Source organism: Spermophilus citellus (genome assembly GCF_964194105.1).
Source record: "Spermophilus citellus genome assembly, chromosome: 11".
Lineage (NCBI taxonomy): Eukaryota > Metazoa > Chordata > Mammalia > Rodentia > Sciuridae > Spermophilus > Spermophilus citellus.
The window spans coordinates 69,953,081-70,097,259 of NC_138192.1; the positions used below are offsets into that span (position 1 = coordinate 69,953,081).

Below are 144,179 nucleotides of genomic sequence, written 5' to 3' on the forward strand. Positions count from 1 at the left end.
GGGGTGATATGTCTACCACACTGGCGGGCCACTAGGTCCGCTCTGCCGGTGGGTCGCAGGTCTGCCTACCCTGCAGGCGCGTGGGGCAGCTCTGTCACTATGCAGGTTGCTGGGCCTGACCTGCTGGTGGGTCGCAGGTCTGCCTACCTTGCTGGTGCGGGGGGAGGGGGCAGCTCTGCCCCTCCGCAGGCCGATGGACCTGTTCTGCTGGTGGGTTGCAGGTCTGCCTACCCTGCAGGAGTGTGGGGCAGCTCTGCCACTCCACAGGTTGCTGGGCCTGACCTGCTGATGGGTTGCAGGTCCGCCTACCTTGCAGGTGCAGGGGGAGGGGGTGGCTCCGCCCCTCAGCAGGCCGCTGGGCCTGATCTGCCGGTGGTCACAGATCCGCCTACCTTCCAGGCACGGGGGGAGGGGGCGGGCCTGCCCCTCAGCAGGCCGCTGGACCTTTTCTGCTGGTGGGTCGCAGGTCCGCCTACTCTGCAGGAGCGTGGGGCAGCTCTGTCACTCCGCAGGTTGCTGGGCCTGACCTGCTGGTGGGTCACAGGTCCACCTACCTTGCAGGTGCAGGGGGAGGGGGCGGCTCCGCCCCTCAGCAGGCCGCTGGGCCTGATCTGCCGGTGGTCACAGTTCAGCCTACCTTGCAGGCACTGGGGGAGGGGGCGGGCCTGCCCCTCAGCAGGCCGCTGGACCTGTTCTGCTGGTGGGTCGCAGGTCCGCCTACCCTGCAGGAGCGTGGGGCAGCTCTGCCACTCTGCAGGTTACTGGGCCTGACCTGCTGGTGGGTCGCAGGTCCACCTACCTTCGTATGTATGCTTTTAACCACTATTCCAGGACATTTTTACTGTGAGGGCTGTCCTACCCTTCCTATTCTTTATAACTCAGGTCAGAAGTTACCAGTTATAACCTTCTCTATTCTTATATGGTTATTCATCCATTCCTCAATAGACTCTGTAATTTAAACTTATTTCTTTTGTTGAATTAGAATAATAATTTGAAGATAACAGATGTTGGGAAAGCAGGTGGATTTCTGGCAACCAAGAATTAGAATATGGAGACATTAGTTTTGGAAATATTAAGTTGAATGTGGCAGCCGAATCTATCAGTACTAAAAGTCAATTGGAACTGCAGCACCATTTCATCTAAAAGATCAATGCTGCAGTATAAATCCAAAAGGAGAGAAAAAAATCAGTAAAGGGTAAAAGCAAAGACTCAAAGATAAGAGAGGAGGCCTAGGATGGTGTAGGGTGTTTATTTGTTTTAATGGGGATTGAACCTAGGGTTACCTTGCCACTGAGGTATATCCCCAGTCCTTTTATATTTTGACATAGGGTTTCATTAAGTTGCTAAGTGTCTCACTAAATTGCTGAGGCTGCTTTGGACCTTGCAATCATCCTGCCTAAGCCTCTGCAGTCACTGAGATTACAGGCATACACCACAGTGCTAGGCAAGGATGGTGTAGTTTTATGGAAAGAAAAAGAAAAGAGGGGAGGGGGCGCAATTTTAAAGAACAGGTGGTAACGTTCATCACCATCAAATTCTAAGATCTATAAATATGATGAAGCCTCATAAAATAAAGATGGTTGAGTTCAGCTACCTGTAAACTGGTAAACACAATATCTGAAAGCATTAAAGAGAAAGAAATGGTACTTTGAAGAATAAGATTCATCATTGTTTTCATATTTGAACCTGAGAGAGGCACAATTTATCTTAAAGAGCTTGAAGGACAAAGATATGACCTGCCTTAGCACTTTACAACAAATAATCACACATACATAATGTCAAGTTTAATTAACACAGAAGGAATGAGTGCATTGGCATATTAGTGGGACATTTAAACTTTATATAACAGTTATTTTCATAAGGAATTTATTCTTAAAAATACAATTTCCTGTAAATTTATTTAAGAACTTTCTGGTTTCTGTATTCTCATAAGTAAAGGTTACAGTTATATGAGAGGAAACAATAAAAACAACAAATTGCAATAAAGACTTAAATACCTCTGGGAGCATATGCCCTTCTAAGTAAACAGAGAGCCGAGGAGATGTAATTTGTGATAATCAGAAACTGAGTTTGCACAGCATTGTTCCATATGGGTAATGTTCTTTGTTGCTGTGTCCACCTTTAATATCTTCTAGCTCTTTTGTCATAATGGTAATGGGAAGTATAATAGCTAGCACAGTGTTTTGAAATGCAAAGTGCTTATGTTAACAGGACTATTCGCAGCCAAATTTTCTCACAAATATTACTGAGACCTATATGTCTTTTAATTTTAACCAAGATTGTAGAAAGTTTGTATAGAGCCCTGTTTTTTTTAAGGTAATCTTTAAAAGAATGACATAATGGGATACTGGAAAAAGATGCATCAAGGTTAACCAAAGTTATTTTTCAAGATGAGAAAAAATTGAAAGTGCATAAAAATGAAAGACATAAATAAAAATGATCAGTTAAGAGCGAGAGATATAAGAAAGGGGGAACAGATGGAGCAAGGTATCAAATAATGTGGAAATGAATGGGAAAAGCTATTTTGTGAATAGATGGGGGAAAGGACCAAGGGAGGGAGGAAGAGAAAGGAAGGCGGGAGGGACAGATGTAAGGTGAGCAAAAAGGGAAGAACAGGGAGAGAGAGGAAGCAAAGGAAAGAGACGAGAAAGGAAGAAAAGGGAAGGAGAGTCAAGGGAAGGGATGGGAAAGAACTTGGATACCATTTTTCACTGTGTAGTAAAGAAGTCAAAGAAGAAGATTACCATTAAACAGGGATGAGAGGTGGGAGGGAATGGGAGAGAGAAGGGGAATTGCACGGAATATGGAAGGAGACCCTCACTGTTATACAAAATTACATATAAGATGGTGTGAGGGGGAAGAAAAAGAGAGAGAGAGAAATGTGTTACAGTAGATGAGGTAGAGAGAAGATATGGGAGGGAGGAGAAGGGAAGGGGGATAGGAAGGACAGCAGAATACAACAGACACTAGTATGGCTGTATGTATAAACGTGGCTGTATAAGCAATGTGATCCTGCAATCTGTACACGTGGAAAAATAAGAATTCATACCCCATTTGAATCAAATGTATGATATGTCAAGATCATTGTAATGTTTTGAGCAACTAATAAAAAAATAAAAAATAAATAAACTTGGAATCTGAATCTGAAAAAAAAAAAAGAAGTCAAAGAAATTTGTGACTGTATCCTCCTGTTTCTTGGTGAAGTAAGAGACTGTTACCTTCTAACATGAAGAGGTTCTAAGGGAACAATAAGAGACTCAAGCAATATTGGATAATCAGGTGACATTGCAGATTACCTACTTGTGATTTTAAGAATATCTTAGTTTACAACTTTCCCAGCTATACTTGGCTGCTTATAATATTTCGGTTTTCCTAGTGCTTTTGCTACCACACTGATTGAATCAATATTAATTGACAACATCAGTGAAATATTCCCATGGGTCAGGAAGAACCATACTAGCAGCTGTAACTTACTAGAGCAATCTTTTTATGAATACTTTATTCAATTCATGGTGATTAAGAAACACATTAATTTACTTACATAATAATATGAAATCTCATTGCACACAGGATAGCATATGCAATCACAGGACATATTTGCTGCCCTTAATATTAAAAGTTTATATAGTTTTAATTCCTGCAAACATACAAACTTATGAAGTTGAGCTGTCTATTCTAATGGTTCCTAGGATTTAGGATTGTATACATCAGTGAAATACAAATGAGAAGACCAAAAGTTTTTCATTTGGCCAAATAAAATATTAAAACAAATAACCTAGTATCATTTTTTTCTCACCATCACTTCAAAAGAATATTTATATGTTAAATAATGTTAATCTTTAGAAAATAATCTAGAAGACACAATTTTCAAATGAAATTCTTTAAATTGAATATGTTCATATTTGTAAATATCTTTTACATTTTTCTTAATTTCTTGGGTTGATAAGGCATATGAAAATATCGTCATGGGAGTGCCGCTATGTGGAACTGTGTTTGAATTTTTTTTACATCCCTCAAGGTCTGGGCTCCAGCATAGATAGACAAAAACCATCTACAATTATCATTTGGACAGAATCACCAGAATAAAGATATGAATCTCCAAATTAGATCAGTTCATCTTCAAATACTGGGGACTTAACCACTATGCCGTACATCTCTCCTAAAATATTTTTGGTTTTAGCAAATAGGAATTACCATGAAAAGCAAGGAATGTGATCATTTAAGTAACACTTCAGAAAGATGACTTGGATGAAACTACAATAATTAAAATCCAGGATGCTTTAAAGTTGGTAGAGAAGATCTAATTTTGAGTGTAGAAATCATAAAGTCCAGAATATAAGAATCAAATAATAGTGTAAACACAGATATATAGATACTTCAACAGCACAACAGCCAAAAAATCCTCCCTTCCCCAAAGACCATACATCTATGTTTATCTGCATACCATATCTCCATTTCTTTCTATCTATACACATGTGTATGTATATATATATATATATATGAGTGTGTGTGTGTGTGTGTATACATATATAATTAACTATATATAACTGATTTTTCTTTGAACTCAATGAAGTGGGAGCTGTGGACTTTATCTCCTTCACTTCTAAATACTTTAGCATGCATTTTCTGAGAACAATAACATTTTCTTTTCTTTTTTTTATAATAGGTACTCTAGCTTAAAAAATTAAGAAAATCAAAATGTTAAAATATTAATAACTAGTCAACAGTACACACTCCAATTCAGTGTTTTCAATGACTTTCTCCATCACTATTCCCAGTCCAGTATCCCATATCGTCACACATTGTGTTTAGCCAATGTAGCTCTTCAACCTGAAGCAGTTCCTTAGCCTTTTTGTTTCATTTTGTTTTTCATGATGCACATTTTAAGAATTTAGTCCAGTTATTTTATAGAATGCCCTCAATTTTGTTTTCCTTATGGTTATATTCAGGTTATGAAAACCTAACTGGATACCAAGACGTGATGTGGGCTTTTCCATACATCATACATTCCATTCCGTAATATTGTTCCATCTCCTAATTGATACTATTCTTGAAGGTTGTGCCTGCTTCGTTTCTCCCCTGTAATTTTCTTCTTTTGAAATGTTTAATTAATACAGACATACTTTCAAGCAGTCTAAGTTTCCTGTTCCTTCTCAAACTTGCACCCATGAGTTTTAGCATTCATTGATGATTCTTATAGGAATCAATTTCATAACAGTATCTGCTAAATCACGATTTATTCAACTCCATTATTCTACATTTGTTAGTTAACAGTCTGCTCTAAGAGAATTTTTACTTTTATCTACATACTTACATAAGTATATGCGTGTGGATTTTGATTTTGTTCAGTGAATTGTAATCTATTATTATCATTATTCCTTTTGATGTTCCAATTGCCTCAGCTTTAGCTGATGGGCAGCCTCTTATAGTTGGTTTCTACATTCTGTTAATATGACCTAGGCATTCTTTGGGCATTCATTACTTTTTGGTGCAGCAAATATTATGAAAAATAATACCAAGATGAAAGTGGAGATTTATATGGATAAATGCATATGATATATTTAATAGTATAGACAAAGTGAAATATATTTCACTGATGCTTCTTTTATATCTGTAAAGTACTGATATGGCTTTTATCAGGAGTTGATAATCTTTTCACAGTGCCTCACAGCACACAGTAATCTTATCTTCAGTGCATCTTATCAGGATGTGTGATATAAAATCTCTGTACAGTTTATCCCATAGCTCTTATTTACTTTAGTTGGAAATAGGAAATTCTTTTCAGCCACTACTAAGTCAGAATTAATTGTCATTTTGTTTTAGGGTGATGATATTATGAACAGATGGGGTAAATAAGTTGTGGAAGGATGGGAGAAGCACTGTACATTACTGTTTCCTTTTGGAGCAAGGCCATGTTCCCCTTCTGGATCTAAAACTGAGATAGTACGAGCCTATAAACAAGCAAAAGCTTCTCTTTCCTCAGAAAATTAGATTAATTTGTTAAGACTGTTAACTTTACTCTCTGTACTACTCAAGTAACTTTTCCATGCCCCTGTGAATTCTGCACTGGATTTCCCTGTGTTTCCTCCAGTCAGTGTTTTTCTACCTATGAAAGACAGTCAAATGATCTCGAAGCTAACTCACAGCAAACCTTGGCCTTTTCTGACTCTCACCAGCTATTTCACACTTTTTATTAGTTAGACAGGGGACAGAGAGTGTGCTTAAAATGAGACATAGAGAAGGTTTTCATACAGAGGCTGATTACAAAGGTGTGGGCATGGTGAGGGGAAAGCCATGAGGAATAAGGGAGCACTCCCAGGCCAGCAGCAGGCCTGAAGGAACAAGAGGACTAAGGATTACCTGACCCCAATAAAAGCAGCCCTAGTTGTAGGAGAGGACAATATGACATTCAGTGGAGGAATGTAGCCATTGCCTATCCAGGGCAACCCAGCAAAGAAGAAACCAGCAAATAATATTTTTCTCCCTCAGATGGGGTTGGGAGTGTGGGTGTTTTCCTGCAAGAGCTTCCCACCGGTCAAACAACTGGGGACTCAAAGGTGGGAGGAGCCATTGATGCAATGCAAAAATCTCACTGTCCTTATGCATACAGCAGAATGGGGAAATATGAAGAAAGTTTCTGAAGATGCAAAAAATATCCTACTTATATATGGCATTTTTGAATTTTTTTAATAAAAATTTAAAGGCTTCTTTTTATAGCTCAAGTGGCCATCCACCATTGTCCTTGTTCTTATATTTTTTTTTTCCCAGAGATACTGGCTTATGCTTTGTCACCCATTCTTTGTCCTAACAGAGATCACACTCTGCTTCTCCTTGTTCCAAAGAAGTCTTTCCCTCCAGTTTCAATTCAATTCTAGATTTTCTTGTCTCCCTGTGGTGTGTGTGTGCATGCACATACTGAGCTCTCCTTCTGCCCCAACTATAAAATAAAAATATCTCCATCCAGTTGAAAAACACTGCTAACAAAATTAAATGGGCAAACAATAAAATAAAAAATGTAATCTTTATTAGTTTTGCACATTTTTAATGTTAGTTAGCATCATTAGGGTAATAGTAGCATTTTCCAGCATGCAGTTCACTAATACAATTTATCTAAGTAGTTTTAAGAAAAAGAGGAGCCTATGATTTGCTTCTGTAAGAAACACAAAATGTCCTGATGTAATTGACAATTTCACTACTCTCTCTTTTTGTGGAAAAAAATTAAAAATTGCAAAGCCAACATTATACTCAGAGCAATCTAAAGCAGCATGACTCCAAGGAAATGAAAGCATAAAGAAAAGTTAGGAGGAAAAAAAGGCAAAAATGAAAAATAAACACTACCTTCAATCAGTTAATGCAGGCACTACCAAAAATGTAAATCAAATTTTATACCCTTTCCAATTGCAAAGCATAATTTGGATGTGACTTGTGAGCCTATTTTTTGCCCCTTAAAATTATGAAATAATCTAAAATTAGCAAATATAATAATAAAAAGGCAAAATCTACAACTACCCAGTCTTGTTTTCATTTCTTGTTTAGCAAATATCTTCCATGAAAAAGTACTATGGACAGAAAGTAAGAAAAGTGATTGTGATATCAACCTGAAGATAATTTCCTCTTCATATTTATGTACATAATGCTGAAAAATAAAATAAAATGACTTTTTACAGTATTTATATTTGCTTATAAAATTCTAAACACATTTTAACAGGTTAAGCGGTGTTTTTTTAAACATGTCTGTACAATCTGGCTATACACCATATGTTATTCACTTAAAATTTTAAAATAACCAAAAAGTTGTTAGAGTGCGGCAAACTATTGTTTAATGACTTAAAGAAATGAGATCTGGTGAACAATTTCCTTGACTTTACCACTGACATATGGTTTCTCATAAATGAGATTCTGAGCAGTGGGAGAAACCAGATACAGCAGCATGGTAATATAAACATGCATTGATAGCATCCAAACTATCTATAATGGTACGGAATACATTATATTACCTGTATAAAGCTTGCACTCTACATTTCTTGTGGTACATATTTGATGCAATAAATACTGTGCTTAGGTCATTATTTGTTTGCTCAAACGTGCACCACAGGGTAAAATGACTATTTACATAATAAATAGCATTTCATTAACATATACAGTGTCAACCTCGCTGAAGATGGCTAAACAAAGTGCAGGATTAAGCAGAAATTTATAAAGGATTCGTTTGGTCAATTCAGTCTTCTGGGGGGGTGGGGGTGAGGATCAGTATTCATTATTTAGAGTTTTTAATACAATAAACAGAAATATAACATTTATGACTCCAGACATTTGAATGAAGTTTGCACCTGCTAAGACTTAATGACTTACCCCCAAACAATCTACTTGGTCTAGGGGCTAGACTGGATGAAACAAGATCAGCAAGGCACCTCCAGTTATCACCCAGCTACCCTCCCAGGAACACAGATGAGGTTTAAGAACTGCTTAAGAACTGTCGTGGCTTCCCTTGTTACTCTTTTCCTCATGCATGATCTTTAAGTGCAGCATGCCTTCATGCAAACCATGTCTTGGTGAAGGTGGGAGGGCCATGAGGCTGCCATGACCCCCAGGTGGCATACCTGTAAAAGGGGTCCTTGAGTCTATTTCCCAACAGAAATCCTGTTTACAAAAATAGTCACATATAACAAACAACATATGGATTAAAAAAAAGATGAATCCACTAACAGAGTTTGTAAAAACGTGACAAATGTGGCAGTTGAAATGCAAACAGTGGATACAATTACTACACTAAAGTGTTTCATGTTAAACAATCCCCAAATTATAAGTTTGCACCCCTTTAAACTGGTCCCTACAGTCTGCATAACCACTTTGTCTCTTGTCTTCAGCAGTGTCAGCTGGTAGTGAGGACAGTAACCTCCTGTCAAGGTTGTCTCCCCTTTACACAGAGTCACACAGTTTGCCGACAAGGGGGTCACTGTCTTATTGTAGGCACTGACCTTAAGTAGATTTGTGTAAAAACAGTCAGTTTGGCATTGACCTCCTAATAGAGTCCTGTTGACAAAAATACATCACCTTCACAGGCTGTAAACAATTTGTCACCCAATTATTTTTATTTGTTTTTGTTTATTTCCCTTTGGCTTTTTCATCTTTTCCTTCTTGCTCGTGTTTTTCCACAATTGGCTTTGTCACCCGATCATAGGAGGGTGGACAGACTGCAGTGGACATGGTCAGATCAGTTTTCTCTGTAATAGAGTTTTCATTTATTCTATCGATTATCATGTCTTCTTTTACAAGATGATTAGCCCCACCTTTGAGTTTGTTCTTATTATATGTAAATGAAGCTTGTTTGACAGTCCGCTTTAAAAGGTGGCGCCTGTAAGCACGCTGAATAATAACAGCAGATACTTCCTCTTGTTTTCGTTTCAAAGTAGTAGTGATTGGCTGATAGGAGACCTTGGAAGGATTGGAAGCCATGAACCGCTCTTCCATCTGTATTCGGAGGGCATCCATCTCTCCACTCTCTCCTAGGACGCGCTTTGTAAAAGCAAATAAGATGTCTAGACAGTGGATTCGGTCACCACTCACCATGGGCAAATCCATAGCAATGAGCTGGAGTTTGTTTGGTTGTGGCAAATTGAGAGGAGGTTCAAGAGCAGCTGCAAACTGAGATAGTTTTTCAAATTCCATGAACTGGGTTGCATCAGGATCAAACTTCTCCCAAACCTCATAGAACATCTCAAAGTCATCCTCACTCAGGGGCTCTGCACTTTCTTCAGTAGCAACACTGAAGTTCTCCAGGATGACAGCGATGTACATGTTCACCACGACCAGAAAGGATATGATGATGTAACTGACAAAAAAGAAAATCCCAACAGAGGGGTTCCCACAGTCTCCCTTAACTGAGCTTCCAGGATTAACTTTATTAGGATCACAGTCAGGTGGTTTACTGTTGAGAATAGGTGCCAGCAATCCATCCCAGCCAGCAGAGGTGGTGATTTGGAACAGGCAGATCATGCTGTTGCCAAAGGTCTCAAAATTGAACATGTCATCAATTCCAACTTCCCTCTTAACGTAGGCAAAGTTAGACATTCCAAAGATGGCATAGATGAACATGACCAAGAAGAGCAGGAGGCCGATGTTGAACAAGGCAGGAAGGGACATCATCAAAGCAAAAAGCAGTGTACGGATCCCCTTAGCCCCTTTGATCAGACGTAGGATTCGGCCAATCCTGGCAAGACGGATCACTCGGAACAGGGTTGGGGACACAAAATATTTTTCTATCAACTCAGCAAGAAACATTCCTGTGGATAAATGATGAGAGTAAAAGAAAGAAAAAAAGAAAAAATAAAACAATGAGAATACAACCAGTGAAAAAGTTATTAAGATAATGCTTAAGTTTTTAAGGCTCTGAGGTAAATTCAGAATACTGAAATTCAATTATATTTCTTAGATATCACACATACATAATACAGTCATCTTTCAGTATCTGCAAGGTACTGATTCCAGGACTCCCTTTCACTCCTTCCTGGGAATTCATGGATAATCAAGAATACCAGAATTCATGGATAATCAAGTCCCATAAAATATATAGTACTTGCATTTAACCTATGCACATTCTCCTGTATACTTTAAATCATCCCTAAAATACTTACAATACCTAACGCAAAGTAAATGCTATGTAAGTAGCTTATAATCTATTATATAGGAAATAATAACAAGAGAAAGAATCTGTATATGTTCAATAGAAATGCACTTTTTTTCTGAAGATTTTTTGTCCATGATTTATAAAGAACACACAGATGCAGAACTCACAGGTGTGGAAGGCTGAATGATATAATCTAGATTTATCATAGAAAAGTTGTAAAATAGTACAATAAATACATAACCACCCTCCATCTAGATTCACGAATTGTTAACGTTTGGACCCATTCATGTCTGTTATCTATCTTATCTATATTATGATTTGATTTTGACATTCAACAATAAATTAAACCATAAGAACCACAGTATTTTTTGTCTTTGAGGGATGTTGACAATCTATTTTTAACCTTACATTCCCAAGTCAGGATCTAAAATAAATAAATAAATGCACAAGTCTGGTGAACAACAGCAGTCAATAATGTTAGTATAAACTTATATGAATATAATTTCTTTTTTCTGAAATTTCCAAATTATAAATCCTCTTTTTATATTTTATCCATCAAAAAGTAGTTTTTGATGCTATTTTCATCTATGAACTTGATGCTCTTCTGAGCTTCCATTATAATATTCTTATTTACATATTTGCTTGTGTACCTTATGGTGCATTTGTGAAAGGATCCAAGGTTGAAGTTTGTTTTGATTCCCTGTGTCTGGTATTGGTATCAAGTCCCTTTTTTTTTTTTAACCTTTTTTTCCAATTTTCCTTTTAAATAAAGACTATACTGAAGAATAGCTCAAAAATCTAAATGCCTTTGAGTTGAAAGGATTATAGTCATGGATTAGATTGGGGATCAAAAGTATATATAACACATGAATTGGATTTAAGGCCAATTTATTCAGAGTGGGGAATGATATGAAAATCTGCCCCCAAAAGGTTCCCTTTAATGGATGGTAAAACATTGACTGATGTCCCCTTGTTTAAGAGAGAGTGAATATTTCAGGCCTACACACAGAGGTCTTCCCTTCACAAGACCTTCACTTATATCTGTTATGAAAAGAGTTGTTGTTCATGAAGTCTATTGTAAATTTCAGGCTTTTAAGTATATAACTAAGGAAATGAAGTTCCGGTTTACCGCACTTCCCTTGTGCATGATTAGTAAAACTTCATTTTTATGGTAATGTAGAAAATCTTTGTATCTGCTAACATTTAGTCTTGGTCTTTTTCATCATTTTGTTCTATTTTTCCTTATCTTTCAACCAGCTTCCAACAGTATCTACATGCTGGTGTCTCCACAGCTTTTCTCTAATGTAATGTCTTTCCTGATTATACTTCTGGATGAAATGCATCAAAATAATCACAGTGATTAAATGTTGGGAGAACCTCTATTCCAAAGTTGTTTTTACCTTTCACTTTTTTTTAAACTGAATTTGAGAAATCTTAAATATTTCTTACCTACAATGGAAAGAATGACAACCACAAAATCAAAAATATTCCAGCCAATCGTGAAATAATAATGGCGGAGGGAAATGAGCTTCAGCACACACTCTCCGGTGAACAACACGATGAATACCAGATTGATGCGTGACAGAATGTTAGTCACATATTCACTTTGGTCATCTGTTTCCACCATCATTGTGACCATGTTAAGGCAGATAAGAATCATGATGCTTATGTCAAAAACTTGTCTGGTTACAAAGTCAAAGACCATTCCTTGAAATTTGTTCTGTAGAGAAACAGAAATGCTTTTAGCAACAGTTTTATTTTTTTGCACACTAGCATATGCATCAGCAATTTTTGCATTAATTCACTGTCTAATACTGTACATTATAGCTGTTTGACCCTGATTTTAGTAAGCGATGATTTATGGCACATTGATATTTAAAATTTAGTTATCTAAATTACTATTTATCTGTACCTATTCATCAGAACAGCAACTCCTTGTCCAAACAGTTTCTAATAGGAAACATCAAATACTGTATACACCAGTCAGAGGAAACAAAATGCATATCAATATACTAAAATTATGAGGTGAGACACCTGTTTGATTTGATGTTACCAAACTTTCCCATGATCAGTTGGATTAATACTATTAGTACAATAATATTAATAATCAATTTCCTTTATTCTCAAAGAATTATTAAAGGGAACTTGGGAATCTCAGGATACATACAGTTACATTCCACGTATGATAATACTGATATTTCTCCTACTAAAGAATCTTCGCTAGCATTGTCAGAAACAAAATGCTGAGCCTCCACAGGGATAATCAGACCAGATCTACGTTCCTTGTTTTGATGTTAAAAGAAAAATTTCACATGTTTTGTAACTGATTTGTAGTTCTCTTCCCCAGTTCTGTCACTGTCAGATACTGAAGGCCATCATCTGTCTATTTCCCTGGCCAATAAAAAAATCTAAGGATATTTAGTATTTTCTATACACATCATTGACTCATTTCTACTTCTAGTAATAAATATCAACATAGTAAAGTATATATTTCTCATCATTCTCAAAAAGGCACATTGGCTTAGCATTATGAATTTTCTCTGATGCTCCATCCAAATTTAAGCTCAACGATCATTGTCATGAAAATCGTTAATGTGGTCAAGGTCCCTCCATTTTCACAGCTTGTTTAGTTCATCATGGAAATACAAGGATTGTTATTTATCATGTTGAAATGTAATCCTTGACCTTGATTTTTAAAAGACATTAGTAATTTCTAAATTTATAGTCAATATGAATGGTAGTTGCTGAAATTCTTTCCTTCTCCAAAACACTCAGTACTTCTAGGGAAATATAAAATGAAAGTAAAATTTTATTTCACTTAACAATTCATCAACTTCTTAATCTAGTAGGAAACTACTTGTACCTTAGCTCCATCCAAAGGTTTACTCACTTCCCAGCATTAAATGGCAACTACTCTACAAATAGATAATTAACTCTCTCTGCCGCTCTGATGTCTACACATTCTCTGGCCATTTAATTTGAATTCTAATTGTGTAGTTCTAAATCTTTTGAAGAAAAAGGTACATTTTTATATGTCATCTTGTTCAGTCTTTTAATTTTTTTTACTATTACCATAAAAGTATGAATTAATGATTCTCTAAATGTGAAAGAAAATTTTTTTTGTTGGAAATGTTAGCTGATTTCTTTTCTCTGAGAAAACCCATACAAATTTTTGGTTTTGTATACTTTTCCCCCCATATCATTTGATATTTCTTACTCCTGGTCGAGGTATAGGCTTTTGTGGCTTTTTCGATCCTAATTTTTTCATTGCATTATAATATTTCTTCTGTTCTTCTGTCATAAAGATGTCTTGACCTCCAAAGTATAGAAAAGAAAAATCAAAACTGGTTAAAACTGTGTCCATTTGTGCATGATTTTTCAATTACAATAAAAGGGACAGTTAAAATGTAATGTAATTTTGAATCAATTAGCATGTTTATGCTGAGGATTTGAGTAATTAAATGTACTTTGTAGGCATTGTAATTTCATTTAGTTCTTACATTCATTTAAAAAGACATTATTATTATTATTATTATTTTGAGAAGAAAAACTCATAAACTATAAGCACTTACCCAAGATCATATACTCAGGGAGTGGTAAAATTTGGCTCACTGAGATAGTAAATATATATTTAGTTCCTTACATATATATATTACTTTTTTTTTTGTATTGGGGATTTAATCTATAGGAACTCAACTACTGAGCTTCATCCCCAGTTTTCATTTTGAGATTGTATCTCATTAGGTGCCCAGGTTGGACTCAAACTTAAGATCCTCTTTCTCAATCTTCCCAATCACTGGAATCAAGCACTGTGCCACTGTGCCTGGCAACATATTACTTTTCTGAGTTAAATACAATGATGTTCTTATTCAAATTTAGCAAAGAGTTAAAGATATTTATATTGCAAGATGATTTGCAGTTAGCCATGAAAGTCACTCGACTCTGTCAAGTACTGAACCAAAGAAACGGAAAGAGAACTGGACGAGTTGAGGGATGAATCAGAAATCCTAAGTATAGCAGGTGTGGGACAGGAGAGTAGGGACAGAGGACTGGACACAAGCTGATGAGTAAATGGAAAAGCTTGATACTGACAAGATTATGCTATTAGTAAAGAGAATAATGTAGTCTTAGGAGTAGAAATATTTTGTATTGGGAAAAAAAGCAATCATTACATAATAAAAAAGCAACTAAGCAAATGAGACGTAACAGTACATAAAAAAAAGCAAATGGCTGAGAGACACTTGAAATCCCATTCAAATTAATTCGTAAGAAAAATTTAAAAATTGTAGCTTTCATCTTGTCAAATACTAAATATTCAAAATCAAAGAAGTTTTGATACCAGCAAGAGAACAGCAAGTACCACTTGCACATTTATATATATTTACTAGTAGTTCGAATGCCTACATTATTTTGGGGAAGGAAAACAATTATGGGAATTTATCCTAAGGAATAGCTAAAAACTCAGTTTCTTTTTTTTTTCCTTTATGGGATACAAAAATTTGAAAGGTAGCATTTAAATCATTTAAGATTAGGAGGAATTTAAATTATCAACTTGTTAGGGAATGGTTAAATAATTTCTGTTAATGTATACATAAAGACTTAAAAATGGAAAATACTTATGTCAAAGAAAATTTTAAGTTGTAGATGGAAAAAAAGAATTTCAACAATAAGAATATACATAGAAACACTGTGAATAGAAGAACATGAAATATGAATAGTGGTTATCCCAGTGACAATATTTATTTACTTTTCATGCTTTCTATAATGAACATATATAAACAATAAAATGAGCTTCATAAATGATAATTACAAATAGAGATCTGTACAATTTAGGACTTGAAGTGATAGCTTATACTTAAATATCTGGGAGAAAGAAATGGACATTATAAAAGGAAACAAGAAGGAAAAAAAGTATGAAAAGAAACACTAGAGAAAATTTATATCTGGTGCCTAATTTCTTGCAAAGATTGAGTCTGTTTTTTCTTTTTGATCAACATGTATTAATTGTACATATCAGTGGGGCTTTGTGTTATACTTCAATAGATGGATAGATACAACATACACTGATCAAATATAGCCTGCCTTTATCCACCCTTTTATTCTACTTCCCAACCTCTAGTAATTTTTTAACTGATGATATGGATAAAGGGGCCTGGGGATTTATAAGGACAAAACATGGCAAAGTAGAACATTCCTCAGATTTTTTTGTAGATTTTTATAAATTATTTTCTTTCAAAAGAGAGCCAATGTTATTTCTTAATTAAAATAGGGATAAAAAGCAGAGATATTTGGTGAGCCTGCATACAGGTGTGTGAACAGTCATTCATTCTCAGCTTTCTATAGCCTGAAAGAGAGTGGTAGTTGATAGCAGAGGAGGAGAAAGGAAAAAATAGTTCATATATAGAACCCTTTGTTCTGTGAATTTGAGTACTCATTTGATGAATAAAGTATCCTAAATATTAATTTTTCTAATTCAGTAGGAGAGAAAATATTAGAAATACTTATCTTCTTTTTTTGCTGGTTGAAATTATCTATGATGACACCAATGAATAGGTTCAAGGTGAAGAAGGACCCAAAGATGATGAAAATAACAAAGTAAAGATACATGTACAGACTTTCCTCATACTTGGGCTGCAGTTCCACCTACCAAAGGAGAATATTTTGCAAAATATTACAATATATTTTAATGTGGGAAATATCACTGGTCCTTTTTCATGAGTATAGAAAATACTGTACTTAGCAATATTTCAGGATTTTTTCCTGTATTAACTACCTCTAAAAATCTCTGAAATATATATATATATATCCTTTAGTGATATATATTTTTAATAATCTTATTTTTATACCTTTACTTAATTAATTTTTTTGTGGTGCTGAGGATCGAACCCAGTGACCCACACATGCTAGGCAAGCGCTCTACCACTGAGCTACAACTCCAGTCCTTTAGTGATATTTTCATGTGAAAAATATTGTTATTATGATACTGTAGAATCTAATTTTTGTAACCACAATTAATGTTTTGTTATTTGGACAGTAATGTGATGAATTTGGAAGGTTTTTAAGGTACATAAAATTTAGCATTTTAAAAATTAGTGAAAAATTACTTCTACAAATACATATGAAATACATGTAGAAAAAATCATTTACATATGCAAGAATGTATTTAGCAAATAATAACTGAATTATTCATTTGTATGTTTGACATCCTACCCCAACATGATATTCATTCATTGGATTTTTCAGATCAAGTAGACATAAATGGAAAGTTCATTTTAAATTCTCAATTCATAATTTAATCTCTAAATTGTATGTATAACAAATAGGCATAGAGCTATCACTTTTAAGCTAGTAAAGAGGTAAGGAGTTGCTACACCTAGTTCCCAGATCAATTCAACTCTTATCAGAGATGGTAGAATTAAAACTGACCAAAAACATAAAGCAAAATATATTTAATGGTCAAATAACACAATTCTGAAGGCTATTGGGAAGGTACTTAGCAAAAAAGGAAAGGTATTGTGGCTTCAATAAAGGTAAAAACCAAACTATCAGTTCAGTCTAAAAACTACAGGGACAGAAGATGTTAAAGTCATGTCTGTGGATCATGAATTAAAACAGATGACAACTCAGAATGGAAAGAGGAAGGCCTATAGAAAATATTCAATTTCACAATGTTTTGAAGACTAAAATTAGAATAAACATGAATATCAATTTATATTACTGAAACATGGAAGACATTGGGGTCAGATAAAGTAGATCTTAGCTGATACATACTTGGAGGAATCTACTAGCAAAGATGTGATGACAACATTTTCAAAGGATCTAATAAATTTATGGATATTGACATCATATAACAGAATGGATTTGAAAGAGACTGTTAAGTAAATCTGTGGCCCTAGGACAGTTTCTGTAGTTTTTCATGTTGTTTTACATGGAGGGTAACTATACCTTTCAGCAACTGATGGAAATCATATATTTATTCATACCTGCTTTTGCAAACCAAAATTACTAGTGATTATAAAATTTGTGGATAAAAAGGAAATGAAATAGAAAAATATTAACAAGAAGAACATCTGTTACTTATTAAATAGATGCGCTTATGTTACCTTTGACTTTAAAAATAATTCATGCTTTTTAAATTTATCTTAATGAGATCTTACTGATAAACATTGCTATACTCAAGTATTAACCTGAGTCATATTTTTTTCTTGAATATATTTAACCAACATAGACTCATTTCACTTGTTTTGTTGATTTTATTTAAGCACCTCATCAAAATAGTAAAAAGACTTATAATATAAAGAATACTTACATTTCTGGAATCAACCGCTGCATACATGATATCCATCCATCCCTTAAATGTTGCCTATTGAAAAGGACACACATTTTATTTGGAGCCAAAATACTTCAGAACTGATGTTTATAAATATTCTTAAAGATACACTTTAAAGGAGTATTTTTGGAAAACATTTCAAAACAAATTTATAGGGATTTTGGACCCAAAATACTAAATAAACATAATGATCATTTTATAGATAATCCTGCTTGATAATCGAATTATAAGTAATTCTCTATTCTTTATAATTAATGAACTCATGAAATTTAAAGTGCTATTACAACTTGGTAGAACACTTTTAGAAAGCCTTACAAATGTAAACACATTTGATCATATCTATAGCAGCCAAAAACTTAAAAATCAGATCTGATTATAATCTGCTGAAATCTAAAGTGACTGAAATGAGATTTCTGTTTTTTATAACATTATATAAATTGAAAATAGTATTGAAGCTATTCTGTTAGGACTGTAGAAGTTAAGCATTCAGAAATAATCTTACATTCCACTTTTTATCTGTATTTTTTGCACAGAAGGCATTAATATGGGCAAGAGAAGTAGAAAACAGTACAGTAGACACTTGGTATTCAGTTTAAAGGATTCCAAGTTTAATAATTTACTGTAATTTTTTACTTATCCTGTACATGAATTTTTGAGCTCTGTGGGTCTTTAGCTAATGAAGGAGCCTAATAATTTTCAGCATCTGTATCATACATGCTTTGTAACTCTAACACTGTGGAGTGGTGGCATCATGAGAAGATAGACAAGTGAGTATGTTGTAATGGAAAGAGAAAGATATGATTCTTGGCAATAGAAATATATTGTACCACAAAGAGAGAAATGTTGAATGTGTCAATGGCTTCAGTCAGTGATGGAACAAGTCCATTACATACTTGGCACAGGAATAGAAAAGCAGACTCGTGGAACAATTTCAAGGAATTACTAATCAACAGACGTGATTCTGTATATAGCCGATTATGAAGCTGTATTTTAGTTGTTTTTTTTTTTCAGTAGCAGAATATATTTAATAAATTTGTACAGAACTTCATATTTTCAAAATGTTAGCATTTTGAAGGATTGCTTAAATTTTTCAAATTTTCTTTCCTCAATTTTATGGATGAAATGATATGCTTCAGTAACATTTACAAGTGTGAGTACTAGTAAATAGGATAAATGCCCAAAGAAATGTCATTCTTACTTAGTATAGTATTAAATAAATCATTTTGCTAGATTTTAAATCCATATTTTAATTGCATGAACATTAAGAGATTTAAAATGTCCAGAAGAAAAACAAAAATTTTCAACAAAAAGGTGGGAGGAATTGAAATCATAGTAAAGACACCAGAGAAAACTGTAAGAGGATTTTGAGGAGGATAGGTTTGTTTGCTTAGTGATTGTCCTGGTTGAACAACTAAAAATGTTATCCCAGTAACATAACCATATTTCTACCCTAAAGACCCTATAGAAGCACAACAGAAGAAATTTGACAGAAGCTCTGTTTTTGTATTAAAGCTGAGTTTTTAGCAGCAAAATCAGAGTAGCATCTTTACTGTATTTTTCAAAAACTCTGGGCCATTTTTATTCACTGCTTTATTATAATGAGGTTGCAGCTAAGTGTCGTAATATTATTTCTAGTTTTGTCAATTTTTGCTTTTTTATTAATTATGAACTGCATTTTTTTAGAGAACTAGTCTTAGATACATAGTAGGATATTTAGGATAAAATATAATTAAATAATGGTTAATTTCATCTTATTGCAAGAATCTAATCATAAAACTTAAATATCATTCCAGAATCTCCAATCCAAAATAATATAACTAAACAGCAGTTGATTCCTCCAAATCAGTTACAATCTCATCAGGTGTTAAGTATTTATGTGTTGGGGAGAGGAGTAATCCATCAGTGAAAAACGTTTTCAATTGAAATAGAAAAAAAATTAATAACAAAGTTATTGATTTAATAATCAACTTGTTCATATACGAAGTGAAGGAAATTTAGAAAAAAAAGGAAAAACATAAAGGAAAAAGGAGAAAAAGATCTATGGAAAGACCTACAATATCTGGTCACTATTGACCACATTGACCATGTTTGCACATGTAATGAAGTTGCCATCCACCTGGGCTCACAAACTTGTACTAATAAATCAAAATTAGAAAAAAATGGTATAAACTTTCTTCTTAGTAACTCAATAACAGTTGTAGTCATTACGTTGTTATTATTCTGAACAATAAAAATATTTCAGAGAAAATAGTGTTCACTTACAACTTGGAGCAAAGAGAGATACCCAAATCCTACATTATCAAAGTTTACTTTCACATTTTTCCACCGGGCAGTCTCATTTCTTTCTATTAGTTTTAGGCAATCAGAATGATTATTCACTTCGCTGATCTCAAACATGTCACCAGTTGTGGTGTTAACACAGTGGTAGAATTTGCCAGCAAACAAATTTACGCCCATGATGCTGAAAATTAGCCAGAATATAAGACAAACCAGAAGCACATTCATGATGGATGGAATTGCTCCTAAAAGGGCATTCACAACCACCTAATACACAAATGGAAAAAAAGAAAAGTCAGAATTCTTATTGGTTAAAAAAGAAAAGACATTCCCCTAGTAACCTTTAATCTTTCATATTTTTTATATCAAGAACCACTTATCCTAGAATATGCTTTTAAAATCAAAGTAAAAAATATTGAAATGAAATCCACTATTTCTTAAGCAATATGCTTAGGAAAACAAATACAGGCAATATAACAAAAAATTAAAGCTTAAAAAAGGGAGAAGTTCTAACAGATTAAAGGAAAAGCGAAATCAGAGGAACTTGCTGCCAGATGAAGACAGAATATGTGCTGCTTACTAGAAAAAAGAGAAGTAGGAATCTTACACAGAAGATTAACTCATTTAAAGAAGGCAATATATTAAAGAACAAAACTAAAACATTTGGGCATGAGTTGATTTGACTATTATACTTTTAAAATAAATAAAAAATATTCATATGTCTAAAAATAAGAATATCATATAATACCTAATGTAATTTTGGCCTTAATTATTCATGCATTGCTATGACTAATAATTTTTGCATAAGAAGCAAGACAATTTAGCGTTATGTATTTCATTAGATCATCACATCGTTTATTTCAAGCTCCAGTCATATAAATTGTTTCATTTACTGAGTTTAATCCAATAAACTTATTTTAAATGAAACAAATTGGTTTCTTAAGAAAAGGAGGGATACAATACATAGTTCCCAAATCTGATGTGATTACATTAAGTTCTGTGCTAAGTTATTATCTACTCTTCTCCTATGGAAAAAGGTTTTTACCCCCTCTTTATTTCTCTGGACCACAAATTAAAAATGTGAGTTTTTATATTTGACAACACTGTAGTCCTTGCTTCCTCCTCCACAGTTCCCACTGGAGCTGCACATGAATATCTAAGAAGGAAGATAAAGACAAACTCTAAAATGCTTGCAAGTGGCTGGTGTCTCAGACTTGAACATTAATAGCTGAGATTAATTCCACCTATGCACCTCTATTATTGCTGTAAATCTAATTCAAAGTAAACAGGCACCAAAAATATCTTCTATTTGTCTTTTGATTCCAGTGTGCTTTTAGAACAAAATTCTGTATCTATCTGGGGGGAAAAAAGAACAAGAAGCAATTCTTTATACTTTCAAACTCTGTAAAAAGTCTATACAGAACTCGAGGCCTTCTGAGGATATAAAACACTGTAATAAATGGGCCAAAGGAAATAATGAAACTAGTAATGATAAACATGGGAAATGAATATGAAAAAGTTAACTCAGCTTGAGTTAGCCAGGGAGAACCAGATAATGTGATCTACACAGTTGACCAAACCGAAACACCTTATGCTATTTTATTGTCTATCTTAAAATTAACTGAATAAAACTCTATTTTGTATTCCATTTTTAAATGCAAGGACACAATCAGATTTCTTTTAGACTTGAGATTTGAAAGTTGAAATCAAGTTATTTCTTTCCATCCTTGTCTGAATATTTTGTTTGTCATCCACACTAAAATGCTCTTTCTACTGTTATACAAAAATTGCATATTAAAATACATAATTTTACCTTCAACACTCAGTATAGAGTGTTAGCAGACACTTTCTTGCATTTCTTTATAGCTACTTCTTACATTCTTTTCATATCAGTCTGTAAGTCTCATATTTCTTTCTTCAAAACTTTTCTCATTTGTCACTTTTCCATCCTCATGGTCACCATCCTTATCCTGGTGATAACCTTCCTTTTTGTATTATTGTCAAATGCTCCTTTCTCTTGCCTTCAATATACGTAAGATTAATTAATCTTCCCCAAGTCCTATATTAAAATTATTTAATGGCTCCCCAGTAATTACAAAAAAATGTTTTCCTTGTCACGATACGCATATCACTCCACAATCTACACCTCAAGTTTAACTTCTCTGGCCACCTACCCTTGATGCTGCCCCAACTAATAGAGTTACCATGTGCTAATGTAATTGCCAGAAAATTGAGATGCCATTTCTTTTTAATTCCTTGTCCAATATCTCCCTTTCTGAAATAGTCTCCTTTCTCAGAGGCTTTAATTCAAATAGCACTTCTTTTATGGAGCCTAACCTTCATCCTCACTTAGCCACCTAAATAGACATGAGAGTTTTCTCCTTTGAATTCAAGAATCAGAATTCTACTATACTGGAATGTAGAGATAATGTGATAACTTAGGATTGTGTCCTTACTTGGTAAATAAGGCAGATGAAGTTAAAACAGGTTAAATTCAGAAAGTAGCATCTCATGCTCTTTCCAGTCTATCCTGTCACTTGTCCTAAGTTTTGCTCTCATTTTTCTGTTACCCACATTGCTCTATACTAGATTCATTGTATTCATGTAATCCTTACAGAAAATAAACCTTAAAAAATATAAGATGCGAAATATATTTGTGACTCCTCCAAGACTTTGAGTGTCTGGAAAATATGATTACTACAAAGAGGTTTCAATATGGGCAATATAAAAATGATTGAATGGATGAAAGAATGAAGCAAAGATTAACTTAGTATTTATTGATTAAAGCATAATAGCAGATATCTGGAAATAGCAGATATGGGAGAAGAATAATTAAAGAAGTAAGGACAGATAAATGGGGGAAAAGTAATGAATTTGAGAGATTTACTTTGGAATAGTGACCAGTTTTAAGTTAAAACTAATTCTAATTATGGAATTAGATGTAAGTATGTGCTCTGTAGCAGTGCAATTCAAGATATGATTTGCAAAATTGTTATACATCTGAAGCATTAAAAAGTTTTATTTTACTAAGATAAAGAATTTTATCTTGAAAAAAGGTTTGACATAGTAATGGGAAATATCCTATATAAATGCATAAAAAGAGATGTCTAATAAAGGAAATGTCCTGATGAATAAATATTAGTGGTTGGATTCTAATGCTACTCTACTTGAAATACAGGAAGACTATATGAATAAAAATCAAAAGTAGGTAAAGGAAAAGTCATACATTTCTGAGTCTGGAAAAGAACAATAGAATCTTTGTGTTTTGATCTAACAATAAAATTTGTGTTGTGGGTTTAATTAAGGCAATTATTTCTGAAAGATACACCAATTACTCAAACAAAAATTACAATGGTTTTCTACCTCAGAAATAAAAACTCTTCTTCTTGTACAATATTCCTAAACTTCAAGAGTAAACAAAAAGTAGATTTGTTTTTATTTTTACTGTGATATCTTCTGAGATCCTAGAAAATTAGTTGGGAGCGACTTATTCTAAAAGAAGTGAGTTTATATATTTTTATACTCTTCTCTCTTCTTTACTCTTCTTTTTGTGGTCCAGGGGATCAAACCCATGGCCTCATGTAAATCAATCTTAGTACTTATGATGCTTCTGTTTTAGTTTTGGGTGAGTGTTCTATTCTGCATAATTCAAATAATTTGATTCTTTTATATTAAGGTTTTTTTCCCATTTAAGACACAAATGAGTGCTTATTCAACTCTTCCTTAATATATTTTTGCCTTGTTTACATTTGAGAATAAACTCTATGAACTCACACAATAAAAAGTGAAAATGTCATACAATCAATAACAGTCTTATGAAACCTGGAATGTTACACCTTAGCATATGCTCACACATAACAATAGACTGATAGCATGTAGCTGGCCATTTTCAGAACCCAGACCAAGGTGCTAAATGCCAAGGCATGTAAACTGAAACCATATCTTCAGCTCAATAAGTTAAATTATTTCCACACAATTGTCCTACACCAGGGTTCCCCACCCTCACCAAATAATGTCCCCATAAATGGATAATTCAATATACACATAAAAAGTCATATTTAGTGATACTTAATGAAGATATCAATCATTGTGGTTAAAATCCACAAAAGGTAAATGCAGAAAGGTATTTTTCCCCAAATAAATTTAAGACAATTGAAAATTGTGAATTAGGTAGTAAATATTCCATTGTTCCTACTGTGGTGCAGTTGCACCCTTCCCATTCCCTCCCTCACCCCACTACACATAAGTCACAGTGCAAGGAGTAAAGGTACAAAAGGGGTAATACAGTACCCATAATAAGGGGCTGAGGGGAGGAACCAGCGCTCCACCCCATCCAAGTTGGAGCAAGATTATCCTATATAAAATAGAAATATATAGTTTGTTATTAGTTAGAAATCTGATATGACAGAACATATGGTGTTACTTTTTGTATATGATGCTCTCTGTCTGTTTCCCTATCAATTAATACTTGAGTTCTTTTGAAAAGGTATTTAAGATTACCTAGATTAGGAAATTGAAAAATACAAATTGAAATACAAATTTTATTTTACCCTAGGTATTCACAACATCAATTCACTCAGTTCAGTTTTACAAGTTGGAAAATTTGGACTGGAAATTTGAAATACAATAAATGTTCAAAAGCTGTCAGCCAGAAATGTGCATAAAACATGCAAAACACAAAGTGCAAAGTGATGATAACTTTTTAAATTACTTTTTAAGTTCTTATCAAGCACTATTAACATGCTTTATTCAATAGTGTTGCATAAAAGCACATGCTTTGGAAAAGTGACAGAAAAACAAAATAAAATGAGTGCCTGATTTACACTTTGACACATCTATTGCAATATTATGTTGCTATGAAAAAGAACTAAATGAGAGTTTCTGAATATATTCAAAATTCACTTCCCAACTAGAATCGTGTTACCTTCAACTTCACCATTATTCATGATTCTATTTTTACAAAGTAAAAAAATATCCAAATACTCGAAATATAAAAAATAGAATCAATAATTTGACTCTACAATGCCAAGTAGGTGTTGAAGAGCTCTGTCATTTTAGTGTGGTGTACTTGATGTCATTGTGACGCAAGAAGCCATATTTATAAATATGAAATCTTAAGTGATTTGGTTTTATAATCTATCAGCATCTAAAAGGAGTTTATGTTTCCAAACTTCAAGCTTTAACAACTAGCCTCCAAAAATATATCAATATATAATATTAATAAATTAATAATTATAGATCAGGATAGTTCTGTAGAAAGTATATATAGCTCCATTGTTATGGAAATAAGGAGCTATATATTGAAATAAATGGCCATCCAACTCATGAATTTATTAAGTTTTTAAAAGGTCAAATTTGAAATGTTGATAGCAGTTTATGTGTTAGGCATCATTCAGATTTCAGAAACCTTTTATAATGTATTATTTTAATTCAGACAATATGTTTTCAAGTAGAATGTATGAAAAGTATATTTTTCTTGAGAACTGAAACTGCTACTCTGGAACAAAGAAAGTGACGTTTTAACTGGAAAGCAAACTTAATTTTTACATATCCTAGAGAGAACATCTGATCACATTTTAATGAAAAATTGGTCTGTATGAGAAATAAAGCAGCACTATTTGCATGATAATTTGTTGAATTGTTTCTAATGAGGAAAAAGTTTTCATATATTTAGGGAAATTAAAGAAAAGTCTTACATTTTTAAAAAGTGACATTTATAATAAATTTTAATTTAGAAGAGAACATAGGCTATATGTGACCTAGAAAATGCAAATATAAGTCGACAATACAGCTTAGTTTCTACAAACAGAACCAAACTTCAGGTACCAAAAGAGCAATGTTTTCTGTTGGACTCAGACATTTCAGCAACTTTGTTTAGATAAAAGAAATTTTGGTCCTTTAAAAAAGAATTAATTTTTTATAGATATACCTCATATAAATTAATATTTCATGCTTTTTAAAAAGTCATGGAAAATATCAAGTCAATAATAGCTACATTTCTAATCTGTTATGTATCACGATGAATGGCTTAATGTTTTCTTAACAGGGACAACATAAAATTTTGTGTAATTTTGACAAGTGTGTTTTAACATTAGTTTATGAATCACCTATGATAATGAGTCAAAATTATACATTCAGTTTATTTTGTTATAAGTGTTTTATTTATTGTCATAAAATGTGGATTTGTACATAATATTTATATAATGTCTTCATTTATTTATATTAAGAACACAAGTGCAGTTGTAAATTGAGGCTATATTACATGTATCTATATTAAAAATTAAAAGTTCAGCTAATATTAAATATCTATCCTTGAATATATTCAAATAATGCAAACTTTGGCATTATAAAGACAAAATTTATATGACACTTCATATTTTCCTTTATATTCATTCTTATATACATGTGTGTTTTATATCATTTTCAGTAAAACTCATTAAGTACAGTTGGTTCTTCACAAAGGAGAAGTACATGATGTAGAATTCACTTCAGATAATTATAATATTGATGCTTTAATAGTGCATTTGCTTTTTGTATGTAAAATTGCAAGGAAACTCCCAAAATGAATTAGGAAATAAAGTCATTTTGATGAGCACAGCAGATAAATGATTTTATATCATTTTAAGAGAGGCCTAAATTCTCTTGCATATCACCTAGAAGTAAATATGCAACAGATAAAAGGATTAAGTAGCAAGTTTGCAAGGATTTGCCATTCCTTTCGCATGCACATATTTTCCTTATTCTAAATTTAATTGCACTCAATTTTGGCTATATATGATCTTTCAGGTTTTTCATTTTCCTTACCCTCATCCCTTCAAATCGTGACAAGGCTCGTAAAGGTCTCAGAGCTCTTAGTGTCCTGAGGGATTTGATGGCACCAAGTTCTGAGTAACCCAAGGCATTTGCTGTTAAACTGACCAATGAAACCTGCAGGCACACACAAATAATAATAATAAATAAATGGAACCCTTTTCCTTCAATCTATAGTTATTATGTAAAAATTGTAAAATGCCATTTTAATTTATGTATTTGAAGACAAGTGGTTGGACATATCAGTAAAACTTTTAAAAATTTAAGCAAGTGTTTTCAGTTTAAATTTTAAAAACAAGTTATTTTAAAGACATTAATTAAACACTAGTTTAACAATCAAAATCAAACCATTTTCAGGATGGATTGAAGATCATTATGGTTAAGCAAAATGAACAATACTCAAAGACAAATATCACATTTTTGCTTATATGTAGAGTCTAAAAAAAGTCAACATGAAATAGAAAGGGGAACTTTTAGGGTACAGGGAGCTGGGTGGAGGAAGGAAGAGAGGGCAATAGGGTAATAAGCAAAGCATAATGTATATGTGAATGGAAATATCACAATGAAACCCATTAATTTACATAATCAATATATACTAATAATTAAATTTTTAAAAGCTTGGTCAAAAATAACCTAAATTCCATGTAATTTGTTAACTATTCCACTAATATAAATGAGTTGACCAATTAGTTGGAAAAACAAAATGAAGCATTAATGAAATAAGGACTTGGGGAATAGTTCAGTTGTAGAGTACATGTTTAGCATATGTGAAAACCTGGCTCTAATCCCCAGAATAATCCTCACCATAATCTGCTATAAGGAAGAAATCCAGGTGGGAAAAAATGTCAGAGATATGCTTTATTTTATTGGTGCTGCTGAATTTAGCATTTTGCCTATAGCTAGTTATCTAACAAAAACTGCTATTGTACTAGGAAAAAAGAAATATCTACCTTGAGTTAATATACTACATTATTAGATTATTTATAATCTGTATTGTCAGAAAATTAATGTGATAAATTGGTTTTAAAGGTGATTTTTTTTTGGGGGGGAGGTTTGCCTAATACCTTCTTTTTTACTTTTAAAATTGAGTTCTATGTAAATAATTAAACTTAAAATGTAATTCCATCATAAAATATCCTCTTTATTTGCTAAACTGATTTACAGTTTTTGCTATGTACCTGACCCTAAATGGATAATTGGTGAATAATCAATAGATTTACTTAATTAGCATAAAATATGCAACATTAATGGAAAAAAATCTAATTCTCTACACAAATTGCCCAAATTCTGTATTTGGGCAGTGTTATGATTTTAATGTGAAGAGTACCAATTCTATACACTGAACACTATTTTTGAAGAATTTTCATTTTTTAAAAGTGTGGTAAAGAGCTCTTAGTGTCCTGAGGGATTTGATGGCACCAAGTTCTGAATAACCCAAGGCATTTGCTGTTAAACTGACCAATGAAACCTGCAGGCAAATTTATTAACATTTAACATACTTTTTACATTATTTGTGTTGTGCTATATTTATTTGTGTCATTTTCAGAGTGGTACACTGATCCTTATGAAATAATAAAAATGACATTAAAAATAAAAGTATTCTTTATAGAATTGTTTTTCAAAAGTATTTCAGAAATGCTTTAGTAGAGGATAGGAAAGGCAGCAGAACACATCAGACACAAGTATGGCAATATGTAAAACAGTGGATGTGTAACCGATGTGATTCTGCAATCTGTATTTGGGGTAAAAGTGGGAGTTCATAACCCACTTGAATCAAATGTATGAAATATGATATGTCAAGAACTATGTAATGTTTTGAACAACCAATAATAAAAATTTAAAAAATCAATTGGTAATAATGTTAAAATCATATTTCTTCCCCCCCCAAAGCTCAGAAATGTAACAAATAAAATAGTACAAAATTAAATTCAGTATATTTCAAAAGGGTTAACTTATATTTAAAATCTAGTGTAAAAATTTATGAGGACTAATTGATTTAATTTCTAATGCTTGAAACCTCAATATGAGAAACTTCTTCCCTTTTTGATATGACAAAGCAATTACTTTATTTAGGTTTCTCTCAATTCATTCATTTTATGGGAACATTATTAAGCATTTCAAATTGCTTTATTCTGACCTTTGTTTAGAATCAAGGAGACCTAATGTATGTATGACTCAGTTCTAGAAACAGTTTCCATGAGAAACATTTATAGTCCTGATGAATATTATCCTTTAGGTGAAAAACTGTTGCCCATTGAGTCATGATAATTTGGACATGATTTCCAAAGCTGAAATCATGCCAAATTGATAACATGAAATATGATATTTAATGAATTTTGAAGTCAGACACTTAATTTAGGCTAAGTGAAACATTAATTATTGGATATACAAATCCTACAAAGAGTTGTGTGGTCTATAATGGGCTTGCCACAAGTCTAGTCTACATTCTAGCATAATGGATAAATAAAGTACTCATGTCTTTCTCAGTTCTCTGCACAGCTTATCTCCTATAATGGAGCTATCATCTATGCAACCTATATTTATGTCTACCTTTAAAAGCTTTTGTAGATCAAAGAGAACTTTTTGTTAATTATAAAAGTGCCCACCTGCCTCAGTGTTTATTGAGCATCTTTAATTTTGTTCAGTTAATACCACCATTTTACAAAGTTAGGGGCAAAGTAACTTAGTGGCTCCAAACTAACAAGTGGGCAGGGGTAAAAACATGAGTTTTTCTGATTTACAACATAAAACATTTATGCAACATGCTTTTTATTATCCATTTCATCCACTCAAGTGCTACTGAAGTCAAACACTTGTCCCAGAGCTGTGGAAGAGCCTAAGTGGGTTGGAGGCCAGATAGTAAGCACTGACTGGGGCTGCATGGAGTCCCCCATGCCAGTACTGGCCTAAGGCACTGCAGACCATCATTATGGAGACTCAAGGTGCACTGACTTTTCACCCCACAGTGCTCTGCGGGAGCCTAGAGCTGACATCCTCTGCAGAAGCTGGCTTCACACAGGACTGCAGCCTGGAACCCCAGGCATTCATGAACCCATAACCTCAACCTCCACTTGAGCAAGGGAAAAAATAAAGTGAGGCAGACCTGAATGGGATTGCAGAGCTAATAATATTTTCCATGCTTTTCCAAATCTCGATTAGCAAAAATTTGGACCAATAATTTTGATCCAAGTGCTATATAAAACCCTGTATTAGCACGCTCAGGCAGTTACCCCTCTTGGTTCCTGTCTTGTTTTGTGGAGTTCTGTTTCTATTCACACCTGAATAAATCCTACTCTTACATTCACTCATCCTTGTCTGTGGATTTCATTTTTCAAATTTGTGAGACCAGAACCCAGAAAGAAGAAATTGGCAGTGAGCTGTTGGGGTCTGCTGGAACGCTGGAGGGCATAGCCCGCCATTAAGAGCTGCAAAATGTTTCTTGGCTGAAGAGACCTACAGCTTATAAAAACTTCACCCACCAGCAGAAGAGGAGAAACTCAGGTTTCATCTTTGACACCAATCATGGGTCCCTCTTCAGAAGGGTGAGTGAAACATAACAACAAAACTATCACTTTTTTTCCCCAAGAGTTCTATACTCCTTTTAGAAAAATATCTCTCTCCAAAAAGGAAATACTGGGCACCTGTCAGCCAGTTAAAAAGTAGTTAGGTCATTGATTGTTTCTTTTGCTGAGAAGAAGTTTTTAGTTTGAATACATCTCACTTATTGCACTACAATAGTCTTATTAAGGAAGTCAGGGCCTAATCCAACATGATGGAGATTTGGGCCTAATGTCTCTTCTATTAGGCACAGGGTCTCTGGTTTAATTCTTAGGTCCTTGATCCACTTTGAGTTGAGTTTTTTTTTTTTCATGGTGAGATATAGGGGTTTAATTTCTTTTTGTTGCATATAGATTTCCAGTTTTCCCAGCACCATTGTTGAAGAGGCTATATTTTCTCCAATGTATGTTTTTCGGCGCCTTTGTTTAACATAAGATAACTATAATTATGTGGGTTAGTCTCTGTGTCCTCTATTTTGTACCATTGGTTTACCAGTCTATTTTGGTGCCAATACCATGTTTTTGTTACTATTGCTCTGTAGTATACTTTAAGGTCTGGTATAGTGATGCCACCTGCTTCACTCTTCTTGCTAAGGATTGCTTTAGCTATTCTGGGTCTCTTATTTTTCCAGATGAATTTATGACTGCTTTTTCTATTTCTATGAGGAATGTCATTGGGATTTGGTTGAAATTGCATTAAATCTGTATAGTGCTTTTGGTAATATGGTCATTTTGACAATATTAATTCTTCTGCCTATGCAAGAGCAAGTTAGCCAATCCCAAAAAACCAAATGCCAAATATTTTCTCTGATATAAGGAGGCTGATTTATAGTGGGGTTGGGAGAGAGAGCATGGGAGAATTAGACAAACTCTAGAAAGGGTAAAGGGGTAGGAGGGGAGGGAGGGGGCATGGGGGTAGAAAAGATGGTGGAATGAGATGGACATCATTTATCCTAAGTACATGTATGAGGACACAAATGGTGCGAATATACTTTGTATACAACCAGAGATATGAAAAATTGTGCTCTACATGTATAAATGAACGTAATGCATTCTGCTGTCATATATAAAAAATTAGAATAAAAAAATGCAGTTAGGTCAGTGACAGGACCTGTGCTGCCCATCTTTGCTCTAGCATCCCTCCACCCTGCCCAAGGGCTGTCATTCTGCAACTCTGGGCAATGTCTTGGCTTTACTATTTTAAGATTACAAAATTAGCCCATTTCTTCCGAATACTGTACCATCATCCAGTGGATGAGCTTAGTAGCATATCACATTATTACAATACCATGGGCAGAGGTTCACTATTATAGAATTACAGAATACATATGACAAACTATATTGAGAAGAAGACAAAGGAATGGAGGATACCTACATCAACAATTAAGAAATCCAGCCAACACCAGGCATTAGTGAAATACGTTTGATAGCCATATGCCACCCATTTTAGAAGCATTTCCAAAATGAAGATGTAAGTGAAAACCTTATCTGCATATTCCAACATCGTCTTAATTGTCTTTCGCTGATCGATATATATATCTTCAAATGCCTATAAAAGAATGCTGTATGTTTTAGTTTTTAAAAACTATTAAACGCCATAAACTTTTAAAACTTTTATGTGCATCATGACACTTCATTGGAACAAGAGAACAAAGAATAGTAGTTATTGATGTTTTGTTACAAAGTTTTTATTAAACATTTTTTAGTTGTTGATGTACCTTTATTTATTTATTTATTTATATGTGGTGCTGAGGATTGAACCCAGTGCCTCACACATGATAGGCAAGTGCTCTGACACTGAGCCACAACTGCAGCCCAATGTACAAAGTTTTGAAAATTATTTTTTTCAGGGGAAAATTATACTTGGCATTGCTATTATATGCAGAATAAAGGAGAAAGGAGTAAAGATGTAATTCAATGAGTTAATTTGACTTGTTCAATAAATAGTTCTTAATGCCATATTCTAAGGGGCCCACCACAACTTGAAGTTATATACTCATGTTATTACATTGTTTTGCTTCCTTCTCTTAGCTTTTTTTTTTTGCCATAAAAAGGAAAATTATAGAGATAAAATATTAAGGCATATGTTTTTATAAAACCAGAAATTGTGATTGATCATCAGAGTGCACAATTTTACCAAATTTACCAAGTTCATCTGATGTTTTGTTTTTTCATTTTGTTAACAGTTTATATTTCTCAGAAGAGATCTCATGTGACAACAATAGTAAGAGGACATTCCTTTTTTTTTTTTGGATGCTAATATGTATACTTCTAATATGGACCCCTCTTGACATTTTACTTCTAAGTAGACATTACTTTCAATGACTAAAGACTATATCTAAAGTGGCATGTGGAAGAAATTTATGTCATGAAAGAAATCTGCAGCCTTCCTTATGTTAGATTTATAAACTTAAGTTAAAGAAACTTGCATTTGTTTCAAGCAGCCAAGCTCTTTGCCTATCCTTCTTATCTATCTATCTATCTATGGATCTATCATCTTTATGTCAGTGTTTTTCTAAAATGCTATCAATATGATATGTGGTAGTTTTCTAAAGAGAAATTAAGGCTTAAATGAATCACTTAGTATTCTGTCCAATATTCATTGTTACCTACATTTATTGTTTCCTAGTAGTACATGAATGAGGAACAGAGAAGTGTTCCCTAAAGATTGATCAATTGTCTATAAGGCAGTAATAGTATTAATAATACTCAGAAACAAAATTCATTAGAACTCAGAGGATATACATCCCCAATCACAAACTTCCATGGACTATACTATTGGCCCCATTCTTATTATTTTATTAAAAAGGGTAATTAAATATTTAGTATATTTTAGTTAGAGTGAATAAGCAGAAGGGACAAATGGGGGGACTACTTACTCAAAGCAAAAAACTTATATGTAGATTATTATAAATGTATTAATACATATTAAAAGGAATGGCTTTTAGTTTTTTGTTAAGTCTGTTGTCTAAGAGATAAAAGATAGGGTTACTAAAAATGCATTGGATACTAAGACAATGGAATAGAAGGTTTCAGTGTTAAAAGATACTAAAAAATCATTGCTGTAATACTTTTGCCTGACACTGACTCACCAGAGCACCACTACTAAGGAGAATCATGAAAACAATGAAGGTCTCAAACCAGTTGTGTTCTACTATTCGGAAACATGTTCTTCTTAGGTTCCACCACTGTTTTCCTCTTCCTTCTTCCACGCTGATTTGACAACATTTGAACCTCTGCACACAGCCTGCAAGTATAATGTTCAAATAGAAGTAAAATAACAGCCCTTTTGTAATATCCCTTGACTTGTGCCTGTTTCATGTTTCCACCACTATTGCCATTTCTGTCTTGCTGTGATAATTCTCTAAGCCTGGATTAGTAAGGGCACCTTCATTAGCCGTGTGAAGTTGTGAGAATTACTCAGGCTCATTGAATGATTCCCTAGCTAATACTACTTCTGCCTCCTAGTGTTACTGTCCAGGAAAAAAAAAAGTTGTAAATTACAAATAAGTGTAAAGTAGCTTGCTTTATTCTATTCATTATCCTACAGAATTCCACTGAATTCATTCTAGAAAAGAAATTCACAATGGATTTTAATAATAATAAAGAGAAAACTTCCCTTTTAAAGAGAATATAGAATGATATTATTGATCTTTTCCAATAATGCTAGATCTGTTGATGTACAGGTTTTCTTGTGGAGTTTCTAGAAAGGCTTATGTGATTTTTCACTAAAATTTTATTTGCAAGGTCCTAGTTTCATTTGCCATGGTCTTCCTCATATTGCTTTCACTTACACACACACACACAAAAAAACCCCAAATTAAATCTACAAATATCTCTGAGTATCTGTCTAAGCCCCATGGAAGATTTTTTAAAAGGCAAGTATTTTTGGAAAAAAAGAAGATAAATAAAAGGAAAGTAAAAGAATGGAGGAAGAGAGGAAGGAAAAGATAAGAGTAGGGACCTAAGGAACAAGGGAACAAAGGAAAAGAAGACAGTAAAGACACATCTAACAGTTTAAAAGAGAAAGAGAACAGTTTTTGTAACATAATATGTTGTAGTTATCAAGTGAATTAAATTTATGTTTATCACAGCCGTTCAAGAGTATAAGAAAGTCCTCTAAGTAAGATAATGGTAAGATAATTGTAGTTTTGAGAAGGATTTTGGGTTACGTGTGTAAATTATATAGGGAATAAAGGAGCACTGCAGATATTTTAGGTCAATTAGGTAAAGAGTGCCAAATAAAAATATATACAAGTACTCACATTTTACAGACTCAATTCTTAAGGGAATCAGACAATAAAAAAAATCTAGCTGTAGAATTTTTTTTAAACCACTGAGCTACATTCCCAAGCCTTTTTATTTTTTTCTTTTGAGGTAGGGTAAAATTTATATTCTTTGTAAAAGGGAAGTTTTCCCTTATAGTTTAATGATGATGTTTATCATCATTAAAATCCATTGTAAATTCCCTTTCTATTTTCTGAGGCTGTCCTTGAACTTGCTAACCTCCTCCTCAGCTTCCCAAATTGCTGGGATTATCAGTATGTACCACCATGCCCAGCCTCATAATATATATATATAGTACCAGCTCAATGCTGTTTAGGTATCAAGTGCCCAGGGCATCCCTTATTCCCTGTTTCTTCCAATATGCATTGAAAAATGATGTTTTCATTTAAAAATACTGTCCAGAATGTATAATTCATTTAGTTTTTGTAGTCAAAAGTCTACTGTTAAGGAAATTTCTATGTATGAGAATTTTGATGAAAAATTAATATGCCAATTCATTGCAAAGTTACCATTTTCTTTAAAAATTACTAATCAGTAGCTTTCATTAAGTTAAAATGTTTTTCTCTGTGTTCATGATCTTTTCACATAATGGAGATAACTAAAGCATAACAGTAGACTTCAATCCTTTTTATCTGTCAACACATTAAGGGTAATTGAAATTGATCTATTACTAAGGTCTAGTCTATTCTAAGTGATCCATTTGGGGTGGCCAACAGCAAAAGGCTTCTTCTTTACTAGAGAAAAATGAACACGAGGATCTGTGTCTTTACCTTCAGTGAAACAGGCCTCAGGTTCAAGGGTTTCTTCAGGTTCCACCACGGGCTGCTCCTCTGCAGGTGCACCAATGTCCACCGTGCTGCCTTCTGACGAGCTGCTGCTTTCATTAAGTTTCTGTACATAGGGTGGCATAAAAAACAGATCCCTTTAATGAGTGGCCTGCCAAGAAGGGATTATCACTATGAGTGTATTTGGTATTGTTCTTATGGTAAAGAGATTGTAAATTTAAAGCAAAAGAGAGATTGAGTAAGAAGAGGAAATAATTTTTTTTTTCTGTGTTAACTCCTTTGTCAGAATTGAGAATGTTAAGGATGCAACCAAAAGGCTGTTCAAAGGGGTAATCAATGGCCTTCAGCAATGCACACTGAGGAATCTTCTGTCCTAGGAATCAAAGAGAAAAAGGAGGACGAGGGAGAAGAAAGGGAAAGGGAGCAGAGAGGGGAAGAGAATTTCCACCTTAGGAGGAAATAATGTCACTCTGCATTTTAATGTTTGACTATATATATTTCTTTAGCAATGTCTTTTTTTTTCTTTTTTTTTTTAATTGGTTGTTCACAACATTACAAAGCTCTTGACATAACATACTTCATACATTGGACTGAAGTGGGTTATGAACCCCCAATTTTACCCCAAATGCAGATTGCAGAGTCGCATCGGTTACACATCCACAATTTTAGCAATGTCTTAATTGTGAGCAAATACTACCTTTAGCTTTAACTCATGATACTAATATTCACTGTTAGGGTATATAGAATTAATATAACTATGTTAATATTTATATATGCCATGTCCTCTTTTGATAGAAGTAGTCGTACAATAGGTTAAATATATCAATAAACAAATAACCTTAGGCATATTAAATAAACAGTTTGAATTCCTGGTAAACATTTTAAAGCTTGAAATATTGCACAAAAGAGATCAACAAGTAGTGGGTGGAAAAATCCAGTTTACCCCTCAGTAAATTATATGCCATGTGCAGCTGAAAGGAGAAAGTTCAGTTAAGAAACAGCATTACTAATATTTTGAACAACAGTCATGGAATACATAGTTTTGGGGGGTTTTGTTTATTTGTTTATGTTGGGGGTCTCACTATGTTTTCCAGGCTGGCCTCAAAGTCTTGAGTTTAAGTGATCCTTCTATCTCAGCCTCCTGAGTAGCTGGGACTACAGGCATAAGCCATTATGCCAGACTCAGTTCTATTTTTAGGGTTTTCAGAAGATAAACATGGCAAAAATAATACAGAATATAGATTTTCCCATTAAGACAAGACCTAATCATAAATGATGGTTCTGAAGACTGGCAATATGCCATTTAGGTAGTAATAATAATTAATCAGTTCAGCCATTTATTCAAGTAGTATTTATTGAACATTAGCAATGTGTTAGATGCTAAGTATTCATTGATGACTCCAATATCCAAGATAGTTTTGGGAACACAGTGTCACCAACTTTAGGTTTATGCAGATCATCTAATAGACATTCATAAACAGATACCACTCAACTTATGATATTATTTAAGTAATAAAAATTAAACTATTAAAATTATTAAAAATTTTGCATGGAATAAAATTGATTTTGTTGAAAAGTTCAACAAACTATTTATATTTGCTCAAAAACAATTTGTACGTCTGGGTCCATATCCAACTGATTGCTTCCCTTCTTTTAAAATTTGTGGTAAAATAGACAAATCAACATTTCAGGTCATTAGGATATGTAATAATATGATAGTGCTGACACAATTCTTAGTATTTGAGTTGCAGATGAGCTCTGAAATTATAAGATTTATCAAAAAAGGCTAATTTCAACAACATTCCAACAAATGCATGGTTACCCTTGGTACCACATTCAAGAGCTTGAACTTTGTTCAACATAGGATACAGTAGCAAATAGATTTCAATTTACTTTTCCCATGCCTTTGGTTCTGAATGTTTTTACATTCCGTTTTATTTTTTTATTTTATTTATTTTTTTATTGGTTTTTCAAAACATTACAAAGCTCTTGACATATCATATTTCATACATTAGATTCAAGTGGGTTATGAACTCCCATTTTTACCCCAAATACAGATTACAGAATCACATCGGTTACACATCCACATTTTTACATAATGCCATATTAGTAACTGTTGTATTCTGCTACCTTTCCTATCCTCTACTATCCTCCTTCCCCTCCCCTCCCATCTTCTCTCTCTACTCCATCTACTGTAATTAATTTCTTTCCTACTTTTCCCATGTCTTTGGTTCTGAATGTTTTTACATTCCGTTTTAGCATTCATACTGAATTAAAGACACACCCAGAAATAACTCATTGGTTATTTCTTTGACAAGTGAAGAGAATCATCAAATAATGGGCTTGAGTGAAAATCTCAATCAAACCATTCATCTCATAATGTGGTGTTCTGAAGAATTTCTCTTTTCTCATCCTCAACGTTGAAGAGATTCATAATTTGGTGATAAAGTGATAGGTCTAGGCTGAGGTTCAAGCATTACCACTTCAACAATGATAGAAAATAGCATTGTGAGTGTGTGTGCGTGTGTGTGTGGGTGTGTGTCTGTGTCTGTGTGTTGCTGGATATTGAACTCTTAGCCTCACGTATCCTGAATATAAGTTCTGCCACTGAGTTACATCCTGAGCTCAGAATTGGCCTTTGTTAGCAATATCAGCATCATGAAAACATTCATTCCATATTTTATGAAAAATCATATAAGGAATATGTTACCACCATCCATTGCACCCATTTTTCTTCATGATAGAAATGGAATCTTATGCAAGATACCAATTCTTCATGCATAATCAGTGAAGGGGATTTGAGAAGCCTAACAATATTGACCAATATTCATTAAGAACTAGAAAGCATATTGTTTCTTGTGCTTAAATTTGTGTATGAAAAGGCATTCAGATGCAGAATTAATTTCAATAGTAAATCCACTTTGCTGGAAGTAAAGATTGTCAAGGTCATCTCAGAATCCTGCCTGCCACACTAGTTTATGTCTATATTGTTTTTTCCCCTATGAACTACCTGCTATACTAGTATTATCTGCTATATTAATAATTCATGTGGATATTTGTTATATTCCTTCACTTTTTTCTTTTTCTAATTTCTGAAATTAAGATGTTTGTTATGCTCCTTCATCCATTTTTGATCATTCTTGGTAATATGAAGACATTTACTAACTGTTTGGTCCTATTCCAGAAATTTTAACAAAATATTCTTGTTATTGAGACAGCTATAAATGTATTTTATTTGTTCCATAACCCACTATTTATTTAGGAGAAATTTTATTAATAGTCAAGTTTTTAGAATTTTATCAATTTATTATTAATATCAGGTGTAGTTACATTTTGATCAGATATAGATATACAGCTGTTTCAAAAATAAAACTATCTTATGTGAAAATAGTGGTAGCTTTACTTTGAGATCCAGTATATGGTTAATTTATATGAATTTCTCGTGGAAACTTGGAAATAAGAATACTCTATAAATATAATTTTAAAAATAATGTAGTTATATATACTTTTGTTTTTCATATTATTCAAATTCTCAATGTCTTAAGTAAAAACATTGCTTTTTTATTAGTGTATTATAGTGGTACATAATCTTCTTTATAGCTGAATAAAAACTTAATTGTGGATGTAAACCATATTTTCTTAATCCATTCATCCACTGATGGGGATCTGAACTGGTTCCAATTGGCTGTTGTGAGTTGTGCTGCTATAAACATTCATGGGGCTGTATTGCTATAGTATAATGGTTTAGTTCTTTTTTATAAACACTAAGGAGTAGGATGGCTGGGTCATATGGTGGTTCAATTCCTAGATTTTTGAGGAATCTCCACACAGTTTTTCAAAGTGGTTGTACGAATTTGCAGTTCTAACAACAATGTATGCATATACCTTTTCCCCCAACATCCTTGCCAGCATTTATAATTATTTGTATTCTTGATGATTGCCATTTCAACTGGAGTGAGAATGAAATCTCAATGTAGCTTTGTGTTTCCCTTATTGCTATGGATGCTGAAATTTTTTTTTCAGATATTTGTTGGCTATTTGTGTTTCTACTTTTGAAAAAAAAATGTATATTTAGTTCTTTTGCTCATTATTTGATTAGTTTATTTGTTTGTTCTGGTATTAAGCTTTCTGAGTTCTTTATATATTTTTGATATTAATCCCATGGCAAAGATTTTCCCTCATTCTATAGGTTCTCTCTTCATGTTCTATGTTGTTTCTTTTGCTATGAAGATTTCTAATTTGATTACATTGTACTTATTGATTCTTGGTTTTATTTATTGAGCTTTAGGGGTCTTGTTAAGGAAGTCAGTGCCAGTGCAAATATGTTGGTGTGTTGACCTTGTGTTTTCTTCTAGCAGTTGCAGAGTTTCTAGTCTGATTCTTAGGTCTGTGATCCACTTTGACTTTTGTGCAAGGTGAGAGATAGAAATACAGTTTCATTCTTCTGATGTGGATATCCAGTTTTTGCAGAATCACTTGTTTAAAAAAGCTTTCTTTTCTCCATCATATATATTTTTGGCTTATTTGTCAAGTATCAGATAACTGAAAGTATGTGGGCTTGCCTCTGTCTTCTATTTTGTTCCTTGGTCTTCATGTTTGTTTTGATGCCAATACCATGCTGTATTATTACTATGGTTCTTTTGTGGTATAATTTGAGAACAGGTATTGTGATGCCTCCAGCATCACTCTTCTTTCTCAAGATTTCTTTGGCTATTCTTGGACTTTTATTCTTCTAAATTTATTTTAGGACTGTTTTTTTGCTAGTTCTGTGAAGAATGTCATTGATATTTTGAAAAACATTGCATTAAAACCCTCATAAGTTAATTTGTATTGTCTCATTTTTTTCATTATAGAAATAAAAGATAAGATGGCTCTGTTATTTGTTTGAGAAATAAAAACACTATTACTCAGAAAAGGAAGGAAACACTTTCTACATGTGTGGGAACAGTCTATCTCTACATCATCACCTGAGGCAGGAATTCAAATAAAATAGTAGAGAAACTGGTTAATAATAGAACTAAAACATTTTCAGACAAGTACATTTATTGATTTGAAAATCAGTAAAGTTAATTATTTATTCCCCTTTTTTCTTGTAATTTTGAGGAATTTGAATTTTATAATTCATCATTCACGTAACAAAAAACTTGGTTTTACAGTTTCTGATAATTGGTAAAATATTTTAAAAATCCATTTTGGCATTTATTAACCCATTAGTCTATTTTCAATTTATTAAATGTATTAGCTACTTTGAAAATATGTAGGTTTTTACATATTGACCCACAATAGCTTAAATTATACATATATACACTAATCTGTATTTTCAAGATATTCTTGGCAAACTTAATATGTGAGCTGAGAGAGTGAAGAGAGTGCATTCTATCTTAAGTATTCACTTTGCCTTGTACACCAGGGCATTCAATAACCACTTAATAACTACAGCCTTGATGATGAGACCATTTTTCCTCTTCAGTGGATTCATACAATATTTCTTGCTTTTAAAAATGTTCTCTACTATAGCAAATGATTTTGACCTTCAGCGTAAAGCAAAACAAATCAAACAAAACATTCCACAATGTTTCTTTAAATGATTAAGTGCCTTTTTCTTATTCTCTTACTTGATTTTATAATGGCTATGTTTTTATCTTTAGACTTGTTTTGTTACAAGGAGCTTATTTATAAGGTTTAAGAGGAGTTCAGTTTACAATGACTGATGAAAATATATGGATAAAGAAATAAATTTTGAATTTATGGGTCAAAATAATACAGATTATATGTGCATTTAGTGTATGCACACACACATACAGATACACACACGAACATATACAAATATTTAAATGTGACAAAGAATATTATCTCAAGTACTTTTTTGGAAACTGGGCATTTTAATGTTTATATGTATATACATGCACACATAGAAAAACATAAATCAGATGTTCCAGAACCAAAAAATATTAGTATTACTATTTTATTGCATACACTTTGTATGATTATATAGTAATTATAATTATATAGTAATTGTATATAATTGTATAGAAAACATTTCAAATATACACTATACAGGTTAAACATTTAAATGATTTCTATTAAATACTCTCAAAAAAGTGACAATATAATATGTAAGAAAAAGACACTGTATTGGGATTTACCATTACCATAGAAGGGATGGAAAAATCAAATATTAACTTATTAGTTCCAACATTATTCCTATATCACAGAGGATTTTTTCATCAAACTGTATTTTGGAAGAATAATCTTCAGTGAATTATTCATCTTTACTAAGTACTATATTAGTCCTAGAAATTGGTAAATCTAATATTATTCAAACATGTGTCCAGGGTAGGGGTGAAAGTGGGGGTATACAGTTCTAAAGTAAACTGATTTCTGCTTTAAAGTATGTCAAACTTGAACATAAAGTATGTCCATCATTAGATATAAAGGAGCAAAAGAAACACAACTCATCACATACTGGTCCAACAGAATATTGTTATTATGCAAAAAACATTAAAAGTAAACAAAAATTCTGCAAAATTGCATTTATAATTTCCAAGCTAGATACGAAAACTGCAAATCATAATACTATGTGTATGATTTTAGCATACTTTGTTAAAGCTTATTTGTTTAGCTGATTTGTTGAAATGAGTTCATTTTTCTCATCTATAAAATTGTATAGTAATATTTATCTGACAGTATAAAGATTGAAGGAAGCAGTACATGAAAAGCCCTACAAACAGTGCTTTGATTGAGTTTAACCTTCAACAAATGATATTTGCTATTATCATTGCCTGAATCATAGGGACCAAATTGACATTTTTACTTCTTATTCTGGGGCTTGCTCATTACAAAAACAAATATGCTTTTTTCCTAATTACTTTAGTAATGTGCTATTTTTATTCAAAAAAAGTGTGATTTAAATAATTCTTTAAAAAGTGTTTAAACAAATTTGTAGTAGTAATAATTATGTTGACATCATCTTTGCTTTTTTAAACTTTTTTTGTGGGGGGGTGGGCATTTGGGGATTGCAACCTAGGGGCTCACATATGCTAGGCACCCACTCTTCCACTGAGCTACAGCCAAAACCACTTTTAATTTTTTTTTGACAGAGGGTCTCAAACTAGTTGCCCAGATTGGCCTTGATCCTGTGATCCACCTGCCTCAGTCTCCTGAGTACCTAAGGTTACAGGTATGTACCATGAGACTTAGCTGCTTTTGAGTACTCTTAACTTCCAAACATCTTTTAGACACTTATGGTATTTTAATAAGCATAATAGGACAGATATCCTGTATATTAAATTAGGAAATGGAATAATGTAAGATTGGTGATTTGCCTGAAGTTAAGGCTACTGAATTTTTAGCCTAGTATCTATGCAAATCAAACAAAAAATCCCTAAGTTTTTCCTGGAATAGAAGACAGTAGACGAATTCAAACTAAAACAGTTTTTCTCAGCAAGAGAAATAATATGTGAGGTGAATAGGGAGCCTACATCCTGGGAACAAATTTTTACCCCTCACACATCAGATAGAACTCTAATCTCTAGGGTATACAAAGAACTCAAAAAGTTAAACACCAAAAAAACAAATAACCCAATCAACAAATGAGCCAAGGACCTGAACAGACACTTCTCAGAACAGGATATACAATCAATCAACAAATACACGAAAAAATGCTCATCATCTCTAGCAATCAGAGAAATGCAAATTAAAACTACTCTAAGATATCATCTCAGTCCAATAAGAATGGCAGCCATTATGAAGTCAAGCAACAACAAGTGCTGGCGAGGATGTGGGGAAAAGGGTACATTGCTGGTGGGACTGCAAATTGGTGCGGCCAATTTGGAAAGCAGTATGGAGATTCCTTGGAAAGCTGGGAATGGAACCACCATTTGACCCAGCTATTCCTCTTCTCGGACTATACCCCAAAGACCTAAAAGCAGCATACTACAGGGACACAGCCACATCAATGTTTATAGCAGCACAATTCACAATAGCTAGACTGTGGAGCCAACCTAGATACCATTCAATGGATGAATGGATAAAAAAAAAATGTGGCATTTATACACAATGGAATATTACCCAATACTAAAAAATAACAAGATCATGGCATTTGCATGGAAATGATTAGCATTAGAGCAGATTATGCTAAGTGAAGTCAGCCAATCCCCCCAAAATAAATGCCGAATGTCTTCTCTGATATAAGGGGGTGACTCAAAATGGGATAGGGAGGAAGAGCATAAGAAGAAGATTACCTCTAGGTAGGGAAGAGAGGTGGGAGGGAAAGGGAGGGAGAAGGGGCATTGCATGGAAGATGGAAGGAGACCCTCATCGTTATACAAAATACATGTATGACGATGTGAGGAAATTAAAAAAGAGTGTGTCACATTAGATTGGGTAGAGAGAAGTGATGGGAAGGGAGGGGAGGGGAAGGGGGCAGTGGAAGGACAGCAGAATGAAATAGACATTATTATTGCTGTGTGTATATACGTGACTGCGTGACCAATGTAATTCTGCAACCTGTACACTCAGAAAAATCAGAAATTATATCCCATCTGATTCAAATGTATGATATGTCAAGATCATTGTACTGTCAAGTGTAACTAATTGAAACAAAAAAAGAGAAGAAGACAGAATGTGTGAGTGTACTCCTCGAAGAGGAGGCAAAACAAATGTGAGCTTTCATTTTGCTTGTCTCTTCTCGTTAGTCTGTTCTTGGTTTTCTGGGAGCTGAGATCATGTGCTCCTTAGTTCCATCTCTAGCCTCATCTCCTAGACTTCATACCTTAGCAAGTCCACTACTAATTGTGTCCATATTATGTGCTGTTGCTTCATGTCTCTAGGTTCTTGCATATATATTCCTTCTAATTGTGCTTCAGGAAAGTAATTTTCTTAAATATCTAAGTCATTTACCATATCAAGAGTAATCAAAACAGTTCAAAATTTAACAACAACAAACACACACACACACACACACACACACACATACAAAACAAAACATCACTGTCTCCAGATAAACCTGTAAAACAATTTATTACAGAAGGAAAAAGGCAAACAAGAAAAGGTTAAATAGTCAAACATGTTACTAATAATTCTTATAAGAAAACTTACTCCAGCAGTGTTGAAATGCTACTAGTAAAAATACTAATGGTAGCTGGCATGGTGGTGCACACCTGTAATCCCAGCAACTTGGGAGGCTGAGGCAGGTGATAGCAAGTTCAAAGCTACCCTCAGCAAAAGTGAGGCACTAAGCAACTGATGAGACCTGTCTTTAAATAAAATACAAAATAGGGCTAGGGATGTGACTCAGTGGTCAAGTGCCCCTAAAGGTAATCCCTCATACCAAAATAATAGTAATAGTAATAGTAATAGTAATAATAATAGTAATTTAGTGAATACTTATATGTCAGGCATTGTTCTAAGCACATCATATTTATTACCACATTTGATAATCCAAAGAGATATAATATATATATATATATATATATATATATATTACACATATATATGAGAATATATATATTGAAAAAATATATATATATGAAAATTGCAAATTATACAGCCAGCAGGGTTATATGGTAGGAGACTAGGGGAATTAAATTTCTTGGTATCTGGCTCAAGTATAATTTTTTTACCAAAAACATTATAATTATGGTCTCACATGCATAAAGTATGCGCAAACTTATGATAATAAATATTTATCACTTCTAAATTTAATCCAAGGAATGAATATAATTTCAGGGGCTTTATAGAGATTCATAGAGGATAAGAGTCATTACTGAATTCAGCAATTAAAATGTTAACATATTCAGATGGAAGAGGTCTAATAGAGATGACAAGGAGTAACATATTTTAGTCAACATTGTTCCAACATGGAAAATCACATTAATAATCGAGTCACCATTTTATGAAAAAGTATGTATATTATATGTATTATACCTGTACACTATATATATAATTATATGTATTTTATGTTCACATATAAAATTCAGAATCATGGCTTACTAGCATCCCCTATTATTTAGTATATTCTTTAAATTGCTGAATTATGAAGATAGCCAAAAAGAACAAAAAATAAAATAGAAAGATCCAAAATAATATGATTTCTTTAGTATGCTATAGACTGCATTTTTAGTATGAAATACATAGTATTAGTATACACACACAGTGGAATATTACTCAGCCATAATGAGGAATGACTTTATGCCATTTGCCAGTAAATGGATGGAACTAGAGACTATTATGCTAAATAACTGAGTTTCCAAAAGTCAACGGTAGAATGTTTTCTCTGATATGCAGAAGCTAATTAAAAATAAGGGTGGGGGGATAAAAAATAATAGAAGAAAGATCAGTGGAGGAGACAAAGGGGAATGAAGGGAAGGTAGTAGGGATGAGATAAGGAAAGGCGGTGGGATGAATCTGACCTAGCATTCCTATGTACATATATGAATACACCCCAGTGAATCTCACCATTATGGACATCCACAAGACACTAATTAAAAAAAAACTTTAAGTATACATCAGAAATCAGTATAGTAGGGGAATAGAAGAGGGGAGGGAAAGCGGAAGTCCTGGGGCTGAATTAGAACAAATTATATCCCATGCTTTTATGATTATGTTAAAATGAATCTTATTGTCATGCATCACTAAAAAGAACCAATAAAAAAAAGATGTGAAGAAAAGAATCCTTATTTGGTGGAGGCATCTTCCATCAGTTTAATTCATCTAAAAGCAGAACATCTTACAAATATGTCTTGCTTTGATGAACAGAGTACAATAGAAGACTGAGGAATCAATGAGGAAAAATAATTTTGTGTGAGTTTATTTCTGATCAAGAAGGAAGAAATGTTGAAGTTAGAGTCAGGAAATCTGGACCATTATGGTAATCTCCAGAAGAATATTTGCAGAAAACTAGATATAAGAATGATATAATGAAATTGAAATTTAGTAGGGGTCAATAAATGTTTCTAAAAATTTCTAAAAATTTCAGTTAAATCAGATATAACTGCATTTCAACTGCAATTCATGTAAAAATTATGAAAGGGATTATTACTTTCTTAGAAGTCAAAGATAAAGTCACTAACATGGCTAACAAACATGAAAACAACAAAATCTAATTCAATATGAGAGTGAATCAAGAGAAACATGGGATCCAGAATCATGGGAAATAAAAACATAATTTTAAGTATGTTCCCGTCAGAGTAAGTGTGATGAAGAGAATCCTTCAACATGGTTCTATGTAGAAGTGACTACAGCCATTCTCATGGGGAAGAGGTGGTCTCTCATTGTGATTTTGACTTGCATTTCCCTGATGGCTAGTAATAGTGAATGCTTTTTATGCATATGTCTGATGTCTGTCATTGGTATATGTTTTGGGAAATGTCTATTTCGTCTTTTTCCCATTTTTAATTGGATTATTATTATTGGCTGTTGAGTTTTTTTTTTTTTTTTTAAATTCCTTATACAATCTGGATATCAGCTCCTTGCCAAACATATAATTTACAAATATTTTGTCCCATTCCATGGATTGTCTCTTTACTCTGTTTATTTCTTTTGTGATACAGAAGATCTTTAGTTTGATGCAATTACCTTTATTTTTGATTTTGTTGCTTATGGTCTTGAAGTTCTGTCAAAATAAATACTAGTCGAAAACAACAATGTCATGTATCATTTTCTCTATTTTTCTTCAAGAAGTTTCATGCTTTGGATCATAAATTTAAGTCTTTAATCCATTTTGAGGGTTGAATTTTGTATATGGTGAGACATAAATGTCAAATTTTATACTTTTGCATGTGGATATCCATTTATCCTAGCACCATTTGTCAAAGAGAAGGACTATTTTCTTTGTGCACTCTTAGCAGTTTTGTAGAAAATCAGTTAGCTGTAAATACATGGATTTACTTCTGGCATTCTATTGTGTTACATTGGTCTATGTTTTTATGTGAATGCTATGGTGTTTGAGTTACTATAGCTTTGTAGTATATTTTGAAGTCAAGGTTGTGTGACGTACACCTTAGGTACAATGGCTATTATCAAAAAGATTGAAAGTAACAATGCTGCCCAGGATTTGATGAAAGAAAAACTGTTATATATTGTTGGTGGGAATTTAAACTAGTACAGTCATTATGAAAAACAGTATAGAGATTCTTCGCAAAATTAAAAATAGAACTATCATGTGACTCAGCAATACTATCCCAAGGCATATATACAAAGGAAATGAAATCAGTTTGTTTATGAAATGTCTTTACTCCTGTTTATGACACCACTATTCGAAGTAGCCAAGATATGAAATCAACATTGGTGTCCATCAATGGATGAATGGATAAAGACAACATGGTATGTACACAATGAAATCCTTTTCAGTCAGTAGATAGGAGGAAATCCTGTTATTTTTGACAATATGGATGAGCCTGGAGGATATTATGTTAAGAGAAATAAACCAGACACAGACAGATAAATACTACATGATTTCATTCATATGTGGAATATTAAAAAAAAGAATATTATAGATATTAAAAGCAAAGTAGTGGTAGCCAGAGGTTAGGAGAGAAGGGAGGAGAAATCTTGGAAACACTGGTCAAGGAATATGATGTTAGTCAGTTAGGAAAAATAAATTCTGATATTTCTTCTGATCCAGAGAAACTATAGCTAATGATCATGCATTGTGTGTTCCAAATAGAGGATTTTTGAATGTTCTCAACAATGAAGCAACAATAAAAATTTGTGATGGATATGCTAATTTCCCTGATTTGATCACTGTATACTGTGTGCATGTACTTCATTAGTATGTACAATTGTTACATGTCAATAAATCTTTTTAGAAGAGTTGGAAGCTGAAAAATTTGATCTTAATGCCTATTCTATACTAAACGTGTACAAACAGATCATGACATAAAACAAGAGATGTGCATGCTTATAGGTATTATGGTACTTTGTAAAATGTATGAGCCTGGATATATATTATTTATTACCCATACTCAATGCCTTATATTTGTTGGTATCATAAACGGAAGTGACCCTTCTTGTTGTGGTCAGAAAAGCTTTATGATCAATACCCTTATAGAACTGAAATGGTGTTTCTCTAATTTAAAAACTGGACTTCAGGCTCTACACGCATGGACCAAGTGATTCATTAAACAATGCATTCAACTGAAACAAAATAGTCATTTTTAAATACTCCTCCCTTTAACATGTAAGGTCCATTGAAATACTCCATTTTATTTCATTAAAATTTTTAAAATTACTGGTTAATAAAATTGAGTTTTCAATTTCAATTAGGTGATGATTCATAATTTAAGACACATTGCATCTCTAAAATTTCTACTACCATAACATTAAAAATTGCAGTTTATGCAGTACTCTAAGCTATGAAATGTCACCAAGTATAAAGAGATAGAATTTCCTAGAGTGGTTCAGTGGATGGTCACTTTATAAAGAGGTCAGTATTCCTTTCAACCCCGATCAGTACAAACAAAAACAGATAAACTGTGTAATCATGTTAAATTTTTGCAGGAAGAATATTTGCTATGGATGGTTTTTGCAATGAAATAGTTTATTTTTTAACTCAACAGATAACGTGTAATAACTATTAGTTTAATCACACACTGAATTTAGCTCTAAGGGTTGAATATAAAAAAGTCTATATTAGGAAAAAATATTTCAAAATTTATTTTGTCATTAGTTCAGAACTTGGAGCTCAGCAGCATAATCAGCACACCATACTTACAAGAAAAAGGTTTGGAACCAACTTTTTAAATATGAAGATAACTATTTTTTCAAAAATCATCCTCCATCTGGTTCCTTAGCCAAACCCATATCCTTCAATGAACAAACTTTGAACGAAGACAATGTACAAATTAAAAATCTTGAATAACCCCACAGTGTTTTACAAAAATAATCTATCATTTTCTCCCCTGAATCCAGAGAAATGTGACATATCTCTTGATATGTCCCTGAGCTATTTTCTTTCCCCTGTTTCATTGCACAAAACTGAAATACTAAGAAGCCTAAGGCTGGAGTTCCAGAAGTAGCTTCTAGTTCTAATATTATGCCCCTACTCCTAAAAGTAGAAAATGAGACCTAGATTATTCAGAGACTCAGTATAAAAGGTAGGATCATCTTTAAAGGGACATACTTAATAAATCAAAAGTTAGTCATACGCTCGGACAACTATTAAAACGAAATGCAGTTTCCCTTGGACAGAGTGATATTCTAGTGAAACTGTGCTCCTAGTAAAATGTATCAGATCCTTTAAAATATTTAGACATGTAGATTCAAAGGTGGGAACTTTACTGTCTTTTAGATTTCCAAACATTAAATGAAGTGAAGGCACTTTATTTTAGACTTCTTTTGAATGATCTCATTCAGACGCTACTCAATTTTCAGTGGAATTGAATCCCAATAGCCCATAATTAAGTTGAAACTATTATAAATTGAAAATTAATTTAGTACACCTAACCTACTGAACGTGATAGTTATACAGCACACTGCCAAGCATCAGTTGTTTAATCTTTTGAGAGGGTTGCCAGAGGCCCAGCCTCTGCCCAGCATCATCAGAGGCTCCATATTGCTAACTCAGTGGGACATCAACATTCAAACTTACAAGTATGGTTTCTACTGAATACATACCACTTTCACACCAATGGAAAGTTGGAAAACAGTCAAACCTCTGTACACTAGGGACAGTCTGTATGTACATTAGAGTTTTAGCTTACTACTTTTAAGAAGGTTTTCAAGCAGTGAACTGTGTCTCCCCAAATTCAAATGTTCAAGCTCAACCCCTACATTTGTGACCATATTTGAAGACAGGGCCCGTGAGAGGGTGATAAAGGCTAAAAGAGGCTATGAGGTTCAGGCTCTAATTCAATAGGGCTGGTGTTCTATAAGCAGAAGAAAAACACCAGAAGTGTTTCTCATACTCATTCACTGAGGACAGGCTATGTGAAGACAGAGGGAAGGTGGCATCTACAACCTCAGAAGAGAGACCTCACCAGACATTGGCTGTACTGGTACTTTGATTTTGGATTTTCCTGTTCCCAGAACTGTGAGAAAATAAATTTCAGTTGTTTAAACCACTCAGTGTATGGCATAGTGCTGTGGTAGACAACATAGACTAAAATAAAGGACAATACAGTTTTAGTGAGAGGAGCTGTAAAGACTATTTCTTGTTGCTATAGGTCTTTTTCATGTATGTGAGTTAATGTGATGCAATAGAAGACATAGAAAACTTACAAAGTCTCTTAAGTCCAAGTCTCAGCTCCATCCCTTACCAGTTATGCATCCTTTAAACCTCCTACACTAGCTTTATTATTTAAAAAGTTATAATAATATATTCCCTTCTAGATTATTGTAAGGATTAAATAGTCCTATGATGATTCTATTTTTTCATTCATTGTATCATCCACTAATCCATCTGACAAATAACCTAAAGATGGGAAAACTCACACCTTAGTATGCTATTCTTCAATTTATCTTTGGTTCCTCAATGAAATAAAAATTTAAGTCATGGCTAAGAATTCTAGATGGAAAATATATAATCATAAACATAGGCAACAAAATACATACACACACATACACATATATAAATTTATACCTACCCATGTCCATAGCATCTTACCTCTTTGCTTTCTTCCAGATCTGATTCACTACTAAAGTCTTCTGTGTTTAAATTTTCGAAGTCGGACTCTCCTACAGCAATTGGTACTGTCACAGTAAGACTGGGATTATTTATGAAGGACATGTAGTCACTTTCATCAATGATGTACTTTTCAACACTGCTCCCAGTTCCTATGCCACTTGTGGTTCCATTAACATCTTTAAGATAATCAAGATCTTTCCCAATCTCTGTTGTGTGGTTGGACATACAACTGTCTTTTTTGTTGTTTAGATCATCAAGTGGTTTAATTTCATCTAAAATCTTTTGCTTTCTAACGAAGGACTGTTGAATAAATTCATATATTTTTCTTTTTACGTATGCTATTCCCTTGTGCATCCTATCCACAGCAATTTGAAGATTGTTCATTTCATTGTCATCATCAGTGGCTGCAAGGTTGTCTGCACTGAAGGAGCTCAGAAGTAAGGCCAGAAAAAGGTTCAGGACCTTAAAAAAAATAGACATGATTATATTTTCACCTCAATAAAGTGAAGAGCATATTTTGACAACTTATAATTGTAGGAACCTCCATGTTCTAAAATTAGATGAAACAGAAACATGATAGCATATTTGTTTGGAGTTGGGTGGGCTGGGAGTGCAGCTCAGTGTAGAGTGTGTGCTTTCAAGGCATAAAGCTCTGGGTTCAATCCCAACGTGGGTGCTCTGAATTTGTGATTTTGCTTAATAAGTATTTAATTATGCATCCTTAAGCAAAGACATGTTTTCTATAGCTTTCAAGTTTTCCCACTTGTAAATGAAGTTGAATGAGCTAACCTAAGATATGATTAATTTAAAACTGTATGAAAAAAACAAATTTATGAGTGCATTATATAATACTAAATATAAAATAATTAATGTTTGTAGTTATGCATTTAAATATTTATTTTGTAGTTTCTTTTTTGTTAGAGATATTGAATAGGATAAAGGCAAAATCACCACTCAAATGACTCAAATTTAGGATTATGGGCTTATGGGCTTAAAATAGGTATCTTAATCATACTGCATTTCTTATACATACCTCCTTATCAACTAATTAGTAGAACTATTTATAAATAATTTGTATTATTTTGGTGGGACTGGCACATTAATGTGTGTACCCCTTGGAATATATATATATATATATATATATATATATATATATATATATACACACACACACACACACACACACACACACACACACACACAAACATACATTAATTAATTTTTATTCATTCATTATAATTATAATAGTGGAATTCATGGTGACATATTCATACAAGCACATAACATAATTTGGTCAATTAATTCCCTGGTACCTCCCCTTTCCATCTCCTCTCTTCCCCTGGTTCCTTTCCTCTACCATATTGGTCTCCTTCTATACTTATTAAAATATATTTATATTTTCCCATACTATAAGTAGCTATATTCCAATTTTAAGAGAGAATTACTCCATTAGAGCAATCTCAAAATAAAAAATGGCATCACTAGCCATCCTTTATTTTGACTTAGAGCCTCTAGACAATTTGTTGGCTAATGCAGTTACCATATGATATTGGGTGACTGAGTGTTATGTGTTGCAGTGAGCAAGAAAATGAATGGCATAGTCAGTAGGAACACTGAAACGCACCACTTGTTAGTCCAATACTGGAAGGTAGTGCTGAACTAACTAACTTACTTACTTACTTTCTTTTTTTTTCTATACATGATTTGAAGTAAATGATTACCTTTTCTATGACTATAGTTCTTTCCTTGATTTGCAAGAGCATATATGTGAGTTAGTGGAAATATTTAATAAACCTATGAACTTACTCTTTTTTGATTTGGATCTATATATTTTCCAGAGGTAACATTAAGAAAAGTGTTTGCATGCACATCTTATAACTGGTTGTCATCCGCTGCCATATGTATGTATAATCTATGTATAACATATTGTAGATTTCTCTCTAGATATAGACTTCCTCCTCCCTTGTTCCTGAATTTGTAAAATGATTCCAGAATAGTCTTTTAGAATTGTCTTCAATGTGACCCTCTACTGCAATTCATATAATGAATGTGATGAAATGATTGACATAATGGAGTTCAGTATAATTTTGTAGATTACCTCTATATTGTGATACTTTCAAACTGAAGGTACAAATATTTCTGATAAGATATATTTAGAACTAATAATCATAAGAATTTTGGGGACAAAATGACCATTCTGTTATATTGTTAATATATTTCTGAAATGTGTATCTTAAGTGGATACATACCACTAGATTTCCAATCACCATGACCATCATGAAGACAGTAAGGCACATGGCTTGACCAGCGACCTCCATACAGTCCCACATGGTCTCTATCCACTCTCCACACAGCACACGGAACACAATCAGGAAGGAGTGGAAGAAATCATTCATGTGCCAGCGTGGGAGCTTACAGTCACTGGCGATTTTGCAGACACAATCTTTGTAGCTTTTGCCAAAGAGCTGCATGCCGACCACAGCAAAAATGAAGACTATGATGGCCAACACCAGGGTGAGATTTCCCAGCGCCCCCACTGAATTGCCGATGATCTTTATTAGCATGTTTAATGTTGGCCAAGATTTTGCCAACTTGAAAACTCGGAGCTAGAAAAATGAAAAAATTGATACATATTATTATGCTCTTTACAAACATTTAATAATGTTGAGGTTTACCAAGAAATGATGATTGAAGTTGAGTCTCTTAGGGTTGAGGTCTAGCTTAGTGGGAGACCACTTACCAAGTATGTGTGAGGCTCTGGGTTCAATCCCCAGCATCTCCCAGCCCCATAAAAGTTTGAATCGCTTAAAACACTGGTACTGCCCTATCCTCTAGTGCTCCTGACTAATTTTTGGATCCTCTAGGAAGACTCTATTTATCCCATATTTTAACCAGTTACATCATTTTCTCTGAGAGTGAATTTTTAATGATTACTTAGAAATAACTTTTTTAAATTTGTTTTACAAAGAAGGCTCTGAGATACCTCATGCCTTAAACTGTAATATTAACAACTGAATCTGAATGATCTCTACTGAAAGATACTCATTTGTCAATAGTATGCTAAGTAAAATCATATTGAGCCCTGATATACGTAGAGGAAAAAATATTTATTATTCATTAATGCCATTTCAGGCCATTGATATAGCTGAATGCACCTGCACTGAGAAACTGGAATATTTTTATGACTCTATTATTTCCTTAATTTGCAAGGACATATATATTAATTAACAGACTTGGTTTTTGGTCCTACAAATTTTCTCTTTTTTGATGGGTATATATTTTCCAGTGGTAGAGCTGGTAAAATGTTTGGCATGTACATCTTGTCACTGATTGTCATCCACTGCTACATAGGTCTATTTGTATTTTCAGCCTATTATTAAAAGGTGGAGCATTTTCATTAAAAATGTTTCTAACAAATGAAAATATTAACTGTAGTAGTCATTAGAAACAATAATTAGTCATAATGGCAACTGGGTAGCATATTCAATTTTACCTGATTATACTTTTTAGAATAAAGGTTTTTAATAGTAAGTGGGACTATATATATATTTTTTTCACTTAAGAACAGTTTTGACAATACAAAGATATGAACTTGAAAGGCTAATGGTTGTATGGTAAAGTCCATGACAGAACTATTCTATAACACTGTTTTTAGAAAAGTTTTTGCTATTGTTGCTCTTTTGTTTTGCTTTACCAATCGGAATGAACGGAGAACTGATAATCCTTCCACGTTGGCGAGCCCAAGTTCTACCAGGCTAAGTGTCACAATGAAACCATCAAAGATATTCCAGCCTTCTTGGAAATAATAGTAAGGATCCATGGCAATAATTTTCAGAAACATTTCTGCTGTAAAGATCCCAGTGAAAACCTAAGATCAAAACAAAATTATTCTAGTTCCATCAGATAATGAAAGAATGTAACATAAATCTGCTCTTAGAACAAAAGGTTTATGCTACTTTTCCAAAGATTCCATTACTAACTTAAATGCATATAGTACTTTATAGTTTATTAAAGACTTTCATATACATTTTTTTCACTTTTTATCCTCAAAGAACTCCCAATAACTGGATTCCATATAATTATTTCTTTATACAGAGGAAATTAAGATCACAAGATGGTTGAAATGACTTTCTGAATAGCTTACAACACTAAGATGACAAAACTAAGATATGAGTGCAAACATTCTACTTTTGGCAGTGTTCTTGTCATTAAATCAAACTGCATTTTCTCCAGATTTTGTACAACACAGTTACTGATGAGATTTTGCTCACACACAGTTTCATTTTATCTATAAGCTTATACACATGTTCCTTAAGTCAGACAGTTGTCATACATGTTCATACATGTCACAGTGTGTGCACTATACTATCATTATTATTTTGTTACACATGAAAAAATAACTTTACTTCCATAGTATAAAAGTAGATTTTTATAAATATAAATAATACATTGAAGGATGTTACCTTTTTTTTTTAACCATCAAATAACCTAAACCAGAGCTGGGGCTATACTATAGCTCAGCAGTAGAGCGCTTGTCTCACACATGCGAGGCACTGGGTTCAATCCTCAGCACCACATAAAAATATTGTGTCCAACTACAACTAAAAAATAAATTTAAAAAAATCCTAAACCTTGAGCCAGGCATGGTAGTACATGCTTATAATACCAGTGGCTTGGGAGGCTGAGATAACTTAGAGGTCCCTAGCAACTTAGTGAGACCCTGTCTCAGAATGAATACTAAAAAGGTTTGAGGATATGGCTCAGTGGTTAAACACTAAGTGGGTTCAATTCCTGGTACTAAACAAACAAACAAATCCTCAACTTCAAAGCAAACATTATGAAAAAATGCTATATCACATTTCCATGCTCTTCCTTTCAGTAAATAAAACCTAATATTTCTAATATTCTTGAGTTGACTGGAGTCAGCTGGCAAATGTGATTATTTACATTTTGAAGTACACAAATGAAAGAATGAAGTGGCAACCTTCACCCAAATCAGTCTTGTTAATCATACAATATATAAAATGTCCTGGGATTTGCAATATTTTATGGTATAATATAGAATAAATAAGTGAAATATTGCATAGACTACACAGATCCTAGAAGCAGTCAAGCTGGAGACATTTTATAGTTGTTATATTTATTCTTGCAACGATAATGATTAAGAAAAAGAAAAAGATACACAGTTTTATTTTGGACTTCTATACCTAGGGAAAATCAAATACTATCATTTTTTTAAAAAAGAGTGTTCTTAAGCAATGAATGACTTCTGCATCATTAAAATTTGTAAATATCACTATCGATTTTTTAAAAGTAGTACCTGGGATCTATACCTACTGTTCTCTTTCTCACCTCTTGCATGGATGGATATAAAGGACCATTGCTTTTGGTAAAAGTAGAAATTTAGCTAGATATAATGTCCCTGAGAGTGGAGTAGGAGGCAGGAAGTGTGGGTGAAAAAGTGCTATAAATTATTAAATAGAACAGTTTCTTAAACAGAAAATCTAAAAAGACTGAACACAGTTACCTTCCAATATGCTTACCAAGTTTCCCACCGTAAGCACATTATTGAAATGTTCTGTCATTGGATAGTGCTCCATGGCCATAAAAAGAGTATTTAAGACAATACAGATGGTGATGGCCAAGTCAACAAATGGGTCCATCACAACCAGGTTGACAATATGCTTCACCTTTAACCAATATGGAGAGCAGTCCCAGATTAAGAATATGTTGGAAAATTTATACCAACAAGGTGGGCATTTCTGCCTGGATTCTTCAAGTTCTGGATTTAAAAGAGTAAGAATAGCAACTGAAAGATTTATTCTATAACCACAAATATTTATTTAGATCCACTAGATTTATTTTCAGTAATTGGTACACTTCCATTTGCTACAAAATCAAACTCATTTGTTCTTGGTAAAATAATTTAAAAAAAAAATTATAGGATTTACTCTAGCCACCCAGAGACACCAGACATACACACAGAGAAGAGGTAATGAAGAAAGAGTTTTTTTCCACTTATGCATTGACACTGTGAATCAGCACCTGGCCTCAAGTTAAGTGATTGATCTTTTAAATGAAATCAGTAGGAACATGCTTCGGGATACATATTGTGTAAAATCTGATGTTAGTGACTGGTTATGTTGTCAATGTCAAGTAGTCAGTGTTAGCGTTGTGGTCCAAGAATCATCCTTTGATTTGTTTTTATTTTGTGAAAATGATCTTCTTCTCCTGGCCAATCTTGAGAGTATTTAGGATGAGGCTAAAAGGGACAGTGCTGCTGGCACACTTAGGATCTCAGTCGCTATGATTAATGGGATTAAAAATCCCTAGCAGAATGTTGTACTGTGTATTTTCAGAGTTACCACATACAGTTCAGAAAATAGTCTTTAGGGTTCAATATTATTTAGAATAGATAAACTTTTAAAGCTCCCAGAATACAGGAGCACATATAATAAATAATCACTTTTGCTTTCTCTTTAGAATGAGGATTCCAACACACAAATAGAAAGATTTGTTTCCAGTGGCACAATATAAGTTGATTGAAATGGAAATGGAATTTGTTACAAACCTTCTACTGTATTTGTTAAGATGCTGGCTATGCTCATTGCCCTTTGCCTTTGGGAAGGATCTTCTAGAAAGTCCATGGAAACATGGAAAGAACTTGATCTTCTCTTTCTCATTTCAGTTTCAGTAGTTGTTCCCTATAAAGAAAGTGCTAATGCATTAAGCGATTAACTTGAACAACATAATAAGCAAACAATCAAAGGGTGATTTGGTGAATTTTATGAAACATGCATCATGCACTTTCCTATTTAATTGGTGATGGCAGATATTGCTGACTTATTGTATCATTAACCTGGAATGTCAAAACTGTTAACCATTCAGTCATATAGCAAAAATTAATTTTTAGTCTGCTGATTTCATAATTATATGACATATGACATACTTATGTTATAGTTGATAAATATTTAGACAGATAGATTTAAGAGTTATCCTTATTTCTGAACTAACGTAAGAACTTAATAATTTAAAAAACCATATAAGTGATCCAGGCATTTGATTTTTGAGAAGGTAGCTATTTAATTTTAAGAAAATACCAACCATTACAACATACTTAGCTGCCATCTCTTTCTCTAGAAATAAGACATGGGTAGTCATTGACAACACAAACTATATTAAAAAACACACACACATGCTGCATGGACAACAGTTTCATCCAGGGTATCAGAGCAATAAGTCATCTAATTCTGACTTAGTCATGCCTCATCATGCTGATATATTTCCAAGTGAGTGGACAGTTTAAAATGAGGCAGCATCTGTTTAGAAATTCCTCATCTGGTTCTACATTCACAAACATGTAACACAACTTGGTTCACAGGCAACTCTTTCATTTGTTTGTATCAACAATTTATTGTGTCTCTTCATTTTTATTAGTTTTGAAAAGACCTATATCAGCATTTTTTTTGTAAGACAAATATGAGTACTAGAAATTTTAAGGTAAGAGTGAAGCTGTCTCTTTAAGCCCAGTGTTTTTGAAAATCTAAACTAAAGCACAGCTATGTTGAAGAATCAGTTGGAAAGATTTATTATACACCCTTTACACTTAAACAGAAGACTCATTTATTTACTTTTATACCAGGGCCTTAGAGGATGCTCTGATATATAAATTCAGTGTGGGCATATAGCAAATCCTCCAATTGGAGGCAGTAATTATTGTGTCTAATTAATCCTTAGCATGTTGAATAAGTAAATGCATTCAGGTTTGTGCAGGAGAGAGTCAGGTTCTAAGGTTAAGTTGGTTAGTCCATTAAAGGTATTACAAGATGCAGGTGCATTCACAGCTTGACCAACCAGGAATCATTCTCAAGAGATCCATTCTGTAGAAACACTGGCTGGTGCAGCAATAATGGGCCAGCCATGCCTGAACTATTTAAAACTTCCTTACATTGTCATCAGTAGCTGGCTTATCTATTATCACCTCTGGCAGAAGCTGTCCAACAGGCGATGTAGGAACTGAAGGTCCACCAACCAAGGAAACCACACCATTGCAATCCACAGTGCTGTGCATCTTCCCATTTGCTGGAAACACTGCCAGCATCCGGGACGACCTACTGGTCTGACTTAGGTTACTGTTGCGTCGCTCTCCATATCGTCTGGGCACAAACAAGGAATCTCTCCGGCTCTCATTATCCTCAAAGGTGCTGTGCTCATCATCAGCAAAGTCATTCTCAGACCCCACATCCTTTGCTCGCCCTCTAAAACTGAAAAGGCTTGTCCTGCTATTTCGCCTTGGAGAAAATAGGGAGCCACGGATGCTCAACAAAGACTAAAAGTTTGAAACAAACAAACAAGAAGTAAAATCATGTTAATATCACCTTTGTCACATGCAATCATTTTGAAAGATTAAGTTGAAGGAAATCTCAGCATTCCTGACAGAAGGATCTTCTAGAAAGTCCATGGAAACATGGAAAGAACTTGATCTTCTCTTTCTCATTTCAGTTTCAGTAGTTGTTCACATCTTAAATTTATAGGCATTCAGATTAAATTCAATCAGTGGTTTCTAGCCACTGGTATTAAAGAATGGGGAGCTAGAGTGCAACCTAAAGATAATGAAAAAAATCCCTGAACCATCATTTCTCAATTTCAAATGGCAACAACATAAAGTCTATTGCTGGGGATATTGTGAACCTTGGCACTAGCCGCAAGACCTCAGCAAGGCCACTGTTGTTTTCGTTGCTCTTTCCTTTTAAGGAATTCCACCATTTTCAGAGATCATTAATCCACTTTTCTAAAATTATTTTAACTGTTATTCCTGTTCTACCTAAAAGGCATAGCATTTTCGATACTTGATTTCTCAAGTTCAGAGGGATGTGCTTCTCAATAAAGTGTATCATGACTGATATTTTCAGAAACATGCACGAAGGCTTATAAAGATGTTACAGAGAAAAACAACATAAAATCATAAAACAACCAAAAGGACATTACTGATCAGCCAGTCCCAGATCCACATTTTTTGTTGTCGTTAAAAGAGCTGAGGGCCAGAAAGATTAAATGTCATTAGTCACAGACAAATACCAGCAGTCAGTCTCATGAAAATCCAGGTCTCATGGCTTTCAACCCAACATTACTTCAACCATACCAAGATGTCGACTCAAATACACCTAGAGTAAACTTTTCACTTAACTATGTGAAGAAAGGATAGATTTAGATATAATAAAACTAATAGTTGATTCAATTGATTAAAATTCCTAGGTCCATTTTAATTCTTTCCCTCTCTTCAGTATTCTACTTTTCACCCATGCATCAGCAAACTCAGCCGTGACTTACCTGGTGTGGAGAAGAGTACCTCTTTTCATATGTCAATCGGTTCCCTTCAATGGAGAAACGAAACCCCTTCCTCCTGATACTGTCTTCCGATTCAGATTTATGGAACTCGTCCTCATCTTTCTCTTCCCCACCAGACTGCTCTTTCTGTTTTCTTTTCTTTCTTCGATTCCTCCTTTCCTTGGCACTCTTGGAACTCAACTTAGAGGCTTCAGATGAACTGTCTGAAAGCCTGCCTGCTGCACTGGGCTCTCTGGAATGTTCTGAGGTGGTTGCAGCTGCTGCTTGCTATGTAGAGGAAAAAATAGATTTAGCATGGCACTAGAAAAGTCCTTAATCTTTCTTTAATTGTCTTAAGAATTTTCATGGCATTTACAAAATACATTTAGCTGACTGAGCTATTCTCACATTCATGCTCTGCAAGTGTAAGGGGCGATTTTTTTTTTCTTTCTACCTAATGAGGACTTTCAGAGATAATCTGGTTTTCTCCATCATACCATTTATTAGGTTTCTGTTATGCTTCACAGACTACATATTCAAAAGGATCCATTGTGCATCAATAATAACGTAAATTCATACTACTTTGGGGGATTTGATTTGCCCTAATAAATTAGATTTAATTAGCATTGTCTTCTTTCCTCTGAAAAGTAGATTGGAGTATAGAAGGAAAGTTACATGAGGTCAAAACCAAAAATGGGAATGAGATAATTCCCATTGATACTGTGTTATTCAATGCCCTCAAAATATTATCAATCAAATTGATGGATGCTTATAAAATCCCTTCTTCACCCCTCCATGATATTCTATTTTGAAGAGTGGAGGAGGGATGGTAAGCAGTTTTCTACCAAGCAATACAAGACATTCAGTTTTCCAAACTCTGTGCCCAACATCTTCGACTTGGCTCCGGTTGAACAATGCTTTTTGATCACAAATTGTATTATTACTAAGATGTTGATTATTATCATTGTTCCCAGAATGCCCTCAATACAGGCCTTTGGTGTATAAATTAATATAGCTGAATTAATTTTCTTCTTTAGTAAAGACCATGAGTTTGTATATGACGCAGATGGGATGACAGGACAGGCACTTTCTGAACTATGAGCACTGAAATCACAGTATAAAACAAGTATCCCGGGGCTGGGGATGTGGCTCAAGCGGTAGCGCGCTCGCCTGGCATGCGTGCGGCCCGGGTTCGATCCTCAGCACCACATACCAACAAAGATGTTGTGTCCGCCGAGAACTAAAAAATAAATATTTAAAATTCCCTCTCTCTCTCTGTCTCTCCCCTCTCTCACTCTCTCTTTAAAAAACAAAACAAAAACAAAAACAACAACAAAAAAAAAACAAGTATCCCTCTAACATCCCCTGGTCTCTGTGATGTTGGTGACATTTAGATGCCATTGGATACCACTGAATCAGAGAACATTGTATTTTTAACCTCTTCCTTATAAAGGCAATTAAGCAACCACTTTAAAAGGTGAATGTTTGGTTAAAGAAAGATAAAGGCTACTTTTATGAAATAGATGAACATCTTTTTAGATAATAACCAATATTTTTTCTAAGAAAAGATTTTTTCCTTAGAATTTTCTCCTAATGCCAGTATATTCACTTAGTGAAAATGTCTTGCCCAAGAATACTCTCCAAAATTACATTTTCCTCTTTATTCTGAGCATCTCAGAATAACTAAAATAACATGGGAAAGTTCCATTGTGGTTAATATTACAAGCATCTTAAAATAATTAAGTGAATAATTAAAATAAATGAAACTGAGTAGATGTTCAGAAACCTTTACTAATCCCCCATTCTACCAGTTTCCTCAGGTACCGTCTTTTACTTTCTCTCCTGTAATTTTTAACAATAAAAAAGTTGGTACCAAAAGAAAGAAAGAGGTTGGTACTGTGGGACAAGGCATATTTGACTTGATAATTTACTTGAGCTGCCTCTTGCTGCTTTTTAAGCTGTTCGAGCATCTGCTGAAATTCTGCCTCCTTCTGTTCGGCTTCTTCCATTGTGGCCTGATTCTGTTCCTCGTAGGCCATGGCCACCACAGCCAGGATCAAATTTATCAGGTAGAATGAGCCCAGGAAAATGACCAGCACAAAAAATATCATGTATGTTTTCCCAGCAGCACGCAGTGTCTGCAAACAAGAACAGAATTGTTTCTCAAAACTACTTCATTAAGGGGGTGGCTTCACCTTTCAACTTGTGTGTCTTGCAGAACTCTGATACAAATTACACAGGTCACAGGCTCTCCCTCTTCTCTGAAAGTCTATTTCATTCACCTCTGTCTCTTCATTCTTTAACTTAAGTATCCATACTTTAATTTCTAGGAGGAAATTCTTGGATTCACCCAATATGAAATAGAACTAATAAAATAAGATGGAGACTTCCATCAAAAAGCTGAGACTTTGATGAAAGTCAAAGAAGAAATCAGAAGTATTTGTACATTGACCTCCTTTTCATTTCCTCCCACCTGGGAGATAATAATCGAGGGGGGATACAGGGCTGAGGGGAGCTTGTGCCTTCTGGTTAAAGAGAACCTGTCTCAATAAGGATAAGAAATAGGATTTGAGCCAGGGAGAATGGGAGAGAATTACTATCCTTGGCATTATTCTGCTCAATATGTATTATAATCTATAAAATAGGGGAGCTTAAATCTCCGGCTTTCAAGTTCTGTTCTCTCTACCGTATTATGCTGTGGTGTGATTTTCATGACTTAGTCTATGTTCCTGAAAACTTCAACTTAAATGCAGTGAATATTGCTTCAGATTCTCACCAGTTGATAAAGATTTTCCCAGAAGTCCTGAGTCATCAGCCGAAACAGAGACAAAAATGCCCAACTGAAGGTATCAAAGCTTGTGTAACCATAGTTAGGGTTTCTACCAGCTTTTACACACACGTATCCTTCTGGACACTGGCTGTAAGGGGGAAAGAAAGTATTATAAGACATTCTACTGCCTTTTCATTCTGGTAGAATTTTACACTTAGAACATTATCTGGCCAGGAAGACTTGCTATCTCCAAGAATAACAGTATGATTGATAACTAATTAATATAATTCTCAATTTTTTGCAATGTAACTTTATTAGTCACTTGTTGTTACCATTATGAAGTAGGACGGAAGAGGATGGACACTTGAGGAATTTTCAGGAAGCAGGTTTATTGACTGCAGGGTTCTGAGAGGGCTTTTGCTTAAAATTCTCTGAACAAAGATTTTGGAAATTTTTGAACTTTACACCCTGTGTGTGGGGTGTGTGTGGGGGGAGGTTCATATGACAAGTGCTTTCTGTTCCAACCTCTAGACCAGACACAGGTTTCACAAGTTTTTACCAAGAAAACAGAGATAATATCTTTTTATACAACAAGCTTGCAGACTAAATCTATCATATCTTTTGTGTGCAAACCTGCTTCAAACCACAAGACATCCTGCTCATCTGACAAGAAGAGAAGCTTAATTATGGCAAGGGTATTTTTAGAGGGGGTCTCTAGCCTGCTTCAATTAAATTATATAGTATGGCATATCTAACAACATTAACAAAAATATTTTTTTTCTTAAGGATTAGCATTTTCACATGTCTATTTCCTTTTCCCTACCTCTGGTGCCTCCACAGTCTATTCCAAGGAAGATATACTTACCTAAGTGAAACAGTGTTATAGCTAAAAGTATTCTTACTTTACAAGAAAAGCTTAACTAGTAATTTAAATAACCTAATGCTTTATAAATAACCTGAACTGTAGCAAATCAGTATTAATAAATTAGTTGGCTATTATTAGCTAGTTTCTACAGAAAGAGAGAAGAGGTACACATATGTGTGTGTATACACCACATACACAAATACACAAGATTAATGGCTCACCCTGCATCGGAGCTATTTCCACATAGTAGCGCATCTAAAAAACCCTCCAAGAAATAATGATACCCTGTTTGAAAAAAAAAAAAGAAAGAAAGTCAGTTATGAACACTTTTTTTGGTTAAAAATACTAAAATGAGACAGGAAATCAGGTTCTAAGTTTAGGTTCATTTAAGTACAACATATAATTCATTTGAAGACATAGTATTGGCCTCTTCTCCCTCCAACTACTAGATGTTGTAAAAAGGGCATTAGATACTTGATGGTGCAAATTTTATTTACTATTGATATAAAATTAATGGTAGCCTCAGGTACTAACATAACATTAAGAAAGAAATCAGTATTTTTTAACCACTGACCTTTGGTTTGTTTGGTTTTTGTTTCCCAATACTGGTAATAGAACCCAGGGCCTCACACACACAAGGCAAATGCTTCTTTTCTGAGCTATACCCCCACCACTTTTTATTTTATATTTTGAGACAGGGTCTTGATATGTTGCTCAGGCTGACCTTGAACTTGCTGTGCTCCTGCCTGCTCTCTCAAGTAACTGGGATTTTAGGTATGTGCCACTGTGCCTGACTCTTGACTTTTTTAAATATAGAAAAATGTATTTCTAAGTTTTTAATTAAAATCAAATACCATGAAAGGGCTGTATAACTTCAGGATACATTTTTTTATATCTTGTGCTTATGAATAAAGTCCTTTAAATTCAATGACCTAAAAACCTTACCTTGAAAAAAACAACTTTTCAATCATGATGCTTATTTTTAATTTCATTGAATTTAATTGTCTATCACTTTTAAAGATGAGTCATCTTATTTATATTTGCATTTGGTTTGAAATAACTTGTCACAACAAGTGAAGCATCATCAGAGCAAATAAGAATCCTAGATTTTTAGAGTTAAAAATAGCTTCAGATATTCTTGATTTTATTTAAGTGTAAGAAAAATAGTTCAATAAATTTTCCCTATGAGCAATAAATCCTGGGTGACATCTTCAGACAGAACCTTCAACTTAGATAAAAAGCAAACAACAGACTTCAGGGTGTTGGGGACAGCAGTGGACTTACTGACGTCACATGAATTGAATAGGGCACATTTGAGCATCTCTGACACTGCTCCTAATGCATTTTTCTTAACCTGAAGATTTCCAACTATTTGCAAATTATTTGTGAACATATCATTGAATATCATGAAAGAGTTAATTTGTAACAAACCAAGGTATTTCCAAAATTTATAAAGAGATATTCAGTATGTGTCTTCATTCTTTTATTATGCTATCACTACTTTAAGAATTATCAAACCACCAGTAACAGTTTGTTTGTTTTTTGTTTCCCAATACTGGTAATGGAACCCAGGGCCTCACACACACAAGGCAAATGCTCCTTTTCTGAGCTATATCCCCACCATTTTTTATTTTATATTTTGAGACAGGGTCTTGATATGTTCTATGACTAATCCAACATGTTCTACACAGTCATTCACTAAAGGTCTTTCTTCCTTTCATTTTTTCCCAAAGTATTACTCACCATCTTAAAGTAATAAAGATCTAGCTATATGTAAGCATATCTACAGTCTAAGTCTATATAGCTAATATTTTTCATTAAAAGGACATATCCTTTTTCAATGAATCATTTTTCTTATTCCCTGCTTTTGAAATACTGCTCCTGGCACATACTAAAATTAAAGAAAAGAAAGGGAAATTTTTTTCTACTTTTATTGTCAATTTTAAAGAGAAAGTGTGTTAGGACAATTATTTTTCCATCCTTCTAGAATAGACTATTTCAGTGTTTGACTATTTTGTCTAAGTGCTTGAAATAGAGATAAAGCAATTCCCATAACCTCACTGATTTATCTGAAACTTTCTATTTTACTCTCTCCTGAAGCTTAGTTGACAATAATTTTCTTCTTTTTGATGCAATACTTTTTCAAATAGAAGAGTGCTTATCTTTAGGTCTTGCTTGATTTCCATAAAATAATAAAGTCAACTGTAAGCACTATCAAGCCATATATTATCGTCATTATTTTCCCCACTATTCTGGCAAAATTCCTGGCAATCTGTAGTAAATGTTTAATGTGTTTTATTACATAGTACTTTAGAATTTACAAAGGGTTTTCACACATTTATTTTCTTCAATTGTCTCAACTACCAGAGGAAGCATATACAATTAAAAGAAGATCCTGATAAAATTCTTTTTTGCCTCCCAAATGACAACACAATAGAAGGTGGCATTTGGGAGTCAAAATTAGAATAGTTATCAATTAAAAATTGATGTATGAGCAAACCACTGGTAAGACAATGAAAAAAAAAATCTTCTTTAAAACTCAACCCAGAAATTATTTAAAACTCAGGGAAAAGATTAGGGATGTCATTTTGTGGAATAGTGCTTGCCTTACACGAAGAAGGTTATGGATTCAATACCCAGTGACAAAAAGAAAAAAAAAAGAAAGAAAGAATGAAAGAAAACAAAATCCAGGGGAAAAGAATGTCAAATAAAAATGTAATTTTATATATATTTTAAGTAATTTTATTAATTTCCAAAGAGTTTACTACCACTTACATGATCCTTTTTAATTATCCATGCCTAGATAAAAGGCAGATCAAACACTGAAAAGAATAAATATACATATCAGCAATTCTTACTTTCATCTTGAATGTATGATTTCCAGTCAAACTCATATAAAGTCTCATTTACAAGTGTGCCATTGTTATTCACAGTTATGTTCTTCTCTATAGTATGCTCCTCCAGAGAAGCATTCGTGGGAGGCCACTGTACACATTTATTCCTCAGGTTGCCCATGAAGAGCTGCAGGCCTATCAGTGCAAACACACTGAGGCAGAACACAGTCAGGATCATGACATCTGAGAGCTTCTTCACCGACTGGATCAGGGCTCCCACGATGGTCTTCAGGCCTGAAAGAAGGAAGCCCATTATCATGAAGACTTAACACATCTAGAATAACAAAAGCTTCACACAACAATACTCTTGAAAATGCAGAGTGTGTTAAAGTCTGCAGTGGTAGAAAAGGGCGACACTTCATGGTAGGTGATAGCTTATGGAGATGAACAGCAGAAAAGTAATGATCCAAACAATGAAATTTAATCCACATTGCATTAAGATGAAAGAAAATAGCAGAAGTTTCATGGTCTTCAGGAAGTCTCCATTAAGGAAAGGGTCTTGATTTTTTTACTCCTTGCTCTTGAAACTTGGCCACATTTTCATTAGGGTCAGTTGTCCATTTTATAAACAAATGTCTTGAATAAATATGTTTAAATTTCAAGCAGGAAAGGTTTTGCTGGAAACTGGAGATGGCTTAGAGTATAATTTCACTTTAACATAAATCCTCCATTCAGATTCACACTATTCTTTTTATCATATTGCTTGTCTTTTGTTAGCAAAAAGAAGATTTTTATTGCTTACATATAGGCATCAGTGGTTATACTGGATAAGAAACTGAAAATTGACATATTCAAGAGGGAATAATTCCTCAGTAAAACTGATAAGACAAAAATATAACATATTTAAGGGCAAATCATACAGACTGTATATTATAGTGTCATGCAAGAAATTGTTTAGCTCCATGGCTGGAAAAAAAAAAAAACTTATATTCAGAAAAGGAGAATATTTTTCTGTGAAATGCCCTACTTGTAATTTTTGATTTTCTATAATGTTGAATGTGAAGCAAACAGGCAGACGCTGACAAACACAATGGGTACCCCCTGAGTGTTGAACCTTATTCTCACCTGGAATGACTGAGATCGTTTTCAATGCTCGGAGGACTCTGAATGTTCTCAACGCTGAGACATTGCCCAGGTCCACAAACTCTGTTACATATCTGCAGTAGGGGAGTTCACACACAGACACAGTAACAAGACACAAAGAAAGAGTTGTAGATACAAGGAGTCTACACTTCACCTTAATCACTCCTTACTTGCGATTACAAAAATAATTTTCAAAGTTCTCAAGATTCTTAAATTAAAATCACCTACACTTATGTTTACAAATTCTACTACAAACCTGTGGAATAAAACCAGAGTTACTCAAGACTTAAGCAGGATTCATGCTGCTTGTTTGGGTCTTTTATAAAGACCTTCAAGATGATTTTAAATAAATGACAAAATCATAGAATTTGGAGGGAAATGGATGGCATTAGAGCAGATTATATTAAGTGAAGCTAGCCAATCCTTAAAAAACAAATGCCAAATGACTGCTTTGATATAAGGGGAGTAACCAAGGACAGGGTAGGGACGAAGAGCTTGAGAAGAAGATTAACATTAAACAGGGATGAGAGGTGGGAGGGAAAGGGAGTGAGAAGGGAAATCGCATGGAAATGGAAGGTGATCCTCAGGGTTATACAAAATTACATATAAGAGGGAAGGAGGGGTAAGAGAAAAATAATACAAGTGGAAGAAATGATTTACAGTAGAGGGGGTAGAGAGAGAAAAGGTGAGGGGAGGGGTGGGGAGGGGAGGGGGGACAGTAGAGAATAGGATAGACAGCAGAATACATCAGTCACTAGAATGGCAATATGTAAATCAATGGAAATGTAACTGATGTGATACAGCAATCTGTATACGGGGTAAAAATGGGAGTTCATAACCCACTTGAATCAAACTGTGAAATATGATATATTAAGAACTATGTAATGTTTTGAACGACCAACAATAAAAAAAAGAAAAAAAAAGATGATTTTAAATAATAAATATTGTAAGTAGCAAATTAGACATTGGAGTCTATCACTGTAGTTTTATTTTCATAATTTAAGATCATTAACTAAATTTAAATTTTATAAGATATTCACCCCGTTGTCCTTTTGAAAGCTATGTAATCAGCATCTGTGTAAATTAGAATTAAATGCAAAGAAATAAACCTTGGCTGTGATTTCAGGATTTCATTTAGAAAAAGAGTGAAGTCCCAAAGTTAGGTATGAAAAGGCAGATTGCTTCATTGTCTTTATCTACAAGATAAGGTTTTTCTAGTGCAACGTTTAAACAAAAGTTAGGCAAATTAGTAATGATATTTTATGGGGCCCAATACTGCTCCTGCCATTATTGCTATTTCATTCTCAAGAAACAGAAGTATCAATATGCATTTTTTTTGCACTTTGGCTAGAGGGTGTGGTGAAGATTTGGATCATCTTGCTCAGAGATGAAAGTAAAACCAGACAGGCAGCATTTGGAGCTCTGAGTATATTGCTGTCCCTTCTCTTCCTCATCTGCACCATATTACACCTTCTATAGGTCAAGAGAATCAACTCCCAAAGGCAGGATGAGGGCATGGGGTTTGTTGGTTGGTCCACTGTTCTCCACATACCATGTCACTTATTGTGAATGGCTTTCCAATACTTGTTGGGTTCTCTTTCTAGGGAAGTTTATCACTAGAAAGTTTACCATTAGGGATGCAGGAATTGTTAACATTACTGAATATATATGGATAGGATATAAGGATAAGAAGGCTTGTGATGAGAGTAAAGGAAGAGATGAAGGAAGCAATAAAGAGAAAAGATAGAAAAGGAGTCAAAAGAGAAATAGAGGTAGAGAGAATATGTCTGTATATAAAGCCATAAATACCCATTTACTGATAAAATAATAATAATTTATTAATTCATATTATATCAAATGCCTTCTTTTAACTGGTTAGTTTAATTTTCAGAGTACTTGGACACTAGTATATATTTGCTTTTTATTATTTTATCAAACTAAGAAATAAAGGTATGGAGAGTATATAAAATTGATAAGATAAGTTTATGGAACCAGTAGAATTGTCTGTCCCTGTAATTATTTAAAGTCGTTTTGCAAAGACATATTATAAATATGCTTGTGCTTTTATATTTTGGGGGCATTGGTATGCATGTGGAAGAAAGGCAGATATGAAATTTGATGTGAAAATTTTATTTCCAACTATTGAAAAGCCTTCAAGCTATAGTGAAATACCACTTATACTTCTATGGTGCTAACTTAAGATCCAGAGCTTAAATGTATAAGTCATGCCAACATATTCTAAATACTAAATCAACTTTATTTTTTTTAAACTGTAGTACTAATGGAAAACCCAACTATATTCTCTTTGAAGTTTCAAAAAAGGCACTTACGCAAATGTAATAACAGTGAAATCAAGCCAGTTCCATGGATCTCGGAGGAAAGTAAAATCTTCTAAACAGAAGCCCCTTGCAATAATTTTTATAAGTGATTCAAAGGTATATATTCCTGTGAAAGTGTACCTAGAAACAAGCATCCAAAGAAGAACTGATAGAGTAATAAGTTTTCTTTCAGAGCATATTAACTTCTTATACCTCTGTCAGTGGAACAGATGAATACTAAAAACAAGAAAATATGCAGCTTGATTTTATTTTTGAAGAAATAAGACATAGTGGTAACTTTAAATTCAACTCCCTAACATATGAAGAGGTGTTTTAAAAGTGTCCTATGAGCAGTGTGAGAAATACATGCCATGTAAAATTCAAATCTAGCTACTGCCTGACATGTCCTAGTATTGATAAAAATGAATAGTCTCCTGAGAAGCAGCATGGTTTCATGATGGAGTAGCCAATCAATAATGTTGCAGTATAGAAGGATCTTCTCTTAGAAAACAAAACAATAATAAAAAAAAACCCCTCAACTTCCAGGATATTTTAAGAATAAGAAGACATTGATAAATCAGCAAGTCTAACATTTTCTCTTTCTTCAAGATAGGCTAACTTTCATGGAAAAAGACTTCATTAAAATCAAAGGATATAATTCTAGGGTTATATGAGGTGAAAATTTACTCTGGAAGAAAATTTGGTGATCATTCAAAAACTTGGATGTTTCCAATGTTTAAAATGTCTATTCAGAAACAGGAGTTTGAAGGTAGCAAAAGATCACAAAAACTAAATAATCAAAGACCTGTGGATTTTAAACTTGTTAGCTTCAATGCTTTAGGAATTCTTTTTATAAAAAGTTCACTATTTTCTCCAGACTCTCCATTTTCTTATTGGCTCCACCTTGGACCTATCCAGGAAGGGAAGATGCACTTGGAAACACCTCTGTATTGGTAAGAGAAGTGGCCCTGGAGTAACAAGGATTTCAATAGGGAGCGTGGGCAGGTACAGCAGCCAGGACTGGAGCAGCATGGATTGCACTTAGCCCACAGCTGGGCTTTCTGCCCTCGAGGGATATCCCAGAGAGAGACAGCAATTATATTAGTAATGCTGCCAGTTTTTTTTTTTTTAAATACTACCCTAACTTTCACCTCCATTAGTTTAGCTTTCAGTTCAACTAATTCAAATTTTAAAGTTGTACAATCGTGAAATTTTAGAAGGTTTTTTTTTTTTTTAAGTCAGTTTTTTGATGACCTTGCTTGAACTGATATTGGTCTGACATGGCTGACGGAATTGAAAACTCCTGAGGTTCATCATGGTCTCCTTATGGCATTTATAACTTGCTCTTAATTCTGAATCACTGTATTAATCCCTTAACTTCCAAATTTTCAATAACATAATAATATTCAAATTCTATTTTAAAGTTACCACAGTGGTATATTTGTTGCTCAATTTAAGTTTTTCTATATGTTCCATACGTGGGACAATGGGACAAAATGGGTATTATGGAATTGAACTGAACTCAAGATCCATCATATTGGACCTCTTCTGCAATTTCTTTCAACACATTTTCTCTGGACATGTTAATTCTACAGCAAAAAATGGTAAAATGTCCAAGAAAGATGGTCTTCTAGTGACCATCAGATATAGGCAAAAGAGAAAGATGAAATCTAATACCAGCAAGTCTTCTTGTTGCATAAATGTGCCTAAAACGGCTTTAATACAAGTGTTCTTCAATTTTATCTCAAAGATACATGAAGACATAGTTCCAAAATCTGAAATTTTGTATATGTGTGTGTGTGTATATATATATATATATATATATATATATGTGTGTGTGTGTGTGTGTGTATACATATAAATATAGAATTCGAACTTACTCTACATTCTTTGTCCAGTCTGGAGGGTTACTCATTGTCATAAACACACAGTTTGTCAAAATAGTGCACATAATTAGCATGCTGAATAATGTAGGTTATTGTTAAGGAACACACAAAACAAAATACAAATTTAACTAGTATATAAAGCTAACATCAAAAAACCCTGACTATATTTCAACCAGTACTCAGTGATAAATATATCATGGGAAAGTCATCTAATCTCTTTAAATTTTAGTTCCTTCCTTCCTTCCTTCCTTCCTTCCTTCCTTCCTTCCTTCCTACCAGGGATTGAACTCAGGTACACTCGACTACTGAACCACATCCCCAGCCCTATTTTGCATTTTATTTAGAGACAGAGTCTCACTGAATTGCTTTGCACCTCACTTTTTCTGAGGCTGCCTTTGAACTCACAATCCTCCTCTCTCAGCCTCCCAAGTTACTGGGATTACAGGTGTGTGCCATCGTGCCCAGCAAACTTCATTTCTTTATCTGTACAATGTGAGTAATAATATCACCTTCACAGAATAGCTGTTTATGTTAAATGAAATAATGCATAAGAAGACATTATTGTATTGGTATAAGGTGTTGGTTTTGCAAATATTATTGAACAAATATATTCACTTCTCAGAAAACTTTGGTGGGAAGGCTTTCTGTGCCTTGTGGAGTTGCATATTATTTGAACAGAGAGCATTAACTTGAACTAATTCTAATAGTTAATTGTTGAGGAAAAATACATGTCTGTAATATTGAAATTTCTTCAATACATGTCATCCAATATATTTCAACATGTGAAAACATTTTTTGGTCAAAGATAGCATGATACTAAGTATTGGATTTTTCAGTTTTGACCAAGTTTCTACAAGTGCACAGCATTGGATAAGATGAAAAGTGAATATTCCTGAAGGTCAAGATTTAATATGATGTGAATGTAATTAAAATTCAACAAGGCAAAGTGACCTCAAGTGAGTCACTTATCCTCTCTGTGCTACTGAACCTCTCTGTGTCTCCACTTACTTTGATAAAGTGTAACTGATAATGAAGAGATTTCATCATTCTGGTGGGCAAGTTAAGTGAGTTAATGTGTGTGAAATGCTTGGAGCAGTGCCTGTATATAAGGAAAGATGCTCTAAGTGCTAGCTAAAACAAATGAGGAAGGCCTAATGGAGTTGCAGCTGTGACAGGGACCTTAGAAAACAAGGAGTCTTATCACTACATTTAGAAATCAGAGAATTAAGGCCTATGCTCTAGAGAAATTAGATAACTTGGCCCAGGACTACAGAATGCAGGTTTTCTGTCTTCAGACACAATATTCTTTTCACTATAGTTTACTGCCCAAATGAAAAATTTCCATCAACTGAAAAAAAAAAAAAAAAGTTTACATCAAATGACCACATGATGGCAGTAGGAATACAAACTAAGACAGGAAATATAGAAGTGGAAAAACCCTGAACATGCAATTTTTAATTTCAAATATTTAAATTTTAATAATAGCATATTTATACCTCTTACAATCAGCTTAAAATAGAAGGGTATCTCAGTTGTGTTTTTTAGTTGTTGTTCTGTTTCACTGTTGTACTTTGTCTTGTTTCAGGTGCTGGAGCTCAAACTCAGAGCCTTACCTGTAATTGTTAGGCAAGCTCTCTGCCTCTGAGCTACACTACCTTCAACCCAACCTTTTAGATTTTAGAATCTTTTTATTAAAATCAGATAGAATGGGCTTATGATAATTATAATAGCATTTCTGTATTTGTTATTACCAGAACCACCAAATGAAACACAAAAAGGAATGGAGTTTTCATTGATAAATATCAACAGATGAATTTAGTTGCAGTGGATATTTTAAACCAGTAGGAATCACAAACCTAAACCTCCAAAGCATTTGGAAATATAATCTTAGTTTCTTTCATCAACTCCCAAAGTCTTTATTAAGCAATCAGTTTTATATGACTGAATCATAATTCAGTGGCTTAAATTTGGAATTCAGCCAATATTTCAGTACTTTCTTTACAAAAATTATCAGTGAAGTTCAAGAATTAATTAAGTATTGAACAAGGTCTTCTGATATTCTTCTATGGAAATATACCTACAGGTTTATTCTACAGAATATTAAATTGTTTTAGAATATAGCTATGGCTGACCCCGACTCTGGAAGTAGATTTCTTTATTATTATGTCATTATTCACTGAAAATTCTACACATCTTTCTATAAAGATGGTAAACATAAAGATAGATCTTTTGTGCTAGATTTGTAGGGCTCAATACATACAAGTGTTTTAGAAAGATAACAACCATACATACATATGTATACACATATGTAATGTTAAAGACTTTGCAAGTTCCCATGACATCTGTGCTTAATCAACTTTAAGAATAAGACTTTTCTAACAAAAGATGCAAATGAGAGTGATAAAAGCTGTAGAGTATGAGTAATTTAATTTTGTATTTAGCTATAAAGCATTTATAGATTATGTACAAAGAGTTAACATTAATCACTTGAAAAAGGATATGAATGCACCAAAATCTTAATAGCTATTTTCCTAAGAGGATTGAAGGGAGTTAAAATGTACAGGGCAGAGGTGGCACTGAACCGGAAGATGGCCTTCCCTTTATTCAATACTATAAAAGTCTGTAAGACAGGAACACAACACAAAAGTATAAAAGTGTAAACAATTTCAACTTTATTACCTGTTTTCTGTTATTTTCTATAAGGAATAATTCCAATGTTGCACAAGAAATCAGGATGATCATAATTTATGATACATACCATGAAGAGAAACTATTACTGGATCTCTTTACTAAAGAGGAAATTTGATGACATCACTTACCTTTTACCTAATACTTACCTGTAATTTTATTGTACATAGGAAATTTAGCCAAGATAATTTATTTATTTTCTTAATATTTTAAAAGTTTGATTTAAATGAAATTCTTAAATGGGTGAACATTTCACTTTCATTCTAAAAGTCTTTAAGACACTAAATTCCTTTTACAATGATTTCAGCTTTCCCAATTAAAATATCTTGAAAAATTAATCCTGAGGAATGCAAAATCATTCAATAGAGTTGATACTATTTTTGGAATAAAAATTTTGTTACCATCTTGCTTATAAAATAAACATTATCACTTTACTGGTAAATGAAAATAAAAGCAGTCACCCTCAAACACACTCTTGGATTAGATGGATGTGATCCAATAATTGATTTCTGGAGGCCAAGTTCCCTGGAGAGTGTCTGTTGACTGAGAGCGCTAAATTCTGTATTGGGATTTCTGAGTTAGTTGACACATTGAATTCTAATCCCAACTGACTTTATTGCATGTTATGATTTCTTTGCCCAGAAGAAAAGCTCAAAGTCCCCAAAGAACCCAGGATCCATGAATGTGAATGGAATTCCATTTCAAAACTAAAACTTATTTGATCACAATTGATAGTATGCAGAGAAAAAACTTTAAGAAGCAACATACAATAGTGTATAAAGGACTGTGACTCAGGGCTTTTAAAGGCACTTACTTATAGTCATAGCCAAAGGTAAGAGAAAGCTACTTTCTCTGTAAAGAACATATTATAGGAAGAGAATTTTAAGTTCGTTTATGTATGTATGTATGTATGTATGTATCTATCTATCTATCTATCTATCTAATAACCCAGAACCTCATTCAAGTACTAAGACATTGAGCTACCAGGTCAGCTTTTTTTTTTTAATGTAAATTCACCCACTCTCTAAAGCCTTGTTTTTAGCTTTAGGATGCATATCTGTATAGAGCCTTTAATGACATAGCACTGTATCTTCATATTTATTTTCTAATAAGAACCTTTGATAAGGTTTACATTTCTTTTCCAACTACCATTTACAAATAGAATAAGATTTTCAAATGAGTAATTACTCCAACATATTTATGGAATTCCTTTTGAAAATAGGACTTCCTAACTGGTTTTGGAAGAAATATCCCAAATCTTCCATGAAAGTATGGTCCCTCAACTAATGCTGGTCATTAAATTCAGCTGTGATAAGCTAAATACAAATATTTGAGAGTACAGCTTATTTAGAAACTTTTTAGACACTTCGATGAAACTTTGTCTATTGAATCTAATAATTTAAAAAAGGAGGAGGTTGTAGTTTGTATATCAGAGTTTAATATAGATTTTTTAAAAATTAATTTTACTGCATTTTATAGAAGAGACCTCCCTTTTGCAACAGTAGAGAATCTCCACTTGAAACCCAACCTAACTACACTTCCTTTATTCTTTGTAAAGAAGTAAGTTCAGAAAACAAAAGAAAATTTCACCACAGAAAGTGAATTTACGGGGGCTGGTGATATAACTCAGGTGGTAGAGTGCTTGCCTCACATGCACAAGGTCCTGGGTTTAATCCCTAGCACCACATACACAAAAAATGTGTATTTACAGTGTGTGTGTGTGTGTGTGTGTGTGTGTGTGTTCACCTGTGTGCAGCACTTAGTTTCTGTTTTCCTCTGATCCATTCAGTGCATTTGCCCCTAAATGACATTGTGAAATCACCATAAATCATGAACAGACTTGTGGGATGCAAATACCTGTGCCCTAGGGAATATGAACATTCAAAGCCACAGAAGAGCAAAACTGAGCTAATTCTGGACTGAAGGGTCCACCTTTCACACCAACTGCAAATCTCCTTTCCTCAAAAACACCCCAAATAAAATCTGATAGAAATAATGGGGTCTAGAGTAGGAGAACCAGTACAAATATGACACAGAATATATACGCTGAATCTAAGAATTTCCTCCTATCAGATAATATTATAAGATAACTTCGATTGATACAGTGGTACAAAGAGACAATGAAGAAGAAATTACAACCTCATAGGTGGCCCAAACCATGGACTGGAGGGTGAGGGTGCTCAAGGTGGTTCTGATTGCAGCTCATAGGGACTCCTGCTCCTTGACCACCCTCAGCCTAAACCAGGAGCATAGAAAATTCACCAAGAAAACAGAAATGAGGGAGAAGGCAGGGAAGCAAAAGGCAAAGGTGGAGAAGCCAAAGAATGGGTGGGAGAGAAAGAAAAGTTTGCCTTGAGCTCTAAAAAGTCAAAGAGGCAGGACTAAGAAACTTACCAGAGAAGTGCCTGAAAAGGAAGTGTGAAGGGTTGGAATTCAAAATGGTAAATGTAATGAAAGCACTGTACCCCTAATGCTGACAGCTAATTTTCACCCCAAAGTTCTTTGACAGATGAATTAATACTTAGACATAAAAGTTAAAGACCAATGGACATAATTATTAGTTGTTCAAGCCTTAGATGGAAACTTTTTACTGATTTGAGGATGTATTTTGTGTGTGTGTGTGTGTGTGTGTGTGTGTGTGTGTGTGTGTGTGTATATATATATATATATATTGCTCAAAATGTATAGGAGATTATTTTATAACCTGATATTCACACAACTTGTATGTGCATTGTGTAAATGTTTATAATTTGATTTTATAAATGGGCTAATGGTGTTCTACTACACAAAGTTTGTTCTGCTTTTATTTTTCACAAGATATACATATGGGCATGACATTTTTGCAAGAACCACCCAGGAGGGGGATGATAATGCCAACATTAACAATGTTCATAGGATATTTTTCTGTGAGAGCTCTGCTTTTCAAGTGTTGAAATGTATGTGTTTTTGTACAAACTTCATGTTTTCCACATTTTAGTGATCATGGGGTTATTTTCAGTAGACTCACAATAAAGCAAAACTTTATAGACTTGTATAGTAAATTGTATAGTATTTGTATGTATAGTAATTGTATGTAGAATTTCAAATGTTATCGTTTTATGTTAGTAAGTTCCATATGGAACTTCAAATTTACTATTTGTAACTGATTTGATGCTTATTCCCTTATCTTTCGGTATCCATCCTCTTTACATTTTCTTACACAGACAAGAAGTCAACCATTCAGTTTGTAGTGTTAAGAATTAACAAAAGGGGGGCTGGGGATGTGGCTCAAGTGGTAGTGCAATCGCCTGGCGTGCGCGGGGCACTGGGTTCCATCCTCAGCACCACATAAAAATAAAATAAAGATGTTGTGTCCATCGGAAAATAAATATTAAAAAATTCTCTCTCCCTAAAAAAAAAAAAACAAAACAAGAATTAACAAAAGGATCGTGTGTCCAAGGAAACTCAGACACATTTTTCTCCAAATAGTGGTACTGATGGTTTTGAAGGATGAGGAGAGTCAGAAAGAAACACTGTTGGCCTGGGGATATGGCTCAAGTGGTAACACGCTCTCCTGGCATGCGCGGGGTACTGGGTTCAATCCTCAGCACCACATAAAATAAAATAAAGATGTTGTGTCCACCAAAAACTGAAAAATAAATATTAAAAAATATTCTCTCTCTCCCTCTCTCTCTCAAAAAAATTAACACATTGCTAATTTAAAAAAAACACTGTTTATTTACAACAAATGAGTAACTCCAGAATCTTAAAACATATGGACACTTGCCTTCTGCATTTTATACATAGAAAAGAGCTCTAAGAGGGAAAAAGCCAAAGACTAGCCAAGATATCACCATACCTTAAACTATAAACAAATATTTTGTGACTTTAAGCAAATCAAGATTTTAAGAAATGTTTAATAGAGGATCAATTTTTTACTTTGGAAAAGAACATATTAGGTGACATAGTAATATCTTAGCATCCCTTAAATCTACTATGTGCATTTACACAATTCCTAAGGATAATTTGCTTTGCATTTAGTCACTTCAGTACAAAAGAACAGTTCAAAATTGATGGAGAAGAAAAGGTAGATATAGTAGCATCTAGTTTGAATTAGGTTTCTCCTTATACTCTGTGACTAATCTGAATGTTGACATTCCATTTACCAGCACCAACAGTGTGACTTTTAGTAAAATTCTGTCACATCATAACTATCTTAAAGTTTGTTCCTCAGTTCATCTATTATGGGGCTGAAACAAACATTTTAATTGCATTCTATAAAAGAACTATAAGAAATTCATGACACCATTTAACATATGAATAATTGTATGACTGAAACAAGTTTGAAACATGGCTTTGTGACTGAATTCCAAAGTAGATTTTGTATGGGAAAAGTCACTTGACAGATATCTTTGCAGGAATCAACATTCACACATTAGGGGTTATCCTAGCTTGTCACATTTTTTTTTAAATAAGTATAGTTGCTGAAATCAAATAACATTTATTGAATACCTATATGATACATTGCTACAAAGTAGCATGAACCTGATTTTAAGTTCAATGCTGATTTTAATATAAAAGACATATATGAACTGCTTAGCACAATGTTTGCACATTCCTGTGCTAACAACTAAAAAGAAAACAAAGTTATGCACATCGTGACTAAGAAGTTTATAAGCTAAAGAATGCTCAACTACCTTTACTAACAGAAGTAAATTAGAAAAATTAGTGGAGGTTTACTTAGATCAGCATTTTCCAAGAGAAATATAATGTGAAATACAAATCTGAGTTACAGATACCATTGTAAATTTTTTAAGTGCCACATGAAAATAAATTTGAACAATGCTTCCTTTAACCCACATATCCAAAATATTATCACTTGAGAATGAAACCAATATCAAAAATTATGAGTTACTTTACATCTTTTTTGTTGTTGTTCCAAATCTTCTAAATCTGCCATGGCTGTCTTCACGTGCTCAATAGTCACATGTGTGACCTGTATCGAACAGCATAGACCCAGACCTCAGCCATTCACCCTTCAGCTAGGTCAGATTCTCTTTACCAACCTTGCCAAGTTAAAAATATTTCTTGCTTTAAAGAAAACACAAGGAAGTGGTTATGTGGAAAAACTGATAAGTACTGCTGGTAATCAACACTATAATGATCTGTAAAATATAAGTAGGATTTATCTTATTAAGAAGGCAGACCCTGGAGTCAGATGTGAGGTTCAAAAGTTGGCTCTGTTGTCTGTTAGAGTGAGATTTTAGACTTTAGTTTTCTGGGTCTCAGTTACCTCATTTGAGAAATGATAATAAATGTACTTAGTTGACAGAGATGTTGTGATTCCAATTCAATTGGTCAAATTTTGATGCATAGTATCTTGTATCATTTTTAATTAAATAATGCAGATGATTCTGTAATAGCAGAGCTGTCAGTCTGTTTTTGTTAGGTAGTGATTTTTTTTAAAAAAAATCACTAGTACTTGACCAAATTATCAATGGTTATATTGTATACAAGTATTAAAATCTTTTCCCTCAATCTAATTATATGGTCAATAAGGAAATAATTATGTTACAATAGTTTAGCAGACATTACTTATAAAGCAATGCTTATTATGATCTGAAATCTTTTCCTGTATCTGGGTTTATAGATAGGGATTTGTTTATAATTTGTTGTCAAGATGAACATTGAATTTAATAATCCACTATTTTGCAGTTTCCTTTTCTAAAATATACCACTGCCTAAACCCAACTTTTTTCCTTATTTTAAAAAATGTGTTATTTTTAGTTATATATGATAGTAGAATATATTTTGACATATCATACATACATTGAGTAGAGCCTATGTTTTTAAAAATACATAACTAAGACATAAACTCTTTGTGTTTCATCTACACTTTATCAGTAAATTGCCAAATAACAGGAATGACTTCAAGTTTACTGCTTTAACTTAGAAGAAAGCCACAGGCAAAGGAAAAAAGTAACACAAAAAATGAGCATTATGATGAACAGTATTAAAATGTAGCAATATTATGATGCATTAAATTTATCCCTTGGCCTCAAAATAAAAAAAAAACCATTTTTAACATGTTTTTCTTTTCAGCTATATTCTGAAAATTTGAAAGTCATTTGCTTTGAGCTTTGAGTATATTTTCCAACAAGGGGGAAATATGTAATTTTTTTCCAGACCCCAAAGTCTATGTAATGTTTTCTTTTTCCTCCTCTGAGATGCTGGGGATTGAATACAGGCCCTTGTAAATGCTAGGCAAATTCTCTACCACTGAGCTACTATCTAGCCTTATGTGATACTTAATGAAGTATAATTCTGAATTAATGATACGTGGAAATTTATCTTGTAAAGAATGACACCTGAACATGGTAACATGGGATATAACATATAAAGTTGGGATATAACATATAAATTTCTCTTCTTGGCATAGTCCTATCAGTCAGGATAGGGAAATCTGGCTATAGCTCCTGCAGAGAGGTGGAATCCACCTTTCCCATCTGTATGCTTCTAGCTTGGGAACAGCATCTAGCAGATAGGGGCAAATGACAGGTATGTGGCAAGAAAAAAGATGCTTCAAAGTTCTGGGTATGAAGAACAGTATAGAAGAACAAGAGATGCCTGTTAGTTCAGATCTCTGGGGACATTTCTCATTCTAGACCAATACCATGGCATCAAGTTCCATTTCTTTCCCGAGAATTTTTAAATGGTTTACCTGCTGTCCATTTATTGTAACATTTGGATTGAGGCAAAGATTTCCCTCCTTCTCTGGCTTATTGGAGAATGGAAAAGTTTTCTTGCAGGTTCTTGATCTGTCTCTGACGTGAGCATTTTTACCATTTAATTTTTTTCTCTCCTATTTTCAATTTTCCCCTTTAAATTAGGGATAACTAGCCTCGAAAAAAACTTAAGACACTTGTTTGGCTGCAGCCAATTGTAATATATAGGATTCATCTAGTTATAAATGTACTCTCTAAGATATGGATTAAAAATTAAAATGTCCACAGAGTGTGGGTGGCAGTTGGTACTGTAGGTACTTGATAATTTTTGGCAAGTGAGTCATTGATGCCAGATCTGATATTTCAAAACAAATCCTAAATATGAATTATTTTGTGGGTGGTGTGTGTGTTGGTGTTTGTGTGTGTGTGTGTGTGTGTGTGTATGAGAGAGAGAGAGAGAGAGAGAGAGAGAGAGAGAGAGAGAGAGAGATCTCCTGATTTATAAATGTTGGAAAATAATTTAAATATTTTAACAATATTACATGAGTCTAACAAAACAGATCTGTGGGATTAATGTCTCACAGTTTTTCAAAATTTCTGCTATAAGCTCATATAGAGGAATAGAATTTGTACCCAGAGAAGAGAGTCCATAACATGGCTCATGTCTGTGCTTCAGCTGGGTGGAATAGAGTGTTGGGCTGTTGGAGACACAACCCTGCAGGTGCCTGGCTAGAACTTGTCAGCCAGGACTGTGGATGCCTTGACATCTGCCTCAGTGGAGCAATGGAGAGGACAAACATATATATGGTTGCTACCATATATAAAATGATAAAATCAGAAAGTGCAGTATTTTTTTCAGCTCTGAATCATTAGTACATACAATGAGTTTCATACACTATTAAATGCTCAGTTAGTCTCTCTTTTACTGGAAATTCTGAGTAAACTTGAGTTACATTTTGATTGTAAATTTGCTGTGTGAGTAAATTATGAGCAAATTTTAAATAATGAACAAATTATTCCTCCTCAATTTCCCCATATCAATGGGGAGGACTATAATAATACCTACCTTAGGGTTGTTCTGAGGATGAAATGACATAAAAAATGTCTATATCCTTAGTAAATTTTAAATTGTCAAATAAATATAAAAGTTAAAATATTAGTAGTGTGTCTCTGTATGTCCGATGTACACAGAGAGGAATGTTTCTATTTCTCAAAGCAACTCTAAGTTTCACACTGGAGTTTTCAGGTACAATATCTTTCCTTCCAAACTTCATATCTTAGAAAATGGTACTATCACCTTTCCCCAGTCTGGTACCTAAATATTATACCTCAGGGATCCAAGATGAAAGACTAGAGGGAGGCTGCATTCTGTGTCGCTCCGGGACCAGGGATTCAAGTAGTGGAATACTGTTCCTCTGCCCGTCATTAGAGGACCCCCAACAGGTGCTTCCATGCAGGAATCACAGCCACCATGTGCACACAGGACCTCAGACTTCAGTGTCAGCACAGGGACCACAACCATTAGCACCCGCGACAGAATCCTGGCCACTGCTCCCACACAGGACAGCTGGCCACTGCCCACCTGCAGGATCTTTGGCCACCACTCCCATGTGAACCTCCATCTATTAACATGGGGCTCCCTGAGTCACCTTCATCTTGGGACACTGCAACCACTACCCCAAAATCCCCTCCTGTGGTAGTGTGCATCTGGGGACACCACACAGGGTCTGGAGACAGCTTCCAGCCACAGAGCTGCATCTCTGAACACGTTGCCCAATGCCACCACCGGGCCCCACCCAACCCAACACCTCATCACTGAAAGCAGCCACTTCCAACTTGAAACACCTTTGTTGCCATCTTTAGTTGTGGCAACTCCTAGCTTGGGACACCTGCCAGGGCTTAGAGGCAATATCAAGGTACCCATGGTCCACAACTCCTCCCTCTTCCTGGCAGCTGCTAACACAGCACAGTGCTTGCAGCTACACTGCTGTCAGTAGCTCACCAAACCTGGTCCTGAACTGCTCAATACAAAACAACTCTTTGTGACAGGTGTGCAGCCTCCAGAGCATAGCCCACAAGACCTCCAGAGAGAAAGGTTCCTGATTGGGAAGTAGAAAAGAAGGGAGTGAGTGAGATCTAGTTTAGAGACTAAATTAGAGACCAGGAATTGTGAGGTCTATACATGATACAAGGAGATAAGACCAGGAACACACATCACACAATCAGATCCCAAAGGAGATCCTTGGGATGCATTCTCCCATAGGGGACCAGCAAGTGCTATACCCCATCTCCAGAAGCTCCACTCCTAAGACCAACCCTCCCACCCTAATAACCTTCACCAGCCTGAGGGTGAAAATACCAGCAAACAACAGACAATCCCACCTATTGCATGAGAAGGGAAGCAGGAAGGATACTGATCTCCAACAAAAAACAATCTTTGTATCTTCCTTTGAGATTTTTTTTCTTTCTCTTTTCACTCTCTCTCTCTTCTCCCGCCCTCACATCCCCAACATTTGTGAAACCAGGTACTTTTCATGAATTAGGCTATTGAGTTCTGGGATGTCTGAATAGTATATTGCAGTTGTGTTGTGTATTCTTTTATCTCCTATTTTTACATTTTTTATTTTACTAATATTTATGTTTATTTGTTTTTTGTACTTTCACTATTGTCTTCCCACTTACTTGTCTCCCCCAAATCACTTTCTCCCTCATCTCCTGCTACTAACCAGTTTCTTTAGATTCCTCTTTCACGCTTCCTAATATCTAATACCTCTATATCTTCACCTTCTACCTCCTTAACATCTCATCCTACAACTCACCCCTGGTTCTCTCTTTTTCTGCCATCAGAAATGGTTGACCCTTCTGCAAACCTACTGTTTATATTATAAATAATAATTAAACTCACCATTTCTGTCTATTGTGACAAAACCATAAATGTCTTAATAGCAGCTATTTGGTTTAAGGCTGTATATTGTTTGCATTGGGATCTGTTAATATTGTTCTCCCCCTTAAAAGAGAGGTATTGGAATCCTGCAGGGACACTATAAGCCAATAGGGTAAAAAACTATAAAACCTCAGATCTGCAGTGCTAAAATGGAAGACACAGGAATAACATGAAAAACAAGGGAAGAAAGTGCCCCTCCAAAACCAAGATATTACATTAATAGAATCCATGGCCAGAATAGCAGAAGAAATGACAGAGAAGGCATTCAGGATATATATAATCAAAATGTTCTGTGAATTAAAAGATGATATAAGAGATCAAATGCAGGCAGCAAAAGATCATTTTGATAAAGAGCTACATAAGCAAATACAGAAAGCATAAGATTACTTCAATAAGGAGATAGAGGTTCTGAAAAAAAGAAAAAAAAACAGAAATCCTTGAAATGAAAGAAACAATAAACCAAATTAAAAACTCAATAGAAAGTCCCACCAATAGATTAGATCAGTTGGAAGAGAGATTCTCAGACAATGAAGACAAAATATATAACCTTGAAAAGAATATTGACCACACAGTGAAGATGGTAAGAAACTATGAGCAGAACATTCAAGAATTATACAATAACATAAAAAGACCCAATTTAAGAATTATTGAAATAGAGGAAGGCATAGAGTTACAAACCAAAGGAATGAACCATCTATTTAATGAAATAATATCAAAAATTTTTCCAAACATGAAGAATAAATTGGAAAATCAAATACAATAGGCTAACAGGACACCAAACGTACAAAATCACAACAGATCCATACGAAGACATATTATAATGAAAGTGCCTACCATACAGAATAAGGAGAGAACATTAAAAGCCACAGAGAAAGGAATCAGATTACATATGGGGGAAACCAATTAGGATATCAGCAGATTTTTCAACCCAGACCCTGAAAGCTAGCAGATCCTGGAACAACCTATACCAAGCTCTGAAAGAAAATTGATGCCAACCAAGAATCCTATATCCAGCAAAATTAAGCTTTATATTTGATGATAAAATAAAAATCGTCCATGATAAACAAAAGTTAAAAGAATTTGCAACTAGAAAGCCTGCACTACAGAGCATCCTTGGCACAATATTCCATGAGGAGGAAATGAAAAATAATGAAAATCAGCAAAGGGAGGTATTACCCTAAAGAAAAACTAATCAAAGGAGAAACAATGTCAAGTTAAATACCAAAAACAAACAAAAATGACCGGGAATACAAATCATGTCTCAGTAATAACCCCAAATGTTAATGGCCTAAACTCACCAATCAAAAGACATAGATTGGCAGATTGGATTTAAAAATGGGCCCAAGGGCTGGGGTTGTGGCTCAGTGGTAGAGCGCTTGCCTCGAACACATGAGGCCCTTGGTTCGAACCTCAGCACCATGTAAAATAAATAAACAATAGAGGTCCATTGATAACTAAAATAAATAAATAAATAAGAAATCTTTTTAAAAAATAAAAAATAAATAAAATAAAAAAGGGCCCAACAATATGCTGCCTTCAAGAAACTCATAGGAAATGATATTCATAGACTGAAGGTGAAAGTTCGGGAAAAAACATACCACTCACATGGACTGTAGAAGCAAGCAGGGATTTCCATCCTCATATCAAATAAAGTAGACCAGGCCAAAGTTGATGAAAATGGATAAAGAAAGACATTTCATACTGCTTAAGGGAAACATAAATCAACAAGACATAACAATTATAAATATTCCCAAAACAATGGAGCATCTACGTTCATCAAACTCTTCCCAACTTCAAGAGTCAAATAGACCACAACACAATAATTTTGGGTGACTTAAACACATATCTTTCACCACTGGATAGATTTCCAAAGAAAACTATATAACTTAATAATACAATAAATAACTTGACTTAACAGACATGTGTAGAATATTTACCCATCAACAAGTGAATACACTTTCTTCTCAGCCACACATGGATCCTTCTCTAAAATAGACCATACGTTATGCCAAAAAGCAACTCTGAGCAAATATAAAAAAGTAGAGATATTACCCTGCCTTCTATCATATCATAATGGAATAAGATTAGAAATCAATGATAGAATAAAATACAGAAGATACTCCAACATCTGGAGACTAAATAATATGCTATTGAATGAATAATGAGTTGCAGAAGACATCAAGGAGGAGATTAAAAAATTCTTAGAGGTAAATGAGAACAATGATACAACATAATAAAATATCTGGGAAACTATGAAGGCTGTACTAAGAAGAAAGTTTATTGCATGGAATTCATTCTTTAAAAGAAGAAAAGGTCAACAGATAAATGACTTAACATTACGTTTCAAAGCCCTAGAAAAAGAAGAACAAATCAACCCTCAAAGCAGTAGAATACAGGAAATAATTAAAATCAGTGCTTAAATCAATTAAATTGAAACAAAAGAAACAACCGAAAAAACTGACAAAACAGAAAGTTGGTTCTTTGACAAAACAATAATTTGATAAACCCTTAGCCATGCTAATGAAAAGAAGAAGAGAGAATACTCAAATTACTACCATCTGTGATGAAAAAGGAAATATTATAATGCACACTACAGAAATATAGAAGATAATTAGTAATTATTTTGAAAGTTTATACTCCAATAAAAAAGAAAATATTGAAGGCATTGACAAATTTCTAGAGTCACATGATTTGTCCAAACTGAATCAGGATGATATGCACAAGTTAAACAGATCAATTTTAAGCAATGAAATAGAGGATGCCATCAGGATCCTACCAACCAAGAAAAGCTTAAGACAGATGGATACTCAGCTGAGTTCTACAAGACCTTCAAAGAAGAACTAATACCAATACTCCTCAAATTATTTCATAAAGTAGAAAAAGAGGGAACACTTCCAAACTCATTCTATGAGGCCAATATCATCACCCTGATTCCAAAACCAGGCAACGACATATTAATAAAAGAAAACTTTTGACCAATATCTCTAGTCAACATAGATGCAAAAATTCTCAATAAAATTCTGGCAAATCAAATGCAAAAGCATATCAAAAAGATAGTGCACCACAATCAAGTGAGGTTTATGCCAGGGATGCAAGGTTGGTTCAACATATGAAAATCAATAAACATAATTCACAAGAATCATATGATCATCTCAATAGATGCAGAAAAGGCATGTGAAAAAATACAACACCCGTACAAGTTCAAAATACTAGAAAAACTAGGGATAACAGGAACATATCTCCACATTGTAAAAACTATCAATGCTAAGCCCCAGGCCAACATCTTTCTAAATGGAGAAAATTTGAAAATATTCCCTCCAAGAACTGGAACAAGACAGGGATACTCTCTTTCACCGCTTCTGTTTAAAATAGTTTTTGAAACTCTAGCAAGAGAGATTAGACAGATGAAAGAATTAAGGGATATGGAAAAGAACTCAAACTATCACTAGTTGCTGATGACATGATTCTATACCTAGAGGATCCAAAAAAAATTCCACCAGAAAACTTCTAGAACTAATAAATGAATTCAGCAAAGCAGCAGGATACTAAATCAACACCCCAAAATCAAAGGCATTTCTGTACATCAGTGACAAATCCTCTGAAAGAGAAACTAGAAAAAGCACCCCATTTACAATAGCCTCAAAAAAAAATATTTGGGAATTGACTTAACAAAAGAGGCAAAATACCTCTAAAAGGAAAACTAAGAACACTAAAGAAAGAAATTAAAGAAGATATTAGAAGATAAAAAGTTTTCCTTTGTTCTTGGATAAGCAGAATTAATATTGTCAAGATGACCATACTATCAAAAGCACTATACAGATTCAATGCGATCCCAATCAAAATCCCAATGACATTCCTCATAGAAATAGAAAAAGCAGTCATGAAATTCATCTGGAAAAATAAGAGACCCAGATAAGCCAAGGCAATCCTTAGCGAGAAGAGTGAAGCAGGCGGCATCACTATACCAGACCATAAACTATACTACAGAGCAATAGTAACAAAAATGGAATGGTACTGACACCAAAATTGACTTGTAGACCAATGGTACAGAATGGAGGACACAGAGACAAACCTTCATAAATAAAGTCATCTCAAATTAGACAAAGGTGCCAAAAACATATATTGGAGGAGAAAAGACAGCCTTTTCAACTAATGGTGCTGGGAAAACTAGAAATCCAAATGCAGCAAAATGAAATTAAGCCCCTATCTCTCACCATGCAAAAAAACTCAAAGTGGATCAAGGACCTAGGAATTAAACCAGAGACCCTGTGCCTAATAGAAAAAAAATTAGGTCCAAATATTCGTCATGTTGGATTAGGCCCTGACTTCCTTAATAAGACTCCTATAGCCCTAGAAATAAAATTAAGAATCATTAAATGGGATGGATTCAAACTGAAAAGCTTCTTCTCAGCAAAAGAAACAATCAGAGAGATGAATAGAGAGCCTGCAGAATGAGAGCAATTTTTTACCACAGGCACATCAGAGACAGCACTAATCTCTAGGATATATAAAGAACTCAAAAATATTAACACCAAAAAACCCAATCAATAAATGGGACACGTAACTGAACAGACACTTCTCAGAAGATGATATATAATCAATCAACAAATATATAAAAAGATGTTCAACATCTCTAGCAATTAGAGAAATGTAAATCAAAACTACTCTAAGATTTCATCTCACCTCAGTGAGAATGGCAGCTATTAAGAATAAAAACAACAGTAAGTGTTGGTAAGGATATAGGGAAGAAGGCATACTACTAATACAGTGCTGGTGGAATTGCAAATTGGTGCAACCATTATAAAAAGCAGTATGGAGATTCCTTGGAAAATTTGGAATGGAACCACCCTTTGACCCAGCTATCCCACTACTCATTTATACCCAAGTGACTTAAAAACTGCATTCTACAATGACGCAGCTACAACAATGTCTATAGCAGCACAATTCACAATAGCTAAATTGTGGAACCAACATTGATGTCCTTCAACAGATAAATGGATAAAGGAAATGTGGTATATATACAGAATAGAATATTACTCAGCATTTAAAAAAATAAAATCATGGCATTTGAAGGTAAATGGAGTTGGAGAATATTATGCTAAATGAAGTAAGCCAATCCCCAAAAAACAAATGCCAAATGATTTCTCTGATATGTGGATGCTGATTCATAATGGGAGTGCGGGGTTGGGGCATGGGAGGAATGGAGGAACTCTAGATAGGGCAAAGGGGAGAAAAGGGAAAAAACGGGGTATGGCGTTAGGAAAGATGATGGAATGACACTGACATCATTACCCTAAGTATATGTATGAAGACATGAATGTTGTGACTTTGTGTACAACCAGAGACATGAAAAATTGTGCTCTATATGTGTACTATGAATTGAAATGCATTCTGCTGTCATGTATAGCATATTAGAATAAATATATAAATTTAAAAAAAATTATACCTTGTGTGTCTATCTAGCATTCTCTATTTCCATTGTCACAGTACTAGACCAAACCTCCATAAAGATTCCCAACTTATTTTCTTTTGTCAAATTGTTCATTCTGTTCTTCATAGAGAAGCTGCAGTGATTTTTTTAAAAAATTATATTTATACCTTTATTTTATTTATTTATTTTTATGTGGTGCTGAGGATCAAACCCAGCGCCTTGCATGCTAGGTAAGTACTCTTACTGCTAAGCCATAACCCCAGCCAAGCTACAGTGATTTTTTTTTTTAACAACATAATGTGGACCGTGTCACTCCAATACTCACAACATTCTAGAGAATTCATTTTCCTTTCAAGATACACTTCAAACACTTCAAGATCTACTAAAATGTGCCTTTATCTACCAGGCCACCGCCCTAACCTCATCTTACTCTCTGCTTATGTTTTATGCTTAGTCCTATTACATGACTTCTTATAAGTTATTCCCTTCCCCTGCAAGACTCATCTCTGTCATCCTTTTGGGTCTTCAGATCCAAAATCAAATGCTACTTCCTTTCAAAGTCACACAATTTAAGTTTCCTGACTGATTGTCTCTGAAAAAAGATGCTTAGTACCCTATTAGAATCTGGTGGGAAATGTAATCCTAATCACTTAGAAGCTGTTCCAGATCACCGAGTCACCAAGATTTTAGTTCTTACAAGGGAAGGGGATGCTCAAGCAGTGAAGTCAGGGTTTGAAAACACTGCCAGCCCAGGAGACATGACTTATGGTTTGCAAAGTGGCCTGAGTAGAAGGGCAGGATAGCAGTTGTAGGCGTATTAAGATTCTACCACCGACTTTTCTTTTCCACTGATCTCATTAGTGCTATAACCACAAACCCAAAGGGGCCCCAGGACTTCGTGGATCTGGTTTTAAACCTAGTCTCTTACTTATTATCTTTGGGTCAAAGGAAAACTACTTAACTCCAGTTTCATTAGTTTTAAATAAAGACAAGTGCTATGTTGGAAGGACAAATGGATTAAATAAGAATTTTAAATATCTTGATGCATAATATATAGAATACATAGGTTTTGTTATGACTTGTCTAGCATGACTTTTATTTTCTAATTGTCTCTATTCTTTTCAATTTAGGAAAAAAGTCTATGTTCATAGTCTACTTATGTAGGTCGAATGGAAATGACCCACTCCTTAGCAACCTGGGCCAAAAATACTCTCATATACTTGCCACAGTAATTGACTCAGAGAATACCAGGTAGCCTAATTAGAAGGAATTCTAGGACATTTGTTAGAGGTTTTGAAGAAAATATGAACCTTTTTCTTGAGTTTCTAGACTGTAGGATGTTATCTTTGCACTACTGGTGGCAATCTCTCCCACCTTGTGGGATAACCAGTCTATAAATGAAGCCAGCGTGGGTAAAAGCAGAGCTCAAAATGGAAAAGGACTGTCCTGATAACGTCATTTTAGGTAGAGTCTTTTCATAGTAAAACCAGACTGAGCCCAAACATTTTCTTTTTCTTTTTTTCTCCTGAAAGTACTTTCTGTTGGTTTTGGTCACTTTCATTTGAAGGATCTCTTACTTTACGAAAGGCATCCAATAAATGTAAACTATCATTTTATTTACCAACATTATCATCTTGGGACTTTCTGAGTCAGAGACTGGAAGGAGACAAAAAAGAAAGGGGCATAAAGGAAAAATGATATATGGGAAAAAGGAAGATTTAGAAGTCAGCTTCAGTGCTTTGGAAGAAACGGAGAGGCCTGGTGACTGGCTGTTACAGAGGAGCCAATATGCAAAGAACCATTGGCAACGTGACACCGTCTATATGACAGTTCATGGAACCCTAAGCTTTTAACTATCAATTCTTTTTCTGATTTTCTATTAAATTACTTTTGCAAGAAAAAACTTCCTCAGGATGATTTAAAATAACACAAACAAAAAATAATAAAATAACACCCTAAAACAACAATTAAAATTCCAACAACAATAATAGACCAGGCATAAATTTGCAGCCTTTCTTGCAAGACTTCCAATGCAGTCTCAGTAGAGAAGGAGTGCACATAGTTTTCAGAAAGATGATCAGTTGTATTTAAATACTCCAAGAGACAATCAGGAGACAGTCAAGGACAGAGTACAGTTTTTAAGTGAATACATTTCTACATTGCATAATTAACAAACTTTTTTTCCTGCCGATCTAAAATATCTCATTCTATTTCCAGTAAACTGCCACACTGTCAAAAGGATATTTCTTCCCATGGTACTAATGAGTCATCTGTAATTTTAAGGACATGAAAACAGAGGAATTTTCTGTAATAAAGAGCAAGTGAAGAATTTGAATGTATAGGCACATGGTGCATCAATCCGAGCTATGAACAGAAACTGAAATACATCCCATAAAAGGGGGAAAAGATGTGTTCACAAGCAAAATGTGCCTATTATACAGCTAAAGTAAACAAACAAATAAACAAAAAACCCAACCTGGATTCATGTTCTGAGTCACTTGTTCAGGGCAGATGAATTACATAAAATTCTGTGACTTTATTATGATAGCATTTTTTTTCTTAGTTCATACCTGGGACTTCTGAAGGCTCAAAACATCTGTAAAACACCTAATGTTCCCTGCATCAGGAATGTTCATGAGATGGTTACTACTATTTCTTCAGTTATTATTATAATACCACGGATCATGGTTTCAACTATTCTAACAATTTTAGTAGAATATTTGAATATTATATAATTTGCACATTTGAAACTGGGGCATAGAGGATAAAAATATGTGGGCATATATCAATGGAAAATACACCGGCAGCAGTGATGTTTCCATAAGCTCATGGACATTGTCTTTGTAAAAGATCACAGTGAACTTTAGTGTGTTATGTCATTTACATTCTCATAAAGTCCCTGCATGTATGACATTGCACTTAGACCCAAACTATAAAGACTAGATTCTGAAACCATTTTTACAGTCAATGCTATTGCTAGAATGTTTGCTCCTTCTAAAACTCATGTGGAAATGTAATTGCCATTGTTGTGGTATTAAGAGGTGGGACCTTTCAGAGATGATTAGATCATAAAGGCTGCACCTGCATGGGTAAGATTGATGCCATTGTAAAGGGTGAATTCAGGCCACACTTGCTGTCTTTTGTCTTACACTTACTGCCTTTCATACCCAGGTGCTAGTCCCTCAATCTTGGGCTTCTCAGTCTCCATAACTATGAGCTACTAACTTTCTGCTCATTTTAAATTGCCCAACCTCAGGTATTATGTTATAGTAGCACAAAGGGACTAAAACAATCATCTTGATTTATTTGTTCTATATGTTACTAAGAAAGAAACCAGATGCTTGATACGTTATCAAATGACACATTAACTATAGTATTAAGGGTTCGACTTTGGGGAAGCCACTGGCCTAACTGATGTTTGCATATTTCACCTCAGTTTGCAAAACAGATTTATATCCCTAATATCATCAATCATGGGAAATCTCGCTCCAAGAAACATTTTACTTACTGATTTTTCCACCATTTGACCCTTCAGCAGCACCAAAAGTACTGTGTGTGCACTATATTGTTTTAATGAAGAACACATTACCAATCTCAGATAAAGTCTCTAAATAAAATCAGTTATCAAATATTAAAATAAATATTACTTTTAAAAGTTAGAAATTTTGTTAAGCTACTCCAAGTTTAATCAGAGAAAATTCACTCAGAATTGAGGAAGACTATTCCTCAATACTGAAATAATGCACTTATAAAAGAAAAATTAAAAACTTCCTGTAAACTGCCTATGTGCTATTTTCTAGTACACAGGCAGTTTACAGGAAGTTTTAAAACATGAAAATGTAAAAGAAGGAAATGTCAGATGCATAGGTAAATCATGAGTATAAACCACATCATGTTGGTTTTTAAGGATTTCAGACCTGCAAAAAAATTGTGTTAGTTTTGGTGCTAAATGACTTACATTTGAAGATTTGCTTGATGTCAGCTCAATGTGAAAGCAAGAGATGTACCTTACCTTGGGGAAATCTCCTTCCTGATAACAATATTTCTCTTATCAAGTTGTTCTGCTTACACACTGTGATTTGTTCCAAAATGTCAGAATATTTTTTCTTCCTCAAACAATATGCATTTGAAGATAAGGATGGACAATATTAATGGCAAGTTTAGATGGGAGCCTAACAAAGTTTGGTTAACAGTTCATTTCCTTAGAGATGGTCTTTTACCCTCAATTTAAAGACCTTTAGGTATTTTGAAAGAGTTTGCCTTATTTTGTTTTTCTTTATGTCCTTTGTTATATATAATTCATTATGGACTTATTGTTTTCAAGAGCAGGGGAATTCCCCACAAGACAATAGGTTTTATCAGTTTGAAAGCTCTTTTATTTAAAAGAAAAGATTGATTGAATGGTCTGGTTTCCACATAGAGACTTAGTACCTTTTCAACATGAAAAAGTTTGGTTCCTCTCAAAACACTCATTTATATTTTCACAAAAAAAGACAAAGCGTAGGAGTTGGGAATACTAGATTTTACCCCTGTGTGATGAAGGGGTGGACACATTTGGCTTTAATAATTTTTAAATGGTGTTTGCCAACAGAGAATGGGAACTGGATGTCTGAGGGTAGCTACAAGCCTGCTGTGGTTGTAGTTCAGTAACCCATCACAAGAAGAGCCTCTGAGGAGACTGGATATATCCAATGGCTATAAGATGAATAATATCTACATGCTGTGAATGGATTTCTGAGTGGGAAACATCAAATTCTACTTAAATATTAAAGAATTTTAAATGCAATGTTAAATAACTGGATTATCTGCAGTTTCCCATTCCTCATACAAATAAAATTCTCACAGTTTGTTTAATTTGAGCTTTGGTTTTTCAGATATCAAATTAAGGTAATTTTCAAAGAACTGATTTGATGACGAACTGCAAATTCTCTCATAGTTTCAATGGCAATCACGAAATAGATAATCTCTCTTATAAACTAAGGTTTGACAATACAGTGTTAAAAAGCAAAGTTAAATAAAAGAAAATGAAATCCATGGAAAAGGATTCTTTGTCTCCGCCATAAATTGGGTTAATCAGTTTTTGAAAAAGACAAATATGTTACACTTAATCTGGCTATATCCTGAAGAGTTTAAAAAATATGTAAACATGGAAAGAGTCATCTTCTTGGTTATGATTTTGCCTCTGTAGCTTTGGAAGTCAATTAGAAGTGATTAACAAACCATCTTGAATTCACATAGTAAAATTGCCAAACTGCGGGTGCATTCAACAAATACTAACTACGAACAAAACTGTGGTAGCAATAAAAAATCCCTAAAAATTCTGGGGATATTTTAAGGCCCCTGTCCAATTAAATCTTTTATTTGTAAGTCAGAATTATTTTCTAATCTTTCACCCAGAGTTCCCAAATGTATTGTTTGGTAAAAAGATAATTAAAGGTAGCAAATTAACCAAAGTCATACATTACACTAAAAATCCATATAGTAAACTTTTTTTTGATTTTCTTTCTGTGATTCCTTTTTGGTTTGGTGAAATCGTGTTGGTAATAAAAGATTAATGCTTAATACCAGGTATTCATTTCAAGCATGGATACAGAAAACTCATGCATTAAAATATCATTTATAAACAATTCTTCAGAATATTACATTTTTGCTAATTTTTACCAATATCAAAACATTTCTACCAAAATATCAACTAATTTTAAAGTTGCAGTTGATGTAGTTATTTTCCATGTGGAAAAGTTTCTTCAGGAAATTGATCAATGTATTGCTTCTAATGATACAGAAATTAGAAAGTCAACAATATTGAATTTTCTTTCATGAGAAACTAATACTAATATTTTCTTAAGTTTTTGTAACTCATGATGATTTCCAGATTTCCAAGTTCAGAAAGTACATAAATTGCATAGTAAATGTAATTTCTGGGGAAAATAACTCATTAGCTTAGCTGCCTAAAACTAACATTTATTTTTAGGTATCTGTCATAGTGCATTTGGGACAGCTTCATATGTTATAATTGATTTACTTCTCATGCATATGCATAAAACACCCACAAATGTGTCTTATTTCTAAATAGAAGGATAATTAAGACTGTGCTAATTTAGAATGGCATTGCTACAATGATCCAACATATGCAGTAGGCAATTAGCAGCAAAATATGCCTGACAAAAAGCACTCACTTTCTTATTGATATAGTAGGGGTCCAGGTCCTCCAGAGGTTCTGACACCATCTCTGGAGGAATGTCTCCGTAAATAAATGGAAGGTTCTTTCCAGCTTCCAAGTCACTGTTTGGCTTTGGGCCATTTTCATCATCATCTTTTTTGTCTGGTTTGGGATTCTTAGCCTTTTCTTCTGCAATGCGTCTTTCAATAGCCGCAAGAGATTCTCTGGTGAAGAAGTTGAAGCTGTCAGGTCCTGGTGGTACAAGCACTGTTTGCTCCATCTTGTCATCCTGCACATTTTAATTACCATTTACTCTGCAGTTGAAATCCCTAAGAAAAAAAAAAAACAGAGATATATTAAGGAGAAGGTTAAGAGCTGTTAATATTTATAATACTTGTCATGAAATATGACCTTGAGGATTTAGCATTTTGTTTTTTCCTCAAATTGAAAAGTAATTGCTTAATAAAAATTCTTAACAAATCTGTTTCCTGTATAGCATTCTGTTCAGCATCCTATGTTTATGAACTCTTTTTCTTTACTGATACAGGATCTGGGCCACATCAAGAAGTTGTTCAAATATAGTTTAAGCAAAATACATTAGGTTAATTGCCAATACTTCACTAATGGGATGTCCACCCTGAAACCCACCCAGAAGACAGAGATGGTGCACCTCCAGACACAAAAGATAGTACAGTCATGTCAACTAGGATAAAGTGGAAAGGAGCTATCTCTGAGAAGACATAATACGCAATCCCTTGGGCCTGACAAGTCACTCCTGGCCATGCAGGTCAGAGTAGGTTGCTGCAGTCAGCCTTAATGGCCAATCAAATAGTCACTGGTGTCCTAAGTGGTCCTTCATCTGCTCTGAGATTTGAGATGACTAGAACTGTGACCTACTCACTTCATTAAACATGGTAAGGTTGGCTGACCTGAACACAAGTGGGAAAAAAAAGTCTAAGGTTAGACAAATGTCATTTATGTGACTGATTAAGAATGAGAGAAAAGGTAGGCTGGGGAATTACTTGATTGGGTCTGGGATGGGAGAAGATAGTTGTAGGTATAGGATACAGCAGAAATCTCTTATTGTAAGAAACACAAAGATTCAAGAGCAGACAGTGCCACAAACTCAATAGGAACTGAAATGTTTTTCTTCACTAAAGCAATAATGATATTCTTGCTGATTCTATAGTCCAATAGTGCTAAACGTATTAAAAAGACCTGAGGCAAAACTCACAGCTCCATCTAGCAGAGTCAGACCTGATTTGATGCCAGAGGACAAATCCCAGATGTATTGTTTTAAGGCATATTTAATATGAGCTCAAATTTCACAGATATTACTGTGCCAAAACTTCCCAGAGCTCAGGCTCAAATTTTACTTGGATACCACATTAACTCATTGAGCTCAGCAAGCTATCATACAGTTAATTACAGCTTTGCTGTATACAAACTGCAGTAATAAAATTTTGGGTATAATTATTTTGTGAGGAGTCCTCCAGGGACTTCAAATTTCACTGAAGGAGGTTACCATTGCTGTGAGGTTTCTGACCATATTTTTCACTGAATGCTCAGAAAGAAGGAAGGACCTAAGTCTAAAGTTCTATTCTCATACTCTTAGGTAAACTTTTCAGAGGCTGTTATAGTCTACAATTAGCTTTGGGCCTGGAAGAATAGGCTGCCTATAGAACAAAGGAAAAGGAATGTTTTTTTTTTTTTCTAAAAATGCTAGCTCCTCCATAAGGCACCAGGATAATACTGGCATTTATTTATTTGGAAAAAAAAGTTTAGGGATAACAAATATGATACATTTTCTCATAAAGAAATTATTCTGATATCCATATATCAGAGTATATATAGATTCTTATTTTAACTAGATTTTGATAGAATATATATATGTGTGTGTATAATATATATATATAGAGAGATGATATAGATTTGGAACATTTGAAAGAAAATATAGTACAAAGTCTCCTTCCACCTTGTTCCTTTATCTGTCTCTCATATATATCTCTCCAGGTATGTAATATGTATTCGCTGGCACATGATTATATGTATATTCCTATGTATTCTATTAAAACACTTATACAAATAGCAACATAATATACTGCTGTCTTTACCTTATATTTTTCACTTAATAATAAACAATAGAATTCATTCCATCTCAGTTTTTATATATTTCACTTATTTCTATTATAAGCTATGTAACTTTCCATTGCATGCATATGCCATAATATACTGAACCAACTCCCCAATTACAGGTGTTCAGGTTGTTTCTAATCTTTCTGTTTGTTTGTTTGTTTAGTTGTTGAGGGACCATTATTTTATTTATTCATTTATATATTGTGCTTAGAATCAAATCCAGTGCCTCACATGTGCTAGGCAAGCGCTGTACTTCTGAGCCACAACCCCAGCCCTAATTTTTTGTTATTATAAACAAAGCTGCAGTTAATATATTTTATGCACATAATTTCCCATATATGCATAGAATTATTTATAGAATTAAATAAGATATTTATAGAATTAAACTCTCAAGGTGAACTTGCTGTGTAAAGAATAAAATGTAACGTTGATGATTAATATAAAATTATTCTCTCTGAGGTGATTCTCCTTACTGCTTTGTAGTATTTACTATATTTACTTATATCCTCACCAACATAATGTGTCCTCAGAGTTTCAATACTTCCAGCATGATAGGGACACATATGGGAGTACAATATAGTTTTAACTTGCATTTGTCCTATATAAAAAAGTAGAGCATATTTTTAATATATTTAAGAGGGTTTTTTCCTTTTTTGTGACTGCCTACATAAAGCACTCCTATTTTTGTAGTTATTTTTTTCCATAACTATGGCATCTTTTTAGGTATAATATTTACCATTTGACTTTGTGATATGTGGATTTTTAAAAAGAATAAATCACGTTTTGTGACTTTGTGCAGATTAACAAATTTAATTAGAAATGTTAAAAATCTTATGTGCTTAGCTAACTCTTCTCTGGCTTCTGGATTTTTTGCCTTGCTTAGAAAAGTATCCAGGGGAGCAAGCAGGTGAAGGTGGGAGAAAATATAAAAAGATTCTATATAATATAGACATACACATATCAATCAGGGTTTCTTGCAATTTTAGCATTTTGATGGCTTAATTTTATAAATTTAAAAGTTTTGATATTCTATTTAGGATTTGATTTGTATCTGGAGTGAGGTAGAAGTCCATTTTTTCCCCTTAGGTTACTCAGTTATTCTAAAACAAATTACAGAATAAACTAACCTTTTCCTGGCAACACACAAAGTAGTTTTCATAGTACATTAGAAATATAATTGTGTATATATTTATATGAGCCCCAAAGTAAGCAAAAAAAAATTGACAAAGTAATCCAAATGCATTTCCATTAAAATAAATAAATCAACATTGCTCTTTAACAATTTTCTGGAGGTACAAAGCAATCCAATTAAATATATAAATAATTACATTATACAATAGTAAGAATAATGAATGTAAAATTATATGTATTTATATATTGTTTTATGCCTAGAAAGTTAAATAGGAACACTTATAAAATTCCTACAAGCAATAAAATAATTAAATAATCTAGGTTTTAAATTAACATTAGAATTCAATAAAATTTCCTTATATGAATAATAGGAGTTTAAAATACAAGGAAAGCTAGAAGACATCCCACTGGATCAGAACAAGCTAAGCACACTCCTTCTCACCATTCCTTTCAACATTGTACTAGAAGTCCTCACTAATGCTGAAGGACAAAAAAAGGAAATAAAAAGCAAACAGACTGGGAATAAAGAAATAAAAATGTATTTTTCTTCTTTTTTACAGATAATATAGTTGTCTATATAGAAAAACTGAAAAAGTTAAAAAAGACGGCCAAAGTAAATAAGTGAGTATTGAAAGGTTGCAGAAAACAAGGCTAATATATGAAGGTTTAATTAATTTCCTATGTATTAGCAATGAGCAAATAGAATTTAAAATTTTAAAAATGATACTATTTGCATTAGCATCGCCCCAAATGAAATGCTTTGGTATAAATCTAACACAATTTGTATAAGATCTATGTGAGGAAAATACAAATCTATGAAAAAAGAAATAAAAGAATTAACTAAATGGAGCATATTCCATGTTCATGGGTTGGAAAACTCAATGTTGTCAAGATATCGGTCCTTCCTTACTTAATCTATAAACTCAATGTGATTTCAGTTCAAATTCCAGCCAGGTATATTGTGAATATTGACAAATTAATTCTAAAGTTTCTAGGAGGGCAAGGCAAAGACCTAGAATAACCCACATGGTAATGAAAAAGAAGAAGTCTGAAGACTGACACTAAGCCAGCTGCAGAAACTGCTATAAAGCTAACGTAATCAGGACAGCGTGGTGCTGGCGAAAAAGCAAAAACCAAACAAATGAAATATACAAATAGATCAATGGAACAGAAAAGACATTTCAGAAATAGAACAACATGAATACATTTAACTGATCTTTGACAAAGAAACAAGATAATACAACAGAGAAAAGATAATCTTTTTAATAAGTATTGTCAGAATAACTAGACATCTATATGTTAAAAATAGATAAATAAAATAAATATAGACACAGACCGTATACCATTTAGAAAAATTACCTCAAAAGGCATGATAATCCTAAATGTTGAACTTCTAACATAGAAGCAAACCTAGATTATCTTTGCATTTGGTAAGGACTTTTTTTGATATAACATCAAAGGCATGACACATGAAAGAAAGAATTTATAAACTGAACTTGATTAAAAGTATAAACATCTGCTCTGTGAAATACAAGGTCAATAAAATGAGAAGACAAGCCATACATTGGGAGAAAATATTTGCAAAAGGTGTACCTGATAAAGGACTCTTTCTCAAAATATACAAAGAATTCTTAAAATTCAATATTAAGGGAATAAATACTTTGAATAAAAGAGGACAAAAGACAGGAACAAACATCTCTCCAAACAAGATATGCATATGACAAATATGCATATGTTAAGATGCTCTGTATTTTATGTCACTGGTGAAATGAAAGCTAGAATAACAATGAGATGCTCCAATATGCCAATTGTAAAGAATAAAGTCCGGAACACAGATAACATTAAACACTGGCAAGGATTTGGAGCAATAGAAATTCTTTCATTGTTGGTTGGCAAAATGGTATGTCTACTTGGAAAACAGCATAGCAATTTGTTACAAAACTAACATATTCGGGCACACTTTGATATTTAACATAAAGGAGTTTAAGCCTTATGTCCACAGAAAGTCCTACATGAAGATGTTTGTTACAGCTTTATTTGTGATTTCCAAAAGTTGGAGACAATAAAGAGGTGAAAGGGTAGATAAATTATTGTACATCTATCACAAGGGGAAGAGATGTCTCCAAAGGAGTGTCTAAGGAGTTCCCAGAGAGAAGCAGGAACTTGACCCAGGACCAGCAGGTTTGCTGGCACAGATGATGAAAAAGAATTTCAACATGCATAAACAGTGGTTTATTTAGGTACGTATTTAAGGGAGAATGGGGGCAATCAAGAGAGGGGGCAGGAAGAAAGATATCTTTGGGGTAAAGCAAGGAATACACACTAAAGGAAGAATATGGTCTTTCTTCAATAGGAAAGACAACGGCCCCTTTGAATTGTGTATTAATATTTACAAAGGGAGGGTCACTAGGGCCGGACAAGAGGTGGAGCCTGGGTGGATTCGAAAAACTTATTTTACCCTTCGTATGCACAACTAAAGAAAAAAATATCCAGAAAATTCTTAAAATAATTTAACTTCAATATCTTCTCTAGTGTAAGAATTGTTTAAGAGAATATATTTAAAATTTCCAATATTTACTCCTAATTTGTTTATTCTTAGTTTCAATGCATTATGATCTGATAATTTTATTTGTGCCATTCATGTTTCTTGGAATTATTGGGATTTTTCTTTCTGTCCTAAGAGGGGTTCTTTTTTAAATGACTTTTATAGAAACACTGAAAAGAAGCTTATTGTTTATTTAAAAGCAACAGAATTTAGTACATCTCAATGAGTTTACCTTATTTCTTATCATATATTATTTCCCTATGCACATATTTCTGTTATACTTTATTGTTATGCACTGGGAGCCATAAATTAAAGTCTATTTTTATTGATTCTATTTATTCTTGTAGCTTCTGTATTTTTTTATTGTTGTTGTTCTAGGAGTTCTAATGCTGTTATTTTGTGTGTAGACAATGCTTATGACCATATCTTTTTTTAATGTTCATTCATTATTTATTATTTTAAACATTTTTTAGTTAAAAAATTTTAATTAGTTATACATGACAGCAGAATGCATTTCCTTTCATTGTACACAAAGGGAGCATAACTTTTCATTTCTCTGGTTGTACATGATGCAGAGTTGCACATTTGTGCAATCATACATGTACTGAGAGTAAAGATGTCCATCTCATTCCACCACCACGATCACATATTTGCAGTGGATTGAATCCATTACAGTCATATATCATGTAATGCTGGGGATATGTTTTTAGAAATGTGTCATTAGATGAGTTTTTCTTCATGCCAATATCACAGAGTATACTTAGAAAACTAGATGGGACAGGTCATTCAACATTATTGCATGAAGAAACATAATAAACACATATGTTTGAGGCTGCTGCTAGCATAAAATGGCATAATCTTTTTTATAAGTAGGAATGCACACTATAATAATGACAAAAGTATAGATAATACATAAACCAGTAACATAGGCATTATGTAATATGGTCATTATCATTAGTAAGTATTATGTGCTGTTCATAATTGTACTGCTACTGTACTTTTGTATCATTGGCAGCACAGTACTTCGTTTACACCCTCATCATCATATTCATAAGAGTAACACATCCTGTCATGACTTCAGGATAGCTAAGACTTACAGGGCCATTGTTGTATATACAGTCTGTTGCTAAATAAAATGTCAGTATGTGCCACCTGACTGTATATCCTTAAATAACCTTTGTTTGGCTGACTTTGATTTCTCTCCCTCTGAAGTCAACTTTGATAGCACACAGTGACTGTTACTCTCTTTTTCTTTGCAGTTAGCTGGTTTGTCTTTGTCCACTTGGTTTCATCTTTTCTGTTTCAAAGCTTTAACATTTTCTTTACTACACATATATTTAGATTTTGTATATAGGTGATAGGTGTTTTCTCTCTCTCTCTCGCCGCCCCCCTTCATACACATACACAGACAAGCACACATATGAGCATATGGACAATTACTGCCTTTCATAGAGAATAACACACCGGGCTTCACTGTCCATGAAGTTGAATGAATAGAAGAGAATAGTTCCCTGAAGCCTTCCTACTCTACAGAAATAGTCCATTTGAGAAAAGCCCTCCAAGAAACCATCCTTAGTCATTAGTTGTCAGTTCCAATTACAGAAGTAAACAGCCAAGAAGGTAACAAGAAGGGCAAGTTCCACTTATGAATGTCATCAATTCAAATGTATTATATATAATTATAAATTTATTTAGGTGTGGAAATATACTCATTTGTGATAACTTTAACCTATATTATAACAGCATAATCCTGAGCTTAGGGACAGTATTTCTTCAACTGCTAAATAGACCTCATATCCAAATCCTTCTAAAAATTCTTAATTTATTCTTAACTATAAGAATATACTCATTTTTTAAATTATGACCTATTCCATGATGTTATTTATTAAATGTGTAAAAAATATCAAATATTATTATGAATTTTTTCTGAAATATTATGAAATAAAGGTAATTATTCTTGAAATCCCTATTTGTTCTGCTAAAAGTTGATATAAGCATTTATACTTGAAAGAAAACTTTGACTTTCTAACTTCAAAATTCATAACTGCTACTTAAAATGTTCCTGATTTATGAAAACATACATTGGAGACATTGATAATAACCAGCAGCATCTGTGATTTTGACTTGACAGTTTTCTGTTTACATTATAATCAGCATTTAAATATGTCTTTGGGTAGATAAGAGAGACCTTGCTATTTTCTAAAGATTAGACAATAAAACTTACCTGGTGAGAAAAGACAGGGAATATTTTCAAAATGAATATGGATATGCATTTAGACAAAATAGAAAAGACAGAAAAGTGACCATAGGTAGGAAGGAAAAATTAATGAGGTATGTGTTATCAGACAACAATTCTGAATGGATGAGAGTAAATAGTATATGAAACAACAAAAATGTGGAAGAAGATTGATTCCTTAAAAGAAAACTGAAACAAATTAAAAGTAGAAGCCAGTCAGATAAGACATTCTAAAGGAAATAGAAAAGAAATTACAAATCCAATAGAAAATGAGATGCAAGTGAGGGACCATGAAAACAAAAAGCTTGTAAGAAAATGAATGGAATTTGTGAGTGATAAAATAATAATGATAAAAAAATAGCAACTGTATGACCAATATTAATTAATATGGAAGAAAGAAGAATAAGATAGGAAAAATTATTAGAACATATCAACAATAAATTAAAGAAATTATAGAATAATTTCCGGGCATATCTAACTGATAGAAAAAAGGAGGGGGAAAACCAGTACCATAAGAATTACATTTTAGTAATATGTAGTATTATATTATTCACTCAAACATGTAAAATTCAAATTTTTAATTTTCTTCCAATTATTTATCCTATGATGCTCTTTATGTAGATGTTTCTTAAAGTCTATCATTTTTTAGTTTTATACCTAATTTAATACATGACGTAATAAATTTTCAACTATACGCTGAAGTCTTTACTTCTGGACATTATATATATATATATATCTGTCTTTCCCATAGAAGATTACACATGTATGCCACAGTGGACTTAAGCAAACTAATTACCAGCCAAAAGATTTTCCAAGTGAGGTGGTAAACTGTTTGGTTTTGGTTACCTTGATAGTGCAGATGGAGGGACTTTATTTAAAGTAACCTTAACTCATGAAGTCTCACAGTTCAGCCTTCATTGGGCATATAAATTTCTCCACTCAAACAGAAATACAAAAGCTCAAAATGAGGAATTTTAATTTTACTATAGCATCTCACACAAAAGACTTAAACATAAAGTCAATCTTGTAAATGCTTTGTATTTGAAGAAATTTTCTCCTTTTAAGTTAACCACTGTGACTTTTCCTTCTTTCCCCTGTCCTTAACAACTTGCACCTTTTTCTTGCTTCAGAACCAGGGTGAGAAAGACGGATCCTGTCTAATGCTCCCCTCCAGCTGAGGCCCAATACCCACACCTTCACATTCTGATGCCATTATCAATTTAGTTGAGAAATAGTACAGCTGAGGTAAATATTCATGAGATTTTCTGTGCTCATCAATGTCCCTAAGGTCCATGTTGTTTTTAAAACATGAAAGTAACTCCTACCCACTCTCCTGACCCCCACAACCCCTACTTGGTGGGACAAATCTCTCATTTTTCTCCTTCCAGTTTCCTCAGGCTGGGGACATAGCTCAGTTAGTAGAGTGCTTGCCTTGTATGCACTAAGGGCTTGGGTTCAATCCCCAGCACCATGAAGAAGAAGGAGGAGGAGGAGAGGAGGAGGAGGAGGAGAGGAGGAGGAGAGGAGGAGGAGGAAGGAGGAGGAAGGAGGAGGAGGAAGAGGAAGAAGGAGAAGAATGTGTTTTTTAAAACTTCATAATAATAAAGGAAGAAATGCAGATCTCATTCAATTCACTTGTGATTTTGTTGATTAAAAGAATTGCATCATTTGTTACTATTGAATATACAATCTATATTTACTTCTGATGCTACTGTAAGGGTAATACATCGTGGGGAAAAAATCTATGTTGAACTAAAATAAAATATTGCATTCTAGGTATACTTGGAATCAAGAGATATTTAAATATTAAATTAAATACTTTTAGTTAATAAAGTTGTGCAAGTTTAGGCACCTTTTGCCTCATAATATAATTTATTGAATTAAATTTTAGAAGACTAAAATAATAATCCCATCAGTTGGAGTTATTTGGGGATTTAATTCCCGTTTGGCAATATATCTGAGGTAGTACTGAATGACTGTGAAGAGAAAGAAAAGTATCAAGACTCATTTTAATCAGTTCCCATAATCTGCTTGACCACACATGTTCCCTGAAAACCCAAAGAATTGTAACCCTCCCCTACTGGTGCTGCTCCTGGAAGGATGTTTAAAGGCTGTGATAGAGGAAATGTCCTGGAGTGTGGAATTCTGCTCAAGGGTGTCTCTCTTTAGCATAAACTCTAATATAGTTACTCTTCCTGCTCTTAGAAATTCATGTAAAACCACCTCAACACAGAGCAAAACTGCCCATGGCATCGTTGATGTCTGAAGAAATATAACAAAGCAGCCAGGGCAGCTGTCTGGGAGCAGGATAGAAAGATATAGAATTCCTTTAAACAACTGTGATTAATTTATAACAAGAAAACCATAATGAGCTGGGTGCTATGGTGCTTTTGTGTAATCCCAATGGCTTGACTGACTGGACTTGGGAGGCTGAGGCAGGAGGATTGTGAGTTCAAAGCCAGGATCAGCAATTTAGTGAGGCCCTAAGTAAATCAGCGAGACTCTGTCTCTAAATAAAATATAAAAAAAGAACAGGGGATGTGGCTCAGTAGTTGAGTGCCCCTGGGTTCAATCCCTGGTACCAAAACAAAACAAAGCAAAACAAAACAAAAGTAATCTGCATAAAAGCAAATTATTAAGGAGGTCTTCCATGGTAGAAAATAAGTAATCTTATTCTAGTGGTAAATTGTCTAGTCATAGAAATCTTGGAGAATCTAGAAAACAGAATTCCAACAGCTCCTGACTGTGTTTGTGATTGCTGATTTTGAGGTGAGGTATAGGCACTAAAATCAAATGTGGGTCTCCTGGGCCTGGTTAGCTGAGGATGAGGAAGGCAGTGCCTAAAGCCTAGTTGTGTATGATAGGTTTTTAATAAAATGAATTACTTAGAAAGGAGAAAACCTGGAGGTAAGCCCATTTACCCTTCCCTTTCCCACCCCTACCCATGACTCTGTAGAAATGTTAGGAGTCAACAAAGTTGTATTTGAAAACAATCATCTAAAACTAACTTAATATAAATCTCAGGAAGACACAAGCAAAATGTTCATTGTTCTCTCTGCTTTCTTGGGTGGTGCAGGTCAATTTTGCCAAAATTGCTGGTCAAGGTGGGAAGTATGTAGTTATAAGTAGCCACCAGAGAAAATGCTGCTAGAGTCAGCATTTGTCTTTTTATTGCTGTGAAATCATAATAGAAGGGGAAAAACAAACAAACAAAAAATCAAGCTTACTTTGTACAGTTCCCTTGGAAGGAAAAAAGAATCATTAACATTTTAATAAAAAAAAAATGCTGGGGGAAAATGGTTACACTCTCACTTTGCAAATATCTGCCTGGATAACCATTTCTCTGAAATAACACAGCATTTTCAATCAGTATGAAAATCCTTTTGGGATTTGTGGCATGATTACAATGTGTTCCTAAGAGACAAAGTATGTCTCTTTGGTAGAATTTTTACTAGATATCTAGGTAATATGTGTTCTTAAAAACTCATAGATATTTTAATTTTTATAATAACTTTCACCTTTTACTCTTGTGATGTTGCCTGGGCCATTCAGAATGTAAAATGGTTGCAGAAGTCCTAAAATTGCTATAGCCAGAAGAAATGTAATACTGTGACATTGTCCTGGAATGTGGGATTCTGCTCAGGGGGTCTCTCTTCAGCTTATATTCAATGTAAAGTTGCTCTCTGGCTCTTAAAACATTCCTGTGAAACTACCTCATCACAAAGCAAAATTTCCAGGGGCATAGTTGATGCTTGAAGAATTTAGCAAAGCAGCCAGGGGCAGATGGGGAAAGCGAATAGAACTGTAGAAAAAGAAAGTATTAGGAGTGATCCAGATGTTATGAGTCAGAGCTGTAGAAATTCAGTTCATAAAGATTCTGTGTGTATAAAATCTGGACACTAAACATTTAGTTCTTTTTTCTCTTATTACTATAGACTCTTGTTCAAAGTGGAATCACTTTTTTGGGGAGTAAGCTGAAAGAATTTGCAGAAAATGGGTCTTAAAGGGCAGAGATAATTTCCTGACCCTCAAACTCACTATATTAAGTTTTCCCTATATGTTATTTTTATAATACAAATTAATTTATTATATAATTAATTTATTTATTATATAAAATTATACTTAAGTTAGCCTTGAGTCTACACTGTGAAGTCAATCATTCCATATTCTTTTGTGGTACATGTGCCAGGATTAGAGACCCTCAGGGATTGTTATAATATTTTTCTGTTAGAGTGCCCACCAGTTGATAAGACAGATTTGTACTGGTTGGACACTACCCTTATGCACAGTACTCTATCAAAGCAAATCCAAGTCTATTCCTGTTTGAGTGTATGACATGCAGTATATGCAAATCTATTTTGTTCAACCCGCAAATATTGATTGAATATACACCATGTACAAGGAACCCATGTACAAGGCACTGGAGTTGGCAAGTGGAAAAGAATAATATGGAAATTCTGGAAAGTAAGAAAATTCATTTTACAAGCTGCTCTGTGAAATAGATTTTAGGCTACTTGGACCTTGACTTGGAGATTTAGGTATTTCTGTTTTTTTATGGACTTATTTTTCAAGTCCCAGAGTAGAGGGAAAAAAAGGTTGAACATCATCACAACATTGACTTTGAAAACAGAAAATCTCCTTCAATCCCATAAGTTAGTGTGTGCCACACACACTAAAGTTGCAACACTATCCTGAATTATCACAGAATCATTTTTTAAATAACAGGATAAGCTGGGAGCAGTGGTACATGCTGGTAATCCCAGCTATAAAAGAGGCTAAGACAGGAGGATTCCAAGTTTGAAGCTGGGAAAATCAGTAAGACCCTGTCTCAAAATAAAAAAAAAAATAAAAATTAAAAAGGTCTGGGAAAGGACCTAGTGGTAGAATACCCCTGGGTTCAACCTCAGTACTGGGAGGGAAAAAAGAAAAATGAATATAATAAAATAAGAGGAAAACCGTGATATAACCTGTTTTCATATTCATACATAGTCATTTTGTCTAATTTAGATACACATTTTAGGACTCATCTCATTTAAAGATTATCAATGAATGCTGATAAACATGGTAGACAAGGAAACATAAGATTCAATGCATGTCCTGCATTCTTTCGACCTGTTTTTGTGGTGCCAATGCCTTTGTTCAAGAGTTAATGATGAAGAACTAGAAATATAGTTAAAACAAAAATTTCTAAGACAATTTTCTAAGACAAATTTCTAAGACAAAATATCTAAGACAAATTTCTAAAACAAAAATTCATGCTGTTTGGATTCATGTTTATTCTTCTGTTCAATATGTTTTCTAACATGCCTTCAGTGCTGAGAAAATTTCCTAGTTTTTAATGCTCAATAGCAGGTGGCAGCTTAAGATGTTCAATTGTATGCCTGATAAAACCTTGTAAATAATTTAAATACTATCATCACATTTAATTAAAACCTACACTCAAACTATTTTTCATTCTGCTTAAATTCCCAAATATATTTCTCCTTGTTATCCCACCCTCACTCTCAGCAAATTCCCAGTCTTTGGTCTAGGCAGGGCATTATTGCTTTGGTTTTTGAGTTAAAGAGTTAGACTAAAAGAGTGTTTAATTTGTTGGGAGAACCACTGTTCTTTTCTTGGGAGACTGATAGAAGAAATATAATGGTGTCAGATGACCAACTCTTCAGCTGGAGGTGGACTAGCAGGTTCAAGGTCAGGTAAGTCAAGGCCAGTTTAATGCCAAGGCAAATACCAGTAACCACAATGATAATTTAAGAAATCTTACTAGGGTTGCTCAGAAGGTGAAAATAAAATACATCTGAATTTCAAAACAACATTTTTTTTTTAGTGTAAATATATCCAACATGATATTTAGTGCACACTTACAGTAAACGTTAATCACTGACTATTTGACTTTCCAATTTAAAATAAGAGGATGTTTTCCACTTTTACTCTCAAACCTGGCAGTCCTCACTCTGAAGAAAGGCTGCTCTGCTAAAAAAACTTTTCTCTTCGAAATTGCCTGAAATTTGGGCTGGGGTTGTGGCTCAGTGGCAGAGTGCTTGCCTGACATGTGTGAGGCAGTGTGTTGGATTCTCAGCACCACATAAAAATAAGAAAAAAAAAAAAAGGCATCTGTCCATCTACAACTACAAAAAAAAAATTTGCCTGAAATTTAATTAAATACATCTTCCACTCAGTTAATAAGCATTCCCTTTTTAAAGACAGATATCTTTGAAAGTAGATGAGTTGTTCACGAATCAGTGCGAATTAATTAAAGATATTTCTTTCTTTTCAATATCTAACTCATTTCTCAGCATCAAAGTGGTTCAGATTGAGGGTTTAGGAGATCTTCTTTTGCTGGGAAGAGGGGGACTGCACGGTGGGCTTGGCGCTGCTCATTTCAAGAGAAGGGTACTTGACAATAAATTAGTTTTAGTGGGGCTTTTCTGATAGAATTATCTAAGTGCCAAGGAAAGACTATACAGAAAAATAAGAGGAGGGGATTGGGAGATGCAGTTGGAAGGAGACAGCAGTAGATGTGTAGGATAAACAAAGGCAGAGATCTGAAGCACAACAGGAAGACACTTAATACAGTTGTATTGTATGGGTGATTTTTGTTAAATGAGTATATTCAGCTGGTCTTAACCAAAACAGCTGTGTGAGATGATAATCTGTTTTATGATAGTGAAATGTGTATTCATAGTGAATACAGGTGATTTATATATGAATAAAAATATAGTGAATACACAGTGATTCATATGTGTTCCAAAACTTGATAATGTAAACATTAAATGTACACAAAGAAAAAGAAGAGGAAGAAGAGGAAGAGGAGGAAGAATAAAACAATGTGGTAGTGCCAAGGAAAGTTCATTCATTCTAGAATTATTCTTAAAATATAAAATCCTTAGGAGGGGAACCACTGGTATGCTTTATTTTCAAATGTAAATTATGGTAAATTTTAAAATCAGTGCTATGTTTACAGAAATGGTGAAGAGATCATAATAGAGTAGTGAAACAATATAACTTATTTCATCCTGCGTCAAAGATATTCAATTTGTTTAGGGAGTAGATAATTATAATTAGTAAGGTAATCAAAATAAATAAAGATATTTTGTATTTATTACAGAAGAATATCATTTATAAATGGTAAAATTTGCATGGTCTATCTGTGTTCCTGTGACTGGGTCCCACAGGCCACAGCAGAATTCCAGGCCAATAGGAACAATGAATGTTTGTTGAAAGAATAAATAACGGATTGACAGAATTATTTAGGAACATATGTTGAAGTTATCTGAATCTTACTCAATAAATTGACTTTGTTAGTTATTAAAGCCACTGTTAATTTTTGCAGGGTATTTATGGAAAAAAGGGGAAAATAAAGTGGCAAGCCAGATCAAGTTAACAAATTTCTTCAAGGCCTAATTATGTGCAAATAGTAATGGTTATATTAATTGGCTTGTTTCTATTTTTAGCAGAAATCTCAAATAGAAGTTTCTGAAAACTCAGTTCTTGGCATGGTTAATATTCTGTTTCTGCACTTTCCAAATAGATTTTCTTTATTATTGACCAAAGGAAGTTGGTTCTCAAAGATTTGAGTAGTACACCTGTCCCCATCACTTGCTTTTCTTACTTGTTGAATTTGTCACTCCACTACAGACTCCATAGGTCATACACAAAGAAACCCAACAAGCAAAGAAAGAAAAGGTAATCCAGACCAGTAGGGATAAAACTGATCTTTCTGGACAACTGCAATGACAAAGACAATAGAATTTTGAGTCATAACCTATAAACTTTTGAGAGATAAAGTAATTCCATTTTGCCTTCAATCTTCAAAGTGATGTAATATATTCCTATCAAAAGTGAAAAGATACGTGGGGATTTGGCAATATTAAGCTCTCTTTACAGAAGCCAGGCCATAGCACTTCCCATTCACCACAGTTCACAGCCCACATTGTACCATTTACCTGACATAAATTGTAACTAATATGTTGCACATTCACTGCAATTACAAATTCCTTATACTAACCAAAAAGAGCACTGAGAAGAGTTTACTTAATAGACTTCCCATAATTTTTGGTTAAAAACTAATTGTTGATTGAAATATATTTAAAGCAAACTCTTAAAACATAATCTAAATTCCAAAATCTAATATATTATGTATCAGTTTATTCATATTGCTATTTATTACCCCTAACCAAATAATCTGAAGGTTAAAATTTTATTTTCTTAAAATCTATGTTTGAAAATGACAAATTAGTCAAAATGATTTCAAACTACAAGTACATTCTATTTCAATTAGTAACATTTTATTTTTACCACAATCTACATGAAACAGATATCAAAGTGTACATTGTGAACTAACCTTCATTGTATTTTTATTTTTTCCTTCCTCTGGAACAATGATTTTTATTGGAAAAATTACGCTGTTGGCTCACTGATGGGGAGAGTTACACCATGCACAGTTTTATAGCAATGTACTGATGCAGTATGGAGATGCAGGAAGGCTGGGAAATCAAAAATCACTCACTTCTAGAGCACCTTTGTTTTCAGCTGAGTCAAAAGGAAATTTCTGTTTGAAAACTCACATACCTAGCCTAGTGTTAGTTCTGTTAAGCACTAAGTCCAAAGAAAGGTATTTAGCTCAGGAAATCATTTTGCAATTTCTAGAAAGAAGAGATCCTCATAGAAACTTTAGATGTTTTTATTTACCTAATAAGTAAAGCAAGGCATCCTTACAAAAGAGTCATCGGTGCTACAGAATTGAATAAAGAAAATTCTGGTGCATATATTCGATGCTTTATTTAGTTTGAGGTTCATTTTGAGTTTAGAAACTGGGCTATAAAAAACATCAGAGATTAAACAGCACTGCTATAGGAGGTGAACAGAGCTGCAGGAAAGGGGCCAACTGCCCCTAGCTTTGCAGGCATTACTCAGCACTTTGTATAAACTGATCTATCTTGCTGGCCTCACGGGCAAGTCAAGACCCTCTTGCTGCTGCTCAATTGCTTTTCTTTTGAGTTATTTTTCTGGTAAAAAGGAAGGCAGAGAAGACAACATCAGGACTGGGGGAAAGGAGGGAGGGCAAATAGTACAAAGATCCCACAATAACTATATCAATCGAATCTCCAGTATCCTATGTTTCTATTCCAACTCCTGTGGAATTATAAGCATAATCATTCTATGTGACATACTGGGACAAAATGTGTGCCACAACAGTGTGACACTCAGTAAAACTTTCTTGAATGAATGAATAAATGAATGAATTTATAATCAATGACTTATCCTTGGTTATCTGCTCATCAGTAACACTACAATCTTTCTGCCTCCTCTCATTCTAACATGCAGACTATTACCACATCAAGGAAACTCAAACATGGAGTCATAATATAAATTTTTAGAGCTTTATTTAGATAACAAATTGCTCCCCTATGTGGAATCTGAGAAAGTGACACTAATTTTAATTAAGTGAAGTTTTTTTTTTTTTTGGTGAACTAAATAATATAGCAAATTTTTTGTTTATTTGGTAGAGACTAAACACAGAACTTAAATCACTGCACTCATAGGAATTTTGTGAAAATACATAGTTAAAAGTCCCACTCCAAGATTCTGTTCCTGAGAGTTGAGTTTGGACCTATAATTTGTCTTCAAATTACCTGTCCTGGTGACTAGAATGTGGAGTTCTTATTTGATTAATGAGTAAGTTTGAGAAACACACATCAAAAATGGATAAAAGGGCAGCCTTTACAAATTTCAAAACCAAGTTCTTGGTACCTAAGTTTGTGAGTAAATTCATGCAATTATTTGTTTGTTTATTAGAGATGATTCCATAATTCCATTAATTTAGAATAGAAGGAATCATTTCCATCCCTGAAGTTTATTCTCTCTACTATGAGAATTTCATTCTGAAATAACTCAGAATGAGAATACTCAGGTTCAAAGTTTGATTCTAGTCTTTAATAAAACCTATCTATCTCTGTCAACTTCAATTCCCCCATCACTTAAAAATGAAACATTTTAGATGCCTACCCACCTTGGCCACTTTGAAAAAAAAGTCCTCCGTGTGTAATGTGTACTGAAACATGAACATAAACATTTATGTTTGTACCATATGACTCTCCCATCCCTTTATCATTACCATAGCTTATTATGGGGGACCAACTATTAGCTTCACAGAGATAACTGGGCTCCAAATTGGGTAAAATAGGGTAAGGCACAATGCTGAGAGAATGTGATCTCTAAATGTTCTAGAGTTGAAACTTAGGAAGCCAAATCTGTCCAGAAGCAGGCAGAGGACACCAACTAAAACAGCAAAGGAGAGAGAAGTAGAAATAAAACCAGACAACCACTCAGAAAAAGAGTGTGTTATTCTGATTTGTTTGATGATTTCTCAGTTCCAGTTCAATCTCTGTATGGTTTGATTGTACTTCAGCCTATGAGACTTCCAATTGTATTCCTGCAATAAATAACCCATTTTATTTATACCAGCTTGAATGTCTTTTATAATTTGAAACCATAAGTTCTCTGATAAACATATAGTGCTCAAATACTTTGCATATAACAGATTCCTACATTTCTCTATTAACCACCTGCATCATAGGGAAGAAATTGTAGGTTAAACAAAGCTAAACATCACAGATAATGGGTGATTGCCAAGATCAGATAGTGACCATGAGATTGGGATTTGAATGTGGGTCTTATGTTTCACAGTCTAACACTCTTGTTTTAAAACTGGAAAATTTAGGCAACAGGGCTAATATTTTACTAGAAACATTTATGATCATTACATATCTGACTTTTTGAAATTGTCATCATCTAATTTTTACATAAAAGTAAACTAAAAAAAACTTCCATGTCAAATATTCCTCAAAAAAAGCCTTAAACACAATTTTAAGAACTTGGACTAATACATAATCAGAATACTGAGCTCTAGGTTTTAAAAGATAATAAGGAATTTTATCAGAAAAAAACCACCCAATATTAGTATATCTTAAGCTTTTTTTAAAAAAATGGAATGTCTCTTAGAGAGTGACTGGTTTTAGAAGAACTATATACTGATAGATCTTTCAGAATGGGTTATGTACAAATGAGATCACTTTACTAAGTTGAGTGCTTGAAAGTGTCCTTTTAAATTATCAATTTAGACTCCAAAGAACATCTGTGAGACAGAACAGGTTTTGGCATGGTTGACAGTAAGTTGTGCTCAGAATTTTAAACTGAGTCAAATTTATTTTCTACAGAAAGTCACAGTTTTAGATGTTATTATATAATTTTCTGGCAGAAATAAGGAATAACATTCAGAATGTTACACTTCAAAATTCAAAGAATCTTAGTATAAAAATATCTAGTACTTTAAATGTTTCAAAGTAGGTCCAAATGCAGAAAATAAATTTGGTATGGTAAAAATATCAGAATGTTCTATTCAGCTGGCATATTGCTAGAAATTTCACCTTCTAATAATTCAGTTGCTAGGCAAATAGTAAATCCGAATTCAACAACTACAAGCTTTAAAAACTAATCAATCACCAAATAAACTAGTAAACCACAGACATCCTCAGCATGTGCTAGAAGGTATAGGTTTGTCAGAGATGTGTAGTGTGCTCCCATTTCATTAATAACTTCCTGTATAGACAAATGGGTCTACATACAACCTACCATGTCTTTCTACCCTCTCCCTTTAACATCAATTTCACCACTGTATTTAGTTTGTTTGGTCTTCATTGTCCACTTTTATATTGTATTTGATTTTTTTAAGTCAGAACAAATTAGTTTGGGAAGTAGAAAATAAATAAATAAATGAAGGTCTGCCTTGCTACAGTTAATGCATATTTCAAGTGATTATCTTTCCACAGAAATAAATTTCAATTGCATACCCTCCAGTGACAAGTCTGCACACATCTGAATGAAGTTATCACGTTTCTTTTTATTTTTCTACTCTCCAAGAAGAAAAATATTCAGTCTTTTAAAGCTGTCCTTTTACAATAAAGACTATATAATCCCAGCTTCACTGATCTGCTTCGAGTAGACCCCCTATTTGAGGAGAATAGAATAGAATAGAAGAATAACAGAGATGAAGTCTGATTTTGGATACATTTTCCTATTTTTTTAGTGATAGAATACATTGTTTAAACAAGTATTTTTATTGATAGAATACTTTTATGTATGTAGTCTGTATCTCTGCATAAATCAACTTGGTACTTTTAAAAAGGGAGAATTAAAATAATAAAATTGTTCTTTGCATATAAAAACACTCAAATATTCTCTTATTCTTGTTAGTAACCTGAAACAACTATTCATTGACTTCTTATTAAACATAAGGTATTAGTGATTCTATCAAACTTGGGACTAACTAGTTTTTCAACTGCCTGGTTATTTATAGTAAGTCTCTCCTTCCTTGATGGATCAGTTTCTAAAATTTCCAGATTACTCTGTTTCCTATTCCTTCGTTTTATTGGAGCTATTCATATACTATATATGACTTAAACATTTATTATCAATTTCAACATTCAGATAAGTGAAGCTATTAAAATAGTAATAGTCTTTGGATTAATTTCATTGGATTCTATTTAACATATTTCCCCAAGATATCTTTAATTCACTGTTGACCATCTGACCATTTGACCTCAACTATTAACTGTTATATGATATGAATTAATATTTGCAGAAAATCAGGCTCAGATTTATTTTTTCATAAAAGTAGACTAAGAAAACCTTCCAGGTCAAATCTTCCTCAAAAAAGCCTTAAACACAATTTTAAGAACTTGGACTAATACATAATTGGAATACTGAGCTCTAGGTTTTAAAAGATAATAAGGAATTGGATCAGAAAAAAAAGCCAGCCAAAATTAGCATACCTCAAACTTTTTTAAAAAATGGAATGTCTCTTAGAGAGACAGATTCTAAGAATCTGTAATGTCCACTCGAGTTTTGGGTTAATGCTCCATAATGATTTATAAACAATCATACCATTACATAGTTTTAAAACTATATATGTGGTGGTTTTTTAATAAAATGCCAATTCTTTCAGAGTTATTAGCTTTGGAGAAGCCGGTTGACAGTGTGTACTGTTACCATCAACTGACACAGAGTGTTCAGCTTCTTTCATGTGGCAATTCTTTACAATTGATATAAAAGTTGTGAATCAGTGGTGAGAGATCAATTATTTTTACAAGGACATATACAGATATGTAAAACCCTTTCTGAAGCACAGATAAGTAATGTCTATTACTTCATCTTGATTAATACAACTGTTTATTTTGTCTTCGAAGGAAATTGCATTAGTCTGACACTATGTCCATTCACAAGATCATAATGGTTTCTATTCCATGTTATTCTAATTGACTATCAATTTTAACATGTGTTATTGTTTTCTTGTTTTACTTAAATAGAACTTTCAAGACATTGAGTTAAAATGAAAGTCTTAAAGCTGTTTAATCACTTTTCTCAAATATAGATTCCCAAATTTGCCTTTTCATAAATATCACCATTAGAATTAATAAGCCCTCTATGTATTCATCATTGATGATGGAAATCTAAGAATATTGTGTAATTTTTTTGTATTCTTATATGACACTTTATAAGTGAATGGTATTTGCATTTTGCCTGTATTTTTAAATTCATTTTTGCCACTTCTTATCTGTAAAGCAATGACTGGTTCTTGGAACTCCATCCCTAGTTCATCCTTTAGCCCCCATTACTTTGCTTTCTCTAAAATGCCAGGGTTAGCAAATGAGATAAAAGGTATCTCCAGAGAGTTGATTTAAACAGTAGCATAGTTAAATATTTTTATATGTTAGATTCATTAAAACTAAGGGATATGAAAAGATATTTGGGATGTTCAAAAGCCCTTATTCCATTCTTGATTTGAGGTTATATTCTAGATTCCTACAGAATTAGAAAATATATATAGATTAAAAAAGTGCATTGTAGAAATATCTATGTACAATTTGCATTTTTTAGATTATGTTTTCTTCTCAATTGCATTTATGATGATTCTATGTGTGTGTGTGTGTGTGTGTGTACATGCATGTATGAGCATGAATGTGTGTGTTGAGTTAATACTAGAGTAGAGAATTACATTGTTTGAGTTAGCATTTGAATGTGGGATATATAAGGCTTTTTATTTATTAAAATTACGTGAAATATAAATCTTATTTTCTCATTTATAATTATAAATAAATATAGTAAATTAATGCATATATTGTATATTAAGACTATTTGCCAACAAAACATCTTTTCCATTTATTTTAGAATATTGACATTCTGAAAGTTTCATATTGACATATTTTATAAACAATAAAAAAGTAATATATTAATGTCCCAAATGAGAATAAATATGTGCTTAATCTTGCTGGATATTCATTAATTGGGCACATAATCACAGCTAAGAAAATATTTCCTGAATTTTAAAATTATGATATAAAAAATTTTTGAGCTTTAAAAATTAACATATGGTATGATGATCTTTTTATATTTATCTCAATGAATGCATTTTTAAAAATAAGCTTCCTTGAACACTTTCAAGTTGCATTATACTTGGGTACACATTTGGTAATTTAAAAATGAAGTTTGAAAAGTAAATGTAATAATTAACTCTAGAAGAATTATATAAAACATTTACCTTTCATAATGAAATATGTATTTGTTAGCATCCAGAAGCCACTGAACTGAAGAAACCTGTTTTGTTTGCTAAGAACATGAAGAATTATTTAGGTAATATAGTAATTATAAGCATATCTCATTGTTATATAGATATTACATAGATGTAGAGAAAATAACATTCAACCAGAAAGTTTGTAATGTGATATCTAATGCTGTGTATTTTGTGTATAATGCAAGACTTGGACATAAGGATGCTTCAATCCTGTTCAAGAATCAAGAATAAGTAATTTTTGAGTTGCCTACTAGGTTCCAAGCCTGATTTGGGGTTTGGGATACACACACACACACACACACACACACACACACACACACACACACACACCATACAGCTGCTGTTCTGAAGAATCATGCAGTCTATTAAGGGAGACATACGTGAATTCCAATAGATGTGATACTGTATAACAGCAAGTTACCTATGAGACATAGAAGAAGTGCAAGGCAAGACATGAACAATTCTTTCAGGATAGGGAGAGGGGTAGAAATAGTGCAAAGAAATTTTCTAAGTAGGCAAGAGTGGAAATGGGCTTTATAAAATGAAAGGAAATACACTAGGAAGACAAAGGAAAAGGACTGAGGATATGTGAGGCATGTAAAATTAATATGGTGTTTTTGGTCACTTAGGAAAAATAGCAAAACAAAATGCTAATAGTGTTTAAAAGCATCTACTCAGTGCCAAGCATTGTGTTATGTACTTGGCAACCATAACTTTAGACTTCACCACACCATTTTCAAATATATGTTATTTTCACTATTTTACAGATGAAACAAAAATAAAGAAATACTTTAATTAAAGTGATACCAGATACAGCTAGAGCTGGCCTACGAACACTGCTTTACCTATATCCAGCCCTAAGTTCTTTACATCATACCATATTTGCTGGAAATAGTCTTCATTTATGGCATAGTGCCTAGCACTAGGCTCATTAAATTAATATCTGCTGAATGAAAGGATGGATGAATGATTTGAAATAAAACTGAATTTAGTTGGTCAGTTAATTTTATTGGTGGTATTTATGGGTAGTATAGAAAACAATTGAAAAGCAACATGACCAGATTTGCCAAGACATTTAAGGGAGCCTGATGCCACTAAGACTTTGGTCAAAATGAATGTTTTCTTTTTTGAATTCGACTGCTCACCTTTACAGAAAACAACAACTACAACAACAAAGCAATGCCCACTTTCTAGAAGAGGAAATCAAGGAAGATGGTGAGAATGAGATGAAGAGGATGAGCAGTGTCTGATGTTGCCCCGTAGTCCAGTGAGGAAGAGTCCTTGAATCAGCACTAAGCCTGTCCTTAATCCCCTTACTGGCCACATCACGCTAGAGTAGAAGAAAGATTATGATAGCTTAGAAAGCACACCGGCAATGAGAAATGAGACACTGCCTCTCTTTTCAAGCAGCTTGTATGTGAGTGGAAGTGTGGGATGATCCTGTAGCTAGAGAGAGAAGGAACGTTTTAGTAGGAAAGGAAAGACATCCTTTTATATACTGGAGAAGTAAAGATCACTGAAAGGAAGGTGGGTGTAAAGATGAAGAAATTTGAAGGTTTATATAAAAGAAGAAATGGTTTAAGACTCAGATCCTAATTTTGTGAATATAAATACATCATTTCTCCTCCCTTAATCTTTTTCTTTATCAACAAATGTGGGTTTAAACTTGATAGGATGGAATAGTTTCATCAAATAAAAGACTGGATTGGGTCTTCAATAAAGTTCCATTTAGCAATCGTATCCTCTCAATATTTTGTATATCTTCCCTTTGAAATAAATGCTCTTAAAATGGAAAGTCATACTGTATACGTGTAATAAGAATTATAATGTATTTTACTGTCATTTTTTAAAAAATCAATAAATAAAAAAAATAAATGAAGGTGCATCTTATGTCGGGGATCTTCAAATCAAATTCCTTGGCTAATAGCCCTTAAAGGTTCCTTCATCTTTGAAGTGAATTGAACACTTAGTCTTGCCACAGTGGTGTTTGGAAGAAAGCACAGCATTGTTTGTAAGAAAGAAAACAACTGACATCAGGGTCCTGAGAAAACACTTCATTAGGAAGTAAACAAAAAAATAATTTATCCATGGAAGAACACTTCTAAAAGGAAATAAGACAATTTCTCAGCTTATTTGTGATCTGTTTCAAATGACCTCTGTTTAATCATAAAGGGGATAGCTTTAATATTATATCTTATTCTAGGATTTTTCTATAGAGAAAGAATGTGAAGATTTCTTAATTTAATGTTTTATACACATTTACTTAATGTACCTCTCCTCTACCCAGTGAGCATTATTTCACTTTAAAAAGATTCCAAAATTAGTATATGTGTATCCTGATGATAACATGGAATGGGAGAATATTTGAATCAAATATTTGATTTAAAATATATATTTTTAAAGGATCTCTTACAAATCAATAGCAAAAGGACAAATGCCAAAATTTAAAAATAAAGCAGAGGACAAAGATAGATATTTGCCCCCAAATAGATACATGAATAACTAATGAGCACATCAAAAGATGCTCGGCATCATTAATCACTAAAGAAATGCAAACCCAACCTTAATCAAATACTGCACCATACACAATAGAACATCTACAATAAAAATGACAGATAATAATAAGGGTTGTTGTTGAAGTAGAGACACTAGAACTCTCATGTTTTGCTGGTAGGAATTTAAAATGGCACCATCACTTTGGAAAACACTTTGTCAATTTCTCACAGTAGATTTATTACATAATGCAATAATCACTCTTAGCTATCTAATAAAGGCAAATGAAAACACATATCCACACAGACTTATATGAAATTTTCATAGCAGCATTATTTATAATATCAAAAACATGGGAGCCAGCCATCTATCAACATTAATTGGAGAATGGATAAACAAAATAGGGTATATCCATATGATAGAATACTGTGGAGAATTTTTAAAAAATAACATTCACACCTGCTACAACACAGATGATCCTCAAAAATTTTATGCTAGGCAAAAGAAGCAAGCTACAAAATATGACCTATTGTATTCATATGAAATATCAAGAAAGGCAAATGTACCAGTGCAAAATGAAGTATTGGTTGACTAGGACTGGGAGTGGAAATGGAGAGTTACTACAAATGAGCATTATGTTTCTTTACATCTTCATGGAAATATTCTAAAATGAGTTTTTAAGCATGGTTGTATAACTATAAATATACTAACAATGATAATCATGTAAGCCGTGGTACATTCACCCCTTTCTTTTTAGCTTTTGAATCAGAATGCCATGATCATTTTTAAATTTTTAACTTTTTGAAAGGATTTCAAGTAATTTAGAGTTTTATAAAGATAATAACAATGACAGCATTTGGTTAATGCGCTTCTTTTAAGAAATTTTCTTTTCACCTGAAGTCAAGAAAGATTCTTCTTTAATTGTGTATTAGTTACCCTTCACATTATGTTGGGCATTGCAATAAAGAAAAAATATTTGATCTACTCTAAGATGAAATATTGAATCTTTTCTGACCAAGAGACACATTACAGATTTTTCAGTGAAACTAATACATATGAATAAAAATATTGATTTTAAGTGGGCCGGGGTTTTGGCTCAGTGGGAGAGCACTTGCCCATCAAGCATGAGGCACTGGGTTCGATCCATGGCATCACAGAAAAATAAACAAATAAAAATATTGTGTCCATCTACAACTAAAAAAAAATTAAAAATACTGATTTTTAAGATCAGTAATATTGAGGCTTGGAGATGGTACTCATATATGTTCATTACTTCAGAAGTAATGAATTCCATTTTTAAAATTTTTTACATGCTTGAGGTGATATTATGCTATAATATGAATTATATATTTAAGTCCTCATCCTGGCTCTGGCCCAAACCTCATAAAATCCTTGTTATAGCCCAAGTATTAGTTGTAATTGGAGCATCTTTTTTGTCATATTTTTTTCTCAAATCTACATCCTGATACAAAAGTTTCTCTAATCTTTGGAATCTCTAGAGTGACAGGAGTCTCTTGTATGCTTCAAAGCTGACTGGTGGCTGATGGAATCCTAGATAGCTTCAGGATTGGGGCTTATCACCAGAAAGACCAAGGCATGATTAGAAGTTTGGAACTTTTGGTGCCAACCTGGATCCCCAGGAAAGGAAGAGGGGCTGGAGATGGAGTTAATCACCACCAGTAGGTGATTTAGTCCATCATGCCTAAGTAATGGAACCTCCATAAAAAATCCTAGACTATGGGTTTGGTGAACAACCCTCCCCCACACCTTTCCCTATGCATTTCTGCCATTGGCTGTTCCTGTTAGGAAGAGTAGTAGTCATAAATTTTTGATGTCATGGAGGGCTTTGGGTTTTTACTAGGGGATGCAGATGACTATACTTTCAGATAAAATGGTAATTAACATAGTTTTTAACACTGCATTGTTACCCTGGATTTGGATATGTGATTTTAGGATCCCATGGGAGATATTAATGATTATCTTCCTTAGTTGATAGCAAACCTATAACTGCACACATTTGAAAAATAAATGAGAACTTTAAACCTATTACCATTCTCTATATCTCATATTATTCAGTATGCATCTTAAAGACAGATTTTAGCAAAAATTTTACATCTCTTAAAAACATCTTATCAACCTAGAGAGGAAAAAGGAAAAGGGGAGAATCTCATGATAATTGAGGGGAGATCAGTAGAACAGAGGAAAGAAACTGGGGGAAGAAGAAGGAGAAGGAAAGGACAAACAGTGGTGAATGATATTGGCCAAATTATATTGTTATATTGTGTGCATTTACAAATATGCAACAATAAATTCTACCACTTGGTACAACTATAAAGCATAATAAAATGTTGGGAGAAAAAAGGGCAAAAAAAAGAAGAGGAAGAAAGAAAAGAGACAAGATTCAAGCCACAAATGTGCAAGGCTCACTTTCCTAGTAGCCATATTTAAAGAAATAAAAACAGATTAAATTTTAAAATACAAGCTGGGTGCGGCGGCACATGCCTATAATCCCAGTAGCTCAGGAGGCTGAGGCAGGAGGATTGAGAGTTCAAAGCCAGCCTCAGCAAAACCAAGGCACTAAGCAACTCAGTGAGATCCAGTCTCTAAATAAAATACAAAATAGGGCTGGGGATGTGGCTCAGAGATCGAGTGCCCCTGAGTTCAATCCCTAGCAGTGCCCCTCAAAAATTAAAAATACATAAAAATAAACTGTTTATCAATGAGTTTAAGAAGAGAATTGTTCCCTGTCACAAAATAATACAAAAATCACAAATCAAATAGGCAAACCAATGGTTTTCGGGCAGATGTTCAATGTTAATACGTAAGTTATTTTGTCTGTTTCTAAAAATAGGAAAATGTTTGGAAATATTAATAAAGTAGCACAAAAACATTTATTCTGAACAAATGCAAAGAAGGAGAAACAATGAATAAAATTCATGAGCCAAACCCTAAGTGCAATCTGTACTCCCAGCGAAAAACAGAAAGCAGAATCAAAAGTGAAGAGAAGCCTCTTGCACCAAACTATGCATCTGACTCATTGCCCTCCTTTAGGTGTTAGTTGACTGCATCTTCTTCTTGTCTGTGCTACTAGGTAGTTGCTAGGGTTCTGTTTTCCTTACCCAGAAATTTTAAGTTTCAGGATCTGTTTAGACAACAAGTGATAACTATTAACAGGAATATAAAATGCTTGGTATTATTGATGTCTTATTTATCAATATCTCAAAAGTAACGATCCAGAGAGAAAGAAACAAAATTCCCGTGACTATAAGAATAATTAAATTTAAAACTGTAATGAAATATTATGAAGTTATTAAAACTATGTTTTTAAATTATTTTGATGGCATAAAAATGTTTAAGATATAACACAGGGTACCAAATTAAAAGTATGATAAGAATTCCACTATTTCCACAAAAAGAACAGATTTAGAGCAAAACGTTAAAATGCTAAAGACAATGCTATGATTGATATAGGAAAATGATTCAAAATAATAGATCATGAGATCATAAATATTATTTTCTTCTTTATGCTTTTATAAATATTTTAATTTTTCTATAATAACATTAAGACATTTTATAACTATAAATACCAAAATATGCCTCAAAATGATAAAAGGAGAAGTAATTAAATTTCTTGAAGCTGAGTGCAGTGGTGCATACCTATAATCCCAGTGGCTTGAGAGGCTGAGGCAGGAGGATCACAAAGTCAGCCTCAGCAATAGAGAGGTGCTCAGCAACTCAGGGAGACCCCTATCTCTAAATAAAATACAAAATATTGCTGGGGATGTGCTTCAGTGGTCAAGTGCTCCTGAGTTCAATTCCCAGTAACCAAAAAAAAAAATTCTTAAACAGTAAATTGAGTACTAAATGCTGTAGACAATAATTTTTTAAAATTTTCAAAATTACTTTGAAAAGCTGTGTTTAGTCACCACGTACATGAGCTATATTACAGGAGTTTGCAAATTGTGTAAGAAATAAAAGAAAAAGAATCATTATATGCTGCTCAAGTATGCATTTACAAAATAGTATTTGTGAAAATAATCTTTAAATCATAGAATTAGTAGATATGTCTAAAATATGTTTTTACTTCATTTTTATTTAACATCTATCTAGTACTTATATACTCAAAACTAAAGGAGGTAGTGGAGGTGATATTTAGCCATAACAGAAAATGGAATGCACTACCTTGCAAAGAAGGTACAATATAACAAGGAGTCAAACACATAAGCATGATAAAGGACAGTTGGTACTGTGACAGAAGTCTATCCTGGGCACAGGCACAGCACAAAGGGAAATGATTCATATTTGGGTTGAGAAGAGGTCATGGTTTTTCAAGAAGAGAAGAAAACAGTAGCAAAAGCTAAGAGGAACATCTTCAGATGTTCACAGAAATACATTTACTTTTGCACGACTAATGGTAGTATAGATAGGTCATGGTGTAAGAGATAAACCAACACAGTTCACTAAAGGAAGCCATCTAAAAGGATTGGGCTTTTAACCAACCCAAGACATAATAATGGTTTTAACAGATTTGATGTACATGCTAGGGTGGTCACTGGTGAGAATGTGGAGGGAGGCCAGTTCTAATTGGGGACAGGGAATAGGGGGAGATTTGGATAAGACCAATAGAAAATTCTTACATTCATTCAGGTGAATGAAGATGAAATCCAGAGAAAGAGTATTTCAACACTCATATATTATAATTTGCTGACTTGCTTTGTAGCACTTTTTACTCACTTTTACTAAAACTTACAAAAAATTTGATGACATGTGCAGCCCATATCATGGCAATAGAAAACATACTGACTGGTATAATGAGACAAATGTTTTCTTTATTCTGCATGACCTCAAGGGACTCAACTATCTGTATATAATATAATTTTTTGGCGGGGAGGGTACTGGAGAATGAACCTAGGGGTGCTTAACCACTGAGCCACATTCACAGCCCCCCCCCTTTATATTTTATTTAGAGACAAGGTCTTGTTAAGTTGCTGAGGCTGGCTTTGAACTCACAATCCTCCTATTTTAGCCTCCCAAACATCTAGGATGGCACCTGGCAACTACCTGCATTTTAATATCCTCAGTACATATTGTTTTAGTCAGCTTTTTCGCCATGGAGACTAAAAGACCCAAACTACACATTTGTATAAAAGGAAAGTTTATTTGGGTGCTCATGGTTTCAGAGGTCTCAATCCATAGATAGCAGACTCCATTCCTCAAGAATTGAGGTGAGGCAGATCATCATGGCAGAAGAAGGTAGCGGAGGAAAACAGCTCATTAGATGATCAGGCATCAAAGAGACAAACTTCAGTCACCAGATACAAATATATACCCCAAAGCCATGCATCCAATGCACACCTCCTCCAGCTACACCCTACCAGCCTTTAGTTACCACTCAGTTAATCCCTATTAGGGGATTAATTCACTGGGTTAAACCTCCCACAACCCAGTCATTTCTCCTCTGAACTTTCTTACATTGTCTCACATGTGAGATTTTTGGGGTCATTATATCTAAATCATAACACATGTCTATAGTGCAATGCCCATAAATGTACCCTAAAATCTGAATTATCAAAGTGCTGAGTATATTTTCCATTGTGTATATATACCACATTTTCTTTATCTATTCATCTACTGAGGGCCATCTAGGTTGGTTACACAGTTTAGCTATTGTGAACTGTGCTGCTATAAACATTGCAGCTGTGTCCCTGTAGAATGGTGTTTTTAGGTCCTTTGGCTATAGACCAGGAATGGGATAGCTGGGTCAAATGGTGGTTCCATTCCCAGCTTTCCAAGGAATCTCCAAATTGCTTTCCATATTGGCTACACCAATTTGCAGTCCTACCAGCAATGTATGAGTGTGCCTTTTTTCCCACATCCTCGCCAACACTTATTGTTGTTTGTTTTCTTGATAGCTGCCGTTCTGACTGGAGTGAGATGAAATCTTAGAGTAGTTTTGATTTGCATTTCTCTAATTCCTAGCAATGTGGAACATTTTTTCATATATTTGTTGATTGACTGTATATCATCTTCTGAGAGGTTGTCTGTTCAATTTCCTGTCCCATTTATTGATTGGGCTATTTGTTTCTTTGGTGTTTAAATTTGAGTTCTTTATATACCTTAGAGATTAATGCTCTATCTGATGTGTGAGTGGTAAAAATTTGTTCCCAAGATATAGACTCTCTATTCATCTCACTGATTGTTTCTTTTGCAGAGAAGATGATTTTTTAGTTTGAATCCATCCTATTTATTGATGCTTAATTTTAATTCTTGTGCTCTAGGAATCTTATTAAGAAAGTTGGGGCCTAATCTACCATGATGGAGACTGTTAGTATTATTGAGGTACCCAAAAGGCTTTTAACTTCTCTGTATTAAATTTATTGTTATTTACAATATTATAAATTAAAATAGATAAATCATAAAAGCATTAAATAAATTTTAACAAATTTATTTAATTAACATTAACATTATGCCATTCATGTCATTCTTATTTTTCTTTAAAAGTATGGTTCCCCTCCTTAAAATTTATTTTGTTGATGTGGTATTTTCTTAAATTTGTTACTTAAAATTTATTTAATGCTTTCATGATTTAACCTATCAACAGACTGAACCGTACTCTGCTACTATAACATCCTGTGTCCTGTCTCGCACTTTAATAGCATTTATTAGCCATGTATGATATGCATTGTCCATTTGTAAAGTATCAGTTGACTGAATTGTTCAGAACTTCAAAATGTTGACAAGTTTCATTATCCATCTGCTAAAAACCAACACTAATCATCAGAAAATCTTTTAGAGAACCTCTTGAGCTCATAGTGGCAGACATAAGTTTCCCAAAATTCTAATTTTATCTTGAATGGTCATATTTTGTCATTGGCAACAAATATAGTCAATTATTGTTCTTGAAATGACAATATTTATTATTTGTCAATTTATTTATTTATTTATTTATTTTTATGTGGTACAGAGGATTGAACCCAGTGCCTCACATGTGCGAGGCAAGCGCTCTACCACTGAACTATAACCACAGCCCTTTATCAGTTTTTTTTGTTTTCAAATAAATATAGTGTTCCATGGAAATGCAGCAAATGCAGTACAAATCTCAAACAATTGTCAGATGCTTTTTTTGAGCAACCATCATTGCACTTCGGTATGTGCTAGATGTTTTTCAGATTTCAGCATACAGAAATTTTTAAATATAAAGTTCTAGATTAAATCAAATTACTTTTTGACGCTTCATTAAAAAACATTTCTTTAGGGAAATTGCCTTTTATTTCAAATTTGTCTGCTTACTTACTTATTTTTCTGGAAGTGAACTGCAGTGAAAAATATAACAACTACCAGTAGTTTAATAGCACTGTTTGGATGAAGGTTAAAGCCACGAGTCTTAATTGTTCTGGCACCATAATGTCAGCACAGTAAAAAAGTAAATCATGTTTTTGAACAATTATGAAAATAGTTTTGACCTGATGGACCACCTGAAAGTTCCTAAGGGAATGCCAGAAAACCTTGTGGTCCAGAGTGAAAATAACTGCTAAAATTACTTTAAGAATTTTTCTATCTTTGGACTACTACTACATCCATCACTATGAACCATGCGCACACTGAGATTATGATTGTGAAAATATTTTTACAAATCCCACTGAGAGGGAGAGGGTTTGAAATCAAGAACCGCAAGAACCGTGAGAGAGAGAGAGAGAGAGAGAGAGAGAGAGAGAGAGAGAGAGAGAGAGAGAGAGAGAGAGAAAAGGCTGGGAATTAAGTGATGGGGGAAGAGAGTAAGGGAGGGTGGGGCAAGTAGTTTTGGTCCCAGAAAAGAAACAGCTGAATGAGATGCTGCTCTTCCTCATTACATAAAGTTTCCCAAGGAAGATCACTGTCCTGGTTTCTTTCTTTCTTTCTTTCTTTCTTTCTTTCTTTCTTTCTTTCTTTCTTTCTTTCTTTCTTTCTTTCTTTCCTTCTTTCCTTCTTTCCTTCTTTCCTTCTTTCCTTCTTTCCTTCTCTCTCTCTCTCTCTCTCTCTCTCTCTCTCTCTCTTTTTCTCTCTCTCTTCTTTTTCTTTATTTCTTTTTTTCCCTTATTGATTTCTATTTAGTTTCTCATCTATATTCAAACTTCCTTGAAAATCTTCCAGAAGGTACTCCTGCCTTCACCCATGCAGGCTGATCTATACCTGAATAATGCTCTGAATATTGGTGTGAAATCTTCCAGGCTCCTCAAATCAGTAGAAATCTGAAACTCCAGGGCCCAGGTGGTGCTAAAATTATGGCATTCTAGACCTGAAACCAGTCTGTTGTCTCTTTGGTTTTGTACCAACAGACTGACTTACATAGCCCAAAATACCACTGGACTTTTTTAATGGCATATCACATTCCAGGGAAATATCAAAAGTGCTGCCTGCTAGCATTTGTCAAGTCCCAGAGTAACTCTTTCTAGGATTTTCAAATCCAGTGAATTTCTTAGAGAGAGAGATATATGTGATAGAATTTTCTTAGATTTCCCTGTTCTATGAATATATAATTGAAAACCCAGAACTCTGATTTCTTTGTTCGATTTTCTTTAATATCCAAATTATAAATATTTGTTTTAAAATATTTAAAATATTTCGTTATCAAAGATATGCCATTAAACATTTATTCCTCTTTGTACATATTTTTCCCTCCACTTCTTTAAAACAAATAATTTGAAATCCTCAAATTCAACATACCTAAATAATTACCCTTATTGCTCCACTGTGCCATCTCTGGTTGAAGGTATATACACTACTCATTTAATTCTGTTATCATTCAATTTTGTAATCTAATAATTTGATTTTTTTCAGTTTGTTAAGTTTGGTTCCAAATAGTTTAAAAAGTTATGTACATACTGTCTCGGTATTTAAGGGTGATTTTGTCCATTTAGTTTTTAGTATTAATCTTTTGGTGTGAGGTCAATTTTTACTCAACTTTTGCAAATAGGTGATTCCCCATTATATAAAATGAATTTCTTTTTTTTTTAATTTCTAAAGGGAAATATTAATTTAACGAATTACACAATTTTCATAAAACCATCCAGCTGATATTTCAAATATAATTTATATTAGACTTCTCAAATCTTTCCTATTATTATAAAATTCTCAAAGTACTATATTTTTATTTTTAATGGTATGCAGTCTAATTTAATTAATATTCCAGGAAATAAAGTATACAAATATTCTACTGTTTTCTCAATAACTTTATAGAATTTATTATATTGATTAGGATATTTTTTATTAAAATAGGTTTAACTGAATTCCATTTTTTTAAAAAAAGTATATACAAACTTTTATTCTAATTTTTAAGGTAAAACATACTTATTTGGGAATTCTTTTTCAAAAAAAACTAAAGCATTTGAACAAATAAAATAAATTACCTAATACTGATAATACTATTTTGTACTTTCCCAATGTCTTATATAATAAACATGTATTACTTTGGTTATAAGAAAAATAACATGTGGCTTAGAGATTAAGTACCCCTGGGTTCAATCGCTGGTACCAATAAACCAATAAACAACATGGTATTCTGATTTTAAAATAAAAAAACAGGGTCCCAGTGAGACTGTATCATAATGAAATAAAAAAAAGAACAGAGTATGGTAGAACACATCTGTAATCCCAATTTGGCAGGAGGGTCACAAGTTCCAGCCAGCCTCAGCAACTTAGCGAGAACCTATCTTGTAACAAAAAATTAATAGGACTGGGGATGTATCTCAATGGTAAGTGTCCCTGGTTTCAGTCCTCAGAATAATAATAAGAAGAAGAATTTTAAAAATATATTTTTTAAAAGTTCCGCAGATGTAGCTCAGTGGTAGAAAACCTGGGTTTAATTTCAGTATTGCAAATAAATTAATAAATAATAGAAAAAGAAAATTTATATAGAACAAAATAGAAATCATAAACTTATAAACTAGAGATAACTTTTATTTTTTTTTCCATTTCTTCCTAAACAAAAGCATTTTTTTTCATAATTGTGTCCATATTAGATATATATGCTTGTCAAGTACATTGTAATGTGCCATTATATCCTGAGCAATTTAAGACTAAATATTCCTTGAAACATTTTTGTTTTATGGCACAAATATATCTTATTGTTTGCCCAGACCATGGCTCATTTGACCACTATTTTAACATTATTTATGTAGTCTGTTTTCAATTTTGTTTGGGTATAATGTTTTCTAAAACAGGGAATAGTTTGGTGGACTGTTACTCAAGAAATCCAATTTACCCTCAGCTGAAAGGATCAAATTTATGACCCAACTTGACCAAGAGGATATTAACATTCTGGATTTTTAGGGTCAAACAATAATGTCAGAACAAGGAAACAAACAGAAAAAGACTGACAGCAGTTGCACTGATTCATTTTGTGGGGTAAGAACACCTTAAAGAAATCACCAAATATTCCAACATCTAGACTAGTTGCTATCACAGCTTTTCTGGCTCTCATCATTTTACAGTCAAGATTTTAGCTGCTGCTAAGCTCTTTGAATAATAATGTCTTTTCAGGACTTACTTTTATACTTAAATTAACTTGATTCAGTTTCAGTTGCTCATGGAAACACTTTGGAATTAATTGTTTTATCATTTTATTTATAATTCATGAATTCTTAATTATTATGTCCATTTTTGTCAATTTTCTCATTGGAATAAATAATAGCCTAATTCTGACTACAGGTCACGAATATAAACGTGACATCATAGGCACACCACAAGAATCAGAGTTATCATCATTTTCTTCTACTCATTTGTTATTCATCATGCCTCTTTAAATACAAACCTAATTAATTGCCCTGTAATATTAATACATATAAAGGCAACTCACTATTCAATGGGAGGAGGTGATGAATAATGAAAATGCATCATTAACAACAAAAACAAACATTAATTAAATCTTCTCATTATTTTGGTAGTCATAAGTATACCCTAAGACAACTGTTAATGGCTGAATTATGTCTCCGTTAAAATCAGTATTCTGGCTCTCTAATCCTCACTACCATAGAATGTGACTGCATTAAGGAATGAGGGAATTAAGTGAGTCCTTTAGGGTGGGTCCCTATCCAATCTGACTAGTGTCCTTATAAGAGGAAATTTGGACCCAAAAAGAGGCATTAGAGATGCAGATGCATAGAGGAAAGTACATGTGAGGAGACAGTGGGAAGATGGATGGATTTAGCAAGCTGAGAACCATAACTGCTGATGCCTTGGTCTTAGACTTCCTGCCTCTGGAACACTGGGAAATGAATATCTGTGATTTAAACCACACAGTCTATGGTACTCTGTTAGGCAGCCCCAGATGACTAACACAACAACCAAAACTTTTTGATTGGCACATCTCTATCTTGAGTTCTATAGTTCCTCCCAAGGGTAATTTTGAAACAAAAGGTAGAAAAGCTACATATAAAGAATATGAATAATGTTGGCACAAGTTCAAAGGAACATGTGCAACACAATACAGGTGTTTTTTGGAAATAAGTGGTGATCTTTCTCTAAAAAAGACTAACTCATTTAAGAACCATGCATCGTTGTTGCCTTAATTTCTGGTAGAGTAAAAAAATGAATATGATTTTTTAATAAGAAAAATTTGACATGAACTTAGGACAAAAATTTGACAGTTGAGGGTATATGGGTTAATTTTCTCATATTTTACAATTATACAGATTCTCAAGAAGGGAGAATATCCATAACCTTGTCTTAAAAAATGTATCCCTAGCAAACCATGTGAAATAATTGATAATAAAATCATAAATGCATAGTCACTATGATCAATAAGATGATTCAATTGGGGTAAAGAATAGTATTTTCAGAAAAAGGTCCTGGGACACTGGATACCAGCAAGCAAAGGAATGAACCAGATCCCTCCTTCATATTATATACAAAAAGTTGACTCACAATGGACCATAAACCTAAATGTGAACTAAAAATACAAAGTTTATAGAAAACTTAGGAGAAATTTTCAAGACAGGTTAAGCAATAGTTTCTTCTACGTGACATTAAAAGTGCAAGTGAAAAAATTTAGAGTCAAAGATATTATAGCCATGATTGTAGCTAGAGGACCAAAGGAAGACCAGGCGATAGAAGAAGCAAGGACCAAGAATAAACTAAAAAGTTATAAGAGGAGTAAATTTGCATTTTCCAGAGAAGAGCTACAGTGTCTATAGGCAGCTGAGAGAGATGGAGAGCAGATAGCCAGGAGATAAAAAGGAAGACCCTTAGAATGTGAATTCTGAAGGAGTAAACATGTAACAACAAATGCCTTAACACAGACAAAAATGAAAGCTGACCTATTTTACCAAATGTTGAAACCAAATTCATGTTCATTAACCCATTAAGTCCCAAGTTTTCAATTTTGCAAATATTTATATGAAGTTGCCATGGGTGAATTAAAATAGGTTGTAAATCATAATCTTGAGATTATACATCCTTTATATATATATATATATATATATATATATATATATATTCATATATGTGGAAATATATGTATTATATCTTTGAATTTTCTCATATACACCTATTTCTTTTCTCAAAAAAAAACCAGACTTTTAAAAACATAACATTTATTTCAAAGAGACTGTAAATGGTCTATTTGTTGCTCATATTAAGGGTTTTTGGTTTTGGTTTTGGTACTGGGTATTGAACCCAAGGGTGCTCCACCATTGAGCCACAGTCCTAGTCCTTTTTAGTTTTTATTTTGAGACAAGATCTAGATAAGGTGATGAGGTTGGCCCTAAATTTGGGAACCTCCTGCTTCAGCCTCCCAAGTCACTGGGTTGACAGGAATGCCCTAGTGTACCTGGCTTCAATTTACGTTTTATAGGTGTCCTACATACAGAAGGGTGGGACATAATGGGGTAGTTTTTAAAACATGACTTGTTCAAACACCTGTGAGCACCTCCTGTGTCCTGGCCACAAGAGGAATCTAAATGTTGGTTTCTATATTAACTCTCTTCCTTGCACACACTTCCTTAATTTGGTGATTTGAGAGACATAGTCCTCATCGGGTGCAAGAAAGCCTAACTAGGTGGCAAGAGTGAAGTGAGAGGGAGGGAGCTGTTTTTTTTTTTTTTTAACTGATAGTTTCTATTAATCTAAGCAATAATCTCACCCTTAATTTTCTCTTTTTCTTATTTTTTTTTTTACATCCAATAATGTCTTTAGGACACACTGCATTTTGCATTCTAGGAACTACATAGCATTTTCCAGAGAACTTTAAAGATTGTTCAAAAAAATTTGTGGATATGACTGATTTAATTTACTTGGATCTAGTAATTTGTCAACATTAAAGACAGGACTTAAGTTTATTTGAATATGTCTTTGATTTGTTTCCTAGGAAGCCCAGAGGCAATTAGAGCCCAAAGCCCAGCCTTCAGGACACCACAGATCTGAGCGGGCACTGGGATGCTTCCATTTGTTTCCATTCTTCTGCTAAGAGGCTCACTTGCAAACAGGTGCAACTACTTGTATCAATGAAGCATCTCATTCTTTGGGAACGTTTTTGCTTTCTCTCTTCCCTCTGCTTCAAATGTTCTTTACTCCACCACTCACTACAATAAGGTCTCTACTTAAAATCACTTTCTTTACCTCTTTTCTTTCTCAATGGCCCTCTTGTCTTCACTGTCCTTTATCTTGTGCTATTTTTCTTCAAAGAACTCATGTTTACTGACATTTCTTTACCTATTGATTTCTGTATGTTATATCTAGCTCCATCTCTAAGACTGAAAGCCCCATATGGGCAGGAAATTTGTTTCATCCATCATATTCCAGAAACTAGAATGGGACTCCACTACAGTCACCTTTTTTATGATAAATAAATGAGCAGATGTGGGGGATCATTCTAAACTGAAGTAGTTTTGAAATTTGGGCACATAGGAAAAGAGATGAGTTACAGCTGGCAGGTACAGATTGCACACATTCTGAGCCCTCACTATCTGGGCTAACTGGTAACTATTATCACACAGGCAACAAGGAGACTTCAAGAGCACAGACTCTGCCTGGGTTCAAGTCTGTAGTCTGCCACTCACCTAAATGGGCACTAATGGGCACTTGGTCTCACTGTGCTTTGGTTTCCTCATTGGTAAATTTAACAATAATACCTTCCTGGCAGGATTCAATAAGGTGATATTAAGAAACTATGGCTTATAAAAGTGTTTGACATAGAGTAAACAATTACCTGTCTTTTAAAACTAAAACAATGAGTGGGATCTAAAAATATAGACAAAGGGAAAAATTTGGAAAAGAATAATTTGGGGCAGGGTAGGAAAGTTTTGATTTTTTTTTTTTTCCTGACCACAATTACACTGAGAATAAATCTCTATCCCACCCCTACCCTAAATCAGTGAGATCTAATTTGAGCTGTAAAATGTGCTTAATTGACTAATCAGAATTTCAAAGGGAAGTGATTACTTCAATGAGCAAAGCCCCATTGACCCTGAGGCTGGCTGAGACAGGCCTTTCACTGCTCAATTTCTTTCTTTTTCCACCTCCTTCCCTGAGACCTTTCTCCCATGCTCCCCTTCCAAGTTTGCTGGGAGAGATCAGGACTTGTGTTCTTGGCAAGTATGGGTGGTGGGGGGAGGAGTGGGGTTCAGCTTCTCTCACTACCTAGGAGGGAAACAGTACCTTGCACGGGTCCCCCAGCTAAATTTTGGAGGGACATTTTCTCACACCAAGCTCATATCAACATAGTCCCTCCTCTCTGAAGAACTGTCCCTTCTGTGATGTCCTAGAGTTAGCACCAAATAAGCCCTACATCCCTTTCTCGTCAGCTATACCCAGGAAAGATGCTCTTGTGTTTTCCCTCACTGACCGCCCTCTAAAGCAAAGAGCTGAAATGTTTCTTACTGGATCCTTCTGTGGATCCCTTTGTTTTTGTTCCCTGTGGTGTGGTGAGTTTTCTTCAGGTTTCCAGTTTGGCCACTTGCCCCTGGTATATCTGGTTGAGAAGACAGCATGCTGGCCAATATCCCTAGTGCCTTCTTGGATACTGTATAATTAATTAGGGATCCAATTGTGCTTCCCCAACCCCCAAAGATGGAGAAATGCTCCCTACCATATCTTAAAGGAAAATTGCCGTAATAAGTGAGTCTCCAAATAGCAAATTTCCCAGTCAGTGGGAGTCATGTAAGTAGAGACAGACTATTAGTATTGACAGCAAAATCCCATGTGTTATTTTTACCAGTATGAGCACTCCGGATGTACTGGCCCCCTAAATAGATATTTAAAACAACAACAACAAACAACTAGGGAAACAATATGAAGCAGGGAAAGGAAAAAAAAAAACTACTCAAATTGCACCAAGTTTAATGGAAACTAATTACATTGTCAGGTTCATGTGATATAACCAGCCACTTGTACTCTGTTCTAGTGGTTTATAATGTTACCTCACCCTCTCCACGAAATTGTTTTCCCGTAAATCTCTGTGGCCATCCATTCCTGTCTACACATTATGTTCCTAAAATAGACACCATCTAAAAATCTCTTCAAGGAGCTTTGTGGAGGAAGGCCTAAATTGCAACATTCCTCCTAAGAAGAGAGGAGCAATGCTTAATAGCAATTACGAAAGCAATAGCCACAAAGGGGAATTTTAAAGGAGTTTTTCACCATGGCTATTCTGCTTCTGAAGTGCCCAGCTAAGGGAAAGTAAAGTGCCAGACGCCTTCCTGGTGAACGTGCGGAAGCTCCCAGTTGCATCACCCTGGCATGCCAGGTATTGCAGCAAATAGGAAAGGTAGCTACCCCTGCTCTGGGCAGGAAGAATTAAAGCAGGAATCACCAACCTCAGCATGGAATTTTCCTATTTCTGTTTGGCATCATTCTCTCGGGACGATTTAGAGTGCTCTCTGGAGAAATATGTTCTGTTACTACACTAGCGCATCAGAAATACCATGTGAACCTGCAAATCCATAGAAAAAGAAGTCACATTTTATAGGTGTGATAGCAACAGCGTTTGGCAATTTGCAAGTTTGTTACTGCACCTCAGAAATATTTAGTCACATGCACATATGGACCAAAAGGAATCAGTCTTGACTTAATCATTTCATTGGACACATGAAAAAAGCACCTACCCACCAATCTATATGAACTGACTTGTTAAAAGGAGTGACAACCGCTAGCTAACAACCAGAGAGAACAAAAAGAAACATAAGAGGTGAATGTGACAAAGGGGGAGGGTCTTAAACACATACCTCAAACAGGTAAGAGAGAGAGGGAATCCACGATAACAAAAGCATTTGAAAAAGCCTCATGTCCACCCAGAAACACTTCTTGTGCTCTTGGAAAAGCGAGACGGCTCAAACTGGGAACCAAGCAGCATCTGCAGTATCATTGCTGATTGTGACTTCTGTCTAATTAAAAGTAAGTCAATCTTTCCTGTTTGTCATTGCACGGAGCAAGGAACTCTTGACCACTTCCCTGAGTTCCTTTCCAAGTGTGGTTCAATAGGAGTTAGGGGGAGAAGTCATTGTCCCCTCCTCCCCCAAGGCATCTCTTCTCAACAGCCCAGCCTCTGCCAGAGGAAGCTGACTACCCCTGCAGTGCGAGGCTCCGGCAGCAGTCCCCACTGCCTTCTTCCTTCCTGTGGAGTTGAGACTGATATTTAAATTTTCTCCATCCTTAGGAACAATATGACCTCTATTCACAGCCAGTTCATCCAGTTCCAAAGCACCAGTAATAGAGGGGGCTTGGAAAGAAGATCTTGAATAGGATGAAGGCAAGCAAAGGCAAGAACTGGCCAGATTCCAAGTTATTTCAGGCCAAAGAATCCCATCTTGTATCAAAATGCTGAACCGCAAAACAAACCTGATTTCAGTTTGTGGAAGGTTGAGAGAGGAGGGGGGGGAGGGGAACAGAGGGGAGGAGAAGAGAGGGAGGAGGGGGACAATTGGTCCGGATTCACATACAAAAATGGACTTCCTGTTCTGCCCAAACTGTATTTCCATGGGCTCTTTTTCGAAAGGAATGGAAAGAATGAATTTGCCTAAGATCACAATGAAACAATTAGATGGCTTACCTGATAAAAAGGAAAATTACCCATCGGCAGTGAGGAACAGCATCTCCCAAAGCAAGATGATTATAATGTGCCTTTAGTTGCAATTGTTCCAATTTCTTCTTGCAAAAGGTGACCAAGTATTTACAAGGGCTGCAGTCTCACTGGGGCAGAACACGCGCACACACACACACACACACACACACACACGCACACACACATACACATACACACACGCACACATACACACATGCATCAGAGACCTCTGCAGTATCCTCTCGGCTTCATCCTCGCCTCACTCTATGGTACCTAATACAAATCAGCAAATAGCTTGTTTAAAAAAAAAAAAAAAAAGTGGAGATGGCACCTTACATTATATTGCCATCTAGTGGCCAACTGTTAAACATGTTCTCACCGCCTGTTTTGTGTGTTCTTTCTCAACCTCTTCTCTCTGTTTCCTTCTTTCCTCTTTTTATTTTTCATTCCGGATTGTTCAGCTACCAACTAAAGGTTGGAAAGTTTAAAACTAAATACAGCTATTTTCAAGTTTTAAAATATTCAGTGGTATTTTTATTTGGAAATGTTACTTTATTCTCATTCTGAACTATTGTTACCTCTGCAAATTATAGAAATCTTGAAAAAAAACTATAATTGTCTTTTTATTACACCAGGAGAAAAATGGGTGACCCTTTATTGCAGATCTATGGCTTTATATATTTTCCTCATTGTTAATATTGTGATGAACTAAAAGAAAGTTCTCTGTTACAGTGAACAGCTCAGAGCGATAAGACATGAGTTTCACTTCAAGTTCAGCACTAATGAGCACATCTTTTGAGCAAGTCACTGACTTCCTCTATGGAAACTTACATTTTTTCCCGTCTTCAGGTGAAATTAGTGGTTAGACAAGATTAATTTCTCACTCTATGGTTTGACTCCTTTTGCTCCAATCTGTCTCCGTATTTTGTGGAGATGATTTAAAGCTCAATTATAATAAACTGGTTTAATAAACAAATATACTTTTGAATAAAATTAAGAATTATTCATTAATAAAATTATAAAAGCCATGCACATGAGGTTTTTCTACCACAGTGGAGAATCCATGCAAAACTATTTATAACTCAAGGAACCAAAAGCAGAGCTTCCTATGTTACACATTGAACTTTAAAATTGAGTTGGTCTCTCCCATTCATCATGTACAAATTCACAATTAACTATGTGTAGATGGTTGTTTTCCCTTTGCCATCTAATACACTCATTATTGATAACTGTCGTTGTATGTACTCTATCATTTATTAAAAGACATAATCTTCAATATTTAATTTTCTATTATTTACAATAGGTCAGTGAGATAGATACTATCAATATTATCATAATTGTTCCCATTATACAATTGAGAATACAGAAGTTTTATGAAGATCATTGGAATTTATTCAAGACCACACAGCTTGCAAAGCAATAAAACTAAGACCCTTGGTCTAAAAACTTATGTTCTTTACAACAAAACTAAAAATCCACCTTTCTTTCTCTGTTCTAGAATCATAGAAATGTAAATTTTTTTTCTATGCTCACAAAATATTTAATTATGAACATGTAGGTCTATCTCATGGGTCCATCTTCTCATCTGTAAACGAAAGAAATTGACTAGGATGGTTTTTTGCTCAAGCTAAAAGATCCTATACTTTCACCCAAACCCATAAAGTTAACATGAACACATTATTTGAAGTGATTCGGTGTCTGGGAAATGATGTTGGTCATTCTCTGTTATGGTCAGGACAATGTTGAAAGAAAGTAGATTAAAAAAAATAGAGAAAACAGGTGACCAACATTTGGCAAATAATTACCGGGAAATTAGAGATGAAAGGGAAAGGGAAAATATTGGAACTAGCAGGAAGGGTTTTTTAACATTATTTTTAAAATTTTAACATTAACATATTCTGTATGCATAATACTTAGGGTTTAGATATATGGATATAAAAAAATATAAGAACATCCCTGGAAAGATATGTCAATGTTTTCCAATTGAATATTACAAAGGTCAATATTTGAGCATGTGTTCTTAATAGTTCTACCAACAGTTCTCCTTCCTTGTTCCTTGGAGGTGAACCTGACTCCTTTTATACAGAGAACCATAAGTGACTGGCAGCAGGTGAGGTCAGCCTTGTCTCACCATGTAGACTCAGGGCCAGGTAGGCCATGGTGCTAAGAGAAAGAAGTCACATAGAGGAAGCAGTTGTGACAAGACACGAGCCAGAACACTCTGGGTTCCCAATGACCTTTCTGTTTCTAACTCCCATTTCATACAAGATCCAAATACCTTCCTATTGAGGGTTCCATGACTGAACCAAATAAAGTCCATTTTTGCTTTTCCAAACCTGTTTCCTGTTACTCTATGGAGGTCTTAACCAGTTCACTCACTGGAAGAAAGCTGCAAGAACTGATTCTGTCAATATTGTTCATATTCTGGGCATCTGACACTTCATTTTTTCCCTTCTTAAGCACTTGCTATGTGTCAAACATATTCCCAGGTCCTAAAGTCACACCAGTGAACAAACCAGATCGAAACCCTCCTTTTGTGAGTTTATAATGACATCCCTGGCTGACTTCAAGGTGCACACCTCCCTTCTTCCACTGCTACATCTTTGTTCATAGCCTTCATATCTCAAAAGACTTTTCACCCATCTCTACACCCATGGCAAAATTCACCAATCCTTTAAATGGCTAAGTAAGATATCCCTTCTGCTCTAATGTCCTTTCAATTTTCTCAGTAGATATAATCTTTTTTCTTTTGTTAGTTATGAAACAACTTTATTTTTCCTTTTATGTAATATGGTTATTGGTTGAGTTGAAAGCATTGAGCAGGTCACAGCTTAGTGCTCAGAGAGAGAAGGAATATGGTAACAGAGCTTCTTCTCTATCAGTAGACCCTAGACATAAAGGAGTGAGGTCCCTCACGTGGAAAAAGCTGTGCCTGGTCTTTTTTTTTTCTGTGAGTTTTAAAATATAATAAAAGGTAATCTTATGTTTTTTTAATATATATATTTTAGTTGTCAATGGACTTTTATTTTGTTTGTTTTTATGTGGTGCTGAGGATCGAACCCAGTGCCTCACACATGCTAGGCAAGTGCTCTGCCACTGAGCCACAACCCCAGCCCCTAATCTTAAATCAATGGAAATGTAACTGATGTGATACAGCAATCTGTATACGGGGTAAAAATGGGAGTTCATAACCCACTTGAATCAAACTGTGAAATATGGTATATTAAGAACTATGTAATGTTTTGAACAACCAACAATTAAAAAAAAATAAATAAAAGAATTAAGAATAGTCGCCATGTTGTACAACTGAAAAAAAAAATTAATTGGAATCTTGAAAGGAGAGAAGTATCTCAGCATCAGAAGGCTGAAGAAGTAGTGTGACTAATATCTGGATATTGTTTAGAAAATAAAGGCAATTTGTTATCATAAAGCTTTTTTTTCCTGATGTTCATCTCTTGGAGTTCTAGATCATTTATTCAGATGTCCTATAAAAAGAGAATTTGTTAATCACTTTCAAAGCTGTCAAGAAGGGAATTATCCTGATCACTGGCCAAAATTTTCCAAAGTCATGGCCAAATCATATTTTGGGTTCTGGATTTCTTTGTTCAGAGTTATGAATTAAATTTCAATTTTAAGGCAGAAAATCTTTCTTGATTTCTCTATAATTTTTTTTCTTAAATCTATACTTTCTGTGTGACACAAAACCAGGTCTTCTCCTGTCTAATGGAAAGGGATAGAATACTGGTGGATAAGAGGAGAACTTGGAGGTGTCTCAGAGGAGATGCTGTTCATGCCACACAAGCTCCAATGGTAGCAGGTTTCTGACAGAGTGGTATATGATTCCAACATAGAGCCATATGGTATGATTCCAAATTCACAGGACCATTGTGTAATTATCTGAATTCAAATCCTGGCCTTATCCCTTTGTAATCGGAGAGTGAAACCTTGTTAAAGCCCAGGACCAGTAATGATTCTACAGTTACAATAATTTATTATTTCCAAACTTTTTCTTTGTATATGTAACTTTTCCAGTATTTTATTTTGTAAATGAGGCATTCTGCAAATATATACTCCCAGTCTCTTGCACTCACTCAAGCATTTACTAACAATGACTCTAGAAAACCCTAAATCAAAATAGAACACAGTTCATACTCAAAAATAATGAACTATGTCTTTATTTTGAGCTTAATTTGTCCTTTTAAAAATAAGCTAAAAATATATGCAAAATTTGCCTACAAAAAGTATAATGAAGAGCCCTCTTTTAGGACTAAAGTCAATTTGGTTTTCAGGAAGTTTAATCTTATAATTTCTTTAGAGTAAAAAATGGCTTCCTTGTTTCAAATATTTTGTAGGTATTAATGTCATCGTTTAAAACAGTAACCCATATATCCCATAGATAAAAAATGAAAGTCAAATAATCAGTCAGTTTTTCAAGTATAATATGAAAATATTAGAGGAATCCCTTTCCCACAACTGGATTTTACTATATCAAAGTCATTATAGGTCTGTGATTCTTGATTCATAGATCATGGTTTCTAAAATCACTTATAATAAACCTAAATAATAAAAATTACTTTTCTTACTGGTTTGATTCCAAATGTTTTTCAAGTATTTATAGAATCCATGTGTTTGTGGGCAGATGAAGAACTGTTTAAAATTTTATGAAAAGTTTCCACATAATCACTGAAATTACTCCCAATTCTCTTTTCTTTCTGGAAGAGGAGGAGAAAGAATAGTTCTGGCTTTTCTTACCTCAGCACAAACCAGAAATTTAAAGTGAAAGAAAAAGGAGGGAGATTGTGGGATCATGATGGAGAGCATAGGATTCCCCAGTCCAAGGCCTGGAAGGCCAGTATTTACTTATGAGTCTACAGATGATCATTTCCAAGTACGCAGTTTCTCCTTTTTGGAAGATTCACTGTAATTTCCTTTAAGTGGCTTAGACAGCCAGTAGTGTTGGAAAGAAAATATGGTACTCCCAAACCAAAGAAATAGGTTTCATGAACAAGACAGAATAATACATGAGCTTGATTTTTCAAAGAGGAATTAAATGTATGAATGTAAAACATCTGATGAGATCAGTTTTGCAAAGTATGTTTCAAATGTGCATTAAATTACAAAATTTCTTTTTTTCCACTTCACAGAATAGTATCATTTCTTTATTACAGCACTCTCTAAACAGCATTTTTTAAAAAACTAACTTTAGTGTTCTGTATTTCTAAAAAATTTAAACATATTATTATTTGAGAACCTGGTTTATTTTAGCAAATGTGTAAGGGTACATTATTACTATTTACTGAAAATGATGCAAAAATATAATTTTTTTCCCTTAGAACATGCTGTTTGCCTTATCCTAAATAAGCCAGGAGCCTTCACACATTCACGACTTTGCTTTTTTCATTTCTTCTGCTTGGAGGATTCTTTCATCTTTGGCTACATTCACATCTACTGTTTAACTGTCTGACCCTATCCTACAATGTGTTTGAAGGCATGAACAGAAATAGTTTAGAAGTCTACCATTTTTGTCTCCCAAACATAGTCTAGTATAGGTAGTTGAATCAAGGTTGTTAAACTGCTTTATGGAGATGATTTTGCCAATCACTGAG

The 144,179-nt window shown here is 33.9% G+C and overlaps 1 protein-coding gene across 1 annotated transcript; it reads right to left on the minus strand.

Annotated features, from left to right (window-relative positions):
• Positions 1 to 9,105: 9,105 nt before the first annotated feature.
• SCN1A (sodium voltage-gated channel alpha subunit 1) lies at positions 9,106 to 96,648 on the minus strand (the record flags this gene model as incomplete). Its single annotated transcript, XM_081260628.1, is given in 27 exon segments — positions 9,106 to 10,283; positions 12,077 to 12,347; positions 13,845 to 13,942; positions 16,129 to 16,270; positions 17,937 to 17,990; positions 20,220 to 20,501; positions 27,039 to 27,161; positions 31,977 to 32,150; positions 33,694 to 33,848; positions 35,659 to 35,779; positions 51,278 to 51,760; positions 53,548 to 53,904; positions 54,993 to 55,166; positions 56,842 to 57,080; positions 57,870 to 58,002; positions 59,247 to 59,627; positions 60,629 to 60,913; positions 62,557 to 62,763; positions 63,402 to 63,543; positions 64,482 to 64,545; positions 67,119 to 67,388; positions 68,220 to 68,311; positions 70,568 to 70,696; positions 72,436 to 72,516; positions 74,929 to 74,939; positions 74,942 to 75,061; positions 96,385 to 96,648. Coding segments are annotated over 27 exon segments (6,030 nt in total).
• Between the last annotated feature and the right edge of the window lie 47,531 nt (positions 96,649 to 144,179).